We start from the raw sequence: 121,896 nt of genomic DNA, 5'->3' as shown, positions 1-121,896 counted from the left end.
ATCTACTGTAAAATGGTGGCTTGAGCCAACTTTGAGCGAACTCTTTCATTTGCTTCTTTTTCTGTTCTGTTTTTAGTCCGCTCAAGCTAAATTTGAGCCAACTTTCCTCACTTGGTTTTCTTGCTCAAATATTCATGAAACTCCAACCTACATAAAAAACAAAAGATTAAACATAAAACTCACAATATTTACACGATTTCTACATTAAAATTAAGTATTTACTAAATCTACTACTTTAGGGACTTAAATGATGAATAAATGAAGCACACATGTGAGATAAGTGCCTAAAAAGATCACAAAATATGCGTAAAAATGACACTTATCACGGATGTCTAAAGCAGCATGTAAATCTCCAGAGACATTTCGGGAGACAAATGAGATGGTGCTTCGACAGGCTCGAAAGTAAGAAAAAGGTGACAGAGTGCAACAAACTGTACGAAACATGAACAACGATGTTGAAAGATACTTAGTTACTTACTTGACTCACTTAAACCCAATAAAGAAAGGCGAATTGGTAATTATTAGTGCTTGTTAAATAAATTCTTGTTAAATTGGTGATTTTTATCTACCCACTACATTGTGCTTGTTATCACAAAATATGACTTTGTTGTTTAACTTTAAATTGTGACATGTAGACCGTACCAACAAACATGTCATCCAATTAGCCACTTCAACTTCCACAATGGTAGATACCATGGTACAACACACCTATTACAAGTCAAAACTAATGGAAATGTCAATTTAATTGTGTATATATGCTTAAACATAATGCAAGTAAACTACTTACTTCACTGTGTATGTCGTAGGCATGTTTTACGATTAGGGTCTGCCTCGCCGCAAAGACCATAGTGGGAAATATGCCGCCCCGCTCACCACCAATGCGCCCTTAGCATCAATGACCGATGAAGACCCTTCGAGACAAGCCTAAAACTGTTATTTGTGTAATGGTTGGAAGCTGACCTTTCAAGCCTCTTCAGTTGTGTTTGAGGTATATGGTCACCGTGCATAGATGCAAAATCAGCTTCAAGTTCCTTTTGTCGCTGATAACTCAGATATCGAGTGAAATTTTGCATAAATTCGGTCAAATTGTTCCATGAATCTACAAACTTCCCAACTTGGGCATGTAGTCCCTCAACCGGGAGGTGGTACGAAAGCCTGCAAAAAATTCACCCCGCATATGTGCAGCAGTCCACATTTTCTTCCGCGCATACAAGTCATGAACCCACACATTGTGTTCACACCCACATTCAATAACCATTTTCCAATTTCAAGATCCCATAGCATGCATCTAGTAAACATTTGAATAAATTTTGGATCAGAAGCATTGCTTACTGCATTCCGTAGAAGATGCCACACACATAACCTGTGGTGCGCATTTTGAAACACTCTTTTGATCGCATTTTTCATTATCCATCCGTGATTACCAGTGTTATGAAAAACGGACCGGCCGGTCAAACCGGTCCGACCGAAAACCGTGATGCTGGCCAGTTCGGTTGGCACATGGAACCAGATGTTAATTGAACCGGTATTTGGACCGATAAACCGGTTAAGAACCCGGAAAACCGGGTTTGACGGTTTAATTAATTTAGAGAAAAAATCAATTAAAAATGTGCTAGTAAGGAATTGAACCCATGACCTTAGAGAATTTAATAACACCCCTTGCCACTGCACCAATTAAATGCTTGAAATAAAAGCTGCATCCTATTAAATTTATTATATACAATTAATTAGCAATCATCTTTTGATTTGTCACATATGAAAATGTAAGTACCATTTATTTATACGTTAAAAAATATAATTTATTCATGATTTTAATTATAATGCAATGACAGTATAATAATTTTTACACCATTATTTAATCACATCTCTTTATTTTCTTTTTTAAATTCAAATTTAACTATTACATGATAAAATGATGAATTTTGATTGGATAATTGTGTAAAACTTTGTTACATTGTCAGTGTATAGTAACTAAACTCTTTGTTTATTAAAATATCTATTATTTTTTGTATATCAGCTTAGAGTTACTTAAATACAATGGTCAATTAATTTTTTTTACACTAGGAGTGTTAATATAAATCTTTATTTATCATAATAATAATGCATGTGATTAATGTTTTTTAAGAAGTAAATATATTTATGAAATTTAAAAGTCTATTTAAGCACAAACGATTCAACCCCGGATCAACCTTTAAACCTTGAACCAGTGCCTCGACCGGTTCAGTGACCGATCCGGTTTTCAGAACATTGGTGATTACTGATACTGGTACTTTCCTGTGCATTGCATCTAACAAATTATGAAGTAACTAAACATATGTATCTTCTTGCTCATTAGAAACTAGAGCAGCAGCAAAGATAATGGTCTGATTGTGATGAGTAGCCCTAGAGAAAATCACAAGTGGTCATTTGTACTTGTTTTTCTTGTATGTTGCATCAAATGTCAAAACATCATCAAACAATTAATAGTTGTCACGGTTGCAACCATCACTTCAAAGCAACTTGTCTAGCCTTCCATTCTGATTACAAGTGTGTTTCCAAATCAGGTCAACTTACGTAAGAAATCGATGACACCTCTCACATCACATACTTCATTGTTCTTCTTTTTAAATCGTTCATTATACATTTGTTTCGGGCCAAATAAAACATTTTGATATCCACTCATTTGGTTTGCAATCACACCATAAGCTCGTGGAGAGAAAATACTATACCATTAAACCTGCAGTAGCAGGTAAAAAGGAGATGGTGTAACTATGGACAAGCACAAGCAAAAGCTTGTGCATAATAAATTTTTCCTACACTTACCTTATGAATATGATAACTCTCCTCACCGAGGGACGAATCTATTCACAAGCTAATGGGAAAGTGCCCTCCACAATAACTTTGTACTCGTTGAATATCATAAATATAAAATATACTAATTCCTCATAAGTGTCTTAGATACCTGAACATTATATACATAAAACCTGAACATTATATACATAAAGTGTACTAGTTACTTCCACTAAACTTTTATATTTTAACATTATATATATATATATATATATATATATATATATATCACGACCGTTAGATCTAATCATGAATGGTTTAGATTAAATCAAATTAATGGTCATATGATCATTTAAAAAAGTCATGTGAAAAAGTCACATGACTTCATGTTTTAATCCAGACCATTCATGATTAGATCTAAAGGTCGTGATTTATTCTCATTTTCTCATGTAAGACCACCTTTCTCATAAGATACATCCTATATATATATTTTGCCCCCACATTCGCGGAATAATAGTTCAAGTGGTAAGAGTTATGAAACGTATAGGTTAGATTGAGGGAAGTTCAGGGATCAATCCCTGATGGATGCAATTTATCTTTCCAATTAACCAAAATATATATATAATATAGCACCCACCATGTTTTATGAAGGAGTATTATAGCACCCAACACCTTTTCATTTTAGACAAAAATATCTTGTCCCTTTTTATTTTTAGAAGCATTAAAGTCTGGGTCTCTTGGTAAATTTACTTACCTTTTTTTTTCTCTTTCCAAGACCACCTCTCACTAGGGTTGTCCACCGGTCGGGTTCGGTCGGTTTCGGGCCCAAAAAGGTCCACCGACCGAACCTGCATGACATAAAATTGGGCCCGTAACCGACCATGTGATGTGTCGGTTTGGATCGGTTTCGGTTTGGTCGGGTAACGGGCGGGTAAATGGGCCAATGGATACACTAATCCATCATGGACCCAAGGGGCCTAGAGTGTGGAAGGTTTACACTAGGAGGGGCAGGAAGGGAATACCAGGTTAAGGCATCTAACAGAATAGAGAGAGAGTAAGGAGAATTGTAACGTCCATCTACAAAAGGGAATGGTGAGAGGTTGAGAGACTATCTAATCATTTAGCTAAGTGTGAGTCATGGAAAGGAGGCTCTGAGCTTCCTTAGGAGCAGTGCTCTAGTCAGGATTGGAAGTCATTCCTTCTCTGTAATTGTCCCTATTTCAATCATCAATAAGCAATTCATTTCTGTATTCTGTTTCTTTTACCTGTGTTGACTCTTGTTGGGATTTTGGATCCTAACAAATTGGTCCGACCTGCCGGATCCTCTTTCGCCGGAACCGGTGAATGCCACCTAAGAAGACAAAGCAAGCAGTCGCTCAGATGGAAGCGAAGATCGACGCCTTGGAGAACGAGCTCGCAGAAATGCGAACGTCGTTAATGGCGGTGACGCTCGCGGTGAAGGATCTTCCCTCATCGTTAGCCTTGATGATGGAGAAATCCATGGGTAAGAAGATTCTTGATGAAGGGGAAAGTGGAAATCGAAACTCAGAAGATCCATTCAGAGGCAGGACTCCGGAGGTGACCGGAGACAAAGGAGGGTCGTCGCGACAACCCACACTGCAGAGTGATGCACTGAATGAGTTCCGACACTCCGTCAAGAAGGTGGAGCTACCGATCTTTGATGGGAAGGATCCGGCGGGGTGGATCTCGAGATCCGAGGTTTACTTCAGGGTCCAAGAAACCTCTCCAGAAGTCAAGGTGAGCTTGGCACAATTGAGCATGGAGGGAACCACGATTCATTTTTACAATTCGTTACTGGAAGCTGAGGAGGATCTGACGTGGGAGAAATTGCGTGACGCACTTCTGGAGCGTTACGGTGGCCATGGAGATGGTGACGTTTACGAGCAATTAACGGAGCTCCGCCAAACGGGTACTGTCGAGGAGTACATAACTGAATTCAAATACCTCACGGCACAAATCCCTAAGCTTCCTGAAAAGAAATTTCAGGGCTATTTTCTTCACGGCTTGAAGGAGGAGATTCGAGGGAAAGTGAGGAGTCTGGCGGCGATGGGAGGTGTGAGCAGATCTAAGCTGTTGGTGGTGGCTCGAGCCGTCGAGAAGGAAGTGAAAGGCGATTCCGGGCCGGGTTTTGCTAGGGGAAACCAGTATGGTGGAGGTGCGGGGAAAACCGGAGGGAGCGGTTTTGGCAGTGGATCGGGTCGGAGCGGAACTGATTGGGTGTTGGTCCGGGGAAATAAGGACTCGGGTACCCAAGTCTCCAAGCCCAATACAACTGGCCCAAGAAATGAACAGCTAAAAAACAACGGAGGGCCGCAGCGACATAGGCCAAGAGATCGAGGTTTCCATCATCTCACTTATCCCCAATTGATGGAAAGAAAACAAAAAGGTTTGTGTTTTAAGTGTGGGGGGCCGTTTCATCCAATGCATCAATGCCCAGATAAGAATCTGAGAGTGCTGATACTAGAAGACGACGATGGGGAGCTCGAAGAAGGTAACATTCTAGCTCTGGAAGTAGGGGAAGGGGATGATGAGTTAGAAGGTGAGATGAGCCTCATGTGCCTGACGAATCTTGTCAGCGGAGGGGAAAAGGAACAGCCCCGTACGATGAAGCTTTCAGCCATGGTGAATGGAGTTCCGGTAATAATCTTAGTTGATAGCGGAGCGCCGCATAACTTCATTGATGCTCAATTAGCTCGAAGAATGGGTTGGGAAATTGCGCAAACGCCTACAATGACGGTGAAAATGGGTGATGGATACCGGACACAAATTCAAGGTCGTTGCCCACGAATTGAAGTCTGTATCGCAGAAGCAGGGTACAAATTCACCTGCAGTCCCCATTTGTTTGATCTTGGAGGTCCAGACATTGTGTTAGGCATTGAATGGTTGAAGACACTTGGAAACACCATTGTCAACTGGCAGACACAGCACATGAGTTTCTGGTGCGACCATAAATGGGTGAAGCTTCACGGTTTCAGAGCAGAGAACGAAACGTGCGGAGCCTTGCAGGGACTTCTTAAGTCTCCTTGGGAAAAGAATCAGGGGGAACTGAGAGGAGGGGACAAGCACAAAAGTCCAGTAGACAAGATGGGGAATCTGACAATTGAGCAGCAACGTGAACTGAATCAATTGCTGCGGGATTCAGCTCAAGTTTTTCAGGAGAAACTGGGTTTACCTCCGAGAAGAGGCAGAGAGCATCAAATTCCTATTATGCAGGGCCAAGGACCGGTAAATGTAAGACCTTATCGATACCCCCATATGCAGAAAGCTGAAATTGAGAAACAGGTGCGCGAGATGCTTGATTCAAGGATCATACGACCCAGTACTAGTGCTTACTCAAGCCCAGTAATCTTGGTCAAGAAGAAGGATCAAACATGGCGGATGTGTGTGGATTACCGCGCCCTCAATAAGGTAACGATTCCTGACAAATTTCCTATCCCAGTAATTGAAGAGTTATTGGACGAATTGCATGGGGCAAGATACTTCTCCAAGCTTGACCTCAAATCCGGGTATCATCAAGTGCGAATGAAGGCTGAGGATATTCATAAGACCGCTTTTAGAACACACGAAGGGCATTACGAGTACCTAGTAATGCCATTCGGGTTGATGAATGCGCCCTCTACTTTCCAAAGTCTTATGAATGATGTTTTTCGTCCTATGCTACGCAAGGGGGTGTTAGTCTTCTTCGATGACATTCTCGTTTACAGCAAGGATTGGGATTCTCACGTGGTACAACTGAAGCAGGTTTTGCAACAATTAGAGCAACAAAGTCTCACTGCTAATTTGAAGAAGTGCAGTTTTGGCCAAACATCAGTAGAATACTTGGGTCACCTTATTTCAGAAGCAGGGGTGGCTGTGGATCCTAATAAAGTCTCTAGTGTGCAGCAATGGCCGGTTCCTAAGAATGTTAAGGGGGTGCGTGGTTTCCTTGGATTGACAGGGTATTACCGCTAGTTCATCCGGGATTATGGGAAAATTGCTAAACCACTTACTGAACTCACAAAGAAGGATGCTTTCAGTTGGGGACCCGAAGCTCAAGAGGCGTTTGAAATACTGAAGGGAAAGCTCACTCAAGCCCCAGTTCTAGCTTTACCTGATTTCAGTCAAGAATTCAATGTGGAATGTGATGCATCAGGCATAGGCATTGGGGCAATTTTGCTCCAAGATAAACATCCAATAGCGTATTACAGCAAAGCTCTGAGTCCTCGCAATTTGACAAAATCAGCTTATGAGAAAGAGTTAATGGCGGTGGTTCTGGCAATCCAACACTGGAGGCCGTATTTGTTGGGCAGAAAGTTCACGGTTTTCACTGATCAGAAAAGTCTGAAGGAATTGCTGCATCAGACCATGGTTACTTGTGGGCAGCAGAATTGGGCAGCCAAGCTTTTAGGGTATAATTTCGACATCGTGTATAAACCGGGCAAGCTGAATCGTGGGGCAGATGCGTTGTCAAGGGTAGAGGAAGAACAAGGGGAGATGCGAGCCATTATCACTTACCCACAATGGGAAGATCAAGTAGTAATCTCAGCAGAAATCGAAGAGGACACAAAGCTGAACCGCATCATTCAAGATTTGCGCCTGGGAATAGGAGATCATTCTGGGTACCGCTTGCATCAAGGGATTTTGCTCTACCAAGATCGTCTGGTCTTGTCCAAGCAATCCACACTTGTGCCCAAAATGTTGCAAGAATTTCACACAACACCTCAAGGGGGGCATTCAGGTTTCCTCCGCACCTATCGCCGCTTGGCTGCGAATCTATATTGGCGGGTAATGAAGCATGATGTGCAGGAATTTGTACGCGCGTGCGATGTGTGCCAACGTCACAAGTATATGGCAACATCTCCAGCCGGCTTGCTGCAACCTTTACCAATCCCAGAGAATGTGTGGGAAGATATATCTCTGGATTTTATAACAGGGCTTCCAAATTCAAAAGGGTTCGCAGCAATCCTAGTGGTGATTGACCGTCTCTCTAAGTATGTGCATTTCATTCCGCTGAAGCACCCCAACTCTGCCAGAAGCATTGCTGAATTATTTGCTAAGGAAATAGTGCATTTACATGGGATCCCGGTGTCAATTGTCAGTGACCGCGATCCTCTATTTATGAGTAACTTCTGGAAAGAGATCTTTCGCCTGCAAGGAACACAATTGAAGATGAGTTCATCGTACCACCCTAAATTCGATGGACAAACGAAGGTGGTGAACCGCTGCTTAGAAACGTACTTGCGGTGTTTCTCAGCTGAACAACCCAAGTCCTGGGTCACATGGCTCCACTCGGCTGAATATTGGTTCAATACAACCTTTCATTCCGCGACTCAACAAACACCTTTTGAGATAGTTTATGGCCGGAAACCTCCGGTTCTGGTTCGATGGGCACTTGGGGAAACGCGTGTGGACGCGGTACAGCAAGAACTGACAAACAGGGATGAAGCATTGCGTCAATTAAAGGTTCATTTAACAAGAGCTCAGGAAAGAATGAAGGCACAAGCTGATACCAAGCGAGTGGACAAGTCTTTCGCTGTCGGAGAATGGGTGTTTGTCAAGCTTCGGGCTCGCCGGCAGAATTCGGTGGTCACGCGAGCTCAACCTAAGCTAGTTGCGCGCTACTATGGACCTTACCCCATAGAAGCAAGAATTGGAGCAGTAGCGTATCGATTGAAGCTACCAGCAAGTTCACGAGTACATCCTGTGTTTCATATCTCCATGTTGAAGAAAGTTGTTGGAGACTATGAAGTGGAGCCCGAATTGCCATAACAGTTAGAAGAAGAGGCTTTACCAGTAGTGCAATCCGAAGTAGTGTTAGCTACACGTTCTATCTCTCGACATGGTTTGAAGGTTCCACAGGTTCTCATTCAATGGAAGCAGGGCAAGGCTGAAGAGGCAACCTGGGAAGATGTCTTGACAATTCAAAGCCAGTTCCCAGAATTCCACCTTGAGGACAAGGATGAAGTATTAGAGGGAGGCATTGTTAGGACTGATATTGTAAATGGGCCAATGGATACACTAATCCATCATGGACCCAAGGGGCCTAGAGTGTGGAAGGTTTACACTAGGAGGGGCAGGAAGGGAATACCAGGTTAAGGCATCTAACATAATAGAGAGAGAGTAAGGAGAATTGTAACGTCCATCTACAAAAGGGAATGGTGAGAGGTTGAGAGACTATCTAATCATTTAGCTAAGTGTGAGTCATGGAAAGGAGGCTCTGAGCTTCCTTAGGAGCAGTGCTCTGGTCAGGATTGGAAGTCATTCCTTCTCTGTAATTGTCCCTATTTCAATCATCAATAAGCAATTCATTTATGTATTCTGTTTCTTTTACCTGTGTTGACTCTTGTTGGGATTTTGGATCCTAACATTTGCAGAGGACAGAAAGATGAAGAACCATTACCAAACAAATTAACCAAGAACAACATAGTCAAGAACAAGTTTTCAATTGCTTTTCTCATGCGAAATAGCATGTTCATTTCATCTTGCGATATCAGAATTGATTGAGGCAAAATGAAGATGAACAAGCTATTACGGACCAGAGAAGCATGGAGGAAGAAGGCAAGAAGCCATGCAGATGCAGTGGTGGAGTGAGTGGCTAGGGTGGTGGCGACACAGAGTATGGCATCGCAGGGAGGGGTGGTGGCGGCGGATCTGAAAAGAGAAGGGTGGTGGCGGCTAGGGTTTGGAGTTTGGAGAGAAGAAGAAAAGGAGGAGAAGGGTGGTGGCGGCGGATCTGAAAAGGAAGGGTGGCGGCGGCTATGGTTTGGAGTTTGGAGAGAAGAAGAGGAGGAGGAGAAGGGTGGTGGCGGCGGATCTGAAAAGAGAAGGGTGGTGGCGGCTAGGGTTTGGATTGAAGAAGAAGAGGAGGAGAAAGGTGGTGGTGGTGGCGGCGGCAGGTCTGAGAGAGAGAGCAGAGGTTGAGAGAAGAAGAGAATGAGAGTTGAGAGGTTGAGAGAGAGACAGGGAGGTTGGGATTGGGACGGCTAGGGTTTCGGAGGGTGAGGGAGGGTTAAAAATGTTAGTGGGTGGGGTAATGGGCTAGGGTTTCTGAAGCCTTTTTTTTTCCTTCCCTCACTCACACACAATGGGCTGGGCCGCTGGAGGAATTTTTTTTTTATCCCTAATCGGTCGGGCTGGTCGGTTCAAAACCCAGACCGACCCCGACCGGTTAAAACCGGTTTTTTTATTGTAAGACCCGAAAACCGTCCCGGCCCGCCCAAAAAGCCTTTTTTTTGCCACGGTTCGGTCGGGCCAAAAAATGTTGGACAGGCCTACCTCTCACACTGTATCGTTCTGGGTTCCTTCCCTTCAAAAAGTTTCCACCTTTTCCTTTACACTCAGAATGTGTGGCTCAAGATTAACAATGGTGATGTAATAAGCTATGATTAAAATATAAGATTTGTTTAATTTATTAATAAAAAATATTTGTTTAATTTGATTACACAGATCCAAATTAGCAGCATAAGAAATTAAAATTAGCATTCCACTGCAAGCTCTTTTTAGTATCTTCCATTGCCCAAGCGTTACTGTTTTCTATTCATGGATTCCTTACCAACATCAAGCCACTTTGATACCATCTCATTTGATATTAAGGTAACTGATGGAAGATCCCTCAAAGCAGAATACACCACTTATAACTGATTTTAAGAACAGTAATATAATTAGAGACGGGTGAAGGCCCAGTTTGGAAGAGCTTATTTGAGCTTATCTGACAGCATAAGCTCTTATGCCAGTGTTTGGGAGAGCTTATGCAAACAGCTTATGGTCTGCCATAAGCTATTTTCAGCTTATTTTCATAAGCTACTCAGGATAGCTTATGAAAAACAGCTTATGCTTATACACAGCTTATTTTTAATTTATTTCAATAAATTTTTAAAAATAGCTTATGAATAAGCGCTTATGTCATAAGCGCTTATGACCATAAGCGCTTAATTAAGCTGTTTATCCAAACGGGGCCTAAATCCGGTACTACACATATATGTACACACACCGTCCCACAACTTTAATTTTCTGAATCCATCGGCCTACCCTTCTTAACTATGAATGTAAGTTTTGTCATATTAAAATTGTGTCAAATTTACAAAGACAGAACATCTAGGATACACTAACTCACTAAGCCTGCAAACTTCCTAGGACAGAGCTTCTTAGATACACTGAGCAACAATGGCAGAGAAAGCTAGAAATGAAGAGCACATAGTGATGACCCCTTTCATGGCACATGGACATCTCATCCCATTCCTAGCACTAGCAACACAAATCCAACAAAAAACTTCCTTCACCATCACCATTGCTACCACTCCCCTCAATATTCAACACCTTAAATCTGCAATCTCCACCACTTTTTCTAATTCTTCCACCATCAATCTCCACCTAGCTCCCTCTCAATTCTACCCAACATGGTTTACACCCCAACATGGACAACACGGGTAAGGTGCCTCTAACTGATTTCATCAAACTCTTCCATGCATCACTCAGCCTTGAAGCCCCACTTAGATCCTTAATAGCACAAATCACACAAGAAGAGGGTCACCCTCCACTTTGCATCATATCTGATTTGCTCTTTGGTTGGGTTCACAAAGTTTCCAAGAGCTGTGGCATTAGGAGCATAACCTTCACCACTTGTGGTGCTTATGGAACTCTGGCTTACATGTCTATCTGGCTCAACCTCCCTCATAAAAAAACAGACTCTGATGAGTTCTTTCTTCCGGGTTTCCCTCAAACCCATCGATTCCACCGCTCTCAGATGCATAAACTTGTAAGAGAAGCTGATGGAGGTGATGTTTTGTCAAGATATTTGGTACCTCAATTTGCACTTTCGATGAACTCAGATGGGTGGATTTGCAACACAGTTGAAAAGATAGAGCCTTTTGGGTTGAACCTCTTGAGGAACTATGTTAAGCTTCCTGTTTGGATTGTTGGTCCTCTTCTACCACCATCTGCATTCAAAGGTTCTTTAGTACAAGCACCCTCAGCAAGCGGATTAGTCACTGTTGTTGACAGCGGCGGTGGATACACCAGTCTAAAAGGTACTTCAAAGCAACATGCAGGGAAAGAACTTGGCATGGAACTTGAAGAATGCATTGAGTGGCTTGATTCCAAGGATGAAAGTTCTGTTCTTTACATTTCTTTTGGATCACAGAACTCAATAAGTGCTTCCCAAATGATGTCTCTAGCTGAAGGATTGGAAGAGAGTGGCAAAAAATTTATTTGGGTTTTAAGGCCACCTTGTGGTTTTGACATAAATGAAGACTTCAGGGGAGGAGAATGGTTGCCACAAGGGTTTGAAGAGAGAATGAGAGTAAATAAAAGGGGTTTGTTGGTGCATAAATGGGGACCTCAATTGGAGATTCTGTCACACAGATCAACAGGAGCATTTCTAAGCCATTGTGGGTGGAACTCTGTGTTGGAGAGTCTTTGGCATGGAGTGCCTATGATCGGGTGGCCACTTGGTGCAGAGCAAGCATTCAATGCGAAGATGTTGGTGGAGGAAATGGCAGTGTGTGTGGAGCTCTCAAGAACTGTGGAGACTCTCATTTCTGGGAAAGAGGTCAAGAAGGTGATAGAAATGGTTATGGGCCAAGATGGGAAGGGGAAAGAGATGAAGGAGAAGGCAAATAAGATTGCTCAACTCATGAGAGAGGAAACAGCAGAGAAAGGTGAAGAAAAAGGGTCTTCTGTGAGAGCAATGGATGATTTCCTAAGAACCATTTTATCATCATCCAAATAAGAATAGCTTATACCTCAAATCTTATATACTTTTTCATTGAAGGTGATTTTCAAGGAAACGTTTATGTTCTAGTATCACCATAATGTTTTCCTACCATGTCATATTTTTATATTTTGTATTTAAGTTTTGTCTAATAATAATTATTCTTTCGTCATTTCTTTAGGGTATGTGTTTATAATGCCAATGGACATAGATTATGCACTGCTCTTAGATTCTATATGTACCTAGTTCAAGATATAGAATAACAATATTTTTATACAAGTTTTATACAAAAATATTATACAATATAACTAAAAAATAAGCATTAAGTTGTTTGAATCCTGTAGATTAAAAGTTTAATCCTTCAGAGATACACTTTTAGAGAGAATTTTGACATTAACCACACTCGAATCGAATATGATTATAAGATTGTCTTAATAAGATATATACCTATTATTAAAAAAAATTAAGCATTTATCAATCCCCGAACAACGTCACGTGTGTATCGAGAAGGAATTGAATTTGAAACGAGAACTTGGTAAGAAAAAAAATGAAGCAGGTCCCCCATCACTGATAAAGCTGTTAGATACACAAATTGTGTACGTGGTCAAATACTAGCCATTGGACATAGGGAATATACTGGAAAGAAATCCTTTGATTTTTTATGACTAAACCACACACATGAAAAAAGATACTAGTGTTTGATTCACTTACTTTTGCAAGCAACTTCAACCAATCAACTCCTGAGTTGCTAAAATAATTTTCATATCATTCTTTGTTTTTTTATAATGACACATAATTTTTATTATGGTAAGCAACTAATCTAATTTTTTACTCCAAATCAAAGATCTCTAAAATGTTTCTGGACCACATAATCTATCCCCAACATTTGTATTTTGTTATAATTCCCTAACTTTAATATATGGACCCAATTAGCCTTCACTTCTTAGAGTGCTCTGTGCATCAGTTCACTTTCTAGATGACAGTGCCCCCCTTCGCTTACTCCAATAGTGACAAATTGCTTTTTGAGTTGCTCAACCTCTCAAAGTTGCCAATATAAGAGAAACCACCGTTTGCTGCCTAACACAGTACTTCATCTTGCTCATGCTTAAATTTTATAGTACTTCTTATCAGTAACTACAACAAGTGCAGCAGTTTAGATTCCACTGAACTCCAATGGCAGAAACTGCAAGGAATGAGGGGCATATAGTGATGGCACCTTTCCTGGCACATGGCCATCTCATCCCATTCCTAGCACTAGCAAGACAAATCCAAGAAAGAACTTCCTTCACCATCACCATTGCAACCACTCCCCTCAACATTCAACACCTCCGATCCGCCATTTCCTCCAACAATATCCGCCTTGCGGAGCTAACTTTCAATTCTACCCAACATGGTCTGCCACCCAACATAGAGAACACAGAGAAGCTGCCTCTGACAGACATCATCAAAATCTTCCATGCATCACTGAACCTTGAGGCTCCTCTTCGCTCCCTTATATCCCAGATCACACAAGAAGAAGGTCACCCTCCACTTTGTATAATCTCTGATGTCTTCCTTGGGTGGGTTACTAATGTTGCCAAGAGCTTAGGTACTAAAAATATAACCTTCACCACTTGTGGTGGTTATGGAACTTTGGCCTACATCTCTATCTGGTCTCACCTCCCCCACAGGAAAACAGACTCAGACGAGTTCTGGGTTCCGGGGTTCCCTGAAAGCTACCGGTTCCACCGCACTCAGCTGCATAGATATCTAAGAGCAGCTGATGGAAGTGATAGCTGGTCCAGATTCTTTACTCCACAGATTGAACTTTCTGCGAGGTCTGATGGCTGGATTTGCAACACTGTTGAGGAGATAGAGCCACTGGGACTGCAGCTCTTGAGGAAGTATCTTCAACTTCCTGTTTGGACTGTGGGTCCTCTACTCCCACCAGCTACACTAAAGGGTTCCAAACACCGTGCAGGGAAAGAACCCGGTATAGCTCTTGAAGCATGCATTGAGTGGCTCGATTCGAAAGATGAAAGTTCTGTTCTTTACATTTCTTTTGGGTCACAGAATACTATTAGCGCCTCCCAGATGATGGCTTTGGCTGAAGGACTGGAACAGAGTGGGAAACAGTTTATTTGGGTTATAAGACCACCTTTTGGTTTTGACCTTAATGGAGAATTCAGGGCAGAATGGTTGCCAGACGGGTTTGAAGAGAGAATGAGACTCAGCAAACAGGGTTTATTGGTGCACAAATGGGGACCCCAATTGGAGATTCTATCACACAGATCGACCGGAGCGTTTCTAAGCCATTGTGGGTGGAACTCTGTGTTGGAGAGCCTTAGCAACGGTGTTCCCATCATTGGGTGGCCACTTGCAGCAGAGCAGGGATACAATGCGAAGATGTTGGTGGAGGAAATGGGTGTGTGTGTGGAACTCACACGAAATATGGAATCTGTCATTTCTGGGGAGATGGTGAAGAAGGTGATAGAAATAGTTATGGATCAAGAAGGGAAGGGAAAGGAGATGAAGGAGAAGGCAAATAAGATTGCAGTACACATGAGAGAGGCAACAACAGAGAAAGGTGAAGAAAAGGGGTCTTCCGTGAGAGCAATAGATGATTTTGTAAGAACCATTTTAGAATCCAAGGCTACATGAGTTGTTTCATTTGAATTTGAAGAATAAAGCTACTTGTGTAAACAAACTTGTCATAAGATTTTGAGAATGTTATTACCATGGAAGTCATAATTTTGATCATTTTAGTGAGATTTCGAAACAGCAAAAAAGGTGAAACAACATAAATGCACCAGCGAAAATAACCCAAAATTAATATTAACATTCATAAGGGAGAGGGTTTTCCAAATGTTTCCTAGTAAAACAAATTCGCTGCCTACGATATGATACATGTACAGATGTGTTAGACAACTTACACAGTAGAGATACTTACCGTCAAAAAATAACTAGATTTTCTAAGCCATTTGTGCATTAAGTGGTCGCAACATTGCCATCAAGAATAAATACTTGCATACCCACCTGGGTACCAATAAAAAAAAATTGATGCTTCACTTCCGATGCCTTTTCATTGTGGTTTCTGAGTGGACATCGCCCTGCCAAATTTTTGTATTTAAATGTATGTTAATATCCATGACGAAACCAATTCATTCTGATAAGATTTTTTGTTAAACTAAGGCAAATTCAAATAACAAAATAGAAGCGTACTAATAAATCATTCTTAAATTACAATGTAAATTGTAACATGCAACTACAAACATTAGATTTTGAACATATTACGTTTTCAGATGGAAAACTAATCATTTTGTAAGATACATGGATGTTTAATACCTTACTTTTAAAAACACATTTATTTGTACGGTTTGAACTTTCATGTTTAGGTAACGGAGGAAAACTTACCGCACATGAAAGTTGCTTGCGGATATAGGTCATTGATCGTAGCACAGCACCCAATGTGTCCCTGGACACCTGAAACTTAACTTCAGACTCACCAGAAGATGTCTGGGTATCTTCAAGCTGGAAACAGTTCAAAGGATTTTAACACTCTTAAAGCTGGTCAAAGCACATAGATGAAAAAAATCAAAGAAAACTTTTTTGAGAATATGGTATTTCCTTAAGAATAACAGTTAAAACTAGAAGAACCATGCAACCCCCTCAAAGTTTCAAACAGTAAAAAATAATAAGTGGAAACAAGATATGATTGGTGACAAGTATATTTGCTTTAGTTCTCTTGACCTATCCTTTTATTCTTTACGAGAGAGGGAGACACAGGCCAGTGGGGGGGGGGGGGGGACAAAGCACACGGTTATATAGACCAAACAATGAGCAGGTCTCGCATCATATCCACAAAGATCACATTTGAGCATGACTATGACTATATATACATGCTAGTTGCACCAATACATAGCTTCCGAGTTGAATGTTAATTCCTGTTAATATAAGGTAATCAAGCTCAGTAATTATCCGTGTGTATGTTGTTTATATTTTATTTTGAATTTGATGAAAACCAATTACATGATATTAAAGTCAAATCCAAATTCAATGCCTTGCCATGAAATTATTAGTTGTCCGCCTTAATAGCATCATGCCATTCTATAAGACGACTTTCTCAATGGCATCTTGTTGGACACTTCATTCATAGCCAATGTGAATATGCTCGTCTTAACAATCTTCCAGTAAACAATCTCACAGTCCGTCAGCCTGAGACCACAAGCCTCTGTAAAACAGTAGACTCAATCTGTTTCCCTTATTATGTGTTGCTAACTCAACTAAAATTAAAATTCTCTTCCTTAGTAGTCCACTCAATAGCAAGTGTCCCTTTTTACAGCCCTTTAGTAAGCTGAGAAGTGCATTCATATCTTCTAGTACTAGAATAATAAAGCAACAAAGCATACGGACAGAGCATATTAGAGAAAGATTATCCAAAGAACAAAATCACATACCTTGAGATTTATTACAGCAACCTTACTAGCTGGTGTCGAAAGCTGTTCATTGATGTGGGTCATATAGTTCAACATGGGTTCCAATGAAACACTTGTGAGATTAAACGTAACCACGGATTCTATTGATGGAGTCCTGTTAAAATCTTGCAACTGCAATTGAAATATGTTAAATGACTTCTGATCCTTACTAATTGTTATTTGTTAAAATGCTGTGCTAGAGGATAAAAGAAATATACTCTCCCACAATTAAATGTTAAAGAAGATATTTATATCCAAAAAAGAGCTAAAGGTCAATTGAGTCCTAGAAACTTTGATTCAAATACAGGGTTTATAAACCAACATTAAACTAAATCAAGAATACTACCACCAACTTCTCATTGCTGAGATTATAATGAGCTTACCTTAAGATTGATAACAGCTACTCTGCTCTCTGGCGTTGAGTTTTTGTTCTGCATTACCCATGTCATCGTTTTCAGACATGGAAGAGCCACCTACATGACAGAACCGAAGGATCCAGTTAAATGCTATGTAGCAAATAAAAGCAACAAAAACAAAAGTTCTTCATCACATACCATGTTTTCAGGTGGACCATCATCTTGTTGAAGAGACACAGGGGACGTTTGTGGTAAATTCCTATCAGCAACTAATTGAACTGATGCACCAGAGTCGTTAAGGTTAAACCTCGTTGTTTCATCTTGTAGTGGCCATACAGGAGGGGTTGTACTTGTATCGGATGTTAAAGTAGGGGTTTTCCTTTCACCGTAAGCAGTCCCACTATTAGGTAGTGCAACTTTGGCAATACTTCTCTTCATGACAGTAATTTTCTTCGCACCTTCTCTAGGAGCACTTATTGTGGCATCATAAGTTTCCCTAGATATTGCCCCTTCCTCAGCATATCTATTGCTAACTGATTGAACTGGTGCACCTGCATCATTAAGATTAAACCTCCTTGTTGTTTCATCTTGTTGTGGCCATAAAAGAGGGGTTGTACTTGTATCTGAAGTAGGGGTTTTCCTTTCACCATAAGCAGTCCCGCTAACAAGATCATTAGGTTGTACACCTTTGGCAATACTTCTCTTCGTGACAGGAATCTTCTTCCCACCTTCTCTAGGAGCACCCCTTGCAGCATCACAAGTTTCCATAGCTGTTGCACCTTCCCCAGCATATCTAATAGAACCTGATTGAACAGGTGCACCAGCATCATTAAGATACCTCCTTGTTGTTTCAACTTGTAGTGGCCATAAAAAAGGGGTTGTATCTGATGTTAAGGTAGGGGTTTTCCTTTCACCACAGGCAGTCCCACTGACCTTATCATTAGGTTGTGCAACTTTGGCAATACTTCTCGTCACGGCAGCAATCTTCTTCCCACCTTCTGTCAGGGCACTCATAGCAGCATCATAAGTTTCCATAGCTATTGCCCCTTCCTCAGCGTATCTAATAGCTTCACGACATAAACTGGCATATCGTGATGTCAGAGACTCATGTCCATGTGATTCACCAACCTCTTCAACTGATCCAACACTGCTTTTTGCATTTCTTGTCCACCGTTTTAAGATGTAATGGGATGGCAACGTAAAAATATTAGTCACCATGAAAACAGTTAAAACATGCCTACATAGAATGCCTGAGTACTCGAACATATGGCAAGTGCAGTTAGCTCTCAGCTCAGAGTGGTTTAATATGACAATATACGACTTTTGGTCATCCTCAAATTTTGCAACCCTGAATATGCTATTTTCCCCATCTTCTTCGACTCTGTTGGCAGTATAAGCAAAAGTTTCAACTAGCTCTTCTTGAAACTTCAAAAATATTTTCTGTGTATACAGATCAGCAGCCTGCTTCTCCATGGGCGAAGGTGTCTTTAGAACTGGTGTGGTGCAAATTGTCTCAAAATCTGATTCTATTTCCTTTTCAAACCAGCTCTCCAGAGCTAGTTCATACTGCCTAAAGAAAATAGGTAATGTTGTCTGCTGGTTGACAAAACCATCAAAAAAAGAACCACCAAATCTTTGATTAGGAGATATTACAGCAAAAAACGAATCACGGAAATATGCTGGAACCCATTTAGCACGAATACCATACAAGGATTGAAGCCAATCGTTTCTTCCGAGTTCATATTTACTAATGATAGAATTCCAAGATGAATCAAACTCCTCAATAGTCTCTGTCAGGTTAATACAATTATAAAGTTCAACCTGAAAATTTGGATGTGAGTGACATACATGAGCCAACTTTTCATGGCCTTCTCGCAAGACATCCCACTTGTTTATGCGGTGGCGCACTTGAGGCATAACTTGTGAAACTGCAGTCTGTATAGCTCTGTCTTGATCAGTAGTTATAGAGACAGGGTGACGGCCATTCATAGCTGTCAGAAAAGTCTTTAAGAGCCAAACAAAAGAAGCCTCAGAATTATCCAAAAGGAGCGCACAACCAAACAGAATCATCTGACCATGGTGGTTTACCCCAGTGAATGGAGCAAATGGCACTCTATATTGATATACTCTGTATGTGGTGTCCAGAGAAACTGCATCACCGAAATGACTGTAAGCTGCCCTTGATCTTGCATCTGCCCAAAACACATTAGACATATGACTATCTTCATCAAGTTGTATTGCATAGAAGAAACCAGGGTTCTCGGCCTGCACTTTCTTAAAATACTCCAGCATGTTCTGAGCATCCCTTCCAAATGTCCTATTTCGTGTAGGTGGTCGCCTAACAGTATAATTCATCGATACAGGACCTATTTTAACTGGGCGACTTGTTTCACCAGCAGCTGCTGCAGGTGCAGGATTATTCCTAATCCCATGAATATTTTCAGTGGCACTGTGACTCCCGTTCAAAGAGATAGACATAACACCACTTGGAACAAGCCCGACTCCTTGGTAAGTTTCAGGCATGGTCCTTCCCACACTTGAAAAGTGCCTGCGAGGTAGAAGATTATTCACCTTATTACCGCTCACCATGGAATGGCTATGCTCCTTCACACGTGGCTCAGAAACCCCATTCTGAACATGAGATCCATTATTTCCAGCACCATTAACTTCATTTTTACTACGTTCAGCATCCCCGCCATTTGCTATAGTTTGACGGCCACTTCCTTCTTCTGCCATGTTTATCACTTGAACATCCATTACAAAAAATTCAAACCGCTAAATCATCGAACACCTTTTTCTAGAGTAAAAAACTGCATCCTTGAATCCCATCAAATAGAAAGTTGCATCGACTCAACCTGGTTGCATAAGCACCACGTAAATAAAAAATTAAACAATGCAGCTGATGAAAAATTACAGCATGTTCTTCAACCACTGCCTAAAACTTCTTCAAAAAAACACACCATGCTCACTTCCTCTCCAGATATGCAATATTCTTAATAATGAAATGTTAGCAAAAAAGTATAAAAAAAAACAGCAATAAAAAGTCAGTTTTTTTTATACTATGTATGTTATGTCAAAAAAAAGAACTGCATGCTTGAAGTTGAATCCCATCAAATAGAAAGTTGCGCCGACCTAGTTGCATAAGCGCCAAGTAAATCCAAAATTGATCTTCAACCACTGCTCTAAATTTCTTTAACAAAAAACCATGCCCACTTCCTCTCCAGATAAGCTAAATTAATTACAACTCAACTATTCTAAATAATGAAATGTAGCAACAACAAAAAAACAGCAATAAAAAAAGTCAGCTTTAAGTTAATTCAATTCAATGTGGTTATCAATTCTGATTTTAACTTACACTATCAATTCAAAACTAACTGGTATTAGAAATTTGATATAGCAAAAGACAAAACAATGCTAATAGAACAAGTATAACAGTTCAATGTCAAAAAATAAGAGGAAACAGCCAAACATCATAAGTCATAACTGTAACACAAAACCTTAACAATCAAGTAACCATGACAATTTAGGAACCATTGACAAACAAAAACAGTGACGGTTACAGAATCCATTGTACAAATTAACATGAGAAATAGGAAACCCTAACTTACAGTAACGAAAAGTTGAAAACTAAACCCCGTAAGTTATAGTTGCAATCTTCAAGCTCCGGCGTTGAGAAATGGCAGAAACGACGGCGTTCCGGTGAGTGGTTAGGGTTTCCGGTTCGGCAGCTCCGGGCGGTTGCAGAGTCTCTTGGGAGTGAGTGCGTGTTTCGTGTCGCCAGAGTCGCTACAGCAAGGCGTAGATTCCATGTGACAGACTTTGAGTCCACACGAGTCTTATTTACCGTTGATCTGCATCGCACGGTCATTATTCGTTGACTGGAGAAAGTGGTCAAGTGTTCTTAAACCTATTCAATTAAAAACAAATAGGTTTATCTCTTTTCACTTTAAAAATCACCATCTATGGGTTTCATGGTTTTTTTTTTAACCCTCAAAAATCAAAACCATGAAAATCATTCAAGAAGGAAGTGCATAAAAAAAACATAAACTCTAACGGTAGAGAGATGTTCTCTATTCAAACAAAATCACTAGCTATAGAAGCTAATTTGGCGATAAATGTAGCAGTCAAGTACCATTTTATGTGAACGTGCAACAAATAAATCGAGTTAAAAAAAAAACCGAGAGAATTAGCATAATCCTGAATAATAGATGCTAGTTAAGAGAGTTGTGCTTTGTGCTTCATATATGGAGGAGTAACAAGTTATATGTCTCAACAACGTTAGATGTAAACTACGTTAGGTTGATACAAACTACATTTGACCCTCCCAACAAAAAAAAAAAAAGCAAACATATGTGCTAAGAGGGGGTGGGGGTGTTTAATAAATAATAACTCAAATAACCAAAGAGAATATTTCAAAGGTTCCATGAAGCTTTTATGAGAGTTTTAAGGAGGGGAAGGGAATGGTAAGAAAAAGGAAAGGCAGTAAGTTTTTCTCTTGTTTGGATATTCCGAATTTCGCTAAACTACTCAATTTTGGAGAACTCTACAAAATAACCAAATGAGGGTTTTGGAAAGAGTTTTTAAAAGTTTATCAAACATCCCCCTTGTCTTCCTTTTAAACTCTCGAACACGAGAAAGATTTCTCATGCCTCTTCATTTTCTTCTTTATTCTCTAAAACCGAACTCACTAACACACCTTAAGTCAAACGCAAGTAGAAATTGAATTCAAGTTTTTATTGTTAGATTCAAATGGGAGGGAGAACTTCATAATTTTTTTCTCAATACTATAAAAGATTTATAGATGGTTTTTTATTGATTAACCTCTGGTTTTTTTTTTTAGCTTTTTATTTGGCAAAGCATATTATGATTATTTCATGTTAACTAAATTTATCCAACTCAATTTTGTCATTTTATGTAAGGATTTATTTAATTTTTTATGCAATATTTTAAATATTCGTTATAGTTTTTTTAAACCAATAAATAGTAAATTATATAGTTTTTTTTTTATCTTTCCTCCTGTTCAAATATAAATAATTATTTAAATGAAAATAAACTAAAAATTAGTATACATTTAGTTATGATTTTTTTAGGACTTCTTTGTGCAATAATTAAATTCATCAAAGAGAGTAAGAGACAAAGACCAAAATTTGTCTAAAAGTTCATAATTTTTCTTTTACGTGGTCAAAAAAAAAGAAGTGCAGATGCAGGGGATCGAACCCTGTACCTCCCGCATGCAAAGCGGGCGCTCTACCATTTGAGCTACATCCCCGTGTTGTGATAACTCTCCGAAATAATGTGATTATACTTGATATTTTAGGCCAAATGTTTGGACTTTCAAGCTAGCATGCTTCTTTTTTATTTTCAAGTCTTGGTCCACTAAAAACACAAAAAAATAAATATTTTGTTTATTTAATCGCTAAAGAAATTATCAATCAAACCCTTAAGACTTAACATTTCTAACTCATTTATCATAAAAAAAAAAGTGTCTTTTGTGCCATCCTGTCATTAAATTAAGCCAACTGCTCATCACAATTTTTTCTTTGTTGGGGAATGATTTCACTTACTCCATTAAACTCGAGCTCGAGTCTCGTAGGTATCATCGACTTCATTCATTGGGCATGGGTTAACAACATACTCACATAGTATACCATATAATATCAAACTCTATAAGTATGTTTCTTTATGTTTATAACACACTTATTTGACAATCGGGAAACAACATGAAATGACTCTTAACTCATTATAGTAATCCTATAATTGTGTATATTGCTCTTTCTTTTGAGCTCTCCAAAGTATCCTCATCACTTTTTCATGCTTCATATGTCTTAGGTTGAGTCACATTAATCCAAAAGTATTAATCATATGAATAATTAGAGTAAACTGGTAAATCATTTCGCAACATAATCTATAACACCTACGAGGCTCAAAAGTCTGATGGCGTAAGTGAAATCATTGCCTAGTGAAGAAAATGTTAAGTTGATGATATGGATGACACCTAATATTACACGTCATGAGTTTTGTCTATTCATAAATGAGACACCAATGAAACAATGTCAATATTAAATAAAAGGAGAAACAAAAAATTAGGAATTTTAAAATTTGAGAATTTAATTTATAAAATTATTTTTAGGAACTAAATAAAAAAAATGTACATTAGAGGAGTAAAGTAGGGTTTTAATCTTCTTTATTTCCATGCAATAGACATATAAGTTGTTCATAATCAATGTAGAATTTCATTTATATGTACTGACATGACTTACAATTGAATCCAGCTGATGAGGGCGATTAAAACTCATCTATGTGCAAAAAACTGAAAAAACACATACTTCAAAGAAATGAGAATGAGATTCCCATGTAAAGAAACATAGTATTTTTTGGTAGATTAAAAAAACATAACCAAAAAGGTCCTAAACACAAGCACACCCTGATAATCAGCCACCAGCTAGGGGACTATCTCAGGAGGGGGAGAGTCATAATCAAACACGTCATAGAAGTAGCACCCCTACTAAGCCATAAAACCCGTGGGAGCATTGCCCTCCCTAAAAGTATGCTCCAGAGCCACAAGTCAAGACTTTTGAAGCAAAATTCGATCGGATGCAAAATAGCAGCATACAAGTTAAGTTTGGTGGCACACCCATGCTCAAAGCAACAACAAGAGCAACATCAAAGTAGACAATGACATGCCTAAAACTTTTATCCCATCAAATAGAGAGACTAAAAGAGATGGCTAGAAGCTCAACTTTTAAAATCTTTGAAATTCCCGCGAAACCAACAAAGCCCAAAATCCAGCCATCAAAATCATTACAAACAACACTGCAAAAGACAGTTTATAAAAGTAATAGCTAAGAGTAAAAAAAAACCACTTAGCCATTATTAAAATTATATTTTAAAGTAGGCAATTGTGTGCATGTTTTACCCACAATAACCAAAGGCTAAGATCAATGAAACTGTAACATGAATCATGGAAGCATGATAACACTCTCATGTTATTTGGCAATGCAAACATAAATAATCTAATCACAGTATAACTTTCAAAGAACAAAATCAAGTTTGGGGACCACAAAGTATATTGAACAACATATATTCCCCAAAAAAAATAACTTTCAATTAGTCAATTTCCTTGTTCAGAAACATACATGAATTCAAACCTGCCTCAAAGTCCAAAATCACAAGGCAACAATATGAAAAAAGAGATTAAGGAATCTAAATAATCACCAACCCAACATACAAAATAAATGCAAACTAAAGAGTAATAACATCAGTCTTAGGTAACTCAGTGGGATCAAAATCATCCACATGATTCCCAACAACACTCTTGGAAAGCCTCAACAAACTCCTCATAGGCAAGATAGCATTGGGATTAACATCATGCATGGCCCTTGCAAACAAACTCCTACAAGCTTCACTAGCTGCCTCAAACAACTCCATATCCTTGTTACTACTTGGACCCAACAAACAATGACCCAAAATCCTCATAACAGGTTGCAACAACTCCCAAGGCAGAGGAACCCTCCCCTCTGTTTTCCCCCTGTTACTCCTCTGTTTCTCTTCACTTAGATCCTCTGTTTTTCCCCTGTTTCTACTCTGTTTCTCTTCACCAACCCCATGTTCTTCTTTTCCTTCTTCTTCACAATTCTCACCTCCTACTTCTTCCTCCTCATCTTCTGATTCTGATTCCTCTTCAAAATCCTTGTACATTTCTCCATCTTGGCCAGCCCAAACCTTGCAAAAATCGCAGAAATCGATTTTCGGGGCACTGGGTATCTGCGAAATCTTGCTGTAGAACAATTCAAATGCGACGCCGACAATGCGAGCTCTTCTGGTGGATCGGACGGTGCCGTGGGGCTCCAAGGCGGGGGACACGACGGCGACGTTGAGTTCGGTGGCGTTGTTCTTCGATGGCGCCTTAGATTCGTGGTAGATACTGGGGTGTGACATGTCGGGGATTGTGACAGTAACGGGCTCGCCGCCGCGTGAGGTGGTTTCGTGGGCGTAGAGGGCTAGCAGCACCGCCTCGAACCCCGCCTGAGGCTTCCGGTCGGCGACGCGGGAGAGGTAGACGCCGGCGATGACGGGGAGGAAGCGGAGGACGAGGAGGTGGAGCTCCGGGTCACCGGATTGGAAAGTGTCGTAGAGCCACCGGCAGAGATTGTTGTCGCCGGCGCCGGAGTTGGGGTCCCGGAGGAGGGTGGAGATTTCGGTGTAGATGTTGGGGTCGTGGAGGAGAGATAGAGGGTTGGTGGTGGAGAGATTCAGGGATGGGACAATGGAGAAGAGGGATTGAATGGCTGTTTGGATTTTTTCCGGTGAGCCGGAGACGGTGGCGGCGGCGGCGGTGGTTTCTTCATCGGTCATTATGTTAGAGAGAATAATAATATTGTTATGCAATGTGTATGAGATTTATTGGCTTATAAAAAAAATGCAACGTGTATGAGATGATGAGAGTTGTATCAATCAAAGTCAAAGAGAGGCGAAACAAATGGAGCAAAATTAGGATCTTATAATAATTTTAATTTGCTGCCACTTAACTATCAGCATTTTCCTATGCTATACTTTGATTCTTCGAAGGTGGCCAAATCACATACAATGTTCATGTCTCCCTCCTTTTCTTTAATCCAGGAAACAAACTTGATTATTTTAATCTAGATTACAAACTTTATCAATTAAAGAAGGCTTAATCCTCAAATTAGTCCCTGTTTTTGTGTCGCCGTCTGATCTAAGTCCCTCATCGGAAAAATTTGTGGAAAAGGTCCTCATCAATGCAAAACGTCTGGAGCAGGTCCTTGCCGGAGCTCCAGGCTCCGGCGAGTGATGATTTGGCATGCTGACTAGGACGAATGAGCTGACATGGCTTAAAATAAAATTAAAATATTAATTACCCACATTAACCAAAATTAATCTAAATTAATTAACTAATCATAATTTAATTAACAAATCCAAATTCTCCCCAAATTAACCCCAATTCCCCCCAAATCCCACAAATTCATCTGTTTTTGTTCTTCTGATTCACACAAATTCTCCCCAAACAAACCCAAATGGCTCCATGTTCCTCTCTCCTTCTCTCTCGCTCATTCATCTGTTTTTGTTTTATTGATTTCTTCAGATGGAGAAGGTGAGAATGGAGGTAGATGAAAAATGCAAGAAGCAAGCGAAGAGGCTAATTAAAGCAGTTGAAATGGGCGTGATGAAGAAGCTGAAGGCGAAGGAAGATGAGATTGAGATGATTGGGAAATTGAACTGGGCTTTGGTGAAAGGGTGAAATAAGAACCCAAAAAACCCATAGATAAGAACCCCATAAAATCCTAAAGGGAAAAATCCCCAGATGCATCTTGCATCTTGTTCTGCAGCATCAAGAGGCTCATGAAAAAACCCAGATCTGACGAACGTGGATGGCGACAGAGCAGAGGTTCGAGAAAAACCCAGATCTAACCACCTTCACGTTCGTAGCCAGGACGAGGAGGAGTTTGTGTTCGGCCACCGTGGAGTGGAAACGAGGCGGTTTAATTCGACACGGTGATGATGAGAAGGAGAAATCATGTGGGATAAGAAGAGAAACGGAAATTTGAATTTGATTTTCCTTGACAAGTTTGTAGCAATTGTTCAGCCACCCTTCATTATCAATTCGACGGCGTGGTGAGTAATCACGTGGAATTAGAAGAAGGAGATTTTGAGTTTGATGTAATGGAAAAGGGGTTTTTGGGTTAGAATGATGAAGATGAACCTGTGGATGGAATTAGAGTTACTTTTGTTAATTGATTTTATTTTTGTTAATTAAATTAAATTTCTGATGTGTTATTTTTTATTTTATTTTTTTAAATCCACATAAGCATCATTAAACTAGTCAGCGTGCCAAATCATCACTCGCCGGAGCTCCGGGCTCCGGCGAGGACCTGCTCCAGACATTTTGCATTGATGAGGACCTTTTCCACAAATTTTTCCGGTGAGGGACTTAGATCAGACGGCGACACAAAGACAGGGACCAATTTGAGGATTAAACCATTAAAGAATTAAAATCATATACAATGTTTTTCTCTAGAGCATGTACTACATAAAATCTTCTAGGGGTAGAGAGGTACCCCAACTTATGTTCCCTAGAGCCACCCATAAGGCTAATTTTTCCATATCATCATTTCCTTCTTTGTTTGTTTAAATATGATTTGATGGCGATAAATTATCCGTTACCAGTTACCCCATCACTCTTTAAATGTTGACTATTCCAGGTTTAATATTTAGTCAGGGTCGGCCCAACCGTAATTGAGGCCTAAAGCGAACTTTAAAGTGAGGCCTAAGTGATGCATTTTTGTTTAAAAAATTTCTTTATTAATTTTTATTTAAATTTTATTTTTCAAGCTTTTTGAGATGTAAAATCATTTATTAAATTATCCGAATCAATTTGTATTGCATCCAATTCCAATTAGTTAGTACTTTACGGTCCTTTTATATTGTAGAAAAAAGGAATTTTTATTGTATCAAAACTCAACATAACCATGTCATCACATCAAAGAGGCTAGAGCTAACAACTTACACTAAATGGAGTTTTGACTTCCTATTGATCTTCTTCGGTTCTTCTCAATGGCTAATCAAAGAAAAAAAATATGGAGGAGGATTCTTTTACAAAGGATATGAGAGTTTGAGAGACAAAGACTCTATTTTTTCCCCTTTGAGGCTTTGAGAGACTGAGAGAGTGGCGGGGAGAGTAGAATCGTTATCAGGATTTAATTGAGAGAAAAGGAGATGTCAGAGAATAAAAGGTGAAGAAAAAGAATAGGTAACATCAATTAATTGTCAATTAAGATTTTTTGAGAAAAATTAGGGAAGAAACAACTAACAAAGTGGCAGGTAATAGTGAGTAATAGAATTTTTTTTTAATATTTGAGGCCTTATTTGTAAAAATATGAGGCCCTTTTTACTTTAAAAAAAAATATTTTTTTTGAGGCCTAAAGCCCTAGCTTGGGTCGCTTGACCCTTGGGCCGGCCCTGTATTTAGTCACAATTAGAGTTTTTCATCCACCTCTCATTGTGCATGGTCGAACAAAAGAGTTCTTCTAGCACAACCCAGCTCATTTGGAAATAGAAGATATATAGAGATAGATATATAGAGATTATGGAGATTGTTTTTCTCTAGGAGCTTCAATTTTCTTATTTTATTGTAGGGGAAACAAGATGATTTTGCATGAACCCCACTAATGAAGGTCTATTTAACATGAGTTTCAAAGACAGACTGATTGATAACAAATTTAGAACTTTTAAATTTAGAACTTATAAAGCTTCAGCCATAAAGGAAGAGGGTATTGGAGAATAGCTTTTACTTTTGTCACTTCCATCAATGCCATACTTTCACATTCTCTAGAACATATTGTCACTGATTTGTGCCTCCACTGTTTTGATACTAACCACTTGAGACAAGAATGTAATTGAGCTTGTTCATGACTTTAATTAAGAGTTGTCTTAATTGGAATCTAAGAGCGCCATTAAGCGGAACTACAGCAGTAAATTAATAAGGTGGCTGAAGTTCTCATCTAACTTGTATTGCTCGGTTAATTGTCATGTAATCATGTTTATGCTACTAGAAGAAAAAATCATATTTAAGTAAAGAAGGAGATTGCATAAACACATATAAAGCACATAATCAAATGAGGATGCAGAAGTACTTTCACCAAAGCTCATCATTTAGGATTGTAGGTTTAGTAATTAGTACCATTGTATGATGCAGAAGACCACATGACAAGCTCCATGGAAACCAAAGACAAATTACATGTTCATATTGCAGTGTGCCCTAATAGCTGATAAAATTAAAACGCTACAAGCTTTTTGGTAGGACCATAGATCAGTCTCAACTTCAGACAACTCAGATACATTTAAAGAGAAATATTAAGTGTCCCTTAACTCCTATCCACACCTATCAGTTCAAACCATCAATCACCGCCCACTTGCCTCTTCCACGAGTCTTCCACAATAAGCTCATCAACTCCCCAATCCTCATAACTGTAAAATGCAGCAACAAAAAAAAAGACAACAGTGAGTATGACACAAAAGCGCAGAATCAGTTTTGAAGTCCCACAAGGAAAGTCTCCAACTTGGCCAACTTAAATAATGGGGCAGTATTTACCTTCCATCAGGCAAGTAGCGACGGATGGTAAAGGGTATTTTCCGCTCTCGAAGCTCCTTCATGGCAATCTGACCAGTTGGGAGAACAAGATATTAGATTTTATATAATCTATGTACAATTTCAAATTAAATGTAAAACTACAGTTGTCACACTACTGAGTAATGATATAAACTAAAAATGAAGAAACCACAACACAGCTAACATATGTTCCTAATAGCAAATACAAAAAAGGGGTCAAAACTTAAAATAATCAACAGAACTGAACACAAGCAGGAAACAAAACAGTGATAATTGGAATTGAAAAAGGCTAAACATGATAAATTGAAGGCAAGTGAACATGCTCGAGAAGCAAGCAGCGCCATAGGTAATTACTGGACATGGTTCTTATCAACTTATAAAAATTCAGAGACCCCATAATCAACTCATTCCTTGTATACAGTGCACAGTGTATGCTTCACAAAAACTAAACCTGAGAATTGAATCAAATAACATAACAATAACAAATCACTCAGTAAATAATACAAAGTACACTGCTCATCTACGGGAGATATTTAAATCTTAAACTTTCTTGAACATGTAACTTCTCATACCAGAAAGTTATTCCCAAGTAATAGTCAATCTCAAAACAGATATTACTAAAAAAATTCACTAAGTTAAGCAACTTAAATTACCACTTTTAATCACAGGGGCATCAATAATATCCCAAGAGTATTTTATTTATTTATTTATTTACATAATAGCCTCAAAACTTGTATTACAGTGTTGACAGCAACAAAGAAGCAGCACAACAATTAACAATATCAAAGCATCCTTCAATTTGTAAATAACCAATCCAATTGAGCATGTAACCATGAACTTCCCACAGTCAAAGCCATTATTTTTGTAACAACAAACCAGCAGGTATTTGTACATATATCTTCAACATTTATTTCAGGGTTAAACCAGTATAAAATTCCCAAAGTCCTACAAGCATACCAAAAATCAATAATGCATAAATTATCTTCAACAATCATTCATGCATGCTTCAAGCATTATGTCATGAAGATTCCCCTCATGAACCAATCAATCAAACAGCAATAAGAGAAGGATAGAGTTCAGTTCGCAGTCCAATTACACAGTATATACCATATAATTCTTTAAAAATAGAAGATAATAGGTAAAAAGGAATGGGTGAAGAGGAAAGAAATCAATTACTATAATATTATCAATACTTCAAATTATGAATTAGGAAGTATAAAATCCTAATTATATTTATGAATTTTCTTTAAGTAGGACATTAGCCATCCTTTCCCAGCTATACTTAAATCTAATTTCAGATTACAGACAACTGTTTGGAGATGTTATAATACAGATACCCTCACCACCAAAATGATGAAATTGAGAAACAGGTCAGTTTGTAATGAACAAGAACAAAAGCATCAGATTGCAATGGGAACAAAAGGTTATATTACCTCAAGTGGGTCAGTTTCCCCCGCCAACTCAACCATGACCGGTGCATTCATGCTGTTCAACAAGAAATGCAACAACTGGTGTTAGTTATAGCACCACAAAACAAACAACAAGCAGAATCTTAGACTCTGAAAAGGTTCAGAAGAAAACCTGATTTGAAGAGCACGGGTACCCAAAATTCTAGCTCTCTCATACTTGGTCATATACTTGGACGTCTTTCGAGGCCTCTGCACTGGTTGTGCCTCTTCCTTTTCCTCAGTCTCAAGAGGCTCTCCATTTTCTTCCTCCTCATTCTTGTTCTCCAAATCCTCCTCTGCCCCTTCCTGCTCAATCCACCAATAACCCCCACCAAATTCATTCAAAGCTAAGTTTCATAAACATAAATTCATAAAAGAAGACACAAGAGAAAGAACTCAATACCTCAATCTCAGGTTCTACAGGCTCATCCTCGTACCTATATCACCATCAATTTCCCCATGAGAAAACCATTCACCAGTAACATGCAGAGTACAAAACAAATGGGTCTAATTCTATCAATTCAACACACCACACACACAAACGAAGTAAACTAGACCAAACCCAGATGAGGAAATTTGGAAAAGTTTCCGTTTTTGCTTTGATATATTCACAAACAAGAATTTCAAGGGAATTGAAAAACCCTAATTTCAATTTGAATTTCAATGTGAGTGTAAAAAAAACAAGAAGATGAAGAGAGGAAGAGGACTAACCCCATGTCAACATCATCATAGTCTTCGTCGGCCATGGTGAATCGGTGGGTTCTGACCCTGAGAAGGTTAAACCCTGCTGCGATTGCTGAGCTTAATGCGTCGAGGTTCTACTACAATGGAACCAGAGACTTCGATTCTCTTATTTATACTACTCACAAAATTAAGAACGTGAGCTATATATATTTATTGAATAAAATAAAAAAAAGTTAAAAAAATAAAAAAGTTAAATAGGGTTTAATTGGGATATAATTTTTTTTTAAATGACAGTGAAATTCAATTATACTATGTTACATAGTAGGAATAATTATATTCAATTTTAATTTTACTTATAATATTTATTCACAAACATTTCATCCTTATACATATGCATTTTGAAAATTTTAATTGTGTTAAACAACGTTGGGTTATACTAATAAACTCGAGTATTTCTCCAATTGTCTTATAATGTTTAGTTACCATAACCTCAATGCCACATGATTTAGGGTAAATAGAGTCAAACTCTCTTGATTGACTCTGATGTTGGGCCATTGACTCCCTTATTCTTCCAATAGAAAGATGATGATTCACATCATATAGGAGTCTTATTTTATGGCGTAGGTCCTTATAACTTGGATATTTTGTATCTTGGAATAGGTCAAGTTACACTTCCCCATAGACGACATATGTTGACACGTCGTAGTCACATAGTAAGACGCTTATGCAATAGTATTGGAAGTACTTCCAATACTAAATTTTGAATTTTTCTCTAGTTCGTAGTTTGATATCCAAGGTTCTCTTCGTAAACACATGTAATGAGTTTATACTCGATAAAAAAATATCGTCTCTGAAAATGGCTGCAAAGTTTTTACCACAGAATTCTTTGCCTCCCAACATTCCAAAAGCTTTGCGTCATCAAATATTTCATAGTACATAATGTCTACATGGAGAAAAGGTTTCAGACGAAATGATTTGTTATGGTAAACATAATAATTGCACCGCTGATTTACAAATGATAGCATTCTTATCTTGTGGCTTATGAGTTATGACTATAACTGCTTCCTCTTTGCATGAACTTCAATTCCATGTCATATCCTAATCCCAATCAATACAAAAAACTAGAGAACTAATTCATCACGAGTCACATCCTAATCCCAATCAATAGAGCAAATTAAGAGCTCGCGCGCTCCACAAAGAAAGAAAGCAAATACACATTCTGCTTCTTGTAATTAAGTCCTTGTACATACACTTTATTCAATTCAATTTCCACCCAGACAATTCAAATAGGGGAAAATAGTAATAATGTAATATGCTAATTGCAGCTGTTAGGGGGCTTCACGACTTCAACCGTCACAATAGGTTGAAGTTTTGAAGAAGAAGTGTCAAACTTAAATCCTCTTGTCGCAAGCATGTTTCTTCTTATAGAGCCTAAATGCAGGTTTGTTTCTCCGTTTACACAATTATAGCCATGATTTCACAGGTAACAATAGGCCATGATGTAGATTGAATTTGAGTTCAATACAAATCAACTCACATAAAAGAAGAGCGAAGAAGGGGGCACTTGAGACAAGGTCCACATCGACAAATTTTAACAGCTTGAAATTGTTTATAAAGGGATAAAGCAAATTTATGTCCATCTCGGACTATGAGGTGATGTGAATGGGCCCGTGCAATTTGCTGGGCTCAGGAAAGTCCCCGGGCCATATTTGCAGAGATGCAGGCCTGAAAACAGGTTAAGCCTCGAGCTGAGACTTGTCTTACACTTGTTGTGAGGGGCTGAGACGTGGGTGGAGCCCTTTGCAAGTCTCACCGAGGTAATTGGTCAATTCTACAGTCATTCACATGGTCTTAGTGACACTAATAGAACGGGGCTTACATCCTTGTGGTCCACCCTTTTTAATCCATGTTATGTTGATCATTTTTTTCCAGTATATAATTTAAATTGTATAATTTTCTGATTTAATGTTTAAAACTTTTTTATACCAAAATCCAATAATTGGTTACGAAATCAGTAAAAAAGCCTTTTAATTTAATGAAAATTAAAAAATAACCTCTTTTGAATGTGGACTGGGCGGGACATAAAGAAGATTATGTCCCGCCCAAAATGAACAAATAACCATTGAAGATAGCCATGGCGGGAAAGGCGACACGACGAGCTTCATTGCCCCCCCTTAGATGATGGACCCACAAGCCAGCTGGAAGATTCCTTTGGATTTGTCTTATATGTACCGGGATTTGGGCCCTGATTGTCAGGCCCAAATATAGGAAAGATCCATATCATGACCACCCCCTCTATAAAAGGGGAGGTCACCCACTTGTACAAAACCAACTTTTTCAGCATTAATGAGGATATTCCTTTTATGGTAGTTTTGCTATTTTAGTGCTCTGCTAGGGTTTACTTTTTGTCTTTCTCTTACGTAAGCTTACCCTAGTACGGAACATTGGCGCCGTCTGTGGCTCTGACTTAGCTCTTCCGGTGACAGAAGGAGGAATCGCAAGCCATGGAGACTCGTTCATGCGGCGTAGGTCGACGCGATCATCGCCGGCGCGGTGGTGGTCGACACGGCGGTCGCGCCGGCGGACGAAACAACAACCGTCCCGTACTGGACGAGCAAGAGCAGGAAGCTTCCTCGGAGGGGGTCCACTCGGTGGCGCCGTCGCCAGCGTCATTGGTGAATGCAGCTCCGGGAAGACCTTCAGATCTGATCGCTAAATCAGATCCAGGTGTTCGGCGGCGTTCAACGCCGCCTGACTACGTGAATTTGGAAGATCTTAAAACCACTGCTCCACGGAGAGCGCAAGAGGCAGTGACAGGTATCACGCCTGCGGCTTTGCAACAAATGTTAGATACCTTGCAGAAGGTGCAGTCCCAAAACGAGCAGTTGCAAGCCCAAGTTGAGTATCTTACTCAGCGGCAGGATTTTAAGCAAGAACAACGCCTGGAGGCGGAGGATGTAGTTGAATTCCAACCTTTTGTTCCAGCCATCACTAGGGTGGACATTCCAAAGCACCTGCAAACCATGGCATTAGACACCTTTTCGGGCGAATCTGATCCTATGGAGCATCTTAGATACTTCAATACCAAAATGGTGATCGGCGGGGCGACGGATGCGGTAAAATGTCGATTATTGCCTTCCACGTTCAAGGGCATGGCGATGCAGTGGTTCATTCGACAACCGCCCTTCTCCATTGATAATTTCACTGATCTGTCCACTAAGTTTCTGACTCAATTTTCCGCCAATAAAACCACAAAAGCAACAATGTTTGATCTTATCAGCATACATCAGCAACCAGGCGAGAAATTAAAGTATGACATACAATATGAGCCAAGGGGCCAAGTCACAGTCCAGAGTTTAATTGACTTCGTGGCGGAATTAACACCCACTGAAGGAGAGAAGACTTAAGGAGAATGGGTCCTGTCTGTGGATGGATCCTCTAATAACACTGGAAGTGGGGCGGGAATAACAATCGAAAGTCCAGATAAAATGATCATTGAACAGTCTCTCAAGTTCGAGTTCAAGGCGAGCAATAATCAATCTGAGTACGAGGCTCTGATTGCCGGCTTAAGGTTGGCCATTGAGTTGGGAGTCCAGAAGTTATTTATCAAAGGAGATTCGCAGTTAGTGGTTAAACAAGTGAAAGGCGAGTACCAGGTGAAGGATCCGCAACTGTCCAAATATTTGGAAGTGGTGCGCAGATTGATGATGGAGGTCAAAGAAATCAAAATAGAACATGTCCCGAGGGGACAAAATGAGAGGGCTGATGTGTTGGCGAAGTTGGCAAGCACAGGGAGATTGGGCAACTACCAGACAGTCATTCAAGAAACCCTGCCTCGCCCGAGCATTGATTTGGTAGAAATAAAGTTGAAAGCTGTAAAGTCAGTCAGTGAGGGCGAGATATCTTGGATGGAATCGATTAAGACCTTCTTAGAGAACCCACCAAAGGAGGATGATTTGAACACGAGAACAAAACGCAGGGAAGCCAGTTTCTACACACTGGTGGGTGGTGAGTTGTATCGGCGAGGAATCATGTCTCCTATGCTCAAATGTGTCGATATCAAGGACGCCCTCGGAATAATGGCGGAAGTCCACGAAGGTGTGTGTTCTAGTCATATCGGCGGGCGATCCTTGGCAGTTAAGGTGATAAGAGCAGGATTCTATTGGCCAACGATGAAGAATGATTGTTTGGAGTATGTTAAGAAATGTGAAAAATGTCAAGTCTTTTCTGACCTACACAAGGCTCCACCAGAAGAATTAACAACCATGATGGCGCCTTGGCCGTTCGCCATGTGGGGGACTGATATCTTAGGACCATTCCCTGTGGCGAAGGCACAAATGAAGTACATCATCGTGGCGGTTGATTACTTCACTAAGTGGATAGAAGCTGAGGCAGTGGCAACTATCACGGCCGCCAAGGTCAGGAGCTTCTTGTGGCGAAGGATTGTTTGTAGATTTGGGGTCCCCAGGGCATTAGTAATGGATAACGGAACACAATTCACAAGTAGTGTTACCCGAGAATTTTGTACAGAAATGGGAATCGAGATGCGATTTGCCTCTGTAGAACATCCACAGACCAATGGGCAGGCTGAATCGGCTAACAAAGTTATCCTGAAAGGTTTAAAGAAGAAACTGGATGAAGCAAAAGGGCTTTGGGCGGAGGAACTACCAGGCGTTCTTTGGGCATACAACACCACGGAACAGTCAAGCACAAAGGAAACCCCGTATCGTCTAACTTATGGAACTGACGCCATGCTCCCAGTGGAAATTGAAAACCAAAGTTGGCGAGTGGCTCGGTTTAATGAAAATGACAACGGAGAAAACTTAATAGCAAATCTAATCATGCTGCCCGAGGAACAACGAGAGGCCCACATAAGAAATGAGGCGGGAAAAGTGAAGGTGGCAAGAAAGTTCTCAACAAAAGTGGTGCCAAGAAAAATGAGGGTAGGAGACTTAGTGCTCCGAAAAAATACAATACCCGATAAACACAACAAACTTTCACCCAACTGGGGCGGGCCTTACAGGATTATTGGCGATGTTGGAGGAGGAGCTTATAAGTTGGAACAACTAAGCGGTCAAAAGGTTCCACGAACATGGAACGCCTCTCATCTAAAGCAGTATTTTAGTTAATAGAAACAACAAATGTAAATGAAGTCGCACTCTTTTTCCCTTTCTTTGGAAAGGTTTTTAATGAGGCGACAATTGTAATGAAGGGACAATTGTTCCCATACGAAAGAAAATTAATGAAAAGATCATTTCAACAGAATCGTATATATTTTTTGAATTTTTATTACGAGTTCATGCAATGCAAATCGTATCAAGGTATGCAATACCGCGAGTAAACCTTTCGGAATAAGAAAGTATCGCCTTCAAAAGTTAAAAGCCTTGGCAATTCTAGTGGCCACTAGAAACCAAGCCTCGTCGAAAAATCGGCTAAGGTATGTAAACCAAAATAACAACGAAAGTTGGACACAACTAAAACAACGAATGAACTTAAAATGATATCCATTTAAAGTAGGGAAAAGAGGGCGACGCCCATACATGATTTGGAATGAAAATAAAAGACAGGGCAATGCCCAAAGAAAAATTTCAACTTCATAAAATAAAAACAAATTCAAGCCAGGTTCTCGTTGTTGGCGTTGTTGCCCTGGCTTGTCCCAGCTTTGGGATCTTCCTTCTCTTGATCCTCATTCCTGTGCTGCTCATTCCCATCCTCGCCATCTTCTTCAGGCTCACTCTCATCATCGAATTGGGGAAGGAGGTCGAGGCTAATGTCATCATCACCAACTACTTGACCATCCTTGATCTCCTTCAGCCACCCAATGCGGGAAAGATCAAAGCCCGGCTCAACTACACTGATCTGCTCTTTGGCCGCCATAAAGCCTTGAGCATATTGGAGAGAAGCACGCCCTAAGATGGAAGCATTCAGGCGATCATATTTCTTTTCCAACTTCTGATATTTGGCTTGAACGGCAGTGTGCTTGTCATTTATGGCTTCTTTAAGAGACTTGGTCTTTTGAAGAAGCAGGTCCGAAGCAGCCAAGTCTTCCGTTAACTTAGCACACTTCTCCTCAGCAGATTTCAGCTTTTTGTTGGCAGTCTCAGCATCAGATTTAGCCCGCTCATAGGCTGTCTTGTAATCAGCTGCCTTCTTCTCAAAACGGTTCTTGGCTGAGATCAACTCCTTCACGCACTGAGCCATCCCCGCCACAGTACTGGCGGCAGAAAGCGCGTGACGGATCGCCATGGAAGCAATGTTGGGGGGACCTTGACCGGAAATGTCCTTGTGAATCCGGTTGTCAAAAGTACGGGTCATGAATTCCAGCCCATTGAAGTGAGGATCCGACAAGTTCAGCAAGGGGGGAGGAGCCTCGCCACCAATGGCTGAACTAGGGCCAGCCTGGCCAAATGGAGTTGATGGGCGGTTGATCAGCGTGCTTGAATCTTGTTGAGGGGGCGGGACATTGTCATGTCCCTTCTTTTTCTCAGCTGGATGACTTTTTGAATCAAGAGTCGATTGGTGGAGAGGCTTACCACCAGCAGCACCTGAAGTTTTTTGACGTTTAGGGTCCCTGACGTTGTCAGAACCCGAGGTACCTTCATTCTTCTTCTTCTGCTCAGTTTCGGCGGCCCTCTTCTTCGCCGCCGCAGCAGACTGGGCGAGGTACTCCTTCATCTTGAGTGGGTTCGCGTCAACCTTGCCTTTTCCCATCGTAGCTGTACGGAAAACACCAATTAGACGAGATACATGAACAAAAAGAAAAAGAAGTTACGTACAAAGATTATAAACTTACTAAAAAATTGATTTAAAGTGCCGGATTTTGACGCCTCAATCAAGTCGTGACCGGAAATTACTGGTAGTGTGCGGAGGTAATCGGCGACGCCTTGTTCAGATTCATCCAAGGCGTCGTATGAAACAGATATTTTTTGGCGAGGGTTCTTTGTCCAGTAAAAAGGGAAGAGAGGGTTATTGTCAGAATCTCGGAACAAGTTCTTTATTTCGGGCGACTCCACAACTTTAAAGTATTTCTTCTGCCATACTTTGTAATGGCTTTTAAGGGCGGTGAACCGACTCATGTTCTTACGGGCTAATAGTGGAACCCATTTCACAGAAGTAGGTTTAGTGGTGACTGATTTATAGAAAAGGAAGAACAAAGGATAGGTTGGAGTGAAACTCAAGTGTTCACAAAGAATTTCAAAGCAGCGGAGAAAACCCCAGGCGTTGGGCTGGAGTTGGCAAGGCGCCACATTCAGAAAAGAAAGAACGTGACATATAAACGGCGAGAAAGGAAGTTTGATGTTCAAGTCTAAGAAGAAATAGCCATAAACAAAGAAAAAATCGGGCGATTCATCGGCTGGTTCTTTACGCAACAGAACACAGTCATCTTCGCCACATGGGAGGACATTCAACAGATGATCTTCATTATTCGAGGTGGCGGGATCTATCTTCGTGAACCCTTGAGCAGAAATTCGAAGCGAACTAATGCTCCCAACGCTGCTCCAGATAGAATGCAACAGACATTTATCTTCAACTAAATGCACGTCAGAGCGCCATTCAGGTGAAGACAAATCTCCATTAGAGGAGAGAATTGAGTCTACAGAGCCGGCGGGACCGGAATCATCATGGGTAGAAGGCGAGGAATGAATTTCAATTATAGAGGGGGCGGCAACTTCCTCCTCCGTGGAGGGTGAAGAAAGTTCTAGGGAAGAAAGGCTAGCGTTTGGTAAAGACATGCGAGGCAGTTTCATAAAAAGAAGAAAGAAGACGAACAAACTAAAAGTGAAAAGAAGATGAACAGAGTCAAAAGAAGAAAGAAGATGAACAGAGTCAGAGAAAAAAGAAGTAAACGAAGAATTTCAGGAAAGAGAAAAACTAACCAGGGGAAGAACTGTGGATTTGAGAAAGGAGAACGTCGGAGATAGGGGAGCACCGCGCAATGACGACGGCCGGAGGAAGAAGAGGTTCACCGGAGTTCAAAAGAGGGAATGAAAGCTGCGGTGAAAAGGTTTTCAGAACAAAGGTTTTAAGAAAGTGAAAAAATGAAAAGTGAAAAGGGGTTTTTTATAGAGAGAAAGGAGGAGAGAGAGAATGAATGGGGGAAGATCGTGGGATCGTGGGATTTGAAATTCGAAAAGGTAGGAAGTGAAAAGACATTACTCCTCGAGACGCACAACTGAAAATTGCATTTATAACAAATGATGACGAAATCCCGGAAAATAAGGATACGTGCGTCAGTTGAAAAGACGTGATTGACGGTTATAACTAATGGCGACATATCTTTGAAACGGCAACAAAGGTGGCGAAGCGTGAAAATGGCGATGAAACAACGAAAGTAAAATGGCGATGAACGAATAAACAACAGAGGCGAACTATTGGGTAACATGATGAAGACACTTCGACTCAATTACTCGAGTCTCATGTCTTGGGGGCATGTGGACTGGGCGGGACATAAAGAAGATTATGTCCCGCCCAAAATGAACAAATAACCATTGAAGATAGCCATGGCGGGAAAGGCGACACGACGAGCTTCATTGCCCCCCCTTAGATGATGGACCCACAAGCCAGCTGGAAGATTCCTTTGGATTTGTCTTATATGTACCGGGATTTGGGCCCTGATTGTCAGGCCCAAATATAGGAAAGATCCATATCATGACCACCCCCTCTATAAAAGGGGAGGTCACCCACTTGTACAAAACCAACTTTTTCAGCATTAATGAGGATATTCCTTTTATGGTAGTTTTGCTATTTTAGTGCTCTGCTAGGGTTTACTTTTTGTCTTTCTCTTACGTAAGCTTACCCTAGTACGGAACAGAATGTGTAGCATTTAATTATCAAATAAACGTGTAAAATGTTTTATGGTCACAATGCACAAACATTATAGGATTAAAGGTTTTTTTTTATAAGGAGGAAAATAACAAACAAACTAGCACGCATACGCGTCCAAATACATGTATTGATAAATGGAAGACAATGGTTGCCCCCATGTTCAGTGTGCGACCCCTCCCCGAGAAGCCAGCCTAGCAAGGAAATCCGTTGCATTATTCTTCTCCCACAATATGTGAGTGATGGTTACAGTCCAGTCCTTCTCCAACCATGCCCGCATCCAATAATCGACTCCCTTTCCAGTAAGAGCTCTCCACCACCGGCGCTCGCGTAAACTTCGGTTGCACAAACATGCTATTAAATTATGTCAGATTAAAGAATACAATTGTTCTTTCTAAATAAAATTCAAATGGATGTAATGGTTCCTCCTTCATGATAGTGCATTACAATTGAACTCATGTTCATTTTATTAGCAATGAAATATTTAAGACATGTGAAGATGCATTCACTTTTGTTTACAAAGTGAACTATAGGTACTAATAAGATCTAGCACACCTTTTAAATAATAAGACTCATTAAGCATCTAGTTCAGGGTTCAATCATTGAGCTATGCTTATGCATAATATAATTTGTTGGGAGAGATCTATCCATTTAATGTATCTCCGAACGCTGAGGAGATTAGTTTTTTTGACCGTTGCCTATGAAAATACATTGAAAACGAAAAAGTGAACCCTATGTGATTTAGAGAGAATCATAATTCATAACAATTCCAACACAGTTATAACTTATAAGATAGGAATGAGCATACATTGTCAAAGTCAAGATTAAATTGATTCAAATTAGCTTAAAAAAATTCAACAACCTAACTAAACCAAAATAATTAAATTTGATTGGTTCAAAATTTATTTTACCCAAAATTTAGACCAACTCAGCCCATAAACACTCGTAAAATCACAGAACTCAAAGTACGATAAAACACAATTACTACACAAATAATTTTTTTGTACTTAGTAATTTTTGACACATTTATCAAATGTTCAAAATAATTTTGAACCAATTCAGTTTTTGGTGAATTTTGAATTAATTCTGCACTACTAATATTTTCGGATGCAGAAAAAAAAAGTTTTACAAATATTAAAATTTTATTTTGATTTATTTATTCATTGGATCTTTGATTACCCGTCTTCAAAGCCTAGCCCCATAAAGTTGTTACCCTAATCCCCTTTTCTTCAATACAAACAAACCCTCTATTCCTCTTTCACTTCGTTCGTTTCTCTCCACAATTCATTCATTCTCATTCAAGGTATATTCCAATCTCAATCTCTCTCACCCTTTCATCAAACCTTCAATTTTTCTTCTTCTATTATGATTCTTTCGTCAATTAGGGTTAATTTCACTCTTCTCCCCAATTAGGGTTTCAATTTTTCCCCTATTCATTGTTTTCGCTTTTTGGGAATTTTTCAATTTCTAACGTTTCTGGGGTTTGATTCTTCAACCCTTTTGTCTCATATCATAGTATCCCAATTTTTTATGGCATTTGAGTGCCCACTGAGTACCAAGGTTTCTCAAAATTTGGTCAATTTTGTGGAAAATCCTGGCATAGGGATAGTTGAACCAAATCAGCTTAGTTCAAAACCCAATATTGCAATTGGCAATCCTGTTCTGAATACCAAACGTGAGTCTAGGAAAGGTGAGAGCTTGAAGGGTGCAGGTGCAGGTGCATCAAAATTTCATAGTTCTAAGAAAGGAAACAAAGCCCCTGCTAGTAGTGATTTGAACCAGTCATCAGTTCCTGGTGATGAGGTGGTATTTGCGTCTTGTCGGTCCATCACTGATCTTCCGCCGGCACTGATATCTGAGATTCTCAATTGCCTTGACCCGAAAGATCTTGGCATTGTTTCGTGTGTGTCGACGATTCTTCGTGGTCTTGCGTCTGAGCATCATGCTTGGAAGGAATTCTACTGTGAGAGGTGGGGGCTTCCAGCAGCTCCAGTTGTGCTGGATTCTGAGTCTGCAGTTGATGATGATAAGTCATGGAAGGAAATTTTCGTGGAAAGGGAGTTTAGGAGTAAGACGTTTATGGGGCGGTATAGTATGGATGTGTTGTATGGCCACACTGAAGCTGTTAAGACTGTTTTCTTGCTGGCTTCTGCAAAGCTCATATTTACTTCTGGGTATGACTCTGTTGTGAGGATGTGGGACATGGAGGATGGGTTGTCAATTGCATCGTCAAGACCACTAGGCTGCACCATTCGTGCCGTCGCAGCAGATCGAAGACTGCTGGTTGCCGGCGGCACTGATGGATTCATTCATTGCTGGAGGGCTGTTGAAGGACTGCCCCATCTGTTTGAACTTAAAGTCTCATCACAAAACCAGAATACTGAGGTTCGGCTTTGGGGACATGAAGGTCCGGTAACTTCACTTGCTTTGGATTTGACAAGGATTTATAGTGGTTCATGGGACACGACTGTTCGAGTGTGGGATCGGCATTCAATGAAGTGTACTGTGGTGCTGAGGCACAGTGATTGGGTCTATGGACTTGTCCCTCATGATACCACAGTTGCAAGCACATCAGGTTCAGATGTGTATGTTTGGGATACTCATAGTGGTGTTCTGCTGACCATAATTCACGATGCTCATGCTGGTAACACTTATGCTTTAGCTCGAAGCCATACAGGGGACTTTCTTTTCACTGGAGGTGAAGATGGCGCCATACACATGTATGAAATTGTGAGTGACAGCAACGAGACTGGAGCTTGGCATGTTGCTGCTTGGATTCCTCACTCAGGTCCTGTGCATTCCCTTGCTTTTGAGTTTCCGTGGCTTGTTTCTGCATCAAGTGATGGCAAGCTAGCGCTCATTGACGTGAGAAAACTGCTGCGGACTAGTAAGCGCGCTTTAAGGAAGAGAGCTACAAAGGTGAAGTATTTGAGTGAAGCCATAGTAGAGCCTCCGCAGAGGATGCTGCATGGATTTAAGAGCAATCTTTACTCTGTTAATATAGGAGCTGATCGAATTGTCTGTGGAGGTGAAGAGGGTGTCGTGAGGATCTGGAATTTCACAGAAGCTTTGGAGATTGAGCGTAGAGTCCGCGCATTAAGAGGAATACGGCTAGAGAACAGAATGAGGCGGCGGAAGCTCCAAACAGAGATAAGCAGTAAAGGTGGTCGGACCGATCAATGCTCAGTTGCAGCAGTCAAGAAGAATTCTGGGAGTTGTATTTGGCCCAATAAACGTGGCATGAGTGGGAAGCTGAAGGCCTAGTGGTGAGTCTGGTGACTGGTGTAATTTATATCGTTTGCTTTTAAGCACCTATTATCAGTGGTTTTAATGTTTTATTATATTAATATATTTTTATCAAATTTATGTATACAATATTTCAGTTTTAAACAGGTAAACTGACAAACTTTAGTTTCTTCTTCAGTGAATGTTCTCACTTGTAATTGCTTTACAGTAGTAGTAGTAAACAATGCGAATTTTATTTTGTGTAGTTGTTAAGATTTACCATTTTGACTAGAATGCTATATGCGCATTATGTTGCATGATCACATAGTTTAAAGTCAGATAAGTTTAGAATATGGATATGTCAAGGGTACGGGTGGGCATGGGCATGGGCATGGGCATGGGCAGTATATATCCACCACCCATTCTGTGGGTAAAAAATATGTATATGTACCCGTTTTATACCCACATGAATATTCATTAAGTGAGTTTTAAATGGTTTTTAGAAGATTCGTGGATATCTATGGCACCCCTGGATATGTTTGGATTCACAAATATTTGTTCAAATGAAAATAATATTTGAAAGTTAAATTAAAATTAGACTCGCAGGTCCATGTGTGAAGGGCGAATACTTTTTTTTCTCTCTCCACTTTTTGGATCTAAGGGCTCATTTTTACCATTACTATTGTATAAGTTTACTTGGATGAGAACCACACCCAAGGCCCAAGCAAAAGTCATTAACTTTGACCCAAAAAAAAATAGATATTTGGATTCAATTACATCTCTTCCACATATATTGGGATATTTTAGTATTTATATATCGGTGGATATTCATGGGTATGGATAGCTGAACATCCGTGCTCGTCCCATTAGTATTTGGATAATGAAAATCTCAATTAAATAAATCCATGGATACTCGTAGATACAAATAGTTTATCCATAATGATTTTTTATTCGCGGGTGTGGATAATTTTGACATTCTTACTTTAGAAGCTATACATTTTGTGGGCTGCAGAACTAATCACGGTGATTTAATTTGTTATGAATGTGACATCATTTATTTGATGTTGACCATGGTATCCCACAATGAATAGTAGTTAAGATATTAATCCTTCGTCTCACAGCTAGCCAACTAAATGGTAAGATTGACTAATGAGCTTTTTCATTCATAAAATTTGAGATTCAAATCTCCAATCCCTTGTTTTAAGGACTAAGGTCTAAAGAACTATGCCAAGACATTATGACTAAGAAATTTCTAATGTTACTTAAATATAATAGGACTCGAAACAAAATAATTAAATTTTAGAAAATAGCCTAATCATCAAAACAATTCCTATCTTTGTAAGGAAATTTGATTGTAGCCCATTCCCGAAAAATAATTTGGTCCACATTCCTACAATCGTAGCCAATTTTATTTTGATACTCGCCGGAGAGCGGAGCTTTGGTGGTCACCCTTGAGTGATTCTTGATGCCAAAAGTTAATTATCCTATTTTTAAAGAGGTTATAAAAAAATTAAGGGTTAAAGATCATATTAGTCCCTGTGTTTGTAAAAGCGTTTGATTTTGGTCCCTCAGTAAAAAAACCGCCAATAACTGTATTATAAACCGCCACTAACTGTAAAAAAAAACCGCCACTAATCGTCATTTTTTGACTAAGGGACCAAAATCAAACACTTTTACAAACACAGGGACTAATATGACATTTAACCCCATATTAAGAGACAATTTAGTTAGTTTAGAATTCTGATTTCGCATAAAATCATAATTTTTGTGAAGATTATCATACTAATTATTTTGATTTAATTTTTATAATCACTCACAAATATGTTTTTATACTCTAATCTTCATGTATTGGTTGATACGGTCTCAAATAAAATTTTATCTTCTATATTTAATTTATTAAATACATTAATACAACCATAACACACACTCAATCATTAAGCAACAATGATAATGATAATAACAATAATATTAGTAACGTTCAATCATTAATTCTTTCAATTTAGTAGGTGAAAATGAGATGTTACAAGAAATGATGGTGGGAGGAGGATGAGAAGAAGAGAAAGATGAGAAAGAGGAAGAACGTTTTGACGAAGAGGAACTACCTTAGGGAGAATAAATGCAGAATAAACTTGAAATTCTAATATTATATAAGGATATTTTTGTACAGGTAATTATTTCCCCTCCCAATCCCCCACTTTTGGAGGGGACATAAAATTGAGTTATGAGGGAATTTTGTCCCCTCCATTCCCCTCCCATCCCCTCCTAATAAGTGAATCAAACAACTTAAGTTTTAAAAAACTCCTCCCCTCCCCTTCCCTTCCCTCCATTCCCCTCCTACCAAACATATGGAAAGGAATTTTTAGGGATCAAAACATATGTGAGATTGTGAGAACTCTACGTGGATCATCTATGTGGGTTGATTATAAGAAATAAAAATGCGATATAAGAAATCATTTTAAATCAAACAAATAATAATAATCATTTTATTATTATTTAGATTCTTTAAATATTTGATATGTTATTTTCAAGGTCTAAAGCAACTACCCGTGCATTTGTTGTGCATATTGTGTCGTGCTCTATAGCACTATTCTTGGTATCTTTTTTTTTTAAAGAAACATAAACTCATATAAATCAAGTTGGTCTAGAAGCCAAAATGTCATCCAACAACAACGGAAATAAACCCGACGGACCATCCTCAACCCAAACCTCATTGGTTAAGGTAGAAGCGTTCCGCGCTAAAAAGTCAGCCGCGCAATTGCCTTTACGGCGAACAAAAGAAAGATCAACAAAGTCGAAAAAATTACAAAAATGAAAGCAATCCTGAATAACAGTAAAAAGATAAGAGCCACCCGACGCCTTCTTCTAGGCTTGGAATGAAGGAAGACAATCCGTCTCAAACACAACTCTCCGGAATCCCAACTGTATTGTCAAATCCATAGCCCAACGAAGCGAGAGTGCTTCTCCAACCGTCGGGAAAGAACCATAGTGGGAATTTTTGAAGCAAAAGCCATTATTTCACCATTTGAGTCTCTTGCCACCATCCCAAAACCTGCAAGTTTGTCCATCCCAACTGATGCATCAACGTTAATTTTAATTCTTCCTCTAGCTGGTCTTGTCCACTTACCCGCCACCACCGCAGCTCGTGTCCTCTCCGTCTCCTCCTCGGGAAGGCGCATCGCCACCATGCGGGCTAGCACCGTTTGCCACTCAACACGGCGTTCATCAAACACAGCTCTGTTTCTTGCCTCCCAAACTGCATACAACAAGCCTTGCCCCTCCCCCACCCCTTCCTCATTCAAGTCGCGTAAGAGCTGGTGCAAGAAAACTGGAAAATATTGTTGTGAATTCACTCGGATGCCCAAACTCGACCCAAACCAGCAAGCTTTCACCACCTCGCATCTCATGAGTAAATGATTAATGGACTCCTCCTCTAAGCCACAAACAGGACAGCCCGAATCGACATCGACAACTCTTTGGCGAAGCTTCATGCGAACGGGGACAACTCCATTGAAAAGCCTCCAAGAGAGCTCCTTGCATCTTGGAAGAGAAGGAGCCTTCCAAAATTTTTTCCACAAAGCTTCCTCCATCAACAACGCCGTTGAAGAGGAGGCCACCTCTTGTCCTTCCACCTGTTGCAAAAACAAATAACCCGATTCGGCACAGTAAATTCCATCATTAGCTCCCAACCGAAAAAGACAATGCTCCATAGGTGTTAAAGGGAAGGGGACAACAAGTATTTTTTCAGCTGTTGCGGGACTAAAAGTCCACTCAATCAAAGGCTTGTTCCACTTCCCCGAAGGTAGAAGTAAATCAGCCACCATCTTGAGCCCAAGTTCCTCAACTACCTCTTGGCGACAATTAATAGGCGCCCCATGAGGGAGCCATTGATCATCCCAAATACGAACCCTAGTACATTTACCCACTCGCCAACATCCACCTTGTCCAAACATCCAAGAGCTCTTTAAAATACTAGTCCAAGCATAGCTTGGTCTATAACCTCGCTTTGCTCCGACAATGGAGCCACTTGAAAAACAGACAGCCTTAAAAACACGAGCCAATAGAGAATCCGGCGATGTGTGAATACACCACCAATTTTTTGCCACAAAGGCCAAATTAAAATGCTTAAAATTTATAAAGTCGAGACCCCCACTAAGTTTGGGCCGGCAAAGCTTTTTCTAACTCAACCAGTGTAAACCACGCCGGGATGCATCACCTCCCCAAAAAAACCGAGCAATCATTCCCTCTATTTCCTCACAAAGACCATCAGGCAATATGAAACATGACATAACATAAGAAGGAAATGCCTGAGCTACAGATTTAATTAATACCTCTCTGCCAGCACAGGACAAAGTTTTTTCTTTCCACCCCTTTAGTTTCTTCCACACACGATCCCTGACAAATATGAACACCTGGGTTTTAGACCTTCCAATGATGGTTGGAAGTCCTAAGTACCTGTCATAGCTTTCCACTGCCTTAACATCTAAAAGCTCTTTCAGCTCATGAAAACAATTCTCCGGTACATTGCGGCTTACCGAAAGCATTGACTTGTCCAGATTGATCATCTGCCCAGAAGCCTGTTCATAGGTTGCAAGAATTGCTTTTACACAATTTGCTTCCTGAACATTTGCTCGAGCAAAGAGAACGCTGTCATCTGCAAACAAAAGGTGAGAAATTACTGGTGCAGATCTTGCAATTTTGATTCCATGCAATAATGAAGACGCCATTGATTTTTGAATCAATGCGGAAAAAGCTTTACCACAAAGAATAAACAATAAGGAGACAATGGGTCTCATTGTCGCAAACCCCGATGAGGTGCGAAAGTCGGTTGTGAGTTCCCATTTAGCATAATTGAAAAATTAACAGAAGAAACACAATTCATGATAAGATTAACCCATAAAGGCGGGAACCCCAGCACTATTCTTGGTATCACTGCTCATTTTCATCGCGGAATTTTTTTTGTAGGGTCCACATGTCAAATAATAAAAGCATGTAAGCCTTTTCAAGTAAGTACATATAATAATAATAAATAATCAAATTGTTCAACTCTACCTTTTCTCAATTCGCTATACTCTATATAACTCCTTCAACCTAAATACTATACTATAGTCCTACAATCCCCTCCAAATCAATATCCACTTGCTCCGGCGGTGGCCTTACGGCTGAAGAGTGTCCTCATGGTCAAGAAAAAACCTGCGATGCCACAATAATCGACACCACAATCAACCAGCCCCTGAGCTGGTTCTAGAAGCTATCATTGAGAACTAGTGGTGTCGGTCCATAGTGGGGCACAATGGGTGGCTCCATCAGTAGTGGTGGCGGTGGTAGGAAGAAATCGGAGTAATCGGGCGGTGGTGGGGTAGGAAGTAATCAAGGTATAAGGTGGTGGTGGTGGCGGTGGTAGAAAGTAATCGGGTGCTGGTGGCGATGGTGGTAGACTGGTAGGAAGTAATCAGGGAAATCGGGGGGTGGTGGTAGGAAGTTATCGGTCTCTGCAGATGAGAAGAGAACATGCGGCTCTATGGCGGGGGTGACGACTCCCATATACATTTGGCGGAGGTGGTAGTGGTACCGGGAAGACCTGGAAGAAGGAAGAGCTTTTTTTGAAATGGAAGGAGAGAGAAGTTATGAGGGAAACTTATATGTTAAGGGGATGAGTACATCACACTTGCATTGCAATGAGATTTCCTTAGGTGAAATGTTAATAGTTTAAGTATAGAATCAGCACATCACACAAACATAATTGTTTCCATTTTTATTTAGAAATTATGATCATTTTCAAATTGTTTTGACCGTCATATCTCTTATGTGCGTTTGTTATAATCAGCAAGTGATACGAAAAAGGTTGTTTACTTAGTAATGAGTTGTACCTTGATTTCTTGTTTCTTGACATGTTGTGATAAAGAATTTGTCTTATGGGAACCAACACATAAAACTAGCAATCTAAGGGTATGAAGATTATGATATAGGTCTCGTGCAGAGAATGTGCGAAGAATGTGCTCCTTAAGAATATTTAATGTCATAGTTAGCTTATGCATTAAAATTTTACTTTATCAAGGTTTAATATTGAATTTGTAGATGTTTATGATAATTGGACTGATTTAGTTGCAAGAAAAACTCATGAAGCATAAACTATTTTAAAATTTAGTCAAGGGCTCAAGGCTATGTCATACACATTTTGGTAAATATAGATCAAAAGATTTAGAAGTACTCACCGAAAAGAGGAAATCAAGAAAACACAACCTAGAGGAAATATAGGCTTCATCGAGCAAAACATAATTTCAGAGAATACACAATACAAAACGTAAGGAAAGGAGAAAACGACATTGAACAAATTGCAGTGCTTAGCTGAGATTGATACCCAAAAAACAAAATTAGAAGAGAAGTCATCTCTACACAAAGAATCCACACCAGGGAGGACTTGTTCCAATACTGGTGGTGGTTCTATGGAGCAGATGTTCAGTTACGGTGGCTGTACTGGTGGTTATTGGTGGAGCTTGCTGTTTTCCTTTGTAGGTAAAAAAGAGGGTAAATAAGTAAAAGACGAAGATAATACTAATGACATAATTGACATTTAAAATTAGTGTAAGGATAAATTTGTAATTTGAAATGGTAAAAAATGATCTTTCACTTTTTTTTGGTCAACATGATCTTTCACTTATAGACAACCCAACACACTTTCATGCTAGTTACTCACCTTTCATGAAAATTGCAAAGGACAACTTTTTTTAAGCTTCCAATAATTCAAACTTTCTAAAATCATCTCTTTGGGCTTCTTAAAGTCTTCAAACTCTTTAGTAATGTTGTGGGCCTAAGCCTAAAAAAACTGTTTAGTAGATCAACAACATTTTTTGCCGGTCCATCACAAATTTTATCATCCTATTCAATTACTGGAATTTAATTAGCAATTTTTGATCCCTTTTAGATTACACTTACAAAAGCTAATAAAATTTTCTAACAAAACACTTAATTCGTGCGTTCTTGGGACCATTGGGCACGTTGATCGTTAGAAGTGAATTGACGTTGATATGATTTGAGATTTATTTGAGTCCGTTTGGTGCACCGTATTAGGCCTGATTGTATAAGCTAATACAATACGTTATGAGCTTATCAAGTGTTTGGTGCTTACATCGTATTGGATTATTTTATCCATCAATCTTTCTAATACATCAAAATGATGGATAATTTAATCCATCATCTAAAGGGAGGATAAGGTCTGATAAGTTTTGATGTATTAGCTACTTAAAAATATTCCAACCCTACCCTAGCCCCATTCATCTCGTAATCACTCATCATGTTCTCCATCGACGTTCCTCTTCTGGCTTTTGTCACGTTCCTCTTCTAGCTTCCTCTCTTTGACGACTTGATTCATCTTCTTCCTCTTCTTTCTCCTCCATTATCAAGTAAGTTATTTTTCTCCATGGATATTTTACAATTTCTCACCTTATAATCTCTTCTGTTTTCTTTCATCGTTTACATCATCCTTGTTATGAAAATTGTTAATTTTCTTATATTGAAAATTGTTTGAGTAGTTTCTTTGTGTGGGATTTTGTTGGGTAAAATTCATATGTTGTGATGCCTCTGTGCATCGAGGGGGCAGTGGGGTGCCTATGTCCAATTCATATGTGGTTGATATTGTCTTCATAGAGGGGAATCTATGTGGGTGTATGGTGATTAGAATTGTCTGGCTTAAATCAGTTTATGTCATTTGTGCTGTGTTTATGCAGGTGGGATTTGTGTGTTTATGCAGTTTATTTTGTCAATTTAGTATGAGGATAATTCATTGAAATTTGCGTCTGTTATATGACTTATATCTATAGTACTTTTGGCCTAAAACTTGACAATATCAATTCATTGAAATTTGACTAAAACATGTTAACTACTTCACTCAAAGTCAGATTAAAATGAAAAGAGAAAGTGTCCACTGTACAAATCTACCTCAAATAATCTAAGTTAGTTGGTTTTACTGGTTGTTGAGTTTACTAGTCTTTGTTTGGGTTGTCAATTGGTGTGAGATGGGTGGTTCGTGCGTGCTGGGGGGGAAGGGGTGATATGTTTTATTGGAGGCTTTTGTGTCTTGTGTGGGGTGTTATGTTTTTGCAATTGTTTTGAAGTGTATGCTTGTTTTTTGTACTGTGTCTCTGCAATTGTTGTTATATTGTGTTATATTTTTACCAAAATATACCTAGAACAAAATTAAGAGTTTGTAGTTGCTTGTGTTGTCCACTCAGAAGAAAGAAAGGTTAATAAGGAATTTTAATCAGTTAACTCTTTGTTTTATTAGTAAATTTTAATCATTTAAGTTTAAAAGTTAAGAGTTAACTCTGCTTTATCCTATTTGTTTTGATCAGTTATGTTTAGGGAGGTGTGGCATGAGAAAATTTAATATATGTTTTTTCTTATAAAAACCTAAGTTGCGATTTAGATTGTTAAATTATTTTTGAATTAAAGTATTTGTAGTTCAAATCTATAAAGTACTTTGACAAGTATGATAAAAATTTGATTCTATATATTGATTAAAGTATCACCCTATTGAATAACTTGTATAGAATCAAAATTGTTTATGTATATAGCTTTTTAGATAGTTTTTTAAATTTTAGGTGAAATGGATCCTAGTAAAGGTTCTGGTCCAAATCAGTGGTTAAATGACCCTAATGAGTGGCTTAACAGTATAAGTGAGCTTCTCAATGCCTTGTCAACTTGTTTGATAATGGAACAAGCTTTTTTGGAGAAGACGATTGTATGTATTCTATCATACCTACAATTATGTCAGGTGGCTAAAAGGCAATATGAGAGGCTCCAAGAGAGACATACAATACCAAGGGTAAGAGAAGAATCAAGAGTGTCATTCATGAGTAGGCTAATAAATGATGATGTTACTTGTGTGGAACAGCTACGGATGGATACCAACACATTTCGTGTGTTGTGTTCTCTTCTACAAGTTCAGGGTAGGCTAAAGGAAGATGGGTTAGTGCCAATAGAAGAAAAAAGTTGCGATGTTTCTACACATATTGGCTCACCATGCTAAAAATCGTGTCATAAAATTTAAATTCCAAAGATCTGGGGAAACTGTTAGCAGATACTTCAATTTAGTGTTAAGTTCTGTCTTAAGGTTGCAAAAGAATTTACTTAAAACACCAGATCCGATTCCTGAGGATTGCATTGACAATAGATGGAAATGGTTTAAGGTATGAATTATATTAGAGATATTTTTCTTTTTAATTATCATATCCTTTCTACATATATAACAAGATTTAACATTATTAAAAGGAGTTTCCTTATGTATTTTAGGGTTGTCTGGGGGCACTAGATGGAACTTATATTCGTATTAATGTCTCTGAGGTTGATAAACCAAGATATAGAAGTCGGAAAGGTGAAATTGCAACAAATGTCTTAGGAGTATGCTCACGAGACATGCAATTTATATATGTGCTACCAGGTTGGGATGGTTCAGCTTCAGATGCTAGGGTGTTGCGTGACGCAGTTAATAGGAGAAATGGTCTTAAGGTTCCTACAGGTACTAATATAATAACTGCATTCAAATTCAATATTTTAATAAAATAAAATTAAATATTTAATTTATTTGTTATTGAAATAGGAAACTACTACTTGGTAGATGGTGGGTATACAAATGGAGAAGGGTTTCTTGCCCCTTATAGAGGAAGTCGATACCATCTTAGTGAGTGGAGACATCAACGTGTTCCAACAAATCCTAGAAAACTGTTCAACAAGCGACATGCTCAAGCTAGAAATGTGATAGAAAGAACATTTGGATTGCTGAAGATGCGTTGGGCAATTCTCAGAAGTCCTAGCTACTATCCTGTTAAAACTCATAACCGAATAATTATTGCATGTTGCTTATTGCATAATTTTATTAGGAGAGAAATGTCTGTAGATCCATTAGAAACAGAGTTGGAGAACATGCCTACCACTGAAGAGGTAGATGAACAACCACATGATAACATTGAAACTATTGAACCAAGTGCAGCTTGGACTGCATGGAGAGACGCTTTGGCAAATGAAATGTATAATGATTGGGTTAATCCTTGAGGCCACTTGTAGTGATTTTATGTCTGTTGAGTTTGTTTGATACACCTTGAAGTGATGGTGTTTTCATTGAATTTGGAATTTTTTTTTATGGAACTTTCATTCAATTTGCTATGGATATATAAAATTTCCTACAGTTTTTTATTGCTACTTTTTATAGTTGTCTTTTGCATTATATTATTTGTACAGACATGACATCTGAAGTTACACAACAAGCTGTAAAAGTTAAAGTAGAGCGTAGGGCTTGGAGTGATGAAGAGTTTAATGCGTTATTAGATTACTTGGAAGAGGATGTTGCTAATAACAAAAGGTGTGACGCTGGGCAATTTAAAAGTGGTACTTTTAAATGGTTGGAGCAAAAATTAGAAGCCAAGTTCCCTACAGCAGGCTTAAAGGGGAAACCGCATATTGAATCCATTGTTAGGAGGCTTAAAAATGAGTATAAGGAATTATATGACATGCTGAACACAAGTGATTTTGGATGGGATGAAGTGAACAAGAAAATTCTTGTTGATAGCGATGATGTTTGGAATTCCTACATTCAAGCTAACAAGGTTATCCAATTGTTAAAGTTATTTATTGAATGTCTTGTTTATTTTTTTCTATATTAAATAGTTGATGTGGCTATTTTTACTGTTTATTGCATGCAGAAAGATAACATTGTGAAGAATTATAGGAATAAAGTGTTTCCTCATTTTGACCGGTTGGTGATAATTTTTGGGAAAGATCGTGCCAATGGGAAAGGTGCAGAAGATCCCGCTGATGTTGTTGAGGACCTGGACAAAGAAGCTAATACTCATGGGAACAATATTACTGATGAACATATGGAGGAAGTTATTGGGTTAAGTGATGAAGATATTCAAGATGTCACTCAAACAATGTCCACTAATCAAAATAAAGTTAAGGAGAAAATTACTCACTCTGAAGGTCGCAGGGCAAGAAAAAGGTTAAAAGGAGATGATGCAATTGCCAACAGCATGGACAAGTTTGCTGACCAGCTAGTGGAAGTTGTTGGAAAGTCTGCAGATAGGATGGGACAAATGGCTGAAAGTGTCAAGTGCATGGCTGAAGGTGTTAAAGTTGTGAAAGACTTTTATAATGATTCAAGGGGAATTGCTGATGAGTTGATGAAATTGGAAGATCTCACACCTAAGGAGCGCAACAAGGCTGGTCGTTTGCTTATGCAAAACCTCCCAATGGTGCATTTATTTTGGGGTTTTCAAGGCGAACACAGAGTTCAATTTGTGAGAGATTTACTTGAAGACTAGATATAAAACCCGTGCAACGGGTTTGTTTATAATATTTTTAAAAATTATATACAATTATTATAGTTAAAATAAATATATAAATATTTAATTATAAAATATAATAAAATAGATAATAATTAAGGTGTGACATTTCATTGAATAGAATTAGAGTTTTATTGGTGTAGATAATTAATATTACTCAAATTTAATAATTGATGTAAGTAATTAATAGACATTTCATTTAAGATTTTTTATATAATAATATAGAAAACAATTAATTAAATTTGAAATATTTTAAATCAAGTAATAATTTTTGCCCAGTTTGCGCCAAGAGAAGGCTCTTCGCATCGCATTTGGCGAGTTCTCCCGTTGTTCATTATAGCTTCGTTGTATTTGCACATCGTGGTGTAGTTTTCTGTGTTCTTTTAACCTTCCTCTTGTAATAAAAAAAGTAACATATCATAAATAAGTTATAATGACATTTTTACTTTATATCAACAATAAATAATTTTAACAATTATAAGTGTAAAAAAATATTTATTAAATTTAACTTTATTCAACTTTGGTCATGGTTATTTTCCTCTGTTTATGCTTCATCAAATCAATTTTACTAATATAAAATTGATCAAATAATTTTTTCAATGCATACACATATTAGGAGCACAAAGTTAAAGAGGTGAAAAAGGTGCAAACAATAACCTTTCAATAATCAGAGATAAAGTAAAAGTTAAACTAAGGAAAAAGATGTAATTTTACAGTTTGAATGAAAGAGTTATATTTAAAAAGTAGTTATGCAATATAAATCATAAAGTAAAAGATTTTTTTTTCCACCCATATCATGAAATGCTATTTATGTATATAGTTAAGCATACACATTACACAGTAGTACATGTGAAATACATGTTTCTTCAAGTTTTAGTATAAAATGAAAGGGAATGATGAAGAATAACTAAGATAAATTAAAAAACCAAAAAAAATTAGTAAAAGAAAAAATGTGCAAAAACAAACATAAATTCTTGAAGAATTTTGTTTATACATACAATATATATTAGAGCCTCAAATTAAATACCCCACCGTGAGCAAGGAAAAGGTGAGTAAGAAACCGAGAATGGTTAAGCAAGGTGGGGTAAAATGGTAGAAACAATGGTGGTTTTAGAGCATAAAAATATCAAAGTAGGTGAGAGAACAAAGAAGAAACCATAAAAGGACAAATAGGACCTTACCAAAGCAAGATATGAAAACAAATAACAAAAGAAATACATGTAGCACCCAAGATGGGGGTTGAATGAAAGTTGCATAAAACTCAAACAGATGAGGTGTATTTATACTTGAAGATTAAGCATTGAAGAATATGGAAGGTCTCACTAATTTTAAATAAGAGGATGAATGATTAATGGCTCATAAAAAATGTTAAAATGAAACTGATCCTTATTTATAACTGATAGTATTAATTGAAATTGGGAAAATGAATTGGTGAATATAAAGATGACATATTTTCATTAGTTGAAGGGAATTTGCACTTTCAATAACAATATGTATTCAAATTTGCACTAAGAAAGATTGGCATGCAATTATTATATATATTTTTCAATTATAGAAGGTATATGTATTCTTTTCAAGAGTGACATTATATTAACATGTGTAACGTAAAAAACACAAATAAATTAGAGAGATTCAATTTTTTTTTTTTGAAATGGAGATTCAAAGGTTACATTATACTAAAAGTTGAATAGAAATTTGTTCAACTTCATTGTTTAAGTGCTAGCATGTGTAACATAAAAAAACAAAAAGATTGGAGAGTTTCAAAAGTTACATTATATTAAAAGTTGAATGGATATTTGTTCAACTTCATTGTTAAATGAATTTAATATTTATAGCTCAAGTGAGCTTTACATAGATATATAGAAGATAGCTAAGGGCATTGCAATTTGGAGTTACAAAATTTTATTATGCAGTTAAAAGTTATAACAGTTAGTAGATGAAGGAATTTGATCACGTTTTCTATTATTATAATTTGATGTTACTTGATGTTTTTTTCCACTAGAACTTAATATTTTATTATGGAGTAATAAGTTTGGCTATTATATATATGGTGCACTAAAAATGAACAGTTCTTACTTATTTTTTATATAATTACGTTGTTTGAAGTTTTTGTATGAGACTTGCTAGACATCAAAAATATGTTACATAATATACCGTAAACTTTTGGTATGACTTTGAAATTTTTGTACTATAAAATGCAATATAGTATACCGTAAATGTTTTCTAAAAATTTTACTATTTATTTTCTGAAAAGTTAATTCAATAAACTAAAAGAATTACTTTTATTAATAAAGGGTATTTTTGTACATATATTTATTTTTTATACTATCCATTATTATCCATCACTTCACCAAATGTAGGATTGTATTAAGTTAAACAATACGAGAAGTTATACGATGTCTCACTAAACGTTGTATATTATTAAATTTTTATCAGGCCTAATAGTATCAGGCCTTATACTATACAGCATACCAAACGGGCCCGTAAATTGAAGAAAACAAAACTAGAATATATACACTAAAAGTCATTTTTACCTTGCTATCTGCTATTAATTTGAAAAGGTGATCTCTTTCTCACTACAACAGCAATGCCTTTTGCCGGCAATAAATACTGACTTTAGCGGCAATAAAAATGGCCGCAATAACGTTTACCGGCAAAAACTACTTCGCCGGTGTATCGCGAGTCGGTAAAGGCTTTACCGGCGCTTATACCGGGCGCCGGTAAAGACACCATTTATTGCCGGGAAAAATCATCATCTTTTAGCAGCCATATTTTGTGGCGTTTACTATTGCCGCTAAAAGTCAATGATGCAATGGCTTTGTAAACCCCTATGTTGGGGTTTTAGACCGCCAGAAATAGGATCCATAGCTGCCAAAAATGACAGATCCCCTGAAATATTAAGAACTAATCTGAGATTTTTATATTTCAAGGAAAAATGAGCAACATTAAATACGTCTCATTCCGAATGTCCTACTTTCCCCTTCTCTCCTAGTAAATATAAATATGTTTCCCAAATATCAAAAGTTACAGGGGTTTGGCTCCATTCTCAAAGTGCAAGTTGAAGAGTTTAGCACTTAAAATTTATGTTTCATCAAAATGCATGCTGCTAAATTCTGATGACATTCAGTAACATAAGCAAACTATGTCAATGCGAGAGAAAAAGTAAGATCAGTTCATTTAATGATGAACCAAATATGGAGTACTACAACTAACTTAAATGGAGATACCTTGTGAATTAAGCCATCATCAATTATTGGACTGTTTAGATCTTAAACATGCCAAATAAAGCTTCAACCTCATTCACGGTAACTGTCAAAGGGTAAAGGTCATTTCAGAGTTAAATTAAAACCACAAGAAATCTTACATGTATTGTGGGTACTTTCAGAAAATTTAAGGAATAACTCGGGAGTGTACAAATTTCTAACATAACCTTGATGAGGCAAGCCACTGCTTGAAGGTCAAGATAGCCCCTTATTTCTTACGCATTTAACATTTCTCATAGAAGTACATATATGAAACAAGAAAAGTATGGTACAAGTTTAGAGTATGGTAGAAGATGACATTACCTACAAATAGTTGCAAACAGAACATACTATTATCCAATTCCCAGCAGTCCTGAAGAATAATCTCACTGACAGCCTTGAATACAGAAAACATAGTTGCAGCAAGCAATGCTCTTCTTATCTCAACAATTGACATTTCTAAAGTTGTTCAAGTGCAAACAAAGGGCGAATGGTTGCTGAAAGATTTGATATAACCTGATGATATGTAGATTGATCAAACTTATAAACGTGCATGCAAAACAGACCAACACAATCAAATCAGAGTAGCAACATATTAAGAATTTGCCCCAACAAGTCTTCAAGAATTAGTGAACATAACTCAGTCATAACACAAGTCATTGTACTACTATTCCATTATATTATTGATTCCTCTGATAGACTAAAATCTCCAGATCCATCACTATTTCAAACGTTGAATAATTGGAATTCTCGGGTGTGAATCACGTAACTGCCTAATGCCTAAGGTACTGAAACTATTCACATGATGAATAAAACTAAAACAAGAATATAGAAACAGTTTCATGTTATGTCCATAAAAAAAGAGGATCATGTCTCAATTTTCTGAAGTACAGCAATTCGAGCAGAAAACTGAATTTTGGCAAGACTTTCATAAGGGAAAAACCTCAAAAGCTATTAAAATGCTAAAAACCACTAGATGGTGCATTATAACTACCATTTTTTTTTTTACATTTTCAGTCAAATTTACACACATATACACACAAAGCTAGCGCCTCATCTATGGTGGTTTAAGCATGTGTGGAGATGAGTTGTAAAGCATTTATAAAGGAGGGTGGACCAGGTCGAGGATAGCCCACGTGTTAGAAAAATTATAGGTCAACCCATTAAGAAAGATTTAGATTTAAATAGTCTATCATTGAACTTAATTCAATTATAGCATTTTTTTTATCTATATGGCCAAGCCCCACCTAGTGGAAGAAAAGGATTTTGTTGTTTAGACATATATAGCATCAAGAAAACAAGTGTAATAGTTGATAATGTAGCAAAAACTTATAAAATTTTGTTGTTTAGACATATATAACATCAAGAATACTAGTGCAACAGTTGATAATGTTGCCAAAACTTGTAAAGATGCAGATCTCAGAATATACTGGTATTTAACCCGAGCATACAAGGCGAATACCGCAAGTGGAACTTACCATACGAGCTTAACATACTGATTACACTCAGCCGTTACAAAAATTGATATTTGATATTTTGATAACTAAACCCTTACTTGAATAGAAGATCCAATTATGGTAATGGCTGTTGATGGACCCTTCAGCTCTCTCTCCAGCCATAACCATTGTGAATTCCCCAAAATTGTTCCATCACTTCCTATAGGGTCTCTGTGATCACTACAACAAAACGGACACTTAGCGGCGGGCATTTTGCGGCGGTTACGCAAAAACCGCCGCAAAATGAGTAATTGAGGCGCTTGTTCAGGCGGTTAAGCCAGCCGCCGCAGTTTTTGTGCGATTTGCGGGGGTTATTTTCAATTATTAGCGGTTTTTTACGAGTTTGCGGCGGTTAAACCTGAGACGGTTCAACCAAGCGCCGCAGAATGATTAAACCAGAAACCCTAAAATAAACCCCACCTCACTTCACGATTCCAAATCGCGATTTTCATCTCACCTCACTTCACGATTCCTTCACTGTTCTCAGCCTCTCTCAGATCGCATTCCTTCACTTCACGATTCCCACTCCATGGCGAACTCTGATTGAACCTCTCAGCGATGGCGAACTCCATGGCTTGAACCTTTCAGATCGCGACTCCCACCTCACCTCATGGATTGAAGTGTAAGCACTTCGTTCTGGGTTTGGTTTCTTCGATTTCTTCCACTGCGATTTGATGGTTTGGTTTCTTCGATTTCTCACGATTAAATCATCGATTTCAGGTTTGTGGTTTGCTTAGGAATTATGGCTCAAATTTCTCTTGTTTTGGCAAAATCGAGTGGTTTCCTGGGTTCGATTTCTTCCACTGCGCACGCTCTGCTTCGGATCCAAACAAGGTGAGCCCTCTCTGCTTCGATTTCTTCCATTCGTTCAAATTGAAGATGATTAGTGGTTTAAGTTTGATTTTGATTTTGAAATATGCACGTTTCTACCTGAACTGACTCATTGGCACATACAGTTCCACTTTCTTTTTCAGCCAATGCTATACCTATGTAGTGATATCAGTTGACTTGTGATAAATGGTTCAAATTATGTGTTTCTGGTTGTGGAATGATTAGTTCATGTACTGATCTAATTGCTCAAATAGGTCAATGCTAGAAAAATTTGTTTATCACACCCAATTAGTTTTGCACGTGAGATTTTGGTATAGTTCAATGCAGGAAAAATTGGTCACAGTGCCTTTCAAAAGTTTTCGTTTTATGAAATGTGTGATGTAACCCTGTTGTTGATTCTTTGAATAATTGGAGGAGCTCTTGCTGCTAAAATTGACAAAGCTGGTGTGTTGTCTTACTGATTTTCATTTTATAGCTTGAGACTTTTTGAAACTGTTTGATCCTTTGATTGGCAATTTTTCCTAATCCAGTCTTATTCCAAGTTGTCATTTGATATGCAATGCATCCAAATTTCAATAGGATTTTTTAGCTTTATCCTGTCAAATTACTTGTTGGTACTATATTGAACTTCTTTTGAGACTGAGTTTAGAACTAACAAAATTAATCTGCTTAACAACTGCAGGTGGCATTTAGGACCAAGGTATTTCACCCAAAGATCAACAGTAATGGCAGTATATGCCTTGACATTCTTAAAGAACAGTGGAGTCCAGCACTAACCATTTCCAAGGTTTGACTTCACATTGCTTGTTTATCTTTGATATAATGATATTTAATTATTTCACATGAGGTTTGAATTTTTTTTTTTATCCATGCTGATATTACTGAATGTAATTTCTGTATTACATATCCTGCCTGTTATGATTTATGAGCCCAATCACTGTATGTGGGAGTGTACTGGAGTAGTATATTCTCTGTCGGGTAATTGCTTGTGATTACTGAAATTAAGAAGTATAAGGGTGGTTGTGCCTTTGGTGCCTAAATGTTGGGAAATTGGAGCTTATATTACTGGAGTAGTATATTCTCTATTTCTAGATTCATGGTATAGAATGTTTTGATGGAATTTGTGATTAGACTTTTCAATTGTCTATAAGCCTGTTTTGCAACTGCAGATTTTACTGTCATGTACATAGAAGAAACGTTGGTATTGTTATACATAGTACTGTATAAGCCACAAGTAAAAGCACACACAACATTGGTACCTAGTTTAACTTGCAAGACATGTACTAGTGCCATGTTTGGGTTGTTCTTATCATGGAACACGCATCAAAATAAATCTAAATTAGAAATTATGTATGCTTGACTTCAAAATTAGTTTGGTTTGAAAGCTAATAGAAGCTCATTATTCATCTAAACTTCTTAGCTGAAAATTGTATAATTTGTATGTGGCATATTTTATAGCTCAGGATACGTGAGAGGCATGGGCTTTGGTGTTTGTCCATCTCAAGTGTTGGAATCTGGTAGCAGCTCTAGTAGCTCGCAATTTGCTGGCATCACATTGGCTGAATGGAATGCCATGCAATCAAAATTTCAAGCTTTAGAGGAACGAATGAATTCTTTCATTCAACAGTTTGGAGGTCAAGGGCCACCTAACCAGGTATTGAAGCTTTAGATTTCAAGTGTGTTCATCTTGTTTCAATGTTTCCTCTGCTCTTCTCTGTTTTCTATTTATCTTTCACTCTTATCTTTGTATCCCTGCACTTTTGTATCAACATGTGATGATTTGAAGCTTCTTAGCAAATGAAAGAAACTGAAAGAAAATGTCGGAAAGTAGAGGAGTGCAGAGAAAGAGACTAAAATATGTTCTCTGAAAGTCTCTGAATATGGATTCTTGACTTTGATTAACTGTGAGCTGGTTTTATGCACATATAGTCTGGCCTCAATTCAGTTATCTTCAACTGCCCCCTAGCTACCTTCTAATAGATAATTAATTCTGCTAGAACAAAACCATAATAGCTGAGCTGTCACCTGACTTGGGGAAGCTCTAGAAAAGAGATAGGTTTAAATTGCACCGATTTGAGCAATAAAGAATATATATGATGATGGATAATAATTAAGATCTTATCTCATGGATGTTGAGCAAAAGATTTTTCTATAATAGGTTTGAACCAGATATTGCTTGACTCCATACATTTTCAGTTTGCACATCCCAAAGTAGTCCCTCAACCTATGGTTTTCTTGGATGATGCAATCCTTACTTCTATTCTGTAAGTTTCTTTTTATGAATCATTTGAATACATTTGGGTGGATGAAAGTGCTAGTACATTTGACATATTTCCAAGGTGTTTGTAAGCTAAATATGATGTTAGCAAGTGTGCATGCTGTTTTATTTAAAGAGATCATTTTATAAAGATTATAAGCTTCATTTTATTTAAAGAGGTCATTTTATAAAGATTATAAGCTTCATTTTATTTAAAGAGGTCATTTTATAAAGATTATAAGCTTCATTTTATTTAATGAGATCATATTATAAAGATTATATATTGATTGAATATATAATTTGACTTTTTAAAAAAATTGAAAAACTTTTTCCGCAATTCAATGTAATAAAAAAATTATTTTAAAAATCACTGTAGAACTTTGCGGCGGTTAGAAACCGCCGCAAAATAGAGGCGGAAGAAATTACAGATTCTGCGGCGCTTTTAACCGCCGCTATATTCTGCGGCGGTTATTCCCACGGTTGGTCAAAAGCGCCGCAGAATGCCCCGCGACGCTCGTAACTGCGGCGCTTAAGGAAACGCCTCATTATACATTCTGCGGCGGTTTTAACCGCCGCAAAATGCTTCCAAAAGCGCCGCAAAAAGCCTTTTTTTTTTGTAGTGATATCTGGTATCTAAGAGGACAATCTGAATAGTTTTCCCCAAACCAAAATAAAAGCACTATTAGTACAAAATACATGCTTAAAAGGTTAAACACAATTTAGAAGCAATTCATACGATTGAGATTTTTAAAGTTACGAGCCATTTAAGAATTAAGATGATCATGTAGTGGGTACAAGCCTATCCAAAGTCAAAACCAAATAACCATGAAAGGACTTTATGAATTAAATACAGATGGTTTTTTCTGAGTCAATACCTTCACATCTCTACCCGCAGGACCATAGGTATATGAGGCATATACTCCAGCCTGTTTCCGCCTGAAATAAGAATCTAGAGTAAGTATTTAAATCTATATCTGCAGCCTGTTAAAATCTGTTAGTGTGAATATTCACATGTATAAGACAATTGAGGTGCAACAGCCAATATATGACATGCACCAAACTCTCCCGGGGATCAAGAAAGATTCGATAAGTAATCGTTAAATCTCTTGGACAGAATGTAAATAAAATAAACCCAAAATCTAGAATATAGATAAGTCCAACACGATGCAGCAAAGTCAAGAAGTAACTTTTGGTTGGTAATTTTTCCTTGGAATTCTTTTCCTGCGTCATTTAATCCGTAATCATGATCATCCCATGTTCCAATAACCTATAACATTTCAAACATAAAATTTAGGATAAAGAAGTTTAGTAAATAAAGGCACCATTTTAGAAAGAATCACAACTACCCAAAAAAAATAACAAGACCAAGAAGTTAGAGTGATGCACCTCAGCATCCTCTCGTAGTCGGACATAGTCAGGATTAGACTTAGTCTTTCTGTACTTAGCCTCCATTTCCTCCTCCGAGGAAGGAACAAACCTTTGAGCATTCTTCCAAGGCCCAATAGTCCTTTCCCGTCCAAATATTTTAAAAGGGCGCTTGATGTCTCCATAAGGCTGTGTTTGGAACGGTGGAAAAAAACAAAGGAAAGAAAGGGGAGAAGGAAAAGGTAGAAAAAAGTTTTCTTTCCATTGTTTGGTTTCAATTTAAACATGAAAGGAAAGATTAAAAACTGTGGGACCCATCTCAAAAACTTTTTTTCCCAAATCGGACGGAAAAGTGGCATGACACCCTATTTTAACTACTATGACTAAAATACCCCTGTTTTTTCTTTATTTATTTCTATCAAAACCCAGCTTATCCATTTTTTATTACTATGGTAGTTTATCATTTTTTTTTATTACGGTAGCTAACATAAGTTATAATAATAAATTTGTAAACATTATGTTATATTTTAATATATAATATGCTAACAATAGTAATTTCTAATATAAAATGTATTGTGTATACTTTGAAAGATACCATACAATTTTTTTATTTTAGTTTTTTTATTAAATTTGTAGATTAGTTTTCAGAATTTATTTTTAAAACCCATTTAAATTGAAATATTCATTTAAAGTATGATATTTAAATTATTTATAAAGATGTATGTGTAAAGGATAAAATAGTAATTATTCATTACACTTCTTTTCTTTCCTCTCACTTTTCCTTCCACATTCACTCATACCAAACAACCCAATAAATCATCTCCCTTTCCGTTCTCTCTCCTTCCTCTCTCTTTCTTTCCTTCCAATTTTCTTTCCTCTTACTTTCTTTCCCAACCAAACAAAGCCTAAATGTTATCACCCAGCCATATGAAGACTTGAGGATGAAAGTCTAGTATTGCATCCCAGATGGGCTGGCAAAGAAACACAAGGCACGGCATACACATATATCAATGACCTGACATGAAAAGGTTTAAAATATCATGCAATTATAGCAATTAAAAGCCTAAACAATAACCACCTTGTGTTGGACAGGAGGTTGTTTAGTGTAAAGCAGAAAAACAAAAGACCAATATAAGATCACAACCATAAAATGAAACAAAAAAACAAATCAAAGCTTAGCTCCTCTCATTGTTTCATTGTTGCAGATGGAATATAATTAGGATGATTTGATTAAGTGCATATTTGAAAGTCCTTCTACAATTGATTGTAAAGCCAGAATCAATTCTGGAGAGAAGCTTAACTTTCGTATTTCAGAATTGATTCTGAGGTAAGTGAAGTTGATCCAAACATGCTAAAAAAAGAAGCATAAAAGGCAGTAGTGCAAAGTAATGCCCTAGATCACACAATAATTTACCACAAAGTACCTAAGTGCATGTTTGGATACACATGGAAAACTACAGTGAAGCTAAAATCATGGTGGACAGAAGCAATTTCCGTTAGCATTTGCAACTGTCCACCATAATTTTGGCATGTTATCCACCGTGTATCTAAACATGAATGTAAAACAAATAGCTGTTTGGTGTCACTTCCACATGAATCATTTAAGTGGTAAAAGTGTGAAACACACTAGCTGTTTGGTGTCACGTTCAACTAGCTTTTAAAAGGATTACATCATATCACAGATCACTACCCCAACATATAATTGTTAATTAGAAAGAACTAAGAACAGGTTCTAAAATTTAAGAAAAATTATGAAAATAAACAATGGTTGGGCTGCTACTTGCTACACAAAATTAATCAAATAAACTTTCTTCTAAAAGAAGACTATTTATCTAGAAAAAGCTGATTTTTATACAGTGTTGTTGTTGGTTGAGTACAGAACTACAATTTGCCTAAAGCTGACATAACACATTGGAATTACAAACAGCATCCTAGTACAAAAACTGGGACATCATGGTTAAAACAAAGAAAGAAAATCATCTTCAATTAACAACACTGCAACATGGGCAAAGATAAACAAAGAACATGACAAAATTGAAACCTGAGGAGCACTCTGGTTGTTGCATGATCCGAAGGCAATTCGAGACACCGGTTGTTTCTGCTTCTTGTGACTGTCGGAAGCGCTTACGGTCATCGCAACGGCAACTATTCCGATCAATACGACGGCGCACCGCCGGCACCGCCGGCGACGCCTGTCGGTACCCATTTGGCCAAAGATCACAACTTTGAACCCAATTCTTTTTGGGTATCAGAAAAAAAGTGACTTTCTCAGAATTTGAGACCAATGGTAGACACAAAAGGGAACTATCGGTGATTGATTTATGTAAATAAAAAAATAAAAAATCATTTCCAAAAAAAGGAGAAAATTTAATGTGTAATTTTTTTTGAAGTTTATCATATTAATATAGATATATGAAATTTCTACAACATTGATTGGCTTTCATGTTTTTTAATTATTGAGGACACATGCTTCTGTTTATGCTTCTGTTTTGCTGCATGAGATCTTAAAAACATAATAATTTATTTGATCATATTGATTTTTCTTTTGTTCGTTGAGAGGGAAATTCTTGTGCTGACTACCTCCCTCGGAACACCTTTACCCTTTCGGATGTTGTTTGGGTAGAGGAGGGTCTCCCGGGGTTGTCTAGTTTTTTACTCGCGGATGTTGTGACTTCTATGTCGGGACCATTTTGATTATAATGCATTTGCTAAGTTAATAAAAAAAACATAATAAGTGTACAAGAGCTGATTTTTACTTTTTTTCAAAGATTTTTCCTTTGTTTGATTGTTATCTAAAATTATTTGTTAATATTGAGTAAATGTTTTTAAATAAACATACATTAATTTTAATTTAAGTTTTGTTATAATTTTATGATGTACTTAAATAATATATCAAAAAATATTTTAAGCATAAAAAAAATATTTTCTTTTTAGTCTAACATGTATTATGTATTATCCAAAATTTGTTGATGGAGTTCTATCAGAGTTAATCTCACAATGAATTATCTATAAATAAAACTCGAATATAAGACATTGTTGAGAAAGATTAAGCATGTATCACTTGACTCAATTACCTCCCGTTAAATGAGGATATATTCTAAAATATGAAAAATATTTTAATCATATAATATAAGTAAATAGTTAAAGTTCAATTTGAGCACAATTATGATCCTTATTGAACCAATTTGAGCCCCACTAGTTGATAATTAGGTGTTTGTAGTATGACTAGCGGCTGTAGTTGACCATTGACAAAACATGGGACATAATTCTCTATTGTTGTAACCAAAAGCATAGTTTAATTAAAGGCGGGAAATCTGGACATTATGCAATAAACTACTATGAACAAATGTGACATAAGCCTTCATGATAGAGGCATATTTTCTACAATTCTTTTTTTTTTGGGTTGCACTAAGGTATTTTCCTACATTTTGTTTAAAATTCACTATGCTGCTTTTTTATTGATTGCAAAGCCACTATTCAGCTAGTTCATGACTTAAATTATGAATTTATAATGCAAGTTGCAAATGGCCATGCCAAACTTTTCCATAAATATTATTTTGTTGAAAAAAGGCAATTGAGTTTAAATAGAAAATAATACACGATTAGTTTCACATCTGTCGAAGACTTGAAGTGCCAACTACAATTTTTCTGTCTATTGGTCACCTTGGAAATGACCTTTTCCACTTTCAGGAAAGTTTATACATGAGAAATCCATGTCACTCTCAGCAGTATTATAATTGTTAACAAAAAGTTCCTTTTCATCATGTTCTTCATATTCTGCAACTTAAGCTTGCTGTCATTGCTGGTTTTCTTTGTTTCTGCAGGCCTTTTCCACCTCCTTTTCATCATGACTAATCAATCCTTATTTCCCTTCTTTGCTCCTGAGCTTGTACAGTATTGATTACCTCTAAAACTAGGCTTAGAGAAGCAATTAGAGCCTTCTAGAGATTATATTTATGCTCCAAAACACCACTTCAATTTAACTGACAACAAAAGTTACTCCTAAACTTCTGGTTGTAAATCACCATTATTTTACTTTTGTAGTTGATATATATCCTAAGCATCCCACCTTGTAGAAGAAAATAAATAACTTAATGCAAGATATGGGTTGGGATATTGTTTGTCTCCATTAGAACATAGTAAAAGAAGCAGGCTGTGGCTTAATCAGGATGTTGTTGAAGGACTATAACTGTTTCCTTAATTTTTTACTACATGATCTCCATCCTTAGATCTTCCTTTAACTTAGTTTAGTGTCAGTAATCTGGTAACAATGACAAACCTGGAGCCTAGCTATGATCTATCTGCAGGTGTCACCGCTGTGGAAGTATTTTTCTTTAAGGGTAATAGAATCGAGGTTTTAATTGTGGCTGGATGTTTACTGCTAAGAGGTTGAATATAAACTTTGGAGTAATCTTATCATTCATATGACTATAAACTTTGCAGTTATCTAGTCATTCATGTGCATGTGGTATTTTCCCAAAAGAGACAGCATGAGCAGAGAGATCAGAGACAGATTTATGTTAGAGTCAGTCAACTATTAAGTTCTCACAATCTCACCCCAATGTGAAAAATATATTGTATTTCCAAACATCCACTAATCACATTCAGTGAGGAACCAAATGGTGAAATCAATACAACCAAAATATTAAAAGGAACATGGTAAATAATTTATCTTTTAAACTATCATCTGTGCCTGAATGGTGGTGCATGGAATTAGAATCTGGTGTTTCATCGAGGAACTGTGGATTCATCATCTTCATACTTAGAAGCAATATCTATAAGGTCTTCAAGGGAGCCTGTGGAATTCTCTCTTATGACTGAGAATCATCACACATTCATCTAGAGAAAGCTCAATTTGACAGTTTGCTTTTATGGCCGAAAGCTTCTCTCCCTGGGTTGGCTGCCTCTCCATTTGAAGGGTTCTTTTGAGCACTGAAGCAAAGCAGGAGATATGGTCACAATATACACAAGCTAGTTAATCACTAACATCATCCTTAGTAAGTGATACACAAATAAATTCCTAAACTTGTGCAAAAATGTATTCATATAGAAAATTTGCCACACATTTGAACCAGTAGAATATTCAGAAAGTTCAAATATACATCAACAAGTCAATGAGTTATGACAGATCAATATACATCATCAATTTTCAATCTAATCTTACCAACTTCACAAACAACATTCACTACCATATAGCAAGCAAAGCAATTCAAATTGTAATTTTGCTCTTCAGATAAATGTTTTAAGCATCATGAATTAACATGACACGACACATAAAGCATGAATAAAGAACACACTCACACAAATCATCAAAGTTTCCTACACTACTTAACCTACAATACCTCAAAAATTTGCAGGTCCAACAAACATCATCAATCAAAATAATTCAAGTTCACATAAATACTGCAAAAAGATTGTAACAGGCCATACCATATTCATCAAACCCACACACAAAGTAAAAAATTGAAAACAATAAAAAACAAATAATTATAATAGAGGATTGTAATATTTATCACACACCTCGATTGAGAGTTGGTCAGGGAATCCAGTCTCCAAAAGGAAGATCAAAGACATCTGATATGTATTAACCAAAAATAGAATCAGAAATAGCAGAGTACCCAAATTGTTGTTCAAGTTCTCCCCCATTAGGCAAAATTACGCGTTGCAGAATTCAACTTTGGGAACGTGCGCTATCTTGTCCAAATCCACCTCTGTTCCCTCCTTACACCTCTCAGCTAATGTTGGGCAGTCCTGAATTCTCAAAAGCTGGAGTGAAGTGAGGTGTTGGACACCATTCGGCTAATTCCAGGAACTGAAAAACCATCCATGATTACTTTCACATCTGTTGAAGACTTGAAGTGCCAACTACAATTTTTCTGTCTGTTGGTCACCTTGGAAATGACCTTTTCCAGTTTCAGGAAAGATTATACATGAGAAATCCATGTCACACTCTCTGCAGCATTATAATTGTTAACAAAAAGTTCCTTTTCATCATGTTCTTCATATTCTGCAACTTTAGCTTGCTGTCATTGCTGGTTTTCTTTGTTATTGCAGGCCTTTTCCACCTCCTTTTCATCATGACTAATCAATCCTTATTTCCCTTCTTTGCTCCTGAGTTAAATTTCACAATATACACAAGGTAGTTAACCACTAATCCACTAAATCATCCTTAGAAAGTGATACACAAATAAATTCCTAAGAAGAACCAGTAGAAAGGTAATAATTTAGTAAATTTTCCACACATTTGAACCAGTAGAAGTGCATGCAGAAGCAGAACCAGTATAATATTCAAAAAGTTCAAATATACATTAACAATCACACACCTCGATTGGGTATTAACCAAAAATTGAATCAGAAATAGCAGAGTAACCAAATTGGTGTTGAATTAGAATTACAAGCCTGCAAAAACATAAAAACATATATGTATTACTTACATTACATTACTACCCAACGAGAAAAGTAATAACAGAAAAAGCGGGAGTTGTTCGGGAAAAGAGACGTTACCGAATTCAGAATTAATAATTTGTACTTTGGAAACGTGTGCTATCTTGTCCCAATCCTCCCCTGTTCCCTCTTTACACCTCTCGGCTAATGCTGGGCAGTGCGCAATACTCAAAAGCTGGAGTGAAGTGAGGTGTCGAACACCATCCGGCAAGGATTTCAATTCACCACATCCTGAAATCTGCAGAGTTCGAAGGGAGCGGAGACCTTCCCACCCTTGCTCTGGTAAAGACTCCAGCTTCCTACAATAACGGATGTTCAAAAGCTGGAGTGAAGTGAGGTGTCGAACACCATCCGGCAAGGATTTCAATTCACCACAATACCAAAACCCCAGAGTTCGAAGGGAGCGGAGACCTTCCCACCCTTGCTCTGGTAAAGACTCCAGCTTCCTACAATAATAGATGTTCAAAAGCTGGAGTGAAGTGAGGTGTCGAACACCATCCGGCAAGGATTTCAATTCACCACAATCCCAAAACCCCAGAGTTCGAAGGGAGCGGAGACCTTCCCACCCTTGCTCTGGTAAAGACTCCAGCTCGCTGCTCCACCCGATGCTCAGATACTCCAAATTGTTGAGGTTTTTGAAGATTTCATTTGGTAATTCCTTCAATACCTTGGAACCACGTATCCACAGAGTCTGAAGACAAGTCAATGTTCCCACCGGGAAGGATGTCAGGTCTACATCGCCAGCGTAAAGCCGAAGGGAGGTAAGGCCATTGAAACATGAGAGGGACCTCAGTAAATCATCAGTATAATCCTCTAGATGGAGCTTTTTGAGTGACGGAATGCAGCAGCTTGGCAACTCAAGTTTAGGGCAATTACGAATTGCCAAATCAGAAAGACAGGGGAAATTCTCTCCTCTTTCCACTTTCAACAACCGCTCTAACTTTGAGCATCCTGATAGTGAGAGTTTTTCTAATGACGGGAAAGCTTTCACCTCCACACCATCATCAGATTCGTCATCATCCATATACTGCACATCATTCATTTCACTTATTTTAATTCTTCTTAGATATGGTAGTTTACCAAGTGAGGGAAGCCGCACACACATCTCGCATCCATAAAGCTTTAGAGAAACTAAATTGGTGAGCATTTCCATCCAGGTCGGTAATTGTAATCCTGCAGAGTATTCTATTTTCAAATTCTTGAGATTTGAGTGAGGTTGAAGAGCATTAAGTACTAGCTTCGGATTAGTAGCATATGGCTTTGAGTGGACCTCCTTGTCCCATATCAACTGTAATTTGTGGATGTCTTTTTTACCCATCAAGTTGGCCTCTTGAGCTTCGGATAAACTGCCAACATTTTCTAGTCCTTTAATGTGCAAATTTCCTCTGAGTTTTAAGTCATGTAATTCTGCCAGGCTATGCCCAATCTCTGAACTGACAATGTACTTACTTAACGTTCTCAGACGGGATAATTTCCCAATGTTAGGGAACATACAAGACAATGAATAACAATCTTCAATGACAAGATGTCTAAGATCCTGTAAGCAAGTCAAGTCTTTAGGTAGACAAACAAGTTTTTTCAAAGATCTCAATTTCAAGATTTCCAATTTCCGCAAGCTATAAATTGAGTCGGGCAAGGTTTCTATCTCAAGCTTGAAAAGTTCCAAATACCTCAAATGAATTAAATTCTTGAGTGGTGATAAATTAAAAGAACTTGTGCGTAATACCCGAAGAGTGCTGCAGTGTATTGGGATGCAACCAGAAACGTTGTTGGAGACTTTTAACTGGTAAAATGTTCTCAAGGATTCAACTTTCTTCAAGGCACTTTTGTGGAGTGACAATACATCCATACCAGAGTCAAAGCTAACATGGTGGGTGCTTGTTGACAAATCTGTCATGTTTGTGTTTCCCAAAACCATGCACTCTTGCCCCATTATTGAAAGAGCAAGATCATGGACAAGATCATGCATCTTGAAATGAATAACATCTGAATAATCAACCAACTTCATATCTTGAAAGAATGATTTTTGATACAATTCATTCCAAATCATATTGCCAACATCTTCAACCTCCAAGTTTGCCCTAGATGAAATAAACCCATTAGCCATCCAAAGATGTATCAAATCTTCCTTCATGATTTCTGTATCTTTGGGAAATATGGCACAAAATGCAAAACACTGCCTTAATGTTGGCGTTAAATGAAAGTAGCTCAATCTCAAGGCAGCCAAAATAGAATTTTCACCTTCTAAATTCCAAAGCCCACTTTCCATAACTTCAAGCCATTCCTTTTCCTCAGACCTTGAGAACAAGAGACCTCCTAGTGCTTGTGCTGCAAGAGGTGATCCTCCGCACGTCTTTACTATCTCTTTTCCAATAGGTACCAGCTCTGCACGCTCTTCTTTTTCAGTTCCAAATGCATATTGTTTGAAGAGCATCCAACATTCATCCTCTGAGAGACCGCACAAATGATGAGCTTGGCACGTTCCCATAATTGCTGCAACCTTCATATCACGAGTGGATACTAAAATAGAAGCTCCTTTGGATGCACATGACAACACACATTTCAGCTTATTCCATTTGTCTTGGGTTAAACCAAATTTCATTTCTTCATTTTTCCTCCACACGTCATCCAAAACTAGAAAATATCTTTTACCTTGCAACAATTCTTGCACCTTTCTTTCTGTTACATCTAAATTCAAGCAATCATGTTTTGCTTTTGTAATAGATTCTATGATGGAGCACAAAATCCTCTGGACAGAGAAATTTTCAGAAACACAAATCCAAACTTTGATGTTGAAATTGCTTGTTACCTGATCATCATTGTAGACCATTTGAGCAAGTGTTGTTTTTCCCATGCCTCCTAAGCCGACAATAGGATAGATGGAGAGGAAGTCAGACTCGCGTGCTTGGCTGAGAAGAAACTTCACAATCTTCTCCTTATCATCTTCTCTTCCATATAGTTTAGCTTGGGGAATTATCGAGCTGGTTTGGCGCCATTCAGCTACATCAGTTGACCTTTCCCTGACAACCTCTTGCAGAACATACTTGTTCTTCTGGTCAGCAATCTCATCAAATCTCCTAGAAATCTCTTTCAGCTTGTTGCCAATCTCATAGCGAAATTTGATGCTCTTCGGTTTTAAAGAGGACAATCCTTTAAGTCGAAGTGATTCTATGGAACATTCATCAAGGATATCATCTAGGATGTACACAGCATCTTTGAGCTGCTGCAGCCAAACCTTTATAGGTTTGTTTGTTATCTGTTTCTCCTCAGCATCTTCAACAACAGCCTTGATCAGTTCAAGAGTGTTTGATAGCTTCTTAGCCTTTCCCTGGATTCCAGACATGGTTGCAAATTCATTCTGAGCTAGGGAGAGCAATTTCTCAAACACAGCTCCAAGTAAAGCCTCAGCCATTTTCAGAAATGCAAAAGTTGAAAAGGAAACAATATCGGGGACTGGTTTTGCTTGGATGAGATCTGAAGCAAAGTGTGGATAGTGGTAGCAAAAGTCTGCAAAGAGCTAGTTAAATGCTGTCTTTATCAAGGAAACTTCAATGAAGCTACGAGTGTCATTGGATTCCAATCATGAAGGCTGAAAAGACCAAAGTCACCCTGCTTAGCAATGAATATACAAAAGTTAGCAACATGTTGTAGTACCAGCGAGCTTTATTGTGATTACTTTATTGTTTGGAACTTTGAAAAGTCAAAAAGAGTGGCTGTCCATTAGTACATCTGCATCAATGAAATTCATGAGAGTTGCTACATCAAATTTAGGGGAGCTTCTAAACAATTGTTAAGCACTTTCAGTTAAAAAGAAAAGAGTGAGAAAAACTTAAGAAAAGCACCAGCGAGCTTGTTAGTGTTAAAGAGAGTTTAGTGTTATTTTGAGTGTCTAAACTCTAAACTAAAGCTAAAGTGTTTGAGTGTATCATTTTTTTCTTCTATCCAAATATTTTGTGATATTAAATTTTGTTCTTTAAGTGTTCATATTTTCTTCCATAACATATCATTTTGTTTTAATTGCCAATAGTTAGGAATTTAATATGCATTTAAATTCATGAATCAAGCCACCACTTGCCAGTACAATTGTTGGGAAGAGTTAGAATCTCTTAAATTTTTAAGATACAGGTTAACAGAAAATATGGATGTTTGTCCTAAGATTTTGGGCTAATTTTAGGTAACTTATTTCAGAAAGGGTTGCAAATTTGTTCTGAGCCAGAAATGGTTGCCAATTTTCAAAGTTAAGAAGAAGATCAGATAATGTTTAGCTTGGGTTGAGTGCTGAAGTAGACAGATTAGGTGTGACCTTTGAGTGTAATGTAAGCAAAGCAGTCAAGCCAATCTGCATATTAATTCAAAGAAATATCGTCACGTGCCATATAAACTCTTGACTTTCTCATGTACATTAAGGAACTGTTATTCTTTAGGTCTGAGGGTGTAAGTTCTCTTGCTGATCTTAGTTAAAATTTCTTTCAGAGAAGTTTGAATTCTATTGAAGCGCATGCTAATGTGTGTTTGCACTAGTGCCGAGGGGTGTTATAGATGCATTAAGCAAAAAAAACACTGGGATAAAACATATGGACGGAGCAATGTTTACAAAGGATTCAGTTAGGTAAAATAGTAGGCGTCTCCATTGGAAGATTCTTTTGTTTCTCAATGGTGTTGATGGACTAGAGCCATTACAGCTATCAGCTGGCCTGAGTTTGGCTTGGATATTATCACTAAAAGGAATAAACGAACTTAAAAGAACTGAACTTATGTTGTAGGAAAATGACTACCAGTCTTCTACCAATGCAAGACCATTTTCAGTACTAAACCCTAAACCATAAAACTCAATCCTCACTCAAAATCAGGATTTCCCCCACTGCTTTTCTGTGAAAAAGTATGTCCTAAAAATATTACATTATAACACTGCTTGAGATTTACCCTTTAACACTGCCTTGGTCAATATATCTACTAGCCGATTTTTAGTATTAACATCACTTGCTTATTCTCGGTCTTAGATTGCATGAAACTTAACTTATACGTATACTGGACATAATATTTAGTGATGGTAATGCTTGATTTGTTATCATTTCAAAATAAAATAGCTTCATTACAATTTTGTCTAAATTAAATTGATTTGTTTTCATTTTTATTAGCCAAAATGGCTTGATTTGTTGATGAAAGATATTTTCGGCTTCTGCAACAAATCAAGCCATTTTGGTTCAGGTACTAGGATCATATCACGAGAAGGACTAAACGAGCATGTTAAATGGGATATTAAAATGAACTGAACTGAATAGAATTTATATTGCAGACAAATGACTACCAGTTTTCTGCGAATTCTGAAAATCATAAACTTAAGCTTTCACACACAAGAACCAATTTTAAGACTAAAATAGCCACAAAACCCAGTCCTCAACTTCAGGATTTTCCCCACTGCTTTTTTGTCAAAATACCTGTCCTTAAAATAGCACAATACAACACCCGTTAAGATTTACCCTTCCAAATCCTTAATTCGGTCCCCAGATATTCAAATGCATTGTGGTACAGCCTTGGTTAATATATCTTGCAGCGAACTATACTTGCATCATTTCCTTATTCTCTGTATTGGATTGCATGAAACTTAATTTTTGCATGCTGGATAGGATTTTTAGTGATGGTAATGGCGGATTTATTATCACCATCTAAAAATAAGCATCATTACAATTTTGTGTCGATTTAGTTTGATTTTTAATTTTTCTTTGCCAAAGAGCTTGATTTATTGATGAACTATATTTTCTGCTTCTGCACTTGTTTTCGATTGTCATACTATGTACAATCACTTTGTTTTGACATGGATCAGATACAATGATGCATGATTTGTCATGACAAACATAGAGTATATTCTTTTCCAGCATTTGATTCACGCTCAACATGCTGGCTAATTTCAGGTACTAAAAGAACATCAACGATTAGTTTTACATAAGAAATCCATGTCAAACTCTGCAGCATTATTTGTTAACTAAAGTTTTCTCTTCATCATGTTCTTCATATTATGCTATTATTGCTGGTTTTGGTTGTTTCTGCAGGCCTTTTCCACCTACTTTTCATCATGACTAATTAATCCGTATTCCCCTTCTTTTCTATTGAGCTTTTAGAGTATTGAGTACCTCTGTCAAAATAGGATGAGAGAAGCAATGAGAGTCTTGTGCAGAGTATTTTTATGCTTCAAACCACCACTTCTTTTTAACTAACAAAAGTTACTCCTAAACTTTTGGTTCTAAATCACCACTTCTTTTGCAGTTGATATATGGGTGCGTTCGGGAAACAACTGAATTAAGTGCTTATGGCCATAAACGCATATACATAAGCTAATTTAAGAAATAAAATAAAATAAATTGAAAATATGTTATAAATAAGCATAAGCTCTCATTCATAAGTTATTTTGAACAGTTTATAAGTACATAAGTTAATTACATAAGCTCTTCCAAACACTTCCATAAACGCTTATACAATAAGAAAAGCTCAAATAAGCTCTTTTACCACCTTCTAGCACAAGATACTTAACCTAATTCAAAAGTTGGGTTGGGATTTGTTTCTCTCCATTATAACATAGTAAAAGAAGGTTTAATCAAAATTTTGTTGAAGTACTAGCTTAAGATAACATAACTTGCAATTCATCGCATATTAAAAAGGCATTCTTCAGAAAACATAACTTGCTACTACCAAGTTCCTTTTTGTCACCATCAATTCCAGCACTAATACCAGTTTGATCAGAGTGTGAATAGTTAGAATGAGGAGATTTAATGCTTTCAATGCCCTGAGAATCTGATATGACAAAGACCCTGAAAGATGTCAAAAAAAGTTCAACCTGATATTCCAGCACTAATTCATTTCAATTGCTTTAGAGAACTAGTCAACCTGAGTGTGTTCTTGAGGTAACCAGTGACAAGATCATAACCCTGAAACAGCATCCAGAAACTAAAACAATAATGTCAATTTATCTTCCACCATATATCAATGTAACTTGAAATCTCTGCATGATAATGGAAAAGCTAAAACGAGTTAGCTAGCATATATTCTAATGAGTGGAGGAGCTGCTCCCTGCGGACCATCGCCCAAGCTCCAAATTCCCAACATAGACATGTGGAATATGAGCTATCTTAGGCCATTCTCTACCAACACCTTTTTTGCACCCATCCTCAAGGGTGAACATCCACGTATTGGTAGAGGCTGAAGGTTGCGCTCAAGTGCTTCAACCCTTCTAGAAGTGATTCTATCCTATGACAATCTGATACGATCAAAGATCGAAGCAACGCAAGATCATCGATCCAACCCGGAAGAACTTTCAAGCCTGTACAACAGTGTATTTCATGAGTTTGCAGACTTGCCGTGAGGTCACATGCTTCAGACTTTCAGGAAGAAATGAAAGCTTTTGGCAGCTCAAGATATACAAACTCCTCAGCATGGAAAGGTTGCTCAGTTCATCAGGAAATGATCCAAAACTGGGCAATACATCACCGCCAAGTGCTCAATAGCAGTGAGACATTGCAGCCCAGATGGTAAAGATGTTATGCTGTTGCAATTTTCAACAGATAAGGACCTGAGTCTGTGTAGACCTTGAATACCTTCAGGCCAAGCAACAAGGCTATGGCACTCTCTTAGCTCCAAGCATTCCGATGAGGTTAACTCTTCCAAATCATCTGGTAGGGTAAGGAGCTCTTCGCACCAGTGAATTATTAATGATCTAAGTGCTGTAAGACATCCTAAGGTTGAAGGAGTGGAAAGAAGGTTCCTGCAGGAGCTAATGGTTACAGAAGTGAGAGAAGCATTGTTTTGAAGCAAGTTTTCTAAAGGAACCAATTGCCCTGGAAATTGATCTATGACAAGGGTGCAGAGAGAGGAAATGCTACTTGCTGATAAGAGTATCATCTCGTCACAGTTGTGCCATTCAAATGTTGGAGAGATGGAATAGATGGCATGTTTTTCAACTTAGGACATCTCTTAACTGTTAATTTAACAAGGGAAGGAAACCTGCCTTGCGTCTGGTCTTGTTTCTGTTCTTACAAACAATAATACAAATATAAAAAATTAGATAAGGACCTGCCTTGCGTTGATTGAAAATATCAAAATAATATCACAAGAACAGTTATACTTCTACTAATTAAGGAATGAAATATTAATAATACAAATAATAATAAAGAAAACAGGAATTAGAACAGTAACCGTTATATACTTATATTAATTGTTTTTTGTGCGGGATTTACACGTAAGTTAGGTCAGCATTTTATAAAAATAAAAATAAAAAAAGAAAAGACTATATAGAGCTATGCTATATCGGAGAGTGCAATCCCAGACAAATCAACGTCGTCAAACCGCATATTATGCCAACCACGATCCCTACTATCTTCAACCAGTCCTGCACCTTCGTCTGGATGCTATCTGGCGGTAGCGGTGGGGCTGGGCCAAAGAGGGGCACGGTGGGTAGCTCTCTCGGCGGTGGCGGTGGCGACGACAGCTGTGGCTGCTCATCAGAGGTCGGTGGTGGTGGCGACCATAGCAGCGGTGGCTGGTCATCGAGGTCGGATTGTTGAAAAAGCTAACTAATTTTTCTAACAAAACACTTAATTCATGCGTTCTTGGGACCATTGGGCACGTTGATCGTTAGAAGTGAATTGTTGATATGATTTGAAATTTATTTTTCATTAAAAATTTCTCCCTTAGGAATTAGGTTTTGATGCCCACATTGACATTGCCTACCTAGGAATGGATATATGTTTGTTGTGATGGATACATGTTTGTTCCTATATAATGGGACTGGTCTTGTTTCTGTTGCAAACAATAATACAAATATAACTAGATAAGGACCCGCCTTTCGTTGATTGAAAATAATATCATAAGATCAGTTCTTTCTACTAATTAAGGATGATGACAATACCCCAATGAAATATTAATAATACTAATAAATAGATATAATACTCGTGCGTTGCACGTGCTTACTTAAAATATTTTTAACAATAGAAATAACACGTTGTACAGGTTTATTAACAACATTTTTACGTTAAATTTTTTTTTTAACATTATATAAAATTGATTATAGTTTAAATTAAAACATAGATATTAAAATATTTTTATTATAAAATAAAATATAATAATTGTGTTTAGACATTTCAATAATTTTTAAAAAAATATATTTTAGTAAATAGTATTAGAGTTCTCTTTGTATAAATAATTAATATTACTCAAATTTAATAATCATCATCAATATATATATATATTAGAAAAGAAGAACTCCTATCAGACTGATTTAGTGATGTGTCATTCTCACGTTAATTCTTAGTGACGTGTCATTCCCACGTTAATTTTCATTAAAAAAATTTCACGTGTCATTCTCAGGTTAATTCTCATAAAAAAATACATTTTTAAATTTTAGATTTGATTAGGATTTAGGTTTTTTATTTCTCGATTTTATCTTAATTTATTTTTTATTTATTTTTAGAGTATTAATTAATTTTTATTGAATTTTCGGAATTTTAATTAATTCATGATTTTATGAGTTTTTATTGTGATTTGCTAGATTTTGATAGTTTTTATCTATATTTATTTAAAAAAAATCCACGTGTCATTCTCATAAAAAAAATACATTTTTAAGTTTTAGATTTGATTAGGATTTAGGTTTTTTATTTCTCGATTTTATCTTAATTTATTTTTGATTTAATTTTAGAGTATTAATTAATTTTTATGGTATTGTTATTGAATTTTCGGAATTTTAATTAATTCATGATTTTATGAGTTTTTATTGTGATTTGCTATATTTTGATAGTTTTTATCTATAGTTATTTAGTACCTTTTTAAATTTTAGATTTGATTAGGATTTTTTAAAGGTAATTTTAAATCTGAATTTTTTTTTCATATTCCACGTGTCATTCTCAGGTTAATTCTCATAAAAAAAAATACATTTTTAAATTTTAGATTTGATTAGGATTTAGGTTTTTTATTTCTCAATTTTATCTTAATTTATTTTTGATTTATTTTTAGAGTATTAATTAATTTTATGGTATTTTTATTGAATTTTCGGAATTTTAATTAATTCATGATTTTATGAGTTTTTAGTGTGATTTGCTAGATTTTGATAGTTTTTATCTATATTTATTTAAAAAAAAATCCACGTGTCATTCTCAGGTTAATTCTCATAAAAAAATACATTTTTAAATTTTAGATTTCATTAGGATTTAGGTTTTTTATTTCTCGATTTTATCTTAATTTATTTTTGATTTATTTTTAGAGTATTAATTAATTTTTATGGTATTGTTATTGAATTTTCAGAATTTTAATTAATTCATGATTTTATGAGTTTTTATTGTGATTTGCTAGATTTTGATAGTTTTTATATATATATATATTTATTTAGTACCTTTTTAAATTTTAGATTTGATTAGGATTTTTTAAAGGTAATTTTAAATCTGAATTTTTTTTCTTCATAAAATATTAAAAATTTAAATGATTTGCCATAATTATCTAAGATTTACCTAGATTAAATAAAAAACTTAAAATTCAATAAAAATACCTTGAAAATTAATTAATAAAAACTACCAAATCACAATAAAAACTCATAAAATCTTTAATTAAATAAAAATTCGAAAATGCAATAAAAATAACATAAAATATTCCAAAATTCAATAAAAATAACATGAAATTTAATTAATACTCTAAAAATAATTTTTTTCTTCACCTAAAATTTATTTCCATAACAAATATTGAAACCGATTTTTTAAATTTAATTTTAAAATCTAAGAAACATTTTCATAAAATATTAAAATCTTAAAAGATTTGCCTTTATTATCTAAGGTTGACCTAAATTACTCCTTACTAATACTGCATCAGCCATCTCCTCCCCTACATGCCTCTAATGTGCACCGGCTGGCATGTAGGAAAAATGATGAAGATCCCTCGAGTATGCAACTTGCTTTATGTGGTGCTGATAATTGTGTAAGTGTTTGACATAAATGTTTATGCTTCACTTCCTAAAGGTTATTTTTTTGTTGCTGAATTTGATTGACTTAATTAGTGAGCACAATATTTGGTAGTGTTGATTCAATTCCTAAAAGTCATGGCCTTTAATTTTCTCTTAATTTTTTCATTGTTCCCTATTTTGTGATTGTTTTGTTTAATTTCATATATACTTTAGTATTTGTTGTGGTTTATGTGATGCTTCCATATCTCTTAAATAAACTAATGTTTTCGGTAATTCAATTGTTTTCCACTACCTAAACATTATTTCATTGTTTCTCTCAATCTGTTTTGTCCATCTCACATGTGCAATGTAAGCTCTTGCTTGGTTTGCAATTTGGTTTGTATTTTTTTCTATAACAGATGCATCATCTTGCACAATTTAAGATCATTCCCAATAATGTAGAGTAAAAGAAAGACATTGATGCTCCCAAATACCAAAGAAGCATAACGATGATTGATGATCTGTGATGGATTTGCAAGAAAAGGAGCCTGAGTTCTACACCAAGGATAGTATAAAATGTGTTATTCTAAATACAGTTGGTGGCTACTATACAACTCTAAGGGACAACACTTCTTGATAAATGGTGGCAAAAAAGAGCATGCAAAGATCAATGTTTGCTGTAATGATGTTTCAAGGTGTTGCCACCTATGTATAAGTAAATCCTTCTCCTATTTTGACACGTGTTACACTGAAAATTTTAAAATCTTCTTTTTAACTTTAGAGATTTCTTTATGTATATGTAACATGAGATATTGTTTTATATAAAAAGTATCATCATATTTTTTTTAACAATCATTATATTCTAAACTAATTGATTGATATTGTGTTAAATTACAAATAAAATCAAATGAGATACCAACTGAATGCATTCAGTTATAAATGGAGAGGAGAAATTTCTCCACCAAAAATTTTCTTACCAAAACAAATCTATGTTGGCTAATTTAAAAATTTTAAATATGAGAAACTTTTTCATAAAATATTAAAATCTTCTTTTTAACTTTAGAGATTTCTTTATGTATATGTAACGTGAGATTTTGTTTTATATAAAAAGTATCATTATATTTTTTTAAACAATCATTATATTCTAAACTAATTGATTGATATTATGTTAAATTTCAAATAAAATCAAATGGGATACCAACCGAATGCATTCAGTTATAAATGGAGAGGAGAAATTTATGCACCTAAAATTTATTACCAAAACAAATCTATGTTGGCTAATTTGAAATCTAAGCAAAATTATTTTTGTCGGTTTAAGGTTCGCAAATTTTGTACAAAGTCTGATATATTTCATAAATTTTGTGGGTACCCTGCAATATTGTCTCAAACTTGGATGACTTCAAATAAACAAAATGATGTCATATTTTATGATTTATCTTTCACAAGCCTAATTTGTGCTACTATCACATTCTTTTTTTCTCATGATTAATACGTGTTTATCATCTGCTTTATTATAATTATTCTTACATTCTTAGTATGTTAAATTTTTTATAATTTAAAATATTGATCGATGTATCAAATACAATAGACACATTCTTTTTTTTCCATGATTATTATGTGTTTATGATCTGCTTCATTATGATTGTTCTTACATTCTTAGTATCTTAAATTTTTTTTATAATTTATAATATGATCAATGTATCAAATACAATAGACATATTCCCCGTGCAACGCACGAGTAAAAAAAAACACTAGTTAATATTTATTCATTAACATTGAATCATTTTATAGGTTTCGTGGAAAAAAATTAGAAAACTCAAAAAAATTTCATCTTCATCTCTTCTTTCCACATCTTCATCATCTTCTTCATTACTTTTCTTCAAAACCCAGAAAATTAAAACCATATTATAAAAAAGTAGTTAAAATATTTACTATTGCTTCATGTATTTTAATACAAATGTATGACGCTTTTACTTCTTAATGTATTTAATAATTTTTTTAAAGTTAATTAAATTAAAAAATAAAAATATAATGACTAATATATTTTAACTTTTTTTAAGTAAACATATATTTTTTAAATCATTATATTAAGTAACTCATGTGAAACTTCCTACCACAAACAAATAATTTTCAACACTTTTTTTTGTGCTTACATCTATCCTCCTTCAAATGTATCCTCCTATATAGGCAATCATGCTCGAGCCGAGAATTTTTACATCATGGCGGAGTTAACTCTCTCAGTGAGATTTTTTCATCCACAAAACTCGAACCTGAGACATTGCTTAAGGGAAATCAAGCATCCACACACATATATTTTTAAATCAATTTTTTATTAAGATATTTATTTATATAAATTATTTTTGATATTTTTGTAATTATATAACTAAAATTGTTCACGTGTAAATTATGAGTACTTTTATCAATGTCATTTTTTTATTAGAGTGTATGTTTCATTCTTTTTTGTTTCAAACTTTTTTAAAGAACTAAAGTGTTCTGTTTTTTAAAGAACTTATTGCGTTGGAAATTTTGTTGACCTGTTTTTATTTTAATGTATATAATACAAACTTTCAAGTGAGTTTTACATTTAGGTAGTTCAATAGCTAATGACTTAAACAATTTTATTCATTTTTAATATTTTAATTTAATTTATTTAATACAAAGGTTCAAAATGACTTTTACAATTTAGTAGGTAGTTGAATAGATTATGACTTAAGAAATTTTATTTAGTTTTAATTTTATTATTAAAGGTATTAATACAAAGGAAATGTGTGAGTTAAGAAATTGTGAGAATCTCGACTCCAAGTCCTATCATCCCCTCAGAACGTGAATCTTCTGAAGTTGAAACACCACAATTTCCTTTGCCTCTTGTGCAATCAAAACCGGTTACGCCGATGCCTTTCAATTCTCCAAATTCAAACCCCTCCAAGAAGGGACGTCCGAAAGGGAGTAAGAATAAACCCCTACCTATACCAGAAGGGTTCTTTCAGCCATTGACAGGAGAAGATGGTGTGACAATAGTTAGGCCTTAAACCACGAGATTCAGAAGCCTTGATGCTACGGGGGTTGGAAGCACAAATTCGTGAAAACCATCCACACTTTAATTGACATGTCGGGGCCTTGGCTCACTTGGAATGTTCATGGGCTAGGTGGAACAACGAAGAGGGAGGTGGTTAAAAAGGCTATTCTGCAACTGAAACCGGAACTTCTATTACTCCAGGAAACGAAATTAAATCAGCAACGACAACGTACAGTTGAAAAATTGGTGAGTGGATTGCAGATGCGTCATGCGGCGGTCCAGTCAATTGGGACGGCGGGTGGTCTTATGTGCTTATGGAGGGAGAATAGCATTTAGGTTCTGTCAGTGGTAACAAATTCTAACTTTATCTTTTTGTCTGTGAAGCTACCTAACGTGGAACAGACAGTGTTGGCTGGGAATGCTTATGGTCCTCATACTCTGCTGGAGCGTAAGAATTTTTTTGAGGCTTTAAAATCTCATGTTGTGAATCATACTGGTTTGGTGTTTTTAGCTGGTGATTTCAATGCCGTGTTAATGGGATCGGAACGATCTTCAGGGGGTGTGTTGAACGCCGGTGATGAGGTATTTCAGCGTTTTGTGCAGGATACCAACTTAATAGACCTACCTCTTCAAAATGGCGAATTTACTTGGTTCTCGGGACGAAATGATGGCTTATGGAGTCGATTGGATAGATGGCTGGTGTTTGATGAGGTGCTTCTATTTTTTGCTAATATTTCTCAAACTGTTTTTTCATGGAATATTTCAGATCACAGGGCAGTGGGCTTGCTGTTTGGTGTGCCTGATGCTGGACCAAAACCTTTCCACTACTTCAACCACTGGGCAGAGGAGGATGGCTTCAATGAGGTGGTGGAAAATTGGTGGAGATCTTCTGTTTATCAGGGATGGTCGGGGTATGTTTTACAACAAAAATTAAAGGGGTTGAGGGGGAAAATAAAAGAGAGGAGGAAAGGGAGAGGGGTGTGGGGTGCTGAAAAAATAGTATCATTGGAGAAAAAATTACAGGAGGTGATGGAGGCCATGGTTGGTCGGGGGGGGGGGGGGCGCAAAGTTTGGCTAAGGATAGGAGAGACACTTTGGAGGCTCTATGGAAGGCTTATCGCGAGGAGGAAAGAATCTGGAGGCAGAAATCAAGAGTGCGTTGGTTGAAGGAAGGGGATAGGAATACAAAGTACTTTCACCGAGTTTGCAAGATGCGCATTGTGAAGAAAAAAATTACCCAACTCAGATACCAGAGAAGAGAATTATCAGATCTTGTGGAGATTAAAGATGCATTGCGGGAACATTTTCAGAATTTCTTCCGAGTGATAGATGTGACACGGCCTTATTTTCATAATGCGTATTTAAAGAAGCTGATAGAAGCTCAGAATCACTTATTAGAAGCTGATTTTTCACTGGACGAAATATGGGAAGTAGTGAAGAATTTTGATGGGAACAAAGCTCCTGGACCTGATGGTTTCAGCATGGATTTTTTCAAAAAAATTTGGAATTTACTGAAGGATGATCTGCTCAATTTTTTTTTCAGGATTTTCATAGGACGGGACATCTTGTTAAAGGCTTGAATTCTACTTTTATTGCTCTCATCCCCAAATGTGGGCAGCAGGAAGAGATCTCCGACTATAGACCCATCAGGTTGATTGACAGTGTGTACAAATTACTATCAAAAGTCCTATCAGTTCGACTCAGCATGGTCCTCCCGGGGATATTAAGTCAGAATCAGTTTGCTTTTACAGCAGGTCGTCAGATTGCGGATTGTTCTTTGATTGCAAATGAGATTGTGCATTCCATGAGTATGAGGCCACAAGGAGGCTTGTTATTTAAAATTGATTTTGCAAAAGCTTATGATAGTGTTGAGTGGGGTTTTTTATTGGAGCTTCTGCAAGAGATGGAGTTTGGAGGGGGATGGATTAGGTGGATGAAGTGTTGTATTTCTTCAGCTTCTCTGGCAGTTTTGGTTAATGGCTCACCTTCAAATTTCTTTACAATTGAGAAGGGCTTAAGACAGGGTGATCCACTATCCCCCATTCTTTTCAACATTGTTGCAATCGGAATGTCTTGCATGCTGAATCAGTTGTTAATCAGGGATGAACCATGTGGGGTGGAAGTAGCTCATGGGCTTAGACTTAATCATTTATAGTTTGCTGATAATTCTTTGCTTTTTTCAGATTGTGACCCAATCCAGTTTCAGGACTTGGCTTTGGTGGTAGAACTTTTTTTGTTCGTTTCAGGATTAAAAATTAATTTCATTAAATCTGAAGTTTATGGGGTGAATGCGCCATCTCATATGGTACAAGAAGCAGCGGCGTGGTGGAATTTCAAGGTTGGGTCTCTTCCTTTTATGTATCTTGGTTCGCCGCTTGGAGGTAATCCTAGGAGGTTATCTTTTTGGAATCTTGTTTTGGACAGAATGGTGGCTAAATTGGGGGTGTGGAATTCACGATTCCTGTCCTTGAGTGGTAGGCTAGTCCTTGTCAAATATGTTTTAAATGTTATCCCTCTGTATTATATGGCCCTTTATTGAGCTCCTAAGGGGATTATCTTGAGAATGGAGAAGATCATGCGTCACTTTATGTGGGGGGGGGGGGGCGCTGGGGGCGAAAAAAATTATGTGGGTGGCTTGGGAGGATTTATGTAAGGAGTCTCGGTATGGCGGCTTAGGGGTGGATTTCCTTGAGTGGAAAAATAAAGCAATGTTGCTGAAATGGGTATGGCGTTTTGGGAGGGAAAAGAATGCCTTGTGGAGGGAGGTGCTTTGTGGAAAATATGGGTTGCCAAGGGAGTTAATATCCTTTAACTCGGACATATTGTCTCCGAAAAATATGTCTAGACCCTTGGCTGACGTGTGTGCAATATAGCGTGAGAGTGAGCTGGTTGGGAGTGTGTTTAGGGATGGGTTAGCTTGTCAGGTTGGGAGGGGGGCTGGGGTGTCATTTTGGATAGATCATTGGGCTGGGCCGGGTCCTTTTAGGCTCATGTTCCCTCGACTGTTCGCACTAGCTTCACATAAGAAGGCTACGATCATGGAATGTGGTGTGGTGGATGGGCTCTGGTGGGTATGGAATCTAGCTTTTGTGAGGGATTTATTGGGTTGGGAAAGACATCAGTATGATGACTTAATGCTTATTCTACAGCAGTTGGTGCCAAAACAGGGGGTCAGAGCAGATGTTGACTGCATGGTCTGGAAGCATGATAATATGGGGATGTTTTCTGTTAAGTCCATTTGTTCAGTTGTGGAGGCACGGTGGTTTACGGAGGAGGGGTGGTCAGTACCAAATTTTTTAAGACCTATTTTACCTTCCAAAATTGCTTTGTTTTTATGGCAGGTTCAGAAGAACCGAGCTGCTACAAAGGAGAATTTGCATCGACGTGGTGTGGCTTTGGAAGGTGGGGTGGCATGCATGGTTTGTTGTTCAGTACCTGAGACAGTGGCACATCTTTTTCTCCATTGTCCTAAGGTTTGGCATTTATGGGCAGCGGTGCTATTCAGGGAAGGTGTTTCGTGGGTGGTGCCTGAATCTATTCCGGTGTGCTTGGCTGAATGAGGGTCATTGCGTAGGTCCACTTCAAGTATTTTGTGGGAATTAATTCCGTATGCGATGTGCTGGGTGGTGTGGTTGGCCCGTAATAATGTGATTTTTAATAATTAATCTTTTGTACCAAAAGAAGCTTGAGAGTCCCATGTATTTATGCTATATACTTGGGTGAAGGCACGTGACTCATTTAATTAGTTGCTTTGATCTCATTCGTTCATTGTGATCTAAAGGCTGTAAATCATTCTCATCGTTCTCACATAAGAGAGGCTTTATCATATGATACATCCCCTCATCCATTAATGTAACTTTTTCCATAAAGTTGTAAGCAAACTTGAACTCTAGCAACTATTCCTAGACCCTTTCCCCCCTCTAAACCAACAAGCAACTAGCAAGCATGATCCAGATTCATTGAGGCGATTTTCCTAAATTCACTGTAGTCACGATTTTGTAGAGGTGTGAAATAAGGACTAAAGTGAATTTAGGAAATTTCAACAGCAGGAGACTCAAAACTCAAACCCTAGGCTGCATTTACAAAATTGAAGAAAATCATACTACCAGATCAAAGTATTACCTTATGAGGAAGAAGAAAATTGCTTGAGGAGAGGAGCAATGGAGCGCTGTTGAACTTTGAGAACAGGGCAACGAACCGTGCACGAAGGACACAAAACAAGAGCGGCAACGGCGCAGCAGGGATGGAGGCGACAGCAAGGACGGCTCCGGCGGCGGCAAGGACGGTGGAGGCACGAGGTGCAACAAGCTTTTGAGAGATGGAGCAGAGGTTAAGAGGGCAAGAACCGAGCACGAAGGAACACAAAACAAGAGCAGCAAGGACGGTGGAGGAAGAGGTAAAACACGCGTTTGAGAGAAGGAGAAGAGGTTAAGAGTCGAGAATGAAAGTGTGGTAAAGAATAGGGTTTACAGTTATTGGGTATTGTTAGTGGGGTACGAATTCAATACGGTATAATATACTTATATTTAAAAACCAACACATCTAATTAAAGCTCACACGAGCCCAGTGGTAAGAAGTCATACAATTTTTTGAGGTACCCGAGTTCGAATCCTATATGAAACACTTTTTAATATTCACGATCTATTATTAACAGCGGTTAGTAGATACACGCTGTAAATAGTGGAACCCAATTATTTGCAGCGGTTTAAAACTTAACCGCTATAAAAGGCTATTATCCGCTCCGCGTTTTTGTGTTTACAACGGCTGCATAATTAACCGTTGTTAATAGGTAACGATTTTACAGCGGTTTACTCTTTAAGAGCTATAAAATCCTATTATCCGCTTCGTGTTTTTGTTTTTACAGCGGCTGCTAGGTGAACCGCTGTAATAGGGGCGCTGTAAAAGCCATTTTCTGGTGTAGTGAATGTCCTTACGGAGTAGAACAATTTGCTACTGGCTTTACAAAAATTGGGATTCAAGGGAAGCGGGGTGCACGTTCTGTTGTGTCTTGGAGGCCTCCTCATGGTATGCAATTAAAATTTAATGTTGATGGATCCTTTCAATCTGGCTGTGGAGGTATTGGTGGTATCTTGAGGAATAGTGCGGGGGATGTGTTAAGAAAAATTTTCAGAAAAATGGAGGTTCAGAGAGCGGATGAAGCGGAGGTCTTGGCTATTTTATATGCTCTTCTATTTTGCCAGCAATTTTTGGTATCTAATATTGAGATTGAGAGTGATTCGACTCTAGCAGTTGGTTGGATAATTGAGGAAAATAGGAGGCCATGGAAGCTAACCAATGAGTTCAATATGATTGGCTACTTGATGTCGCTTGTGGATTGTAAGGGGTGAATCACATTATGAGGGAGGGGAACGCGGAGGCGGATGCGTTGGCTAAAGAAGGTTGTTTCTGTGTTGATGCTTTGAACGTTGCAAATTGTATTATGTGGGTGCTGGTGGTTGTTTCCGTTACTGTTTTGTTGCTGCTGGTTTGCTGACGCAGTCTTGTTGTTGATGTCTTGGCTTTGTTGCTGCTGTTTTACTGTTTGTTGTTGCTGTTTTGTTGATGCTGGTTGCTGCTTGCTGTTATGCTGTTGCTGATGATTTGCTGTTGCTGATTTACTGTTGCTGTTACTGTTTTACACGAATTTAGAAGACTTTGACGTAGTTTTAGACGTGTAATTCATTTGAGCAGAGTTTGTTGTTTTTTTTTTGTAGCAGGGTGGCTATCCCAAGCTTGTGGTACTCTTTTTCCTTACTGGGGTTTTTTCCACTGGGTTTACCCAGTAAGGTTTTAATGAGGCTCTTGCTTGGGATGATGTTGATGCCATTTTGCGGGTTGGTGGTGGGTTTTGTTTGCTCAAACTTTTGGCCTATGTACTTTGCCAGCTACTTTGTCTTGGCATCGAGTTTCATTTTTCTTAGTAATAATATTTCTTTCATTTTCAAAAAAAAAAAGAAATTTTACATAGTTTTTAATTTTAGGCTAAAAAGCATTTTTGGCCCCTGATGTTTCAAGTTTGTGCAAATTCTGCCCCTACTCTATTTTTGTCGACGTTTCTACCCCTCACGTTTTCAAACAGTGCACCGTCTACCCCTCTGTCAGTCAGGTTTGTAAGATCAAGGTTTGATCAGTGGTTGCATCTCTATATTTTGATGATTACAATTAAGGTTTGTGATGATGAACAATTGTGGTACCCTAACGTTTGTCTTTTTAAGTTGTGACAAACAGGTTCTGAATCTGACCCAAGCCTATTCGTTCAGAAGAAGAAGAACCAAGGGTTACTAAAGAGAGAGCCATTTAATCTATCATGTTCGTTCTGAACAGTGACAAATACTTCAGAAGCTCTGAAGATGGAAGCTCTCAAGAAGCTCTGAAGAACTCAAGTCAGAAGTTCTGAAGACCAGATGTTCCAGTGGAACGATCCAGAAGCAGAAGACTCAAGTTCTGAAGACTTACAAGAAGTTGGTTCTGAAGACCCAGGCTATTCTAGCTCTGACAATCAGAAGTTCTGAGGAACCTGTTCAGAAGCAGAAGTTGCATGGTCAAAAGAATCCAAGCTTCAATCTGACGATGATCAGAAGCTTCATCAACGTTCATCTGAAGCTTCTTCATCTCAAGTCAACTGGTGAAAGGACAGGTCGCTATCATAGTACAACGTCGTACAAGTCTCAGTCTGTCCGCCACCTACCTTGTACAGCCTAGCAGTTTGATATTACAGAATTGCCACTCCAACAAATAAAACCCTAGCAACGGCTACATCACAAGTCTTGGAGTATATAAAGGCTGAAGAAAGAAGAAAGAAGCCAAGAAACTTTGCTGAAAATATTCAACACATCCGAACCATTCTCTTAGCAATATTTCTTCACTGTTCTTAAACTTCTGAGTTTACTATTCGCTTGTTAGAAGCACTTATTGTAAACCCGAAACCTTTTACATCAGATTGTAAAGTTCATTAAGAGACCAAGGTTGGTCGGATCTTGAGAGGACTGAATCAAGGTTGATTCAGTATTTAGCTAGTCTTAAGAGGATCGGTAGATCAGCTTCTTAAGAGGATACTAGTGAGAAAATCAGTGTACTGTTAGTCACTTAGCAGATTGCAAAGTGCAGTTGTAGCACTCATTGATTTTAGTGGATTGCCTTCATCAGAAGAAGGAAGAAATCACCTTCACAGGTGGACTGGATTAGCTTGAGCTTTTATCTCAAGTGAACCAGGATAAAATACTCGTGTGCTTTTCTTCTTATCTTTCAACACTTAGTTTTTATCCTTGAGTTTTGAAAAGGCCAAAAGTTTACCCCAAGATTCAAAAACTCTATTCAAACCCCCCCTTTCTAGTGTTTTTCGCACCTTCAATTGGTATCAGAGCTCCGGTTCTGATTTTAACACCTAACAGTGTTCAGTGATCCAGAACCTTGTGTGAAAAACAAACAATGGCCCAAGCCAATACTTCCGCTGACAACAACAACAACAACAATCAACTCAGAGCACCAATCTTTGACGGTGAAAATTTTGAGTACTGGAAAGATAGAATAGAATGTTATTTCCTTGGCACTGACCCAGATCTCTTGGATATGGTCATTGAAGGCTAGACTGATCCAGTAGATGCTTCAGGAGTGAAGATCCCTCGTTCTGAAATGACTGACGCTCAGAAGAAACGTTTCAAGGATCATCACAAGGCGAAGTCCATGCTATTCAGCTCAATATCATATATCGAGTATGAGAAGATCTCTGACAAAGAAACTGCTAAATCCATCTTTGACTCCTTGGTCATGACGCATGAAGGAAATGAAGAGGTCAAGGAAACCAAGGCTCTTGCTCTCATACAACAATATGAGCAGTTTAAGATGGAATCTGGTGAAACTATTGAGGAGATGTACTCAAGATTTCAAACTCTGATTGCTGGAATCAGAGTGCTAAACAAGGGCTACTCTACTGGTGATCATGTCAAGAAGATTATCAGAAGTTTGCCTAAGGAGTGGAGAGCTTTTGTCACTGCACTGAAACTCTCTAGAAATTTGAACTCTCTGAAGTTAGAAGAGCTCGTGAGTCATCTCAGAAGCCATGAGATTGAACTCAAAGGAGACAAGCCTCAGAAGAAAGACAAGTTTATTGCTCTTAAGTCAAAGTCTGACAAAGCAAAAGCTTATCAGGCAGAAGAGGAAAATTCATCTGAAGAGCTATCAGATGCGTCTGATGATGAAGAGCTGTCTCTTTTCACAAAGAGGTTAAGCAAACTCTGGAAGAACAGAAATATCAAGGGCAAAGGACCAAAGAAAAGTTCAGGAAGATATGAATCTTCATCTGGTCAGAAGAAGTCATCTGGAAAGGAAGTCACTTGCTTCGAGTGCAAGGAATCTGGGCACTACAAGAGTGACTGTCCCAAGCTCAAGAAGGATAAGAGACCAAGAAAAGTCTTCAAGAAGAAATCTCTCATAACCTTTGATGCAACTGATTCTGATGAAGCTGAGTCAGAAGAAGATGAAGCTGTGGAGGCTCTAATGGCTACCACTAGCAAAGGTGCTGGAGCTTCAGAAGATGATTCAGACTCTGAGGATGATGATGAGGTATTCTCTAACTTTTCTCTATCTGAGCTAAGAACTGCCTTATCTGAAATAATGAAGAAACATGATATTCTGCTAAATAAGCATAAAGAACTCAAAAAGAAATATGCTGCTAAAACCAGTTCTATGGAAGTTCATGAGAAGTCAGTCTCTGAACTCATGGATGAAAACTATATTCTTGTTAATGACAATGCTGCTCTTCGTGCTAAAAATGATGTGCTAGAAGATCAACTTGCATCATCTGATGTTAAGTATGAGACAAAATATGAGAAAGCGTTTCAAAAGTTCCTTGCAAAGGGCATAGACAGAAGTCTTATGGCTTCAATGATCTATGGCATGAGCAGAAATGGGAACAATGGCCTTGGCTACTTTCAATCCATGGAAGATAAGTCATCTGAGCCCAAACGCGAACCACTGCATAAGCATTTCGTTCCTGCTGGCACAGTCATTCCAGAGAAGGTCAAACCAAAGATGGTGAAACCAAAGGGAAAGTTCAAACTTGACATATCTAGATACTATACTCAGGTTCCTATGCATTATCCTCCTGTTGCACCCAAAGTTCCAAGAACTTCTGGGAAAACTAACAAGAAAGGACCCAAGATATGGGTACCTAAAACAAAAATTATTCCTGTTGCAGACATCTTATGCAGCTCAGTTAAGACACCTGTCATGGTACCTGGACAGTGGATGCTCGCGACACATGACGGGCACAAGGTCTATATTCCAAAAACTGACACCGCTTAAGTCAGGAGGAGACGTTGGCTTTGGAGGAAACCAGAAGGGAAAAATTATTGGAAAAGGTTCCATAGGAGATGGAAAAACTCCAGTTATCAATGATGTACTTCTGGTGGAAGGATTATTTCACAACTTGCTCTCCATAAGCCAAATTGCTGACAAAGGTTACGATGTGATCTTCAATCAAACTGGATGCAAAGCTGTTAGTCAAACAGATGGATCCGTTTTATTTTCTGGGAAGAGAAAAAATGATATTTACAAGATCAAATCCTCTGAACTGCTATCTCAGAAGGTCAAGTGTCTCATGCCAGTTAATGATGAGCAATGGATCTGGCACAGACGCCTAGGACATGCAAGTCTCAGAAAAATTTCTCAACTTAGCAAGCTAAATCTCGTCAGAGGATTGCCTCATCTGAAGTATTCATCAGAGGCTCTATGTGAAGCTTGTCAGAAGGGTAAATTCACCAAGAAGCCTTTTAAAGCAAAGAATGCAGTATCTACAACAAGGCCCCTTGAGCTACTTCACATTGATCTCTTTGGACCAGTGAAAACTGAATCCATTGGAGGAAAGAAGTATGGGTTAGTCATTGTAGATGATTATAGCAGGTGGACATGGGTAAAGTTCCTAAGGCACAAAGATGAAACACATACTGTGTTTACCAACTTCATTACCCAAGTTCAGAAGGAGTTTCAATCTTCCGTGATTACTGTCAGAAGTGACCATGGTGGAGAATTTGAGAACAAAGCTTTTGAAGATTTATTCAACTCTCAAGGAATCTCTCACAACTTATCTTGTCCTCGCACTCCTCAACAAAATGGAGTAGTTGAAAGAAAGAATCGAACTCTCCAGGAGATGGCACGCACCATGATGCAAGAATCAAGTATGGCCAAACACTTCTGGGCAGAAGCAATCAACGCTGCTTGCTACATCCAGAACAGAATCTCCATTAGACCAATTCTGGAGAAAACTCTTTATGAGCTATGCAAAGGAAGACAACCTGACATCTCTTACTTCCATCCATTCGGAAGTACTTGCTTCATGCTCAACACTAAGGAGAAATTGGGTAAATTCGATTCTAAAGCTTTAAAATGTTATTTTCTTGGTTATTCTGAAAGATCCAAAGGTTTTAGAATTTATAATATTATTCATCAAACTGTTGAGGAATCCATCCAGATTAGATTTGATGATAAGCTTGGCTCAGAAAAGTCAAAGCTGTTTGAAAGATTTGCAGATTTAAGCATTGACTGTTCAGAAGCAAATCAACCAATAAAAAGCCCAGAGGATGTTGCTCCAGAGGCTGAAGCATCTGAAGATTTTCCAACAACTTCTGATCCTCTTCAGAAGAAGAAAAGAATAGTTGCTTCTCATCCAGAAGAACTGATCATTGGCAACAAAGATGCTCCCGTCAGAACCAGGTCTATGCTCAAACCTTCAGAAGAGACTCTTCTGAGTCTGAAGGGATTTGTGTCTCTCATTGAGCCAAAATCAGTTGATGAAGCTCTTGAAGACAAAGGCTGGATTCAAGCAATGCAAGAAGAGCTAGATCAGTTCACCAAGAATGATGTATGGACCTTAATGCCTAAACCTAAAGGTTTCCATGTCATAGGAACCAAGTGGGTGTTCAGAAACAAGCTGAATGAAAAAGGAGAAGTAACAAGAAACAAGGCAAGACTAGTAGCTCAAGGCTACAGTCAACAAGAGGGAATTGATTACACTGAGACCTTTGCTCCTGTAGCAAGGCTTGAAGCTATAAGGCTACTGATTTCCTTCTCAATAAATCACAATATCATTCTCCATCAGATGGATGTCAAAAGTGCCTTCCTCAATGGCTACATTTCAGAAGAAGTGTATGTCAAGCAACCTCCAGGCTTTGAAGACAACAAACATCCAGAGCATGTCTACAAGCTCAAGAAGTCACTCTATGGATTGAAACAAGCTCCCAGAGCGTGGTATGAAAGGCTCAGCTCCTTTCTTCTACAGAATGAGTTTGTAAGGGGTAAAGGTGACAATACTCTTTTCTGCAGAACCTATAAGAATGACATTCTTATAGTTCAGATTTATGTTGATGATATCATTTTTGGTTCTGCTAATCCCTCCTTGTGCAAGGAATTTTCTAAGTTAATGCAGGCTGAATTTGAAATGAGCATGATGGGAGAACTTAAATACTTCCTGGGAATTCAAATAGATCAACGACCAGGAGTCACCTATATCCATCAGAAGAAGTACACCCTGGAACTTCTGAAGAAGTTCAACATGAGTGACTGCAACATCTCAAAGACTCCAATGCATCCAACATGCATTCTTGAGAAAGAGGAAGTTTCCTCTAAGGTTTGTCAGAAGCTCTATCGTGGAATGATAGGCTCTCTTCTCTACTTAACTGCATCTAGACCTGATATATTGTTTAGTGTGCATCTCTGTGCTAGATTCCAATCAGATCCTAAAGAGACTCACTTAACTGTTGTTAAGAGGATCCTCAAATATCTGAAAGGAAAAGCACTTCTGGAAGCTGCCATTTCCTTGGATCAAATCTTGTCACGTGGTCAAGCAAAAGACAGAACACAATTGCTCTATCAACTGCTGAAGCAGAATATGTCTCAGCTGCCACATGCTGTACACAAACCATATGGATGAAGAATCATCTAGAAGATTATGGGTTGTCTCTGAAGAAGGTTCCTATTTATTGTGACAACACAGCTGCTATCTCACTCAGCAAGAACCCCATTCTACACTCAAGAGCAAAACATATAGAGGTAAAATATCATTATATTCGTGATCATGTTCAGAAGGGCACTCTATCACTAGAGTATGTTGATACTGACCATCAGTGGGCAGATATTTTCACTAAGCCCTTAGCAGAAGATAGGTTTTTATTTATTCTTGAAAACCTGAACATGGATTTTTGTCCAGAGTAAGGTTTTCTTCAGAACTTATGACCATGGTACCTCTGAAGTCATCAGATGTTACCTCTTTCAGAAGTTACTCGATCAGAAGCACTTAACCCACTGGTTAAACTTCTGTGGTAGACAACAATACACGTGTCACTTCATTTGTGACATAGCTCCTTGAGTCGCGTGGTATATCTGCTATAATGATGATGTCTACTCTCCTCTACTATGCTATTTTCAGACTATATACTTTATAACCGTTGATCTTGCTTTTAATTTCTTAGAAAAACTGTCAACGGTTACCATTAAACCCACTATATGCACTATCACACACGATCTCCCACTCACTTACACTTACGGTTTTGAAACTCCCGTGTGCATTGCATTCATTCATACTTCTCCCTCCAACATTTCCCCTTTCTCTCTGAACCCTAAAACCTCATCCTCTGAGAATCATGGGAAAATCAAGGAAACCTAAGGCGAATGTTTCTGCTGCTACCACACAAACTGCCAAAGATCAGGAGAAGCAAAGATTCGAGGAAGCTCAGAAGATTCTGAATGCACCAAATGTAGTCTCCTGTGCAAAGAAAGTGGAAGAACTGAATGTGTGCTGCGAAGCAAGAGTTGATTTTGATAATCTTGCTCAACAAGGGTTTGATATCAGGAACCAAGTCGAGTTGCAAGGATGGTCTGGGTACTTCAACAGGCTCGTTGGTCCAATCTATCACAAATTGGTTGTCGAGTTCTGGAAAAATGCAGTGTGCAACGACTACTACGTCGTCTCCCATGTACTGGGCAAGAAAATTGTGATCTCTGAAGAATCTATTGCAAAGCTGCTGGGTATGAAGTTCCAGGAGGGAAAAAGGATCAAGAATGTTGAAGCAAATGTTGCTGGAATGAGGACCATTGTCAACAAGGCGCTCTATGATAACTGGTCTTACGAGAAAACCAAGTACAGCTTTAAGGACTTGAAGTCTGAGATGAAGATTTGGCAAAAGATCTTCATGCACTGCATTCACCCTAGAACTGGAGGAACTGATTACCTGAATGCAACTCAGAAGGTAATCATGTACTACATTTCAACTGGTGAGCTTATATGTCTGCCATTCCTACTTTTCAATTATCTGAAGGAGTGTGTGGAAAAATCAAGGACCACAACTGGTTCTGAGAACAAGAGATTCATCTCCTACATTCCGTATGGAAGGCTACTGTCAGACATCTTCGTCCAAAATAAGCTTGTTAAGACTCTATCAGATCTTGAATTACACGAAGATCTGACCACGATAGTTGGTGATACCCTCAATGGCACAAAGTTGAAGAAAATGCAGATCATTGAGAAGATCAAAGTAGCTCCCAAAGAAGACACTTCTGCTGAAGTTCGTTAGAGGGATTATCCCATTGATGACTTTCCTATTTGGTCCAAGAAGGACAATCCAGCATACATTCTGGAATATGTAAGGATGCTTAGAAGTCAAGGTGATCCAATCACCCTTACAGAATTTGTCAACACTCTTCCTGAAAGTCCTCATAATCTGGCTACCAGGAAATCCAAGAGAGCAACAAGCAGCAAGCCCTCAGATCCTAAGGGCAAAGGGATTCTGATAGAGGAACCTGCAAAGAAGAAGGCTGCTTCCAAGACTGTAATCATCAGGGAACCATCTCCTGAAAGGCCTCTGAAGAGAACCTCGACTCAACAGCAACAAATGTCTGATTCTGAAAAATCAGAAGACACATGGGAAGATTCCTTAAGTGAGGAGACTGAAGATGAAGACAGGCCTCTGGCTAAGAGACGCAGAATCATTCTTGAGGAAGAGGAAGATGAGCAGGATGACCATGAGATCATCCAGAATGTGATTCAGGGTATAAGGGAAGCTTCAGATGCTGAAGAATCCACAGATTCTGATGAGGTACACTTGGTAAGAAGAAGAAAGCTGCCTCTGAAAGGTCCCCTTCAGCAGAAAGAGACAGTTGCAGAACAAGCATCTGAACCAACTTCAGAAGTGCAGAGAGAAAGAAGATCTAAACGCACTTCTGATCCAGTAAGGGCTACTAGTCTCACCAGAACCTCACCCATCAGAAGCCCCAGTAAGGTAATTACTGAAAGCATTAATTCCGATTCTGCTTTAGTAGTTATACCTGAACAACCCCTGCCTATATCTACTTCCATGCCTACCTTAACCCAAACAGCACCCACTCAACCTGAAACACAACCTCAAACACAAGTTGCACCTCAAGCTCCTACTTCATCCATCCAAACAGCTACCACAGCCATCCCTTCCACTCCAATTTACACTTCAACCCCATCCATCCCAACTGAACCAATACCTCTCTTCAATTCCTTCATTCAAGGTATTGTTCAACATGAGGCCACTCTGAGAACCTTAGTTCAACAGTTCTCTCCCAAGCCTGCATCCACTCCACACACCTTCCTCATAACCCAGACTGGTGAGATCCCTGCTGAGAAAGAAAAGGAAGATGATGATGTCCAGATCCTTGAGCCGCCCTTCAATGTGAAGCCCCTTCAACAAATTGCTTCCAATTTTGAAGATCGGATTCCAGATGCTGCTGAGACCTCTTATGTATCCTTGTCCAATTACTCAGCAGTCAACTCACAGGATCTGAGCTTCACTTCACCTGAGAAGACTGTCAATTCAAGGCCAGATACTATCTCTGAAGCTGAGCACATGGCTGAATCAGATCACTCAGGCTTCGAGCAGGACCATGAGATTAATTTGACTCCTTCTGAGCACATGGAAGAATCAAATGCTTCAAGCTCCAATGCTGCCAGAATTCCTCAGCCTGTTCTGACCCTAGCCACCTCCTTCCATCCTCAGAATCTTACTCAACTCATTCAGGAGTTTTCTGAAGAGGCCACCAGAAGACTGAACTGGCTGTATCAGGTAACTGATAATCAGTTTGATGCCTCTCTTGTTGATGGTCTATGGTCTGCCTTTGAGAGATGGTCATAAGGCAAAGGTCATGCACTTCAGAAGCAGCTTAGCAGGGAGAAAAGACTAAGAGTTCATGATGCATCTGAAAGGGCCTATGAGCAAAGGCAGAGAGTGCTGCACAAGGTGTGTGAGCCTCTGAGAAGAGCTATGGTTGATAGACCATGTGTTGTCTCTGAATGTACCTCAGAGGATGTTGAGATGCCTTCAGTAGAGGCAGAAGAAGAAAGCACAGATGGTATAGTCATTCTGGAAGATGCAGATATTCATGAGGTTGAGAAGCAAGGGCCAACTCAAGTTGATACTGTCATGACTTCAGAAGCTGAAGCTGCTACTCATCCACAAGCATCAGAAGTTCCCACTTCTGCTCCAGCTCCAGAAGTTACCGTTTTAGCTGCCCGGATTGACAGGATTCAGGATGATCAGCAGAGGTTATTTCAGATGGTTGAAGAACAAGGACGTGTTCAGAATGAGCAGAGCAAGCAGATCGCAGAGTCCTCAAGCAAAATGGAAGCCATCATGAAGTATCTTATGGACAACCTTCCCTCCTCTTCCAAGCCATGAATCCCCCACATCTATCATGCATGCATTTATTCATTATGACTGAATTTATTTTATGCTGACTATGCTTAATTTTTCATTCTCTGATTCAATGCATCGTCCATTTAGTAACTCACATGCGTTTATGATTGATAAGTTTTATGCATGTTTTTCTGTTACATTTTCTCCTTATAATCTCCGCATTCCTTCTTCTCCATCACAACGCAATTCACTTCCCCATCACTCTGTTCCATTCCTCCTTGCTCAAGAATGACTACTGTCAATTTGATTTCTGAACTCAAGACTCTGGTATTCGACCAAGTCTTTCCATGGAGTGTCAATCTATCTTCTTCCGAGATCTCTCAAGCTCTTGAGAAGATTGAGCATCTTCTCACCTGTTGGCTCACTTCTCATCAGACTCACTGTCTTCAGAACCTTCAAGAAGTTCTGAATGACCTCCTCCGTCTGACCAATCGTTGGAAGGACATTGAAGATCAGTTCCAGGGCATTTGCATGCTTCTGGAATATGAAGAAGATCATCATGAAGCGGATCCAGAGGCGGTCCAGGAGAATATTGTCTTGAAGGAGGAACTGGCTACTCAGTTAGCCTCAATTGATAAGGACATTCGTCCTCTCCACCTTCAACTTCTTTCCATGAAGAATTCTAGAGCGTTCCTATGTATCTAGGATTAGTCTTCTTCATTCCTCTCTCTCCCTTGTACTTCTTCTCCATTCAATAATAATAACATATTTTATTTGCATCATTTCCTGTTATTGTTCTTGTTGGTTTTGTTTTTCACTCTTTTTGATTATGACAAAAAGGGGGAGTACATAAATTGGTTTTGATAAATTTTTATATTACATAAAACCAGTAGAGGAGAATAAGTATCATACTTATAGCACATAGATATTGTCAAGCGTCTCAGATAAGGAATACATTTTTGAACTAATCTTGCTTCTGACGCCTTATTCCAATTATATCTAGACAACTCTATGTTATTATGTGATATACGCTAAGTTCTGAACCATCACTTCTGATGAGTATACATCCATTCAAGCGTAAATTCTGATCACATAACCAGACTTCGAATCTAGATTCATCACAAATTCATCAAGTCATAGATTCAGGGGGAGTCAGGGGGAGACCCTTGCTCAGAATCAAGTTTTAACCCAGATTCAGAAAGAGCATTGCAAACCGTTACACAAGATAAGTTTAATCTCTGATCCATTCTCTCTTGTGTATTCAGTTTATTGTGTAAAAATTGTTCATCAAAATACTTGTTTTGTCATCATCAAAGGGGGAGATTGTAAGATCAAGGTTTGATCAGTGGTTGCATCTCTATATTTTGATGATTACAATTAAGGTTTGTGATGATGAACAATTGTGGTACCCTAACGTTTGTCTTTTTAAGTTGTGACAAACAGGTTCTGAATCTGACTCAAGCCTATTCGTTCAGAAGAAGAAGAACCAAGGGTTACTAAAGAGAGAGCCATTTAATCTATCATGTTCGTTCTGAACAGTGACAAATACTTCAGAAGCTCTGAAGATGGAAGCTCTCAAGAAGCTCTGAAGAACTCAAGTCAGAAGTTCTGAAGACCAGATGTTCCAGTGGAACGGTCCAGAAGCAGAAGACTCAAGTTCTGAAGACTTACAAGAAGTTGGTTCTGAAGACCCAGGCTATTCTAGCTCTGACAATCAGAAGTTTTGAGGAACCTGTTCAGAAGCAGAAGTTGCATGGTCAGAAGAATCCAAGCTTCAATCTGACGATGATCAGAAGCTTCATCAACGTTCATCTGAAGCTTCTTCATCTCAAGTCAACTGGTGAAAGGACAGGTCGCTATCATAGTACAACGTCGTACAAGTCTCAGTCTGTCCGCCACCTACCTTGTACAGCCTAGCAGTCTGATATTACAGAATTGCCACTCCAACAGATAAAACCCTAGCAACGGCTACATCACAAGTCTTGGAGTATATAAAGGCTGAAGAAAGAAGAAAGAAGCCAAGAAACTTTGCTGAAAATATTCAACACATCCGAACCATTCTCTTAGCAATATTTCTTCACTGTTCTTAAACTTCTGAGTTTACTATTCGCTTGTTAGAAGCACTTATTGTAAACCCGAAACCTTTTACATCAGATTGTAAAGTTCATCAAGAGACCAAGGTTGGTCGGATCTTGAGAGGACTGAATCAAGGTTGATTCAGTATTTAGCTAGTCTTAAGAGGATCGGTAGATCAGCTTCTTAAGAGGATACTAGTGAGAAAATCAGTGTACTGTTAGTCACTTAGCAGATTGCAAAGTGCAGTTGTAACACTCATTGATTTTAGTGGATTGCCTTCATCAGAAGAAGGAAGAAATCACCTTCACAGGTGGACTGGATTAGCTTGAGCTTTTATCTCAAGTGAACCAGGATAAAATACTCGTGTGCTTTTCTTCTTATCTTTCAACACTTAGTTTTTATCCTTGAGTTTTGAAAAGGCCAAAAGTTTACCCCAAGATTCAAAAACTCTATTCAAACCCCCCCTTTCTAGTGTTTTTCGCACCTTCAAGGTTTTCTCAGGAGAGGTTCCTGAGTGGATTGAAGAGATGAAAAGGAGTATATGAAATTGATGATGATCAAGGAAATGATATAAATTAAATTTGCTTGAACTGGTTAAATGCATGTTTTCCTACTCCCATGCCCCATTTTTTCAATTTCATTTGTAATTTCCACGTGGCAGGTCCAAAAAATATATTAAAAAAAAGTCAAATAAGCTCATTTAGTTAGTTTTTTAACGTCTGACTGGAGGAGGGGTAGACGATGCACTGTTTGAAAACATGAGGGGTAGAAACATCGACAAAAATAGAGTAGGGACAGAATTTTCACAAACTTGAAACATCAGGGGCCAAAAGTGCTTTTTAGCCTTAATTTTATTATTAAAAGTATTACTCCCTCCGTTCCAAAACTATTGTAGTTTTAGTTTTTTTGTTTTGTTCCAAAACCATTGTTGTTTTACATTTTCAAAGCACTTTATCTAATTCTCTTTCATTCATGCTCTCATTTAATATTGTGTCTTCCAAGTACCACCTCTTATTTCCACCAATCACAATTCTCACAAATTAGTTGACCAATGATTTTCATTCTCTCTCTTTCATATAACTCATATTAAATAAGGGTGTTTCAGTCAAATTATAACATCAATTAATGAACTCTTAAACTTAGTGAAAAAATTAAAACTACAATAGTTTTGGAACGGCGGGAGTAATACAAAGGAAATGTTCCACTATTTAATGCACTTAATGTAAATGAGTGCAAAAAACTCAAGTCTACGTTACATATATATATAGATAGATAGAAATTTTTTAATTTTAAAACTATTTTATCTAAATTATTTGTTAATAAATACTATTTTCTTATTGAATTTAATTTTTAATATTTGTAAAATACAAAACTCAAGTAAATTTTAAGTTTATGAATGTTATTATTTAATGTAAGTAGTTGAATAGTTTTTGACAATATAAATATTTTAAAATTTAAATTTAATATTGTTTAATATATTTATTACAATATTTTTATTTGTTTTGATGTTTTTAATACAATGCAACACTTAAGTTTTGCTTATGTATTTAATGCTAAAACTCAAGTGTGCTTTATATATATAGATAATAAAGAAAACACAATTACAATAGTAACTGTCATATTCATTACTTTCAAAAAAAAAACTGTCATATTCATTAGTGGGGATAAGGTTGGATGGAGGAAACTAACTTTGTTTTTTGTGGGATGTACATGACAAAGTAGCTAGGTCAGCATTTTCAAGTAATAATATAAAAAGAAAAAAAGAAAACAATAGACTATACAACTATACTATACTGACTAGTGCAACCATCCCTGCCAAATCAACACCGTGTTCCGGTGGTGGACGCTGGCGGAAGACGGTGCAGAAGAAGGTCGCCAAACCGCACATAATGCCGACCACGATCGCTGCTATTTTCAACCAGTCCTTCAGCTGCGTCTGAATGCTATCTGGTGGTAACGGTGGCGCTGGGCCATAGAGGGGCACGGTGGGTGGCTCTATCGGCTGGTCGAAATAGGGCGGTGGTGGTGGCTGGTAGTGGTAGAAGTGATAGAGGAGTGGTGGTGGCGACGGCAGCGGTGGCTGGTAATAAGAGGTGGGTGCTGGTGGCGGTGGCTGGTCGAAGTCAGAGCGATAGGGGGTGGTGGTGGCGACGACAGCGGTGGCTAGTTATAAGAGGTGGGTGGTCGTGGCGATGGCTGGTCCAAATCAGAGCGATAGGGAGGTGGTGGTGGCGACAACAACGGTGGCTGGTAATAAGAGGTGGGTGGTGGTGGCAGTGGCTGGTCGAAATCAGAGTGATAGGGAGATGGTGGTGGCAGCGACATTGGTAGGAAATCATAGGTGGGTGGTGGCGGTGGGGAGTTGCCACAATCGGGCGGAGGTGGTGGTGACAGTGCGGGTGGGGGTGGGAGTAAGTTGCGTGGTGAATCGGAGTCGCGTGCCGGTGGTGTCGACAGGCCCTGGGCCACCTTCATCACCGGGAGAAAAAGCAGCAACAACAGTAGGAGCATCAGTTGAGAGGAAGAAAAACGGAAGAAGAAGAAGAAGAAATGGAACAAGTAACAGAGAAGAAAACTTGTCGTGAGTGGTGCTTGGTGAAAGGTAAGAAAACTATCTGAGTATATATTAAGGAGTAAGGAATCAAACACACTTACATTGCAATTTCCTCAGTACTAATTTTAGTAAACCTGATTGTTTTTCAAATTATGATTTTCAACGTGTTTTGACTGTTCATACGACCTATGTGATTTTTCTTTCTTTTCTCTCTCTTTTTTTCTTTCCATTTTTCTTGATCTTTGCCACTCTAACATTTGTACAATCTGACACCTTGAGCTTGGTTCAAGGGGGTTTAACTGCAGGGAGCACTACATCCGAGTCAAGCTGTGAAGCAGTTAGGCTTAGCTGCAATGTCTTGGTTGAGATGTTAAAACCTCTCAAGGAAAAGTTACATGAGGAAATGGGTTCTATCAAATGGGAGACCCTTATTCTTCAGGTAGATTCTATTAAATCAAAGAGTTTATTTTAAAATTTTAATGACTCCAATCTTGAGGAAGAAGTAATTGTTTGCTAGTTCTGGACGCTATCTCGTGGAAACAGAGGCGCTGGGCCACAGCGGGACACAATGGGCGGCTCCATCGACGGTGGCAAGTAGAAGTCAAGGTGACAGGTGGTGGTGATGGCGACGACGGTAGGTAGTAAGAGGTGGGTGGTGGTGGGAAGTCGGCAAAATCGGGCGGTGGTGGTCAGCAGTAAACTGTGGATGGTCAGGGTCGCGTATAGATATTTTGCGGCCTAAGGCGAAAATGCCAGAGTAACTTTCTTTCGACCAAAATCTTGAAAGATTTAATATATCATATAAATTATCAATTTTTATATTAATCTTTTAGTTTTTGAGCTGCGAAATTATTTATAAGAGTTTTGTAATTAAAATATTTCGTTTTCAATAGATAAAATAGTTAACGTATTTAATCTAGTTTATAACATTGTTGACCTTAAATACGACTTGTGCAATCTTAATTTTGAAAAACTTATTTCAGCCGTAGCAACTGTTACATGATTGACACTATCAGACAATACACACGAACGCAACACGCAACGGCAACACGCACGCAGCACATACACATACGAAAAAGAAAAAACGGAAGAAGAAGGTTTGTTGTGACTTGTGAAATAGAAGAAAAAGATGGAGTATATATTCAGGACGAGCATCAAGCACAGCTGCATTGCAATTTACTCAGATTACCAATTTTAGTTTACTTACAGAATAATAATTGTTCCTGAAATTATGATTTTTCAACGGGTTGCCTAAATAACCCATGATGAAAATTGGGTTAAATCACCCTTTGCTTAGGTGCATCAATCATATTGCAACATGTGTTTTTATATTATCCACCTCAATTAATTAATATTTTTTATTTTACATTTTTCGTAATATTAATTTATTAAATAATTCAATTGCAAAATGGACCTATGAATTTAAATAGTAGCATAAGAATCATTTCTTAAAAAAAAACTCCAATCCCCATTTTCTTTCACGCTTTCTTCTCTAAATCTGATGCATACCAGAGACATAATTCAGGTCTGGATCAGGCTTTTATAGATGCCCTCCCAGTCTTCTATTACAAAGAGATAATAGGCTTGAAAGAGCCATTTCATTGAGTAGTTTGCCACCGTGAGTTCTTGCAACAGGATAAGTTGGGATTGCTCCCAATCTGCAACCATAAATTTCACATTCTCGCATATACACACAGTTACTGTCTAACTCAATATGTCCTCGATGCAGAGGGACTCTATCCATCTGGTTTTGCATTTGAGAGAATCGTAATATGAGCTTGGAAGAAAATGAGAATTAGGGATTTGAGTTTTTTTAGAAAGGAGTTATATGCCATTATCTAAAATTATAGGTTTATTTTGCAATTGAATTATTTAATATATTGTTTTTAAAAATGAATACTTTCTCCCAAACACTTAACCAATCCATTCATTCACGCTCTCTCAAAAAACCTCGTGACTGACTCAGAAACCTCTCGACTCTCACATGGCCGACTTCTCCAACTCATGCTCCGCCGGAAGAGGAGCATACACCGCCGCTCACAACAAAACCGACTACGCCTCCTTAACCGGATTCCGCCGCACCACACCTCCCGAACCGGACTCTCCTGACCAGGTACATCTCCTTCTTCCTAACCTAGAGTTTCTTCATCGATTTGAGTCTTCTCGAATATGCAGAGACCCACTGTTGAAGTTACTGGTCACAAGGCTCACGGTCTTGTTTCTCAACCTGGATTTGAACCTCGTTGTTCTTCCCTTCGCGTGTCTGACTCCTCCCTTTTCTGATTCTCCTTCTCCACCGCTCGTCGCTCGCAAACCACCACAAGCTTAAGGGAAAACTCGTGAACCCTCATCCTCCATCGTCGGTTAACGAAAACGGAAATTTCTCAGGTAATTGAAATTCTTCTTCTTCCGTTCACCATTTATTTTGCTAGTGAGACCATTGTTGGTTTTTGAGTCTGGGTCGTCGAGTGTGAGTTTGAATTGGTAGAGGTAGAGGCCTTTTTGGTTGAGGGAAACGACAGGAGGAATTGGAGTTGGTTGCTCATTGTGGCACCGAGCAGTGATTGAGAGTTGAGAGCGTGGTGGATTCATTTATCTTGAGGAAACATGTTGAGAGAGGGAGTGGGAGGGAAAAGCCTAGGTGCTGATATTATTATTGGATATAACATATGCAAATTTGACTTGCCATATCTTATTGAGGTGTTGATTTAACTTTGACATTAAATAGTATGCTTAGAGGTGATAGTTGGAAGTTCTGAGCTTTTTGGTTATGATTCATGTTACAATTTAATGTGTTCTTTTCTTGATTTCAGAGAGCTGCCACCTTGAAAATAGCAGAATTTCCAATTTTGGGCCGTATCAGGAACAGTAGAGTTCGAGTAAAAGATACAACTTTCTCATCAAGGTAGAGATATAGTCACTTGTTATGTAATTGTCTCCCATTATTTTTGTAGTATACTATTTGTATTTCTGGTATTATGTGGGTTGGTAGGTTTCATTTAGTTTCATCAAATTTTTTGGAAGCAGGATTTTGGTTCCACAAGTGATTGCAGTCCTTAGTACAACATTCTATGTCCCTATTTTTTTGTGAATTTGGGAATAACTTTGTTTATCCTTCTATGTTTTGGCTTTTCAATTAGTTCAACCCCTTAGTGATACTTGCTGGTTTTGCAGGCAGTTAGGGACCAGGGAAAGTAAAGAAGTTACAGTTGAAGGGAGAGTGCAGTTTGATTTGCTCCAGGTTCTGTCAATATTTAGTTTTGCTCTAATCAGCTGATGCTTGAAAAATTGAAACTTATTGCGAAATAAGTTTATTCGTTATTTTTTATTTACAGGTTATGCAAAGAGACTATATATTAAGTTCTTATTCATTGAATTCTGTCTCGGCTCACTTCCTTTATGAGCAGGTAAAGTTTTGCTTTTAAGCAATGATATTTATTCTTCAAATACAGCTGGGAACTATTTATAGGTCTTGAATTAATTCGAAGGAACATTTCAGAGAGAGCGTGGTGGATTCATTTGATACTGTTAGAATATAATATAAAACCATTAGAGAGTGTGGTGGAACTATTTGATACTTGTTGAATATACCAATTTATCATTGTTTGCAGCTGTGAACAAGGGAGTTTAAGTTTGAGGGTTTATCATGTTCTTTGTTGCAATTAAGTAGTATTTTTATGCTGTCAACTTTCACTCTATTTATGTCATAGTTATTTCAGGGATTCTTTTCTATCTTCCTAGTTTTTATATCTATTGCAGTCTTCCCTTGGTACTATATGTTTCTCTGTTCTGATTTTTTAAGTGTGTTTTTTTTATATATGTTCTTCTCCTTCTTAGATTGATATGTGGATGTACTTTTGTGGCAGTCTTCTTTTGGTTACTATGGTTTCTCAAATTAATGGACAGATTAGTAGGTGTTTTTTATTTATCTTGTGTGCTATCATGGTGTTAAGCAACCCCTGCTGCTTCAACTATTACTTGAGTTAGGAATGTATGATTTAGATGCAATTTGGTTGCTGAAAAGTGGTACACATTTGAGCTGATATCATTTTGAATTCAAGTTTTATCTGCATAATTCCACTGCTGATCCAGTTTTGGTAGCAATTAGTATTCGCTGAATAAATTTAGTTAGACATATTGGGTTTGGACGTCATCTGTTGTGTTTGAAAAAATACAAACTATGCTTTAAAATGATGTAAGTTTGAGATCATGATTTATTTTCATTCTATACCAGATTTAATCAAAATTTAGTCTTCGTGTGGCATAGTTCACATGTTGTGTTGTTTCTTGAAAAAAAAAATCTCTTTGTTCTTCCATGTTGCTTCCCCTTGAATTTCACCTCCTATATCTCTTTGTTCTGTTATTGTGTTTCTTATCTTCCCCTTTAATGTGAAAGATTGTTTGCAGATAAAATACCTTGGTGAGGATGGTGAGAATGTTCCTGTGGCTGGAGTTGTAGCTGTTTTCTCTCCTTGGGACTTTTTGGTTAGTATTTTGATTTTAAAAACAAAACTTATGCAGGACAAATGGCATTGATTAATGTGCATATGTTATGAAGTATCACCCCGATCTATCTTTCATCTGAATTTGTCTGTGTATCCAATCGAATATGTGTGTGTGCATAGACATTAAATCTTTAAATAATATAGTCCTCTATATGACATTGTTTCTTGCCCCCTTCTTTATTTTGGTTGATGTTTTCTCTTTAGTTTCCTAGTTTGCTTGTCTCTTTTTCTTTAAAAAAAAATGAATGTTACCAAGAGAGCACCATGGCATAATTGAGTATTTGAGTTACCAACTCATGCTGATTTTGATTTCCTTTTTGCTTATTCTTCAAGGTGGGCAAAGCATATTAGAAAGCTGTCAAGTATTACAGGTAAGGTTTCTTAGTTTCCATCCATTGCTCTGTTTCCATTAGTAGAAACAACTGTGTTGTGGGCAGCAAGGGGCTTCTGTAATACATTTTATTGTATAATGTGCTTTACTAAGTCCATGCAGAGAAGCTTAGGTTATAGTAATTTTCATTTCTACTTTGATTGAATATTATCAATGTTACATATTTTTAACCTATCACATAATTGTTTTCAATTCATGTAGGTTCTGCATCATAAACAATTAAATTCCACAAGGCATAATTATATTGAACTTAAATGGCATGTTCGTTTTGGTATATAATATTCATTCTTCAAAGTTAGGACTTATTACTATGTACTGAAGCTATGAAATTAGTCAGTTCACTGCTTAAAATAGAGAGGGAAATTAGCGACGGAGTTTGTCCCTCTCTACCATTGATAAATTAGAGAGGGAATGGATATTAAAATGACAGCTAGTTAGCGACGGACACTTCCGTCGGAAACAGCTAAGGACTGCTACGTTCCGTCTTCAATAGCGACGGAACGTTCCGTCACAAATAGCGATGGCTTGTTATTTTCCGTCGTAAATAGCGACGGAAACTTCCGTCGGAAATAGCGACGGATTCATGGGGTAATCCTGTAAATGATTTAGCGACGGAAATATATACGTTAGCGACGACCAGTTTCCGTCGCTGATTTAATTTTCCGTCGTTGATTTTTAGCGACGCCACTTATCACGGCGGATGACGTTCCGTCGGTAATTCCGTCGCTAAATCTTTAGCGACGGATTTTTCCCCTCGCTAAATAGCTTTTTTTTAGTAGTGTTAACTTCTGAATTTGTTCGGAATTTAATTTCCCAAACCAATTCGGGAATTAATTTGTCGAATCACTTAATGCCGGTAAACATTAGCTTGTAATCCAATTGAAGCAAAATAACATGAGTTTATAATTTGAAGTGAAGCAAAATAACATACATATTCCTGGGGTCAAGCATTTGAAAAGTTATAAATAGTCCATAATCTAGAATTAGCAAAATAACTAGTCTGGTATGTGTTTGGAACATAAACTCCCGAACTAATTTGGTATATTATGTTCCGAACTACAAAAGTGAATTTCGCACCCCAGGAGTTTTCCAATGTTCGAAAGTTTATATATCGAATTAGTTCGAGAGTTTAACTTCCGGACTCCCTAACCAGATGACTTAACGTGAACCCGTATTCTGTTCTTAAATGAGAGAATCCGAGATATTAACTTTCTTATCAGTCCGACATTTTATTTCTCGGAGTAAAACACAGAGGGACATTTATGTATTTTCTCATTATTAAGTGGGGTGGGAAATCTAATGTTTAGGGTGCGGATTCCAAATCCCCTAAGATTATGAAGGGGAACTTGGTGAAAGCGAATTCTGCTACAGAATCCAAAACGGTAAGTAGATTCCCATAAATTTCGAGAGAATGTCTGATATAGAAGGTGGAGATGAAGATCAAAGTTGAGAAAAATGGAGAAAATAGGGAAGAAAAGTGCAGAGAAAATTGTAATAAAACTGTAAAATCCAAAAGGGTGAGTAGATTCCCAAAATTTCAATTCATCACTTCCATTTCCATATATTGGGCTCGGGCCATTACAAAAAACCCTAAATTTCAATTTTAAAAAAACCCAAAAAACCCTAAAATTGGTGGGTTTTGAACCAAACACACACCTTTTGACAAGACAAGATTATAACACTATACTATATTAATGCTATAATCAGATGCAGCACCTCTATACCAATGCATCCACGAGCATCTCTATACCAATGCATCCACACCGCCTAAGTCAATGTCAGTCCCTGGTGGTGGCCCTGGTTGTCGGCTGAAGGTATACTTTAGGCTGGCCAAAGCACGGGCGAAAAAGCCCGCAACGACCGTCCCAATCAGCAACTTGGTCCAACCACTCATTTGGCTCTTCTTGCTATCATTGGGGTACGAAGGTGATAAGCCATATTAGTTGGTGTCTGGCTGTGGAGGTGCCGGTGGATGGGAGCATGGTGGTGGTGATGAGTCGTAGTAGTCGGTGAAGGGTGGTGGGGGTGAGGAGTAGTACTCGGAGGAGGGTGGTGGGGGTGTGAGGTAGTACACCTGGGCGGAGGCGGAGGTGGTGGTGGGTGGCGAAAGGCCCTAAGCCTGTGCCACCACCGTCGGAGGAGAAAAAAGAGTAACAACCATTAACCACTAGAAGGAGAGGGGGAATAAGGAGGAAGATGACTGAAAACTGAAAATGAATGGAACATGAGAGTGGCCTTATAAAGGAAGGAGGGAGAGTCAGAGAGATTTTGTTTCCCTGACCTGCGGTCAAAGTTTCAACGGAGGACTGTTGAGGGATGGTGGTAAGTTACTCGTTGGATTTTTTTTGGCAATCGTCATTCATTATTATGAGACCTCTATCACTTTTTCATTATAACTAATTAACTCACAAATATTATGGTGTAGACATTAATCTTTGAATTTTTTCTAGTTTGGAAAGCATGTTATAGACATTCTTTATAATATTTGGCAATCTGAACCATTTGGTTCGATGACAATGAATCAAATTGAAAAATGCAAGGAACCTCTTGTTTCAGGAACCATTTGGTTTAGCATGATGTTGCATTGCAGATTTGCAGCATAAATTGTCATTTTTCATTTATTTCTTGTTTAAAAGATACTACATACTTTAGGTATGTATGAAAATACAAATTTCTCATGTCATGCCATTTACATGGGTGACCCCTAATATACACAACACTTTTAGAGTGGTGCAATTTTACACCACTTTTTTAACCTGCTATAATAGGTCAACACATCTTTTTTAAACAAATTTAATATATAATAAATTTTTAATGATACTTTTTTTTAAAAAATATTATTGTGTTGACCTACTATAACCGGTCAAAGTAAGTGGTGTAAAATTGCACCACTTTTAGGGTGGTGCATATTAGGGGAACCCATTTACAGGTTGCTACATCTTGTGCACTTGCGGCACATAAATTAGGCCGACCTGTCAGGATATATCAGAATCGAAAGAGGCATTTCATGAAGATAACATACAACGTTGGGTTTAAGAATGATGGGAAAATCACTGCATTAGAACTTCAGATATTGGTCAATGCAAGGATTTTTCCGAGCTTTAGTGCAGTAATGTCACTCAAGATATTTGGTTCACTTCAAAAGTATGACTGAGGCGCTCTCTCTTTTGATATAAAGATATGCAGAACTAACCATCCAACTAGATATGCCATGAAGCTAAGGGTTTCAACACTGGTTGATGGGTTTTTAAACAATGACGGCACAGAACAGGTTACCATTTCTTCCCCTTCAAAGTTGGTCAAAGAGACCAACCGTTGGCGGATCATGCTTGTATCAGAGATTGAGTTGTGAAGGTGGTCCTTCACGAATTGAGAACTAGAGATTATAATTTTTCATATAAATCTCACCGGAAGCCTAAGGAGGATCTTGATCATCAGTTCCTTTGGTAAGATCAGCGACAACAACTTCCGTGAAGGTGGTTGCTTCATAGTTGTGGCTTCGAGCATCTCTTTATATAGTCACACCCGTGTTTTTTTTTTTAAATCCTATTAAACGAAACTTCAACATAATTCATGTAACAATAGAATTTGAAAGAGTTAATAAGAAACAAAATCTATCTCTATTTTTTTTTTTTGTAATATAACATTAGCATATAATCTAGTCTAGACAACAACAACTCGATAGAAGCTTGAGTTCCCTGAAAAAACTGTGCATTTCTAGCCTCCCAAATGACATAGCAGAACTCGAAGAAAGCCGCCATCGTCTTCTTCTTTAACCGACACAAAAGACCATCCACAAACTCATGAAATTCAATCTCTACCTCCAATCGCAAACCGAGTGAGAACGTAAACCACCATTTCCTTACCACCGGGCAAAACAACAGAGCATGGATCGTTGTCTCCAGGCACTCCCCAAACCACGGGCACAAGTCATCAACATCAATACCTCATCCTGGAAGAGCTGCTCTCACAAGGACGATTTTCAAGTAACTCCTCCATATTAGCTCGGCGCACCACGGGAGAGTGGGTATCTTCCAAAGGAGCTTCCAAAACGAAGAGGGAAGCTGGTGCGTCGAGGACGATGATGGTGCCGCCAAGATTACCTTCCCCTTATCCACCGCATAGCCAAATTTAGTTGTATACTCGCCATTCATCGTACGTGGCCAAAACATCATGTCATCATACCCCTTAACAGGAAGATGGATCTTTAGAATTCCTTCTATTGTTGGAGGCCAAAAGAGAAAACGGACAAGCTCACTACGCCACTGCTGCAACCCAGGGAAAAACATATCAGAAACATGAGTAACTCCACACTCTCTAGCAGCATCATCCTTGTACACCAACGGGCACCCAGAAGGGAGCCATTTTTCATCCTCAATCTTGATACTCAAACCATTCCCACCTTGCCAAACTGCTTCCTCGTCAAAGAGCCATTGGGCACGAAACACGTTGGTCCACCCGTAGCTTGGTCGTCCTCCTTTCTTTGCTTCCCATAGCGAGGTCTTAGGATAATAGACAACTTTATACACTTGGGCCAGCAACAACTCTTGATTCCGGTCCAACCGCCACTAATTCTTGCCCACTAGTGCCATATTAAAGGCCTTAAAATCTCGAAAGCCAAGAGCACCGCCCATCTTGGACCTACTTAGTTGGTCCCACTTCAGCCAATGTAAACCCCTCTTTGACGCATCCCTGTTCCAAAAGAACCGACTAATCATGCCATCAATTTCTCTGCAAAGGCCATCCGGGAGAACAAAACAAGACATCACATAGGATGGGATTGCCCGAGCCACAAACTTAATGAGAACCTCCCTCCCTGCACGCGATTAGCCAGGGCCGTCACCGAGGAGAGCAACGCCATCGCCCAAACATTTGCCGCCAGAGATAGGTCCACCACCACCGGTCCAACGTTGAGCACTTCAACCTTTGAACCACTCAACACCAACTTATCATTGCTATTTTCAGCCATCATCTCAGTCGACTGTATCTATCGAGGTAGTAAACACAAGCAAAGAAAAGAAAAAAACTCTCATTGCAAGTTGCAACCAAACGAAAACGCCATAGAATATTCACCAGAATCTCCCTCGGCCACCGTGACGGCACAACCCTAAAAGTTTGAAAAGTTCCCACACCCTAGGAGAGCCATCCCTATGCTATCATTAGTTCTTTTGGGTTTAGGTTATATTTTTGTAAGTATATTTTTTGTTGATGATTGATTTAGGTTGTTGAGAAATGTAAAAAATGTGACAAGTTTTTCTAAAAGAAAAATGCACACTATGTCACTTAGTAAAGCTTTTCTTATCAATTTCTTCTATGTTCAGTTATTGTTGCTCTAGAAAGTTTCATCAATGATACAAAATTTCCAACCCTTCATATCCTGAGATAACACTGTAAACCTTTCTCTTAATTCAAATGGTTTAGCTGTAAAACCATCGTTAACCGTTATAGCAACACACCAATTCTTGCAACAAAGGTGATACAAAGCAATTTGGAAAGACAAAGGGAGAACAATATGAGAAGAAGAGGGTCTTTTGTTCACTTTCTTCTACTAATGGGAATTGTCACTAGCAATAACATAGTTCATGGGCAACAAATAGAGGCACAAAATGCCACTAGAACTGCTAATGGGAGAAATGACTCACATGTATCAGCATTGTATGTATTAGGAGATTCCTCTGTTGATTGTGGACAGAACACTTTGTTCTACCCTCTACTTCACAGTCGCTTCTCGTTGTTTCCATGTAATGGTTCGGATGCCACCCTTCTTCCTCAACTTCTTGGTACTCTTCTTTTTCTTTCTTTTATCTCTTTTTTCCTTTCCTATTTCATGATATTTTCCTCTCTACCATTTATAATTCTCAGAAATTGGGCAAAACAAGATGAAGTGTGTGTGTGTGTTTTTTTATAAATTGAAACTCACAATGTGGATTGATAAGATATCACTCTACATTCCCCTCAAGGGAAAACAGGGCAAGATGAAGTGTGAATGGAAGCCTGGAGAAAAATGATGACAACTTATCAATAGTGGTTGAAATGGTATTAGAATATAGTTCAAACATGATTGGTTGCAGAAAGTTGTAATTTGGAAGCATTGCATTTGTGAGTTGTGATAGGATAAAAAAAGCCTTCTTCTAGTGATTCCATCATGTCCTATGAGGGTTAATGAAAGCATATTTCCTTCTTTTTTTTTTTATTTACAATTACATAATTAAGTATTTTCAAATGTGGTAAATGTCACATTCTAATGCACAAATCGCCAAACTATACATGAGTCCGTTAACATTAAACGTAACTGAACAAGCTTGCAAACATAGCCTATGTTGTAATAAGCAACTTTGAATAGTAACTCAGAATGCGAATTGAACGATTTTGACCAGTCATCTCAAAATGCTTGAATGCATCAATGCAAGATTTCGATGACCTGGTGAATCCAAATCCGCATTTTAGCTGCTACTTCTGCATGGGTTTTTCATTTGAATGTAATCCTAATCTGCATTTTAACACATATTTATTTAACATTAATTGCTGAAATGAGATCATTGTTGTAGCTGAGGAGATTGGATTGAAATCAATCCAACCATTTTATGGTCAAAATGGATCACTGGAGCAGGTTCTTGGTGGTCTCAACTTTGGTTCAACACAAGCAACAATCATGAACCAGGGAAGCTACAGTCACCAGTCTCTTACCCAACAATTACGCCAAGTTTCTGAGAGCATGCAGCTGTTGCAACTGCAACTGAACAAGGACACTGCTCTCCAATTTACCAAATCTTCCATCTTTTTCCTCTCATTTGGCAAAGAAGATTACATTGATCTGTTCCTAAACAGCTCCTCTAGCCCAATGTTCAACCACAGTTCCCAAAATTTTGCTACCATCTTGGCCAATCAAATGGCAAATGCTGTGAGGTATCTTTATAATGCAAATGCAAGGAAAATCATATGTTTGGGAATCATGCCTTTGGGATGCACACCAAGGATAGTCTGGGAGTCCAATGTCACAGCCAATGGGAGTGGTTGTGTGGAACATGTCAATGAGTGGGTCTTGGAGTACAATAGATTGCTGGATGAACATGTAGCCAAGCTTAATACTGAACTTCATGATGCTAAGATAGTGTTTTGTGATGTGTACAATGGAATGATGGAGATTATCAACAAACCAGGACAATATGGTATGTTTACTTACTCCCCCTTTGTTAGATGTATACTAGAATGACAAAAGATGCAAAACTATAACACCATAGAACAGAACCTGGCTTCTAATTATGTCATCTGTCCTTTTCATTATACAGGTTTTGAAGATGCAAAGAGAGCATGTTGTGGGCTTGGTTTGAATGGAGCAATGGTAGGGTGTATGTCCATGGATATGGCTTGCAATCAATCTTCAACTCATATTTGGTGGGACCTTCTCAACCCTACACAAAAAGTGAACTCCATCTTAGCCAATGCAACTTGGTCCGGCCAACCAATCCCTGGTCTTTGCCATCCCTTCACCATCCTTGAATTGGTGAATATGAAAGTCTAAGAACTATTTAGCACAATGTTTGGAAATCCTCTATTACTCTCTTAGTAGCTTCTGAATTTCAAAAGGCTTAATTGCAACTTTGGTCCCTGACATTTATAAAAGCCACGATTTTGGTCCCTCACCTAATTTAATTACAAAAATCGTCCCTCACCTAACACTCTGTGAACAAAGTTGGTCCGACCGTCAATTTTTTAACGGAAGAAGCTTATGCGGTGTTTGAAAACTTAGGTGGAAGTGCCACTGGAGAGAGGGAGGCACATGCCTCTACATCTCAGAGGAAAAAACAAAAAAACTCAGAGGAATAGCACACAACCTCAATCCCAGCGTTCCAACAACTAGGCCTCCCAACAGCAAAGCTTCACTATGAGATAAAAAAAACAGCCGAGAGGAGAGGAAAAATTGATTCTGACGCCAGTGGCACTTCCACATAAGCTTTCAGACGCCACGTAAGCTTCTTCCGTTAAAAAATTGACGGTTGGACCAACGTTGTTCACGAAGTGTTAGGTGAGGGATGATTTTTGTAATTAAATTAGGTGAGGGACCAAAATCGTGGCTTTTGTAAATGTCAGGGACCAAAGTTGCAATTAAGCCATTTCAAAATTGATTCTAAGACACAAAAGTTGATCCAAACATGCTATTAAGGTGTAACACTAGATTTGATGTTACAAAACTTGCATAAAGACACTCCAATTCTATTGCCCATATTGTTTTACAAGATCCATAACCCCATTCACTGCTAGGTTTGTTTTCACAGAATCATTTCTATATTATTTCTATATTATAATACTAAAAGCATTGTACTAAACTGGGTTTTAGTGCTAACAGTAACACCATGTGACTTTTGTCCTCTGAAATTGATTTAAAGCATACTAAATTAGAACTTGAAAGTTGCTAAAGATACCAATTGATGTAGATCACAATTATTGAGCCAAAACCCTAAATCCCCAAAACTCTCTGTTCTTCTTCTTCATCATTTTCCATGGCTGCAAAAATTCAACCATTTTTACCTTCACTGTCAATTCAAACTCCAACTTCAAAACCCAAACCCCGCTCACTTACCATCTCAGCTTCCAATTCCAACTCGACCCACTCATCCATCGCCGGCCGCAAGCTCCGCGCGGCGGTGATCGGAGGAGGCCCAGCTGGAGCCTCTGCTGCGGAGGCTCTAGCCACCGGCGGCATCGAAACCTTCCTGTTCGAGCGCAACCCGCCGTCGGTGCCGAAGCCATGCGGCGGCGCCATCCCTCTTTGCATGCTCGAAGAGTTCGACATCCCTCACCACCTCATCGACCGCCACGTCACCTCCATGCGCATCTTCTCCCCCTCCAACATCGCCGTCGACTTCGGCAAAACGCTGAAACCGCACGAGTTCATCGCCATGGTCCGCCGCGAGGTCCTCGACTCCTTCCTCCGCTCACGCGCTGTCTCCTCCGGCGCCACCCTCGTCTCCGGCCTCGTCACCAGCTTCGACCTCCCCTCAACCCCTAGATCTCCCTACACCGTGCACTACACCGCCGACAAAAACTCCTCCCGCCGCTCCCTCGCCGTCGACGTCGTGATCGGCGCTGACGGCGCCAACAGCCGCGTCGCGAAGTCCATCTCCGCCGGCAACTACTCCACCGCGATCGCGTTTCAGGAGAGAATCAAACTCCCCGACGAGAAAATGGCGTATTATGAAAATCTCGCCGAGATGTATATCGGCGATGACGTGTCCCCCGATTTCTACGCTTGGGTTTTCCCCAAGTGTGACCACGTGGCGGTGGGCACTGGTACAGTGCGGTCGAAGCAGGATATAAAAAAGTTCCAGAGAGGGATCAGGGAGAGGGTGAGATCCAAAATCAACGGTGGAAAAGTGATCAAGGTTGAGGCCCACCCAATTCCGGAGCACCCGCGTCCGGTTCGGGTCAGGGGACGCGTGGCACTTATCGGTAGGGTCAGACACAAATGGAGGTTCAAAGGGGTGGTCGTCTCCTAAAACTCTTAGGAGGCTTAGGAGGCGACCGCCCCTTTGACAATCACTATTTTTTTATATGAGTAGTGATTGTTAATTTTGTTCTGACTCATTTTTTCTGGATCCGTCTCTGCTTATAGGAGACGCCGCGGGCTATGTGACGAAGTGTTCGGGTGAGGGAATCTACTTTGCGGCGAAATCGGGTCGGGTTTGTGGGAATGCTGTCGTTAAAGCTTCGGAGGGAGGGGAGAGGATGATTGACGAGCGTGATCTAATGAGGGAGTATCTTAAGGTGTGGGATGCGGAGTATGTTACCACGTTTAGGTTTTTGGATTTGTTGCAGAGGGTTTTCTACGGTGGGAACGCGACTAGGGAGGCTTTGGTGGAGCTGTGTGGGGATGAGTATGTGCAACGCATGACGTTTGAGAGTTACTTGTATAAGAGGTTGGCACGTGGGAACGTGTGGGATGATGCTAGGCTTGTAATGAACACTATTGGGAGCTTGGTGAGGTGTAGGGTTTTAGGAGAACACATGGAAGGTTTGAATGAAGCTTCTATGATGTGGATGCCATGATTATCACCATGTTTGCTTATGCAATTGAAAGTTCTATAATGGCTTTTAGGATGAAGCATGTTTGGTTTGGTGTTGGTCCAAACGCAAATGTGATTTCACATATTTTAAGGTGTAAGTGTGTAATAGAGAAGTTATAATTTATCATGTTGAGTTTAACGTAGATTGGGAATCAAGATTTTACAATGTTGAGCTCAATGGAAATTTAAACACGCACAAAATGTAGCTTCTAGGGTTGTAGGGTTGTTGTATTTTTAGTTGTGTCCATATGGACAATTCAAACACACTAGATTATGATTTGTTTGTTTTTCAATTTTGGTTATTTTCACGAGATAATCATATTTGCATCCATATATGCGTGACATAAATTTCTAGCAAAATTATCTTACATTTATGGTAATTGAGCTTGAAACATTTACTTAGGATAAATGAAATATATATCATTTGATTCAACCATCTATGAATTAGCATTCAATTTGAAATTATAAATGTATGTTTTAAGTACTTACTTTGTGTTGAATATATTACAATATTCAACTTGGTAGATCATGCTCAAATCATTTTTTTGTTGCTACTTATCATGCACATTGCCTGTTTAAATGAACAAGATAAGAGTTTCCAATGTATTACATATTGGTGAAATTATTCAAGGGCTCAACATAACAATGAGGTAAATAATCATGAAAAATGAACTCATTTGTCCATCCAAATCACACATCGAAGACATTGTCCTTTAATCAATAAATCAAAAGCTTTATTGATGTCCTTAAACTCCACCTCATGTGTGACAAACTCATCCAACCTTAGTTCCTGTTAAAAATTGGAGAAAACCTTTACAAAAATGAAGACCTAATTTTGTCATAACTGGATAGAACAGAACATAGGCTTAAATAAGAGAAAATGTGCAGTGTACCTTGTCCATGTAACGTTTAAGGAGAATGGGAACATGAGACTTGGGTTTGAGTCCTCCAAATAAGGATCCCATGAGACTCTTCCCTTGATGAAGGACCTCACTACTGTTAAGGATCAATTTGGATCCTGGCTTGTCCACTCCTAAAACAATTGTCTTTCCCCAACCCTGTAGGAAAAAATCAATTATCCGATTAATGCCTTCAACAAGCATGAAGCATGCATGCGTTAACCACATTATTGCTATTTGCCTATACACCACAATGCAGGAGAAGTATACCTTCCTACAAGAAGCATATGCTTCTTGCACCAAAGATGTCATACCAACACATTCAAAGCAATAATCTGCTCCCCCACCAGTCATCTCTATAATAACCTGCTCCACAATCACATACAAGAAGGATACTTCAGGTCTCAAGCTATTTTAAGTTGAAATGAAGATTGGAGCCTTATAGAGTATAGACCTGGCTTGCAGATTTCTTTTCACATTCTCCGGCATGAACAAAATCTGTGAGTCCAAATTTTTTTCCTAAATAAAGGAAAGAAACAAGCTCATGGAATCAAATACATAATCTCAGCACACGGTGGAAAACCACAGTGAAGTCAAAATTATGATGGACAGTCGCAAAAGTTAAAGAAAATTGCCTTTGTCTAATGTTAATGTGATTTTGGCTTCATAGTGGTTTTCCACGATGTATCCAAACATGCACTAAAACAATAATATCTGACTTAATGCTTGCCAATTGACATCATGGTGTTATTAAACAGACAAAGCATTACCAATTTCAAATTTTTCTGGGTTCACATCCACACCTATAATCCTAGTTGCTCCCCAAAGTCTAGCTCCTTCAGCAACCTAGAAAACCAATCAATTGCAATGAGAATTTCAGTATACAAATCCACAAAAAGCAAGTAAAGAAAGAAAATAGAATTATGAGGAATCCTTACTGCTAATCCAATACATCCCAACCCAAAAATAGCTACTGTAGAACCTGGCTCTACACCTGCTGTTCTCCAAGCAGCACCTACACCTAAAATTGGAAGTTCAATCAAAACATTGAATTAGATTAATGTTATTGAGCTGTGAATTAAATTGTGAGAAGTAACTAGTATTTATCAATTTATGGCCAGACAGTATAACCATAGTTTATAATTAATTTTTATCTACTCTTAGTTAATGTTAGCCTTAAGCTGCGTATGGGTAAGCACTTACGACTTAAAATCTTATTCATAAGTTAATCTGAACAACTTATGGAAATAAGCTAAACAAACT

At 38.1% G+C, this 121,896-nt stretch overlaps 10 protein-coding genes, 3 long non-coding RNA genes, 1 other non-coding gene and 2 pseudogenes across 16 annotated transcripts in view; 9 read left to right on the top strand and 7 right to left on the bottom strand.

Moving 5' to 3' along the window:
- Nucleotides 1–10,768: 10,768 nt before the first annotated feature.
- Nucleotides 10,769–12,606, top strand: LOC130731572 (UDP-glycosyltransferase 92A1-like; annotated as a pseudogene).
- Nucleotides 12,607–13,424: 818 nt separating this feature from the next.
- LOC130733389 (crocetin glucosyltransferase 3-like) lies at nt 13,425–15,201 on the top strand. Its single transcript, XM_057585545.1, has one exon. The coding sequence runs from the start codon at nt 13,652–13,654 to the stop codon at nt 15,116–15,118; it is 1,467 nt and encodes a 488-aa protein (XP_057441528.1). The 5' UTR covers nt 13,425–13,651; the 3' UTR covers nt 15,119–15,201.
- A 75-nt stretch (nt 15,202–15,276) lies between these two features.
- LOC130733388 (protein FAR1-RELATED SEQUENCE 3-like) lies at nt 15,277–21,111 on the bottom strand. Its single transcript, XM_057585544.1, has 6 exons — nt 20,897–21,111; nt 17,487–20,143; nt 17,316–17,405; nt 16,915–17,064; nt 15,872–15,988; nt 15,277–15,567 (listed from the first exon to the last, which is right to left on the bottom strand). The coding sequence occupies exons 2-6, from the start codon at nt 20,043–20,045 to the stop codon at nt 15,523–15,525; spliced, it is 2,961 nt and encodes a 986-aa protein (XP_057441527.1). The 5' UTR covers nt 20,046–20,143; nt 20,897–21,111; the 3' UTR covers nt 15,277–15,522.
- A 1,373-nt stretch (nt 21,112–22,484) lies between these two features.
- On the bottom strand, nt 22,485–22,557 carry TRNAA-UGC (transfer RNA alanine (anticodon UGC)). The gene has a single exon. It is a non-coding gene; the product is annotated as a tRNA-Ala (tRNA).
- A 1,814-nt stretch (nt 22,558–24,371) lies between these two features.
- On the bottom strand, nt 24,372–25,829 carry LOC130733387 (uncharacterized). The gene has a single exon (XM_057585543.1). The coding sequence runs from the start codon at nt 25,641–25,643 to the stop codon at nt 24,531–24,533; it is 1,113 nt and encodes a 370-aa protein (XP_057441526.1). The 5' UTR covers nt 25,644–25,829; the 3' UTR covers nt 24,372–24,530.
- A 3,110-nt stretch (nt 25,830–28,939) lies between these two features.
- LOC130733386 (DNA-directed RNA polymerases II, IV and V subunit 6A) lies at nt 28,940–31,721 on the bottom strand. Its single transcript, XM_057585542.1, has 6 exons — nt 31,575–31,721; nt 31,267–31,300; nt 30,997–31,169; nt 30,849–30,900; nt 29,398–29,465; nt 28,940–29,273 (listed from the first exon to the last, which is right to left on the bottom strand). Exons 1-6 carry the CDS (start codon nt 31,607–31,609, stop codon nt 29,204–29,206), a joined length of 432 nt encoding a protein of 143 aa, XP_057441525.1. The 5' UTR covers nt 31,610–31,721; the 3' UTR covers nt 28,940–29,203.
- Nucleotides 31,722–41,574: 9,853 nt separating this feature from the next.
- Nucleotides 41,575–43,793, top strand: LOC130733385 (F-box/WD-40 repeat-containing protein At5g21040). Its single transcript, XM_057585541.1, has one exon. The coding sequence runs from the start codon at nt 41,901–41,903 to the stop codon at nt 43,632–43,634; it is 1,734 nt and encodes a 577-aa protein (XP_057441524.1). The 5' UTR covers nt 41,575–41,900; the 3' UTR covers nt 43,635–43,793.
- An 8,455-nt stretch (nt 43,794–52,248) lies between these two features.
- Nucleotides 52,249–53,728, top strand: LOC130731571 (protein ALP1-like; annotated as a pseudogene).
- A 6,379-nt stretch (nt 53,729–60,107) lies between these two features.
- LOC130733384 (uncharacterized) lies at nt 60,108–62,905 on the top strand. The gene is made up of 5 exons (XR_009017452.1): nt 60,108–60,288; nt 60,387–60,500; nt 61,180–61,284; nt 61,956–62,151; nt 62,656–62,905. It is a non-coding gene; the product is annotated as an uncharacterized LOC130733384 (long non-coding RNA).
- A 1,895-nt stretch (nt 62,906–64,800) lies between these two features.
- Nucleotides 64,801–66,472, bottom strand: LOC130733383 (uncharacterized). Its single transcript, XR_009017451.1, has 2 exons — nt 66,161–66,472; nt 64,801–65,134 (listed from the first exon to the last, which is right to left on the bottom strand). It is a non-coding gene; the product is annotated as an uncharacterized LOC130733383 (long non-coding RNA).
- A 2,138-nt stretch (nt 66,473–68,610) lies between these two features.
- On the bottom strand, nt 68,611–74,162 carry LOC130733382 (putative disease resistance protein RGA1). Its single transcript, XM_057585539.1, has 4 exons — nt 70,624–74,162; nt 70,443–70,518; nt 69,640–70,230; nt 68,611–69,051 (listed from the first exon to the last, which is right to left on the bottom strand). Exons 1-2 carry the CDS (start codon nt 73,973–73,975, stop codon nt 70,511–70,513), a joined length of 3,360 nt encoding a protein of 1,119 aa, XP_057441522.1. The 5' UTR covers nt 73,976–74,162; the 3' UTR covers nt 68,611–69,051; nt 69,640–70,230; nt 70,443–70,510.
- A 29,837-nt stretch (nt 74,163–103,999) lies between these two features.
- Nucleotides 104,000–106,103, top strand: LOC130731570 (indole-3-acetaldehyde oxidase-like). Of its 2 annotated transcripts, XR_009016746.1 has the most exons (4): nt 104,000–104,822; nt 105,065–105,213; nt 105,292–105,531; nt 105,758–106,103. XR_009016746.1 is itself a non-coding variant. In XM_057583854.1 (3 exons), the coding sequence occupies exons 1-3, from the start codon at nt 104,771–104,773 to the stop codon at nt 105,414–105,416; spliced, it is 300 nt and encodes a 99-aa protein (XP_057439837.1). In that variant the 5' UTR covers nt 104,000–104,770; the 3' UTR covers nt 105,417–105,745. The 2 variants fall into 2 exon arrangements, 1 of the variants encoding a protein (XP_057439837.1); XM_057583854.1 differs by lacking the exon at nt 105,758–106,103 and having other exon boundaries at nt 105,318–105,745.
- A 604-nt stretch (nt 106,104–106,707) lies between these two features.
- LOC130731569 (uncharacterized) lies at nt 106,708–109,925 on the top strand. 2 transcript variants are annotated; one of them, XR_009016745.1, is made up of 6 exons: nt 106,708–107,162; nt 107,588–107,679; nt 107,949–108,015; nt 108,110–108,181; nt 109,182–109,259; nt 109,613–109,925. It is a non-coding gene; the product is annotated as an uncharacterized LOC130731569 (long non-coding RNA). The 2 variants fall into 2 exon arrangements; XR_009016744.1 differs by having other exon boundaries at nt 109,171–109,259.
- A 5,174-nt stretch (nt 109,926–115,099) lies between these two features.
- Nucleotides 115,100–118,021, top strand: LOC130733381 (GDSL esterase/lipase At1g71250-like). The gene is made up of 3 exons (XM_057585538.1): nt 115,100–115,450; nt 116,219–116,839; nt 116,960–118,021. Exons 1-3 carry the CDS (start codon nt 115,183–115,185, stop codon nt 117,190–117,192), a joined length of 1,122 nt encoding a protein of 373 aa, XP_057441521.1. The 5' UTR covers nt 115,100–115,182; the 3' UTR covers nt 117,193–118,021.
- Nucleotides 118,022–118,052: 31 nt separating this feature from the next.
- On the top strand, nt 118,053–120,027 carry LOC130733378 (geranylgeranyl diphosphate reductase, chloroplastic-like). Its single transcript, XM_057585536.1, has 2 exons — nt 118,053–119,120; nt 119,284–120,027. Exons 1-2 carry the CDS (start codon nt 118,172–118,174, stop codon nt 119,715–119,717), a joined length of 1,383 nt encoding a protein of 460 aa, XP_057441519.1. The 5' UTR covers nt 118,053–118,171; the 3' UTR covers nt 119,718–120,027.
- Nucleotides 120,028–120,308: 281 nt separating this feature from the next.
- The window catches only part of LOC130733380 (alcohol dehydrogenase-like 7), a 3,473-nt gene continuing 1,885 nt past the window's right edge, over nt 120,309–121,896 (bottom strand). The window contains exons 5-10 of the mRNA XM_057585537.1: nt 121,572–121,654; nt 121,404–121,479; nt 121,088–121,152; nt 120,904–120,999; nt 120,628–120,792; nt 120,309–120,524 (exon numbers count right to left, since the gene is read on the bottom strand). Coding sequence (XP_057441520.1) covers nt 120,408–120,524; nt 120,628–120,792; nt 120,904–120,999; nt 121,088–121,152; nt 121,404–121,479; nt 121,572–121,654 — 602 coding nt within the window. The 3' untranslated portion in view covers nt 120,309–120,407. The remainder of the gene's footprint in view (nt 120,525–120,627; nt 120,793–120,903; nt 121,000–121,087; nt 121,153–121,403; nt 121,480–121,571; nt 121,655–121,896) is intronic.

This window comes from Lotus japonicus, chromosome 1, assembly GCF_012489685.1.
Source record: "Lotus japonicus ecotype B-129 chromosome 1, LjGifu_v1.2".
NCBI lineage: Eukaryota > Viridiplantae > Streptophyta > Magnoliopsida > Fabales > Fabaceae > Lotus > Lotus japonicus.
Note: the sequence above shows the minus strand (reverse complement) of the source record. Positions and strands in the feature narration are given on the sequence as shown.

Bases quoted from the DNA above. Each gene is read 5' to 3' on its own strand.
- LOC130733378 (XM_057585536.1), top strand. From the start codon at position 118,172: ATGGCTGCAAAAATTCAACCATTTTTACCTTCACTGTCAATTCAAACT. The intron at 119,121-119,283 runs GTAGGGTCAGAC...CTCTGCTTATAG, and splicing joins GGGACGCGTGGCACTTATCG to GAGACGCCGCGGGCTATGTG.
- LOC130733382 (XM_057585539.1), bottom strand. From the start codon at position 73,975: ATGGCTGAGGCTTTACTTGGAGCTGTGTTTGAGAAATTGCTCTCCCTA.
- LOC130733388 (XM_057585544.1), bottom strand. From the start codon at position 20,045: ATGGATGTTCAAGTGATAAACATGGCAGAAGAAGGAAGTGGCCGTCAA. The intron at 15,989-16,914 runs GTATGTGATTTT...AACTGTTTCCAG, and splicing joins TTGCTGTAATAAATCTCAAG to CTTGAAGATACCCAGACATC. The intron at 15,568-15,871 runs GTAAGTTTTCCT...AAAATTTGGCAG, and splicing joins GCAAGCAACTTTCATGTGCG to GGCGATGTCCACTCAGAAAC.
- LOC130733385 (XM_057585541.1), top strand. From the start codon at position 41,901: ATGGCATTTGAGTGCCCACTGAGTACCAAGGTTTCTCAAAATTTGGTC.
- LOC130733386 (XM_057585542.1), bottom strand. From the start codon at position 31,609: ATGGCCGACGAAGACTATGATGATGTTGACATGGG. The intron at 31,301-31,574 runs GTTAGTCCTCTT...ATGGTGATATAG, and splicing joins TATGATGATGTTGACATGGG to GTACGAGGATGAGCCTGTAG. The intron at 29,274-29,397 runs GTAAATACTGCC...TGCATTTTACAG, and splicing joins CGCTACTTGCCTGATGGAAG to TTATGAGGATTGGGGAGTTG.
- LOC130731570 (XM_057583854.1), top strand. From the start codon at position 104,771: ATGGAACAAGTAACAGAGAAGAAAACTTGTCGTGAGTGGTGCTTGGTG. The intron at 104,823-105,064 runs GTAAGAAAACTA...GCTTGGTTCAAG, and splicing joins TGAGTGGTGCTTGGTGAAAG to GGGGTTTAACTGCAGGGAGC. The intron at 105,214-105,317 runs GTAGATTCTATT...TCGTGGAAACAG, and splicing joins GGGAGACCCTTATTCTTCAG to AGGCGCTGGGCCACAGCGGG.
- LOC130733381 (XM_057585538.1), top strand. From the start codon at position 115,183: ATGAGAAGAAGAGGGTCTTTTGTTCACTTTCTTCTACTAATGGGAATT. The intron at 115,451-116,218 runs GTACTCTTCTTT...TCATTGTTGTAG, and splicing joins CCTTCTTCCTCAACTTCTTG to CTGAGGAGATTGGATTGAAA. The intron at 116,840-116,959 runs GTATGTTTACTT...TTCATTATACAG, and splicing joins CAACAAACCAGGACAATATG to GTTTTGAAGATGCAAAGAGA.
- LOC130733389 (XM_057585545.1), top strand. From the start codon at position 13,652: ATGGCAGAAACTGCAAGGAATGAGGGGCATATAGTGATGGCACCTTTC.
- LOC130733387 (XM_057585543.1), bottom strand. From the start codon at position 25,643: ATGACCGATGAAGAAACCACCGCCGCCGCCGCCACCGTCTCCGGCTCA.